Source organism: Nyctereutes procyonoides, unplaced genomic scaffold, assembly GCF_905146905.1.
Source record: "Nyctereutes procyonoides isolate TBG_1078 unplaced genomic scaffold, NYPRO_anot_genome, whole genome shotgun sequence".
NCBI lineage: Eukaryota > Metazoa > Chordata > Mammalia > Carnivora > Canidae > Nyctereutes > Nyctereutes procyonoides.
In genome coordinates this window covers 13,205,786-13,349,964 of record NW_026575144.1, presented here as the reverse complement: position 1 = coordinate 13,349,964, position 144,179 = coordinate 13,205,786, and the positions used below count along the sequence as shown (strand labels likewise).

The 144,179-nt window shown below is 42.3% G+C and overlaps 1 protein-coding gene and 1 long non-coding RNA gene across 2 annotated transcripts; one reads left to right on the top strand and one right to left on the bottom strand.

The window, feature by feature from the left end:
- The first annotated feature begins 20,291 nt into the window (after positions 1 to 20,291).
- LOC129499088 (uncharacterized) lies at positions 20,292 to 43,542 on the top strand. Its single transcript, XR_008662297.1, has 4 exons — positions 20,292 to 20,430; positions 20,696 to 21,208; positions 25,929 to 26,079; positions 43,406 to 43,542. It is a non-coding gene; the product is annotated as an uncharacterized LOC129499088 (long non-coding RNA).
- A 34,175-nt stretch (positions 43,543 to 77,717) lies between these two features.
- KCNK1 (potassium two pore domain channel subfamily K member 1) lies at positions 77,718 to 120,484 on the bottom strand. The gene is made up of 3 exons (XM_055308699.1): positions 120,079 to 120,484; positions 81,795 to 82,190; positions 77,718 to 78,695 (listed from the first exon to the last, which is right to left on the bottom strand). Exons 1-3 carry the CDS (start codon positions 120,431 to 120,433, stop codon positions 78,436 to 78,438), a joined length of 1,011 nt encoding a protein of 336 aa, XP_055164674.1. The 5' UTR covers positions 120,434 to 120,484; the 3' UTR covers positions 77,718 to 78,435.
- Between the last annotated feature and the right edge of the window lie 23,695 nt (positions 120,485 to 144,179).

The following is a 144,179-nucleotide window of genomic DNA, read 5'->3' as shown; positions in this document are numbered from 1 at the left end:
AACTAGAAGGAAAGTCACTTGTAATAAAATGGTCTATCTTTCCACTTGTAAATGCTCAGGTATGAGCACGCTAGAGGATGTGGTGCAGCCTCTGGATATTAGCTTTGCATGTCTCTGCTGAGTCACCAGGAATGCAGCAGCTACATACATAGTGTGTAGGTGTGTATTACACTAGCAAATCACATGGCAAGAGGACAATGATGGAAGCAAAAGAATTTTCTGAAACCAGAAATCACTCCTGAATCTTACAGCAGAATTCTTAAAAAAATTTAAACCCTCCCCCAAAATACTTTGGGTTTATACACCAAAGGAAATTTTACAAATAAAATGCACTTACATAAACATAGGTCAGATTTTCACTGACAATCATGTAGGATGTGTGGGAAGACTCTTCAATGAGCATGACCCGCCTATGCATTGAAGGATTCTTAGCATTCCTGACCTACATCTAAATGTTGATACCTACCTGAGTCCCTAATGATTGTGACAATGAAATGTTCATGCACATTTCTACTACACACTGATGTAACCAGCCTTCTCTGGGCTCTGCCTGGCCCTGAGAATCTCCCCAACTGGTTTCCAAGACCCTTTAGCTTTCCACTGTTAGGAGTCACTGGTTTGGATAACACATTTTCTTCACAGCATCATAGCAGAACATGCATGTTACCTGGGAGAGCCAGCGCAGCATGAGTTCATACACTGAATGCATTAACTGCTATATTATAGCATGTATCCCTGAGGTATCCCTGGGTATCCCTGCCCAATAGAAATTGGGCAGGAGGGTTGATAGCCTAGGTATGAAATTTTGCAGAGAGGGAATGGGTTCAGACGTGATGGTCAATGTACACAACTAGCCACAGGTGGGTATTTGCGTACCTGTCTTCACAATTCTTTTGCCTATGTGCCCCTGAAAGATGTTTAAAATCCATCACCTTGGGGCACCTAGGTGGCTTGGCAGTTGAGTGTCTGCCTTTGGCTCCTCCGGTCATGATCCCAGGGTCCTGGGATGGAGTCCCATGTCGAGCTCCCCGCAGGGAACCTGCTTCTCCTTCTGTCTATGTCTTTGCCTCTCTCTGTGTGTCTCTCATGAATAAATAAAGAAAAAAATCCATCACCTAGCATGTTGTGAGATTGACAACAAAATTTTAAGTGTACATGGTTAAAAAGATTATAATTTCTGGAGTATTATGCATATTGTCATTTTAAGAAATAATTATTACATTATCTTTTATATCCTATGGAATCTAAATACCCACGTAGTTTTTACCATCCCAGCATTATCTATTTTATTATAGAAATTTTCAATCATACAGGAAAGTTGAAATAACTTTATATTGAAGACCCACCACCTACATTCAACGACTAAACTTTCTGCCCTTGACTTATTACAGATCTATCCATCTCTCCATCACTCTATCCAAACATCAATCCATCTTATTTTTATGCATTTCAAAGTAAGTTGAAGACATCAGACATTCCTCCTCAAAACGCTTCAGCATGCATCATTAATTAGAATTCCATATCTGCTTACATATTTTTTCTTTTGAGGTAAATTGATATAAATAAAATGCACAAATCTTTTCTCACTTGAACCTTGAACCCTTATAAAGATACAGTACATTAACTTCACTGCAGAGAGATTCCTCTATGCCTTCCCAGTAACTCTCCAACCCCACTCCCTCAAAGTTATAATTTTTTTCTTCCCATACAATAGTTTTGCCTATCAGAGAACATCATATAAACGGAGTCATACAAGAAGTACTCTTTCACTCAGCAAGCTTCTGACGTTCACCCATATTGTTGTGTCAATCAGTAGCCTGTTCCATTTCACAGCTGAGTAGCATTCCATAGTATGAATTTATAACAATTCTGCTGTTGATAGACATTGAAGCTGTTTCCAGTTTGGGGCTATTACAAATAAAGCTGTTCTGAATATTCTTGTACAAGCCTTTTTGTGGACATATATTTTCACTTCGGTTAGATAAAACATAAGATAGAATTTGAAATATATTAAGATTTATAAAACCGCAAAGGGTTTGTATCATTTTACGCTCCCAACAACAATGTATGAGGTCTATGTTGCTGAGAATAACTGACCTCCATTATATAAACAGTATTAAGTCCTCTAATTCATAAATATGCTGCATTTTCCCATTAGCTTAGTTCCTCTTTCATTTCTCTCAACAATGCTTCACAGTCTTCAGTGCACATCTTTTATTCAACGTATTCCTTAGTAATTTAATTTTTAATTCTTTTGAAGATAATTTTTCAATTTTGTTTCTTAGGTTTTTTGCTATAGGCATATAAAAATACATTTAACCTTGTGTCCTGAAACCTTGTTAAATTCATTTATTGGTTCTACTATTTGTTTTGTAAATTTCTTAGACCCTTCTGTATAAACAATGATGCCATAGGCAAATAGAGGCTTGACTCTTCCTCACTTCTTTTACTTCTTCCTGACTCTCATGTCTTTTATTTATTTTTTCTTACATTATCACACCAGCTAGAACCTATAACACAACATTGAATGGGAGGAGTCACAGCGAACATTCTTGCTTTCTCTCCAGTCTTAGGGGGAAGGTTCAGTGCTTTACCATGTGAAAGATTTCAATCTAAAGTGGACCTTCAAATGGAGAATCTCATACACATGCCCTCAGAAGAAAAGAACTTAAGAATTGAGATTAATTTTCCTAAAATGCCTGATTTACAGAATACCTTTATCTCCTGACCAATGAACATCCACAAAGAATCTCTCCCCATCCGCAAGCCAATGAATTTACCCCTGGGACTCTGGCTGGACTTCCCCTTGCCCATAAATATAACCTGCCCCATCAACAGAACTGCCTACAACTTGTTACAGCATGCACTTCCCAAATTGCAATTCCTCTGGCATTCTCTTATTTTTTATTTTTTTAAGCAGGCTCCACACCCAACGTAGGGCTTGAACTCATGACTCTGAGATCAAAAGTTGCACACTCTACACTCTACCCACTGGGCTGACCCTCCTCTGCTATTCTTGAATAAACTCAATTCCTAGTAATTCAAGACTGCCTCAGTTTACCTATTCATCTAGGTTGACATACCTTAAGTATGATGTTAGCTGTACATTTTTAAAGATTTTATTTGTTTATTTTACAGAGAGTGTGTAAATGGGGGGAGGAGCAAAGGGGCCGTGGGAGGAACATAACCTCTAGCAAACTCCATGCTGAGCATAGAGTCTGACCCTGAGATCATGACCTGAGCTGAACCCAAGAGTCAGAAGCTCAACCAACTGAACCACCCAGGTGCCCCAGCTATACACTTTTATAGATGATCTTTAATAGAATAAGGAAGGTCTCCTGCATTCTCAGTTTATGGAGCACTTGTGTCCTGAAAGGATGCTGTATTTTGCTCATTATTTTTTATTGTATCCATTAAAAGGATATGATTTTCCTCCTTTATTCTATTAATAGGATGAATTATATTGATTAATTTTTGAACATCAAACCCACATTCTATAACTGCGGCAAACCTTACGTGGTGATGATGTATTATTCTTTTTATGTTCTGATTTGATTTGGTATTTTTTTTTGAGGCAATTTCCCTTCTCTGTTCCTGAGTGATACTAGTCTGTAATTTTATTTTTCTTTTCTATTATTCTTTATGATGTCTTTGTCAACTATTGATATGTGGTACTGGTATGCTAGTCTCATAAAATGGGTTGGAAAATGTTCCTTTATTTGCTAAAAGAGGTTTTGTAAGACTGATGTCATTTTCTCCTTAAACATTTGATAGAATTTAGTAGTGAAAAACTCCTGACTTACAGTTTTTGTGGAAAGATTTTTGATAATTCAATTTTTCTTTCTTTAAATTTACTATCTAAATTTTCTCTTTTATCTTGGTAAATTTTAGTTTCTGAAGAATTTGTCCACCTAATTCATCACATTGTTGATTTAAAACTGTTTTTAATATTCCTTTAACTTATTTTAATGTCTGCAAGATTTAGATTGACAGCTTCTCTTTCATTCCTGATATTGGTGATTTGCATTCTCTCTTTTTTTTTCTTAAATCAATCTATTTTGGAGTTGATCAATTTTGCTGATCTTTTTAAAGAACCATCTTTTGACTTTGTTGATTGTGTTCTATTGTGTTGAATTTTGCTCTTCATTACTGTTTTCCTTGTACATCCTATGTGTTTACATTGCTCTTCTTTTTCTACCTTCTTACATTGAAACTTTAGGTTGTCCATTTAATGCTTGTCTGCACAATATTTAAAAAAAGAAACCTTGTGTCTTGAGGATATTTTGCCATGCAAAGTGCTTCCTTCTTTATTTCAAAACCAAAAATTGTGTTTTAACTGGATTGTAGACTTCCTTTAACAGATGTATGAATATAAAAGGGATTTCAAGAATGAAATTATTCAATTTACCCTTAACCTATTATATATACTATGTGTGAGTGAACAAACTAGATCAGGTTTTCTTTAATTTAAAAACATTATTTATATGAATATATATGTGAAAAATAGAATGACAATAAATGAAGAGTTAGAAATCTCTCTCTCATTCACTTATTCTTTCGTTTAACAGGTGTTTATTAAACAAATGTTATGTACGATGTACTCTGCTAGGTGTTTCAGGCTAATGGTTAAATATTTCATGGTCTAACAACCTGACAGAGAGATAGACATGAATTTGGAAAGTGAAGGTATCATGTGCAATGGCTGGGCACTTGGGAAAGGAGTAGAGAGTTTTTGTTGGCTAGAACATAGGTTCATGTGTCAGTGCAATGACAAAGATTTAATGAGGTGCCCTGGGGAGGGCCTTGAATGCAGGACTGTGGAAAAGAGTGGATAAATTATGGCTCGACAAACAAAACCTCAATTCATAAAAACAAATTTATAGTAATCACAGTCACTACTGCTTCTTCTATTCCACTGTAAAGATGCAAAACACATAAAAAGTTTAAGTTAGCCTCCACCAGTTCTTCCCAAGAAACATTAACCTTTCTATCAAGAGAAGGTGACATTTGGACAACTAACTACAAAAGAATTAAACTGGATCACTTTCTTACATCATACACAAAAATAAACTCAAAGTGGATAAAATGCCTAAATATGAGACCTAAAACCATAAAAATCCTATAAGAGAGCACAGGCAGTGATTTCTCTGACACTGGCTACAGCAACATTTCTCTAAATATATCTCTTGAGGCAAGGGAAACAAAAGAAAAAATAAACTATTGGGACTACATCAAAATAAAAACTTCTGTACAGCAAAGCAAACCGTCAACAAAAACAGGGAGGCAACCTACTAAAGGGAAGAAGGTATTTTTGCCAATGACAAATCCTATAAGGGGTTAATATCCAAAATATATAAAGAATTTAATTTACACAACTTAACACAAAAAAAACCCAAGTAATCTGATTAAAAATGGGCAGATGACCTGAATAGACATCCAAAGACATATAGATGGCCAACAGACACATAAAAGATGCTCAACACCACTAATCAGGGAAATGCAAATCAAAACCACAATCAGGGATGCCTGAGTGACTCAGTGGTTAAGTGTCTGCCTTTGGCTCAGGTCATGATCTCGGGGTCCTGGGATGGAGTTCCTGCTTCTCCCTCTGCCTGTGTCTCTGCTCTCTCTGTGTGCCTCTTATGAATAAATAAATTAAATCATTAAAAAACACAATCATTAAAAAAAACACAATCATCTCACACCTGTCAGAATGACTAGAATCAAAAAGACAAGGAATAACATGTGTTGGTAAGGGTGTGGAGTAAAAGGAACTCTTGTTTTGGGACTATACATAGGAACAGCCACTATGGAAAACACTGTAGAAGTTCCTCAAAGAATTTAAAATATAAATACCATGACTCAGTAATTCCACTATTGGGTATTTACCCAAAGAAAATGAAAACACTAATTCAAAGGGATGCATCCACCCGTATGTTTATTGTAGCATTATTCACAATAGACAATCTATGGAAGAAGCCCAAGTGGCCATCAATAGATGGATGTATAAAGTGATATATATATATAATGGAATGTTATTCAGCCATAAAAAAAAACATGAAATCTTGCAAGATTCCAGTTGATTTTCTATCATGGCTTGAAGTTCAGAGATGGATCATCTAGGGCAAGTGCAACTGCTCAAAAATGCCATCAAGTATTTGGGGTCCACCTATTTTAAATAATAAAATTAAAAAATTAGCTTTCAGCCTTTGTGGTCATTGTTAAAATATAGCTGCTGTAACTCCAGCATTGAATCCAAGTTATAGGCAGAAAGAGGAAGGCATGCAAACAGCAAGAACATTTCTTCACGAGGCTTTGCCCTTTCACTATAGAAACACAGAGCAAAGTGGGAATAGAAGGAAATTTTCTTAGCCTAATAAAGAGCATCTACAAGACCACAGAATACTAAATGTTTTCTCCCTGATATCAGGAAAAAGATAAGGATGTTTGCTCCAACCACTGCCATGCCATATTGTACTGGAGGTTCTTCATAGGTCAATTAAGTAAAAAAAAAAAAGAAAGAAAGAAAGAAAGAAAGAAAGAAAGAAAGAAAGAAAGAAAGAAAAAAAAAAAGAAATTAAAAGGTACCAAATTGGAAAGAAAGAATTAAAACTATCTCAATTTGGAGATGACAGGCTATTATCTAGAAAATCCTGAGAAATAAGTTCAGAAAGATGGCAGGAGATAAGATAAACATATAAAATTAAATTTTTTTCCTTTTTTAAAAAAGATTTTATTTATGTATTTGAGATAGAGAGCATGAGTGGGGAGCAGGGGAGAAGAGGCAGAAGGAGAAGCAGGGAGCCCAACACAAGGATGGGATCAAGACCTAAGCTGAAGGCAAACACTTAACCAAATGAGCCACCCAGGTGTCCCCTAAATTTTATTTCTATACACTTGCAATGAACAACCTGAAAATGAAATTAAGAAAACAACTGCATTTATAATCACACCAAAAAGAAAAAAATATAAGTTTAAGTAAGTGTAAAACTTGTACATTGAAAACTACAAAATGTTAAAAGAAAATGAAGACGAGTTAAATAAACAGAAAGCATCTCATATGTTTGGATCAGAAGACTTAATATTATTAAGATGGTAGTACTTCCCAAATTTATACACAGATTGAAAGCAATTTGAAGTTATTAAAAACTCAGCTGCCCTTTTTGAAGAAACTGACAAATTGTTCCTAAAATTCATATAGAAATTTAAAGGACACAAAAAAGTTGAAACTGTCTTTAAAAATAACAAAGTTGGTGGGCTCAAACTTTCTGATTTTGAAACTTACTATAAAGCTACAGTTACCAAGACTACAAGGTGTGACTTAAGGCTAGACAGACATACAGAACCACTGTAATAGAATTGAGAATCCCAAAATATACCCTTGCATTTATGGTCAACTGATTTTCAACAAGGGTGCCAAGACAATTCAATGGGGGAAAGAATAGCCTCTTAAACAAATGGTTCTGGGACAAGTAGGTACCTACATGAAAAACAAAAATGAAGTTGAACCCTTTTCTCATGGCACACACAGAAAAATGGATTACAGATAGCGATGTAAAGTTAAATGTAAATGTAAATGCAAAGAGCTAAAACTATAAAACTCTTACAGGAAATATAGGAGTAAATCTTTATGATCTTGCCTTAGGCAAAAGCACAAATAACCAAAAGCAGAAGTAACAAAAAAAATCTGACAAATTAGACTTTATAAAAATGTAAAGCTTTGTGCTGCAAATGATACAAAGAAAATGAAAGTACAACCTACACAGTGGTAGAAAATATTTTCAAACCATGTATCTGATAAGAGAATTATAGTGAGAATATGTGAAAAATTGAGAAAACTCAGTAACAAAAAGATAAATAACCCAATTAAAATTGGGTAGAGGATTGTAACAGACATTTCTCCAAAGAACGTATACAACTAGTCAATAAGCACACCCCTAAAAATGCTCAATACCATTAGTCATGAAGAAACTACAAAAAAAGCACAATTAGACTTCATTTCATTCCCATTAGGATGGCTATAATCAAACGACAGACGACAATGTTGGCACGGATGTGGAGAAATTGGAACCCTCCTACATATTGCTGTTGGAAATGTAAAATGGTGCAGCTGTTGTGAGAAATGTTGGCAATTCCTCAAAATGAGGACATTCTGAAACAAAGAACCTTATGACCCAGGAATCCCACTCCTAGGTGTATGCCCAAAAGAACTTGTATTTATTCCCACTGGTAGGAGCAAATTATCAGGCTGCAACAAACATCCCATGTTTCCAAACCTTCAGAAACCAGGCATCATTAGAATGAGAATACAAATGCATTCTACAAATTTGGGATTTGACAGATTTGTGGATTTGCATATGATGCATATAGGAATTTGTCAACGGAAGTATATTTAAAATAATAACACTGAACATACTTTTCACATGTCTTAGGATTTTAAATCCACTTTATAGCTTTTGTGCTGTCACATTAAGCCTCTAGCAAGCACAATCAGAGCTGAGCTTCATTCTCAAATTTTTCTCTAGGCTATTATCAATTACTACTTTACAGAATCAAAGACATCACAATGTCTGTGCTTTGAGAGAATTTGCTCTTTTTACATACATAGAGCTATAATGAGATGCTTGCTATTTCTTCTAATTCCTAAAACTACAGTAGTGTGATTTATATTTATTTTAATTTCCTCTCCACTTGGACTAGATGCAAAATGGAAGTAATTGAAAATGCAGTCAATGAAAAACAGACCAGGAGGATGCCCCATTTTGCTGAGTTTTGCCTGGTATGACAATGCATGTTCCTTCTTAAAGCTCTGAGCCAGCTTGGAACCTGACTTTCTTGGAAATGGCCAATTTCATTTGGGTAAGTAAAGAGAGGTCATAACAGAGACTGTTGCAAAAAGAAGCCACAAACATGAAGCATCTGACTGGAATCTGACATTCTTGTACCTTAGCTGATGCTATGTTAGCGAAAGATCTTAACTCGTTTCCTAGCTTGAAAGCCTTTGGGGCAAATGGACATATAAACTGTCAATCCTTCAGGCCTACCTTTTTGTAATTGTTTCTGGATTTATCACAGGGACAGATTCCACAGACACAATTGGGTTCACATTTTACAAAACTGTTGAGTCATACCTTTTTCCAAGATTGCAAAGAGGAATCTAAAATTTTCTAGGAAAACCTCAAGGAAAAACAAACAAGTAGCCTAGAAAGTGATTTCCACGATAACAAAGAAGACAGAGATAATACTTGCTATTAGAGAAAAATTTATTTCTGATGACCTCATCTCACAGTCAACCCCTATAAACACCGGTTCTGCCTATCAATTGTCAGTGCAGAGCTGCACAAAGAATGGCTAGGCTCAGGACTTCTGCTGGTCTCCTGTCTGGCTTCCGGTTAAACAACAGCACACAGCCAGCTCTCCAACAATGGTCTATTCCTCCCCATATGGTCACCTCACCACTCCAGCCAGAACAAGCCGGGACACAGAGGACAGAAAGAGCAGATGGGATCTGAAAAATGCCTGAGTCTGGCACATGCACATGTTCCATTTTGGATCTCTCGCTCCCTGGTGCCCACCATACTCTCCTCCTTACTTCATGGTCCATGCAGTACTGTTGCTTTCTGGCTGGTCAGTCTCTACCTCCTCTCACGACAGCTTTCATCCAGGTTTGATCTAGCCACCCTGCACCTTTATATTACATGTTAGGAAAACAATCTAATTAAATCCCATTGCTACGCTGGTTTTTAAATTTTGTGACTCCAGAGGCCTTTCCTTTCTTATTCATCCTTCCAGCTGCTGATTTCTGGAAGGATGGGTTATATGTGATCATAATAAGTTCAGAAGAAGATTTTGTGGAGGGAAAGTAGAGATGGAGAGTCAGCTACTTATTTCCTCAATTTCCAAGGCCTGGCTTATTCTAAGTACTCAGAGTTATAAGATGATTGGTGACCTGCCCCGCATTGGGCTGCCCGCTCAGTGGGGAACCGCTTCTCCCTCTCCCCCTGCTAGTGCTTCCTCTCTCTCATAAATAAAATCTTTATAATTTTTTTTAAAAAAGAGTGATCACTGGTCTAACAGTCTTCAAGCCAATGCTTCATATTTTAGATTTTTATTATGGCAGCACTTCATTTCTGGATACCAGTTTTTGTACCAAGTAGTTATTTCTACATTACAAATCACCACCAAAATTAGTGGAGTGAAAGGATTAGACATTAGAAAGAGAAATCTCATGGTATATTTGATTCTATGACTAAATTTTTTGTGACTTAGGAAAATTAACTTTTTTCCAGATATTAGGACATGACTATGCACAAGTTTGTAACAGAAGACAGTGATGAAGATGTGAAATGAGACCAGTTCCTAAAGTAGAAACTACTGCTTTATAGTTATGAGTAACTACACTGTCTTATGTTTGCACTGGGCTTTATATTTCATCCCAGTACCTGCTGTGTCTACTGTTTCATTTTTCCCTCACAAAGGTCTTATGAGAAGTTATTTTGCATCCATTAATTTCTATTATCGATCTTGAAGTCATTATAGGTCAGTTTGAATGTCCTAATATATATCTATTGAATATTATATAATATAGCAAAGGGACTCCCTCCTACTGTCCAGTCTGGGGCTTTCTCCATCTGACCACACTGGCTCCTAGGGAAGGTGAGTTCCCAATTTGTCAGAGGATACATTAGAGAAGCATCTTCACTTAGCATCCTTCCACACATACAATTTCATGCCTGCCATAGCCAGTTATGGTGGGTTGTCAGATTATCACCAGATCTCTACAACCGTCTTGATATCTTCCTCCAATGTGCAAAGTAAAAAGACAATCCCTCCCATGAGTTTTGCAGTTTAAATAGTCAAGTACAAGGCACTTCATATTGATTTCTAGCTAGACATAATTTATATGTGTAAGGGAAGAAAAATAACTTTCCTTCTACCCTTCTCAGTTCTTTGCTGAGACCTCTGTAATAATAGACTAACAAGGAAAAAAACAAACAAACTGAAATTCATTGACACATCTACTTCATGACTACATAGGAGATACTCAGGAGAAAATGAGTAACTCCTTTAGGTGACACATGGTAGATACACTTGCCCTGAGCACTGCATAACATATCAACTTGTCAGATCACTATGTTGTACACCTGAAGCTAATGTAACATTGTGTGTCAATTATACTCAAGTAAAAATAAATAAATTCTTCTTAAAGAAGAGTAAATTATTTTTAGGAAAGATGAGTGGGCCCTCGGAAGAACAGATGTGAGGTATGATAATTTGGGACATAGTTTGCATGTGGTGTTGACCTCTAGTCCCCTCACATGTGAGAGGAAGCAATCTCTCCTGGTTGATAAAACTCCCCAAGGAGGATCTATGACAATTTACTTCCTTGAGGAGGATTTGTCTTTAGCAGGTAAGCTTTTCTCTGCATTTGCTGTTTTTCAAGTGCCTACAGTTCAAAATAATCAATATACCAAAGCAGCATATTTTGGGGTGGCACATCCTGAACTCCTTCAACCATATTTTGGAATGACGTATCCAACTATTGCTTACATGCTACTACATTAGCGTATTTTGTTGCCTTATCCAACTGGATTTAGAGCTTGCTTCCATTAGTGTGGTGACTCATTGCTACTTAAGTTTGGTCCAAAAGAAAAAAAAAGATGCTTGTTTGGAGATAAAAATAAAAAATCCCAACATGGCATTGAGATAATAGAGTTCAAAAACGTTACCTTTATTCTATTTTAAAAGTAAATGAGGCAGCAAAAATATGATCATTCCTTTATTTTTGGCATGCTGTTTATAAACTGTCAGCTTTGAAGATCTTTTAATACATATTTTGAAGAGAAAAGCACATTAAATATACTTTCAATTGGAAACTAAATCTTAAGTTTTCAGTCTATAAAAGAAATCACTGAACTACCTACATCATTAATAAGAACTCTGCTGGCATGAAAAGTATATATAAAATATAATTTACCTCAAGTGCAATACACTGGAATGAGAACCAGCCAAGTTGTAGAATTTAATATGGCCTTAATTAACTGGAATTACATTCTGGAATTAAGTCAAAGAGAAGTAGCTAAAGATACAATGTTTTCTGTTCATAATGGAAAAGCAGGGAGCCTCCAAAAAGATATGGCTAATAACTATTAAACATCAGAATCAGATACTGTTCTAAGAGTTTTATGTGAATTAACTCACTTTATTCTCACAACAACCTTGTGACTATTATCACCTCCATTTTACAGGTAAGAATGTTAGAGTGCAGCAAGACTGGCCAAGGTGCCATAGGTAATGTGACAGGGCCAGGATGCAAACCCAGATGGTCTAGATCAAGATTCCAAATGCAGTATCCATACTCCATTTGTGTTTGAAACTAAATCACAGGTTCAGACTTCTAATAAAAACATACTTGACTACCCTCCAGTAAACAACAATTACAAATGCTGGATAAAAAACTGAAGACAATACTTGAAGGCACTGATGAGCAAAGAAAGCAAGCTGACAATGGAGAATATGCAATCAAAGAAGAGAACCACTTCTATGAAATGCACATTTAGATAGCTTTTCCCCTGAAGACACTTCCAGGTCTGCATAATCTTTAACAGAACTCAAGTAGAAAGACCTAGTTGTATTGGTCTGAGGGGGCAGGAGACGGATGTTAGAGGTTAAATCCTGGAACAGAAAAAATGATAGTAAGGAGAGCCCCAGTCCTTGGCTATACCTGAACTGCACATGTGTGGGGTAAATCAAAGAATTTACCCTGAAAGGCTGAGATGGCTGCATAGAGATTTCAGTAATGCCCCATACTAAGAAGACTGAGTTTGGGTTTGGGTCTAGCTCTACTTGAGAGGCATGGGAAACCCACCTTGCTTTCACTGGACACCAGAAGGGCCATGCTTGAGGAATAAGGATCATATCTCAGGAGTAGTTTTCCTTACCCTACCACTAAAAACAAGAAAGATACCTGCTTTAACAAAATCTAAACCCAAGAGCCTACACAAGACCAAGAGCCTCTACGAATCTATCACTAAGAGAGAAAATAGGCAGGGCTATGAAACAAGTCCTGGCAATTTCAAAGGACTGAAATTATACAGACTATGTTCTTTAACTACAGAATTACGTTAGAAATCAGTAACATAAAGATAACCAAAATATCTCCAAATATTTGGAAATTGACACCTTTTTACAAAGCCTATGGGTCGGGACACCTGGGTGGCTCAGGAGTTGAGCATCTGCCTTTGACTCAGGACGTGATCCCAGAGTCCCTGGACTGAGTCCTGCATCTGGCTCTCTGCATGGAGCCTGCCTCTCCTCCCTCTTCTTATGTCTCTGCCTCTGTCTCTGTGCCTCTCATGAATATTTATTCATTTTATTTATTTAAATAAAATCTTTTTTTAAAAAAAAAAGCCCATGGGTCAAAGAAGAAATCACAAGAAAAAAAATGAATTTTTAAAAGATTTATCCATTTATTTTAGAGAGAAGGAGAGAACATGAGTGGGAAGGGCAAAAGGAGAGGGAAACAATCTGAAGCAGACTGCCTGCTGAGCAGGGAGCCCCATGTGGGGCTTGATCTTCTGACCCTCAGATCATGACCTGAGCTGAAATCAAGAGTCAGATGGTCAACTGACTGAGCCACCTAGGCACCCCCAGAAGTAAAATTTTTAAAATATTCCATGCAAACAATGCATAAAAAAGCTGATATAACTACATTAAAACCAAACGTTATAAGATTCAAGACAATGAGAGGTCTTTAATAATAATAAAGGTTGAATTCATTAAGAACATAAAAAAACTGTGCACATATTTTTTTAAAAGATTTTACTTATTTATTCATGTGTGACACACACAGAGAGAGAAAGAGAGGCAGAGACACAGGCAGAGGGAGAAGCAGGCTCCATGCAGAGAGCCCCACGTGGGACTCAATCCCGGGTCTCCAGGATCACACCCTGGGCTGCAGGCGGCGCTAAACTGCTGTGCCACCGTGGCTGCCCTGTGCACATATTTCTAATATGAAAGGTATAAAGCAGAAATTAGCAGATCTAAAGGGAGAAAGAAACAATTACACAATTGCAATTGGATAGCTTTTTAAAGATTTTCTATTTATTTCTTTGAGAGATAGAATGCACATGAATGGGAGACAGGGGTAGAAGGAGAGAGAGAGAGAGAGAGAGAGAGAGAGAGCATATCAAGCAGATTCCCCACTTAGTGCAGAGCCCAACGCAGGGCTTGATCTCACTACCTGAGCCGAAATCAAAAGTCAGACCCTTTACCAACTGAGCCACCCAGGGTCCCCTCAATTAGATATTTTAAAACCTTTTCCATCTCAATAATTAATAGGACACTTAGACAGAAATACCAGTAATAATATAACAGATTTTAATAGCAGTAACAACCACCCTGATCTAATTGATATTTAATGGAATGTTATACCTAACAACCGGAAAATCTTTTCAGATCCACTTGAAACATTCCCCAATGGGGGATCCCTGGGTGGCGCAGCGGTTTGGCGCCTGCCTTTGGCCCAGGGCGCGATCCTGGAGACCCGGGATCGAATCCCACGTCGGGCTCCCGGTGCATGGAGCCTGCTTCTCCCTCTGCCTGTGTCTCTGCCTCTCTCTCTCTCTCTCTCTCTCTCTCTCTCTCTCTCTCTCTGTGACTATCATAAATAAATAAAAAAAAATTTAAAAAAAAAAAAAAGAAACATTCCCCAAGACAGACTACATGCTGGGTTCTAAAACAAATCTTAATAAATTTCAAAGGATCAAAAATTATGTTCTCTCCTCATGACAGTATTAAATTAGAAACTAATAATAATAAGATATCCAGAAAATGGCAGGATATTAAAAAAATTAATCAAGATATTGCTAAATAACCCACATAAGTCAAAGAATAAATCACCCAAGAAATTAGAAAACAGTTTGAAATAAATGAAAATGAAAATATATCAAAATGTGGGGGGATACAATTAAAACAGTGTTTGAAATGAAAATTATAGCATGAATGTCCATATTTTTTAAAAAATGGTAAAATTTAACAATCTAAATTTTCATCTTAAGAAGTTTAAAAAAAGAGAGAATAGAAGAAACTCAAAGTTGGTTGAAGAAAGCACATCATTAAAGATAAGAGCAAAAATCAGTGAAACAGAAAATAGAACTAACAAAAGAGAAAAGATCAATAACATTAAAAACCTTTAGTTAGAATGATTAAAAAAAAAAACAAGGTAGACATAAATTACCAATATCAGGAATGAAGAGGGGCTATGAACCCATCAGCCTTAAAAGGATAACAGAAGATATAATGAAAAACTTCATGTCAAAAAATTAGACATTTTAGTTGAATTGGACAAATTCCTCAAACAACACAACTCACAAAGACTGACTCAGAAGAGACAGAAACCAGAATAGTCTTACATCTAGTAAGGAAATTAAATGTGTAATCAAAATCAATTAATCAAATAAACAAATCTTTCCACAAGGAAAACTTCAGAACCAAATGGTTTCACTGGTGAATTAAAACCAGAGTTACACAAAGTCATAAATTGAAGAGGAAAGAAAAGTTTCCAATTCATTTTTTAAAGTCAGTATAACACTGATACCAAAACTTGACGAAGACATGACAAGAGGCAAACATTCTCAACAAAATATTAGCAAAAAGAATACAGAAGTATTTTTTTCTTTTTTTTTAAATTTTTTTTTAAATTTATTTATTTGTGATAGTCACAGAGAGAGAGAGAGAGGCAGAGACACAGGCAGAGGGAGAAGCAGGCTCCATGCACCGGGAGCCCGACGTGGGATTCAATCCCGGGTCTCCAGGATCGCGCCCTGAGCCAAAGGCAGGCGCCAAACCGCTGCGCCACCCAGGGATCCCTTAATACAGAAGTATTTTTAAAAGATAATACATCACCACCACATGGGATTTATTTGAAGGATGCAAGATTAATTAAACATTTAAAAATCAATGTAACTTGGCAGATTAACATACCAAATACTAGAATAAAGGAAAAAATCATAGGATAATCTCAACAGGTACAGGAAAAGTCATTTGGGAAAAAATACATTCTCGTAGAGAATAATGAAATTCCTTAGCAAACAGGGATAGGACTCTTCATTCTTGTAAAGGACCTGCCTCTACAACACTCTACAACACACAAAATGGTGTAAGGGAGGAAAATAATTTTCCCTCTGTTGTTCTGAGTTCTTGTCTGAGACACCTGTAATAAAAGACACATTACCAAGAGAAAAACAACAGAAGTTTATTAACATGTATACATGGGAGATACTTAAGGAAAAATGAGCAGCTCTCTGTCTCAGAATTTAGATTTATATACCATCTACCATCTTAATAAGCAAAAAGGAGGAGGGATATAGGCTTATTAAAGGGATGTAAATGATTTTTAGGAAAGGTGGATGGGCCTACAGAAGAACAGACAGTAGGTATGACAGTTTTGGGGTGGTGTTGACCTCTAGTCTCCTCTACTCTTACAAGACTCCATCGTTCCTGGATGAAGAAACTCTCCAAGGAAGGCATTTATGTCACTTGTGTTCCTTTTAGAGGACTTGTCTTTAGGCATATAAGAGGAGTTCAGAAAAAAGCATCTCCTTGCATGTGCTGTTTTTCAAGTGTCTACAGCTCAAAAGACTCATATATCAAAGTGGCATATTCTGCTACCCTTCAAAACCCTCTCCTCAGAAGATCAGGAACAGGGCAAATATGCTGGAGAACACTCCTCTTCAAATTGTACTGGATATCTTAACACAATACGGCAAGGAAAATAAATGAAAGGTATTAAGATTAGAAAACAGAATAAAGCTATGATTATTCACCAATGACATAATGTACATAAGGAGTCTACAAACCAATCAATAGAAATAAGTGAACCTTACATCATACATTGCATAATGAGGTCAACCTATAAAAAGTTTATTGTATCTCTACGTAATGGGTATAAGTAATTACAATAAAATTTTAAAATAATACAATTTATACGTTTATAAAGAATTTCACCTAGGAATAACTTTAACAAAAGAAGTGTAAGATCTATATAGTAAAACCACAAAGAACTCTGTGCAGAAAGAATTTTTTTTTTTTTAGGTTCTGAAGAAATGGGCATATATAACATATTCAGGGATTGGAAGACAATATTTTTAATACGTCCCTTTTCCCGAATCTACAGGTTCAACACAAACTTAATCCCAGCAGCTTCTCTCTAGGTATTGGCAAGCTCATTCTAAAGTTTGTATGGAGATGCCAAGGTCCTAGATCACCTAAACCAATCTTGAAAACTAACTCTGATCCCAAGACTCATTAAAATCTACATATTTGAGTCAGAATGGTACTGGAGTAAAAACAAAGTTCAGAAATAGAGTCACATATTCAAAAATAATTAATTTTCTGGTGTTTCATTGCGTCTGTATCTTTGGGGTAAATCCCCAACAGTGCAATTGCTGGGTGGTAGGGCAGGTCTATTTTTAACTCTTTGAGGAACCTCCACAGTTTTCCAGAGTGGCTGCACCAGTTCACATTCCCACCAACAGTGCAAGAGGATTCCCCTTTCTCCACATCCTCTCCGACATTTGTGGTTTCCTGCCTTGTTAATTTTCCCCATTCTCACTGGGGTGAGGTGGTATCTCATTGTGGTTTGGATTTGTACTTCCCTGATGGCAAGTGATGCAGAGCATTTTCTCATGTGCATGTTGGCCATGTCTACGTCTTCCTCTGTGAGATTTCTCTTCATGTCTTTTGCCCATTTCAGGATTGGATTGTTTGTTTCTTTGCTGTTGAGTTTAAGAAGTTCTTTATAGATCTTGGAAACTAGCCCTTTATCTGATACGTCATTTGCAAATATCTTCTCCCATTCTGTAGGTTGTCTTTGAGTTTTGTTGACTGTATCCTTTGCTGTGCAAAAGCTTCTTATCTTGATGAAGTCCCAATAGTTCATTTTTGCTTTTGTTTCTTTTGCCTTCGTGGATGTATCTTGCAAGAAGTTACGGTGGCTGAGTTCAAAAAGGGTGTTGCCTGTGTTCTCCTCTAGGATTTTGATGGAATCTTGTCTCACATTTAGATCTTTCACCCATTTTGAGTTTATCTTTGTGTATGGTGCAAGAGAGTGGTCTAGTTTCATTCTTCTGCATGTGTATGTCCAATTTTCCCAGCACCATTTATTGAAGAGACTGTCTTTCTTCCAGTGGATCGTCTTTCCTCCTTTATCGAATATTAGTTGACCATAAAGTTGAGGGTCCACTTCTGGGTTCTCTATTCTGTTCCATTGATCTATGTGTCTGTTTTTGTGCCAGTACCACACTGTCTTGATGACCACAGCTTTGTAGTACAACCTGAAATCTGGCATTGTGATGCCCCCAGATATGGTTTTCTTTTTTAAAATTCCCCTGGCTACTTGGGGTCTTTTCTGATTCCACACAAATCTTAAAATAATTTGTTCTAAGTCTCTGAAGAAAGTCCATGGCATTTTGATAGGGATTGCATTAAGCGTGTAAATTACCCTGGGTAACATTGACATTTTCACAATATTAATTCTGCCAATCCATGAGCATGGAATATTTTTTCATCTCTTGTGTCTTCCTCAATTTCTTTCAGAAGTGTTCTATAGTTTTTAGGGTAGAGATCCTTTACCTCTTTGGTTAGGTTTATTCCTAGGTATCTTATGCTTTTGGGTGCAATTGTAAATGAGACTGACTCCTTAATTTCTCTTTCTTCAGTCTCATTGTTAGTGTATAGAAATGCCATTGATTTCTGGGCATTGATTTTGTATCCTGCCACGCTACCAAATTGCTGTATGAGTTCTAGCAATCTTGGGGTGGAGGCTTTTGGGTTTTCTACGTAGAGTATCATGCTATCAGCGAAGAGGGAGAGTTTGACTGCTTCTTTGCCAATTTGAATGCCTTTAATGTCTTTTTGTTGTCTGATTGCTGAGGCTAGGACTTCCAGGACTATGTTGAATAGCAGTGGTGAGAGTGGACATCCCTGTCTTGTTCGGAAAGGCTCCCAGTGCTTCCCCATTGAGAATGATATTTGCTGTGGGCTTTTTGTAGATGGCTTTTAAGATGTCGAGGAAAGTTCCCTCTATCCCTACACTCTGAAGAGTTTTGATCAGGAATGGATGCTGTATTTTATAGCAGCCATGTCCACGGTGGCCAAACTGTGGAAGGAGCCTCGGTGTCCATCGAAAGATGAATGGATAAAGAAGATGTGGTCTATGTATACAATGGAATATTACTCAGCCATTAGAAATGACAAATACCCACCATTTGCTTTGACATGGATGGAACTGGAGGGTATTATGCTGAGTGAAGTAAGTCACTCGGAGAAGGACAAACATTATATGCTCTCATTCATTTGGGGAATATAAACAATAGTGAAAGGGAATATAAGGGAAGGGAGAAGAAATGTGTGGGAAATACCAGAAAGGGAGACAGAACATAAAGACTCCTAACTCTGGGAAACGAACTAGGGGTGGTGGAAGGGGAGGAGGGCGGCGGGTGGGGGTGAATGGGTGACGGGCACTGAGGGTTATTCTGTATGTTGGTAAATTGAACACCAATAAAAAATAAATTTATCTAAAAAATAATTTTCCAAAAGAAACCAAAGCAATTCATGAAAAAAACAAGTCTTTTCAACAAATGGAGCTGAAATAATGAATAAACACCAAAAAATATGAGCCTTGACTCCTATTTTACACTAATGCAAAATTATTAATTTGGGGTAGGACCTGTACGTAAGCATAAAGCCATCAAGACCCTAAAGGAAAACACAGTGAAGCAACAAAGGAAGAGGCGTCTGCGAGGGAGCCGCAGCCTGGCTGCCTACACGCCCCGCGCCCGCCGCAGGCCCAGAACCTTCCAGGAGCCCGCACGCCCTCGGGCCGGCCGCTGCCGCCCTCCGCGCAGGCGCCACCCCAGGCGACCCTGGGCTACGCGTCACCCCTGGTGGCGGCCCCGCTGGCGGCCTGGGAGAAGCAGCCGGGCGCCCGACGTCGCGGGCAGCAAGGGCGGCTGCAGCGGCAGCGCGGAAGCAGGCGCGCGGCTTCCCGGGGGCCGCAGCCTCGGGGCGCAGCTCCTCAGCCGGTCGCGTCAAAGGCGCCTGGGGCGGGGCCCGGAGACTGCCCGGCTTCCGGGTCCTGTCGGCGCAGCCGCCGCCACCGAGCCGGAGAGCCCCGCCCCTCGGCGGAGAGCCGCTGCCACGTCAGACCTGAGGCGCACGCGCTCGAGCTGCCCGCCCGCCGCGCGGACCACGTGGGGCCCCGGCGCGAGGGGGCGCTGGGCGCGCGCACAGGCTCGAGGGGCCGGACGGGTGCGGTGCCTCACGCCTCAGCCTGGCCTCCCGGGCCCACGGCCGCCCGCGAGTGACTGCGGGCAGAGGCCCGGTCGGCAGCACGTGGTGGGCCCCGTGACCGGGAGAGGCGCGGACCAGGTAGGGCCGCGGCGGGCGGCACAGCCGGCGCGGGCTCTGGGGCGTCCCTGGCGGCGGCGGAGTCAGGGCTGGGGATACCGGCCCGGGGCGCGGACGCCGCCGGCTAGGCGGTCCCGGACGGGGGACGGGGGCGGGGGGGAACCACTAACACAGGGCCTTTGTGCGACCCTAGGATAAAGATTTCTTAGGCCACCAAAAACAGGAACCCTAAAAAAAAGGACACTTGGACTTCACCATATTAAAATATCTTTTTTTTTTTTTAAAGAAACAACCCAATACAAATTGAGCAAAAACTCAAACACAGAAGAACGTGAACATGTTTATAAGCATAAGGAAAGAGGCTCCGGATCACTAGCTACCTTGCGGACGTCGAGGTGGCACTACCCGGCCACCAGAAGGGCGGGAGACCGAAGCAAAAACTCGGCCTTGACAGCAGAAGTTGACAGGCTGCAGAGAGCAGATGGAACCCTCATACATGGCTGGCCAGGGCATGGACTAACACAACCACTTGGAAATTTTGGCAACTAGCAAAAAAAGTTACCTATCTACCCCGTGTCCCAGAAATTCCGCTCTTGGTATGTTTCTTCAAAAAAAGAGGCACATCTCTGAGAAGACTTGTAGAAGAATGGTCATAGCGGCTTTATTCATAATGGCCCCAAATTACAGAACACCTCAGTGAACATCAAGTGAATAGGCCTCAGGTGGAATTCTACTCAGCAGTGAAAAATAATTCACCGCTACCACAACGTAGCTGAATCTCAGAAACGTCCTGCCACATGTAAGAAACCAGGCCAAAAAAAAAAAAAAAAAAAAGTCCATCTTTGATGCAATTTATAAAAAATATTAGATCAGGCAAGACTAAGCTATATCGTTAGAACAGAAACCGACTCGAGTGAGTGAATTGAATGCAAAGACTGGAGAGGAAAGTTTCTGGAAATGTTTTAGTCCTCACAGCATAGTGGCTATGCAGATGTGTACCTGTGGCAAAATTCACTGGTACAAGATGGGTGCATCTTATTATATTTCAATTAGACTCCTAAACATTGTATGTAAAAGAGTTAAATTACTAAAATCTGTTACTTGTGCCTTGTTCTCTGTCTTGCAACATAAATGGAGTCAATGGCTTGAGAAGAATAGGATGCCAACCCCCCGAAATGGACAGATGTTTTGAGATAGAAGAGGACAGTGTCTCCTGATCATTCACACACTACACTTCTACCACAGTGCTTCAGCAGACACTGTCATTCAGCAGCTCAGCTCCACAATCACTCCCATTTGCTGTGTTTATTATCTATCTCCCCAGAAAGGCAAATCTCTGCTGAGAATGGTTTCCCTGATGTCAGAAAAACCAGAGATGAGGCCTGCAACATATACCAATCTCTTATCTTCTATTAGCCCCCTTTTAAAAAAAGATTTTATTTATTCATGAGAGACACACAGAAAGAGACAGAGACATAGGCAGAGGGAGGAACCTCCCCTGCGGGGAGCCTGATCTGGGACTCGATCCCAGGACTCCGGGATCACAACCTGAGCCAAAGGCAGACTCTCAACCCCTGAGCCACCTAGGTGCCCCTCTTAGCCCATTTTCTTTCGTCTACATGTTATGAGTTAGCCCTTGTGATGCTAGATTCTTGCTGCTGTCGTAATTCTGGGTGGCTATAAGGATGCTCCAGGGATTTCTGTGCCAATTCTGAATTCAATGACAAGTTGGAAAATAATTCTTTAAATGAGTAGATAAGTATACAAATAATAACATCCTTCCAAACCCAAGAATATTAGGTTGCAAATTTTTAATACTAGGCTTGATCTTTTACTGGCAATGACCTAATTCCAGAAAATATATCCTCTCTAAACTTTCTGCAACCAACTAACAACTACAAAAGACAGTCTAAATCATGATGATTTTCTTTTTCTTTTTTTAAGATTTTATTTATTTATACATGAGAGACACAGAAAGAGAGAAAGAGAGGCAGAGACATAGGCAGAGGGAGAAAGAGGCTCCCTCCGGGACTCGATCCTCGGACTCCAGAATCACAACCTGAGCCAAAGGCAGACACTCAACCACTGAGCCACCCAGGCGTCCCAATCATGATGATTTTCAAGTTGTAAGTTTTGATTATTAATATTCTCTAGAGATAACAGTGTTTCTACAAACTTCCACCTTTTTTACACCTCATTAATTTTTGGTCAAAAACACTTTTCCACATAAAAAAAGTCCATTGTTATTTTAAAGGTCAATCATTGATCATTTATGACAAATACAGTGATCATCAGCTGTTTGCACACAAACAATGGACCAAGTAGAATGAATTCAAGGATAGAAATCAGGCAACCTAAATCCTCGTGTTGGCTGCACCATGCAGTAAAGTAATGATTTAGGGCCAAGTTATAACCCATTTGAATCTCAGATTCTACAAATGTAACATGAAAGAATTGGACTAAATGCTCTCAGAGTCCTCCCCCTTCACCTACTAAAAATCCTTAGTGACCATGTAAACCCTGGAAAGGGTTTTTTTTTTTTTTTCATTTCAACTCTTAGAGGTAGTCTTCCAAGTGCTTGGGTGATGTGGGCAGGAGAGGAACACAGGGGTGGCAGGCGGCAGAGAAGTGCTGTGTTGTTCCTGGCCCTGCTGGCTTATCACCACTGTCACTCTGTGACAGGAGGGGACTGTTTGCCCACTTGTTGTATTCCCACAGTTTAAACCAGTGCCTGGCACCACATACTCAATACACTTCTGAGTGAACTGTAGTTCATTAAATATTTATTTAAATAGGGCATGAACCTAGTCAGTGAGGGGGCAGGCACCATATCTCTCCTGTTCACTCCTGTACCTTGGTGCCTGGAATATGCATGGTGTATAGCAGGTACTCAGTTAACATGAGTGGGGAAAATAAATGAAAATATTATCATTCTTACAGAAGTGTTAGCCAGGGGGCAAGAGTTAGAAATGCCAGAATCTTCCTGGAATGGTTTTAATTTGCAGGTCAAGGACAATTCCAACTATACCTAGTTTCTTGAATAGTCTTGGAGAACTTCTTATAATTTCTCCTTTGGTGGAATCCCTGGTGGGCATATCTGAGATCAGAAAGGCAGGGGCAGTGGTGGATATGGCGCATAAACATAAGGAGCACCAAAAACTCTCCACACGCTCCACAATGAACATGACTTGATCTTTGCTTAACATGTATGTTGGGCCCAGTGATACAAAAGTTAGCACGTAGAAGCCAGCAAGGGAAGAGTGAGGATTATTCTCCCAAGTGTGGGACAGAACTAGAGAGACTAAATGAGTGGCACCTTTCTTCCTGATGGAAGTAAACTCCTCTTGGAATCTTTGCCATTGGTTTCTACCTAATAACTTTTGCTTTCCAAGGTCCTGGCACCCTTCCTTTAAGAAGGACTATATCCTGGGAAAACACAAGAGCAAATGGCATTTCTAGCCCTGGGGTTCTAGTCTTAGCTGCACTAAGATAAACTCAAATTCTTCAGAAAACCAGTTAATATTCTGAGCCTTGGTCTTCTGATCAAATGAAGGAGTATGTACGCAAGCTCATAGAACAAATAGTATAAAAGAACAATTAGGCAGTTGTAGCATTATGGCTACAGGCTAAAAAAAAAAAAGTAAGATTCAACTATATGCTGCCTATGAGAAACCCACCAGAAATACTGACATATTTAAAAGGGTTGGAAGTTAAAAGTAGACTCAAAGTAAAAGAAAGAAAAAAGCAAACCTTAGCAAAAGCAGAAATTTATGGGAGGTCCAGTATAGCCTCACAAAAGACAGTCATGAGCCTGGCCTCAGGGAACAGCAAATCCAGGCACTCAGGAGCCCCTGTGGACTAGTGGACTATTTCTACCTTCCTTTCTTGTGCTGTTCTCTCTACCTATAGCTGTTATTAGAGCTGTCTTTCTCCAATAGTCAAGGAACACGGATGTTGGCAACTCTCACTTCCCACAAAATTTATTGTAGGCTTGTTATATGCCAAGCACATTTCTAAACATTTTAGATGTACTAATTAAACTTCACAACAACTCTATCAGGTAAATACTTTATTATCCTTATAGACCGGCAAACTGAAGGCTAGAAAGGTTAAGCAATTCACCCAAGGTTACACAGATAAAAGTAGTGAAAAGTAGTGAAGATTCCTAGCTTCATCCCCAGAGAGACACTAAATTTCTTTCTCCGGCTCCAGTTTGGAAAACCTTGGAACAGGACTCTGCCCTGGAGTGGGTCATGCACTCTTAGCCCTCTTATCTTCTTTCCCACTAAATCAACGTGCTTGGAGCAAAAGAAGGAGAATTTTCCAGAAGAAAAAAGAGAACTGACTTACAAATCAGCACCTGACCATCACAGGGTTCTTTCAAAGTGAACCAATCAAAGAGATCTTTTGAGATGTGCAGGTTCAGAAGGGTGACATCTGTCTGCTTGTAACTTGCTTCTTTTCAACAGTAAGATTCATTATGTTTAAGGGATTCAACCTTTATATATGTGAGAAGGAAAATATAGAGATAAAGATAGATAGATAAGGGAACCCTGGGTGGTGCAGCGGTTTAGCGCCTGCCTTTGGCCCAGGGCACGATCCTGGAGACCTAGGATCGAATCCCACGTCGGGCTCCCGGTGCATGGAGCCTGCTTCTCCCTCTGCCTATGTCTCTGCCTCTCTCTCTCTCTCTCTCTCTCTCTCTCTCTCTCTCTCTGTGACTATCATGAATAAATAAAAATTTAAAAAAAAGATAGATAGATAATATATGTTAACTAAACTTACAAAAAAGAAAAACTCTTTGCTTCATACCATGCTAGATTAAGCCACTTTGAAGAAACTGGGATTTTCCTGTTTGTGAATTGGCCATCATCTAATAGTCCAGTGGCATTTCATTGTATTGTCAAGATATGTTTGTGTATCAATTCCCAGCTGACAGAGACACTTACTGCTTACTTCAGTTCAGGGAAAGGTAAGAGTTATGTTAATAGCCTGTTAGGAAAAGATAAGATAGATGTTGATTACCTGTTAGAGAAGTTACAGAGTTGTTTTTTTTTTTAACTTGTATCTAGTTTAGCGATCTCATTTATGCATTCTTTTCTCAAGTGAGCATATATATCCCTATTTCTCTTCCTGTTGGCCCACCCATTGGTTAGTTAAATCAAACAGGCTTTCTATCAAACCTGTTCTTTTGAACGTTGCCTTCACATATGGGAGGCAGATATAATTTTGATCTAGATAAAAACTGTGACAGTGGCCAAATGACATTCCTTGACACTCCCTTCCCTCTTCTGATGGAGGAAATACTGCTAAGTACAGGAATGGACATTTGCCACCACAGCCATTTCTCCCTTGAATGGAGGGCTGCCTGTGGCTGGGAAGCCATGGAGCAGGTGTCAAGGGACAAGAGGAAGGGGTCACCCAGCCATAGAGGGGGAGCACATAGAGAGCTTGCAGGCAGTTGACAGATATTTTGATATATGATCTGAGAGCATTTTCCATTCTTGGCACTTTTGCAGCCCTGAGGCTGTCCACACATTGAGACCGAGACAGCCTCCTCTGCTTCAGGGGGAAGGACAAGATCCAAACAAGAACAAAGGAATGAATGGTCACCTTGTGCCTTCGAAAAATGCCGTTGAAGCCCTTTTCAGAGACAACAGTTGCAAAAAGGTAAAGCTAAACTTTTCTAGGTGAAAAGGGGATCTGCAAATCTAGTGAGGCCAGACTTCTTGGAGTCTAGGTTTGTAAACTGAATCATAGGTAATGAAGATGAGGATAAAATACGTTAACTTCCCTTGCTCAAAGGAAGACATGCAAACCCTTCCTGGCCTGGAAAGGATGTAGAAGAGATTCAAGACCCAGTGCCTGACCCACCCTCATGTCTGTATGGGTAGGTGTGTGAATGGAGTGGAGGTTGCAGAAAATGGGTAAGGAGCAAGTGCCCCCTATTTCTTATTCAGAAGTCTTGGAAGAGAACCACCTCAGAAGGAACCCCAATCTTACCATGGGTTCAGACAGTGGCAGTAGGGTGGGTTGTGGAGAGAAAAGGCTTGATATGGCATGCACCCTAGACCCTGTGCCCTGCCATACGGGAGATGCAGATATTCCTGCATGCCCAGTGGGGATCACAGATCAGGAGAGGGGCTAGGCATTAGAAGGTACCTGGGGCTGGTAAGAAGACGTTGCAAGATATGGCAGTGACAGGGACCTGAGCAGCAGGTGCTGGCATCTCACTGAGGCCAGGTGGGACTGGGGAGGTCCGTGGCACACGCAGTAGGAATAGAGACCCCCCCCCCTTGCAAAGATCAAGCATTGAAGTCTAGGCAGTGGGGCCAGTAGGACCCAGGTGAACACACACAAACCGGGCGCCCCTTCATGTAGACACCATCCTGGGAGACTGGGGCAGAACAGAAATTGCAGAGAATCTGAACTTGAGTTTGATAGAGTTTAAAGCCTGGATGAACTGAAAACCCTGGTGATCTAACCTGAAAGATCTCCTTGAACAAGCAGAATTAAGTGGGGCCTTCAGACCTAAGTACACTTCGTTTTCAGAAAATAAAGTTCTTGTCTATGTGTGTGATAATCCACATAGTAATTCTCTAGCAGAATCACGAGATGTGGGAGACTCTGGTCCCAGGTTCTTATCAACACTAGATCTAAGTGTACAGACACCCTGAGACATCTTCTAACTTTCATGACAGCAGCCAAGGGCAAACTCTCTTATTTAAAAGCCTCACTGTATTAAAAAAAAAAAAAAGCTTATTTAGTACTAGAGATCTCTATTCACCCTTTAAACAGGTTTTTGCTTATTGCAGCCATGAGGCACACCATTAGCCCTCAGAGCTCTCGTTCTTTGAAAATGAAGGTAATAGATTTTAAAATATTTTTCTCATATAATGGAGTGTGACTATTTTTCATTCTGTGATTTTTGAGTTCTAGACTTTCTCTTAACCTCTAAGGAGAGGGGCAAGTTCTCCAACCACAGGCTAGAACGTGAGGAGTGGAAGGGAAGCTGGAAGTAAGCTGGAGACAGGGCTCGGCAGGATAAGTGTCTCTAACATTGCTTTCTTACTTACCTTGTGGGTTTAGAAGGAGAAGTAAGGGAGGTGTTCCCCCTCTGCATCTGATGATGTAAGACTAGGCCAGTTTTGAGGTGCCTGGGTGGCTCACTTGGTGAAGCATCCAACTCTTGGTTTCAGCTCCAGTCATGGTGTTGGGGTTGTGAGATCATGCCCCATACTGGGCTCCACGCTCAGTGTGAAGCCTGCTGGAGATTCTCTGTCTCCCTCCCACTCAGCTCCCCCCCCCACTAGCTTGTTTTCTTTAAAATAAATAAAAATAAAATCTTAAAAAGAGAGAGAGAAAAAAAAGACTGGACCAGTTTTATCCTTTGGAGTGAGGAGTCACTCATATTGGTGTCTCCCTCACAGCACAGCCTTCCCTGGCACCTCTGAGGCCAGCTGAGTGCCCTTCCTCCCTCTGTGGCTTCCTGTTACTGGGCCATATTACCTTGTTTGTGTCTGCTCTTGCAGTGGGCACAGTAATGTCTGGTCTAATAACCTTTGGTAATAATACTGGTCCACAAAGTACTGTAAAGCTTAATAAATGAGAACGGTATGGAGGAAGGGAATGAAGGAATGGAAGGAGGGAAAGAGGGAGGAAGAAAGGAAGAGAAAGAGGACAGAAAGGAGGAGAACATAAGAAGAGGACAATCATAAAAGACAAATAAGAGATTACAAGAGGAGATAGAAAAGTTGCAATGGGAGCTCCAGGGCACTTTGCCAGGCTGATCCTGAGACTTGGTTCTGGCCTGACATCTACTTGGAATCCTCTTCCCCGGGGGAAGCCAGGACCTCTCTGCACTAACCTTGCTAAAATTCTCTTTTGCTCCGTGCTTTGCCAGAATTGAATGGGATGGCATCCATTTTTTTTTCAGTTGGTCCCCCTGAATGGCATTTCCCATAGCGGAGTTATTCTGGGTCCCGTGGGCAGCAAAATCAATGTGTGTCCGATCTGTATGACCTTGCATGTGAAGGTGAGCTTTTTTTTAGGTGGTGCTAATACAAAGGGAGAATGAGCCTTAGATAGTTTGGCATGCTAAATATAGAGTGGCACTTTTAAAAATGCAATCTTGGCTGCTCTGAGTGTCTGAAAAGACCTGCCAATCACTGCCAAGGGCAAAGGATCATCTTTTCTGGACACATGAGGATTTAAGGACCTGTTTGGAATCAAAACAGATCATTAGTAACATATGCATGGAGAATGACCACAGCTAATTATGTACATGTTGCCTCTACACATAAGTGCCCTGCAGGCCACCATATAACCCTGAAAGCAGGCTGGAGTGGCTAACCTGGCTTTATGGACAAAGTGAACCTGGGAGCCCATGTCATGGTGTCACTATGAGTATCAAGGCATCTCAAGGGAAGAGGGTGTCACTATAGGAAGAGAAACGACCTCACAAAATAGGGATGCTGTCACAAAATGATGGGTCATTGCAAAGAAAGGGCAGATCATTCTTAATGATACCCAGTTCCCTGTAAGCTGGAAAGCAGATTTTCTGGGCAGAGCTGCTCTGGACCATTACATATCACTCCTCGCGGTCCCTTTAGATAGCGGCAAAAACTGGAAATAGACAGTTACTTCTCTTCAGTTTAAGTTTTCGTCTTGTAGCCTATCTCATGGCTCACCCCTAAAAGCTGGGGAAAACCAGTGGCTGTAGAAGCCAAGGGGTTGAGCTGGGTATGAGGATAAAGGGAAAAACCTGATTAGGAACTGCACAGTGTTCAAGCATCTTTACCATGGTAGACAAAGCTTGCTGATCATAAACATAAAAAATGGGGGTGCCTGGGTGGCTGAGTTGGTTAAGCATCTGCCTTCGGCTCAGGTCACGACCCCAGGGTGCTGGGATGAAGCCCCACATTGGACTCCCTGCTCAGCAGGGAGTCTGCTTCTCCCTCTGCCCTTTCCCCTGCTTGTGCACTCTCTCTCTCTCTCTCTCTCTCTCTCTCTTTTTCTCTCTGTCAAATAAATAAATAAAATCCTTTTTTTAAAAAAAAGGTTAGGGGATCCCTGAGTGGCTCAGCGGTTTGGCACCTGCCTTTGGCCCAGGGCATGATCCTGGAGTCCCGGGATCGAGTCCCACGTCGGACTCCCTGTCCCTCCTCCTGTGTCTCTGCCTCTCTCTCTCTCTCTCTCTGTCTATCATAAATAAATAAATAACTCTTTAAAAAAAGGTTAAAGATGTGTGCTACACGCTCCTTCACTTGCCTCATGGGACTAAATACATTGTAACTTACAAAGAAACACAGGTAGGAAAGGCAGGGCTTAATTGCGCCTGAGCTCTGGTATCTAGAGGCCTCATTCAACCCCATGCCCATCATTGGGGAGATAAGGGGCAAGTTACTTAGCTCTATGTAATAGAAGAGACAATATTATAACACTCATTCCTAGAGTTGTTCTAAAGAGTAAGTGAATTAAGAACATGGAAAGGGTTCAGGAATTGCCCAGCACATAGTAGATAGTTGATTCACAGTGGTTGCTATGAGTTCAAGGAACTCAGAGGGATTTAAAGATGTTAGTTGTGTAGAGTCATACAGACAGAGACAAGCACACGGGGAAATGGCATTTTGAGCAGTGCCCCATGACCAGCAGACGGGGCCACTGTGCAGAAGTGCCCTGGCCTCCCCCAGGGCAGGCACTACCAGATTCTGAGGAACACCTGTGTCCTAGGCATGCATGGCAAATCGTTCCTCTGTGTGAACAGAACAGACTGTCACATGTACTGAACCATGGAACCATAACTTGCTATTAGCCAGTTCCTTCCTCCTAGAGAACATCAAGGTGCTGGTGGCAGGCAAACTAGAAGATGCAGCTTAGGGGCATCTAGATGTGTAGGGGCCTCATGACTGTCTAGAAGGGATGAGGACAGGTACTTGCCAGGTTTCTGACTGTGGACCAAATGTCCAAAATTTTGAGATTTCCTAAGCACATCCAAAATGCTTCCTTATAGCATCAGAATCCCAATGACTGGATCACAGGGGCCCTTGGGAGGTACCCTCTTATTCTGCAGATGAGCCAAGCGGAAACACAGTCTGCCAGGCAGCCAGTGCGGAAAGGATCCATGTCACATTCAAGCCGGGGGCTGGTTGATTTTGTCCTTAGCACTGTGCATTCCGGAGGGAAAATCAGATCAAAGGAGAGAGTTAATGATCCCTCCAGGCAGAGAGGCTCTTTTTGCTCTGGGAAACTGTCTGGAAAGGTAGGATAAGGAGCCTATAGAATTACAAATGCATGAACCCTAAGGACCTTCATTCACTTCACTCATCAAATACTTCTTTAGTGCTGACGATTCAAAAGGCACAGGGATAGGTACTCTTGAGGTTCAGATTTTCTTTGGCAAGATACTGAATATCTAAAACAGCCACCAATAAAGGCACAGCCAGCAGCTGGGCGGCACTGGAGCCATTCCTGTTCACTAATGGAGGAGACTGTTCTTATCCTCTAGTGATGGTATCTCTGGGGAAGGCTTTGGGGAAGTGGTCCTTTAGCACAAGGAATTTCCATTTTATAAGGTTATTTGCTTAGAAGTAAGTCTATATCCTGAAACACAGGAGGTATCCTAACCATATTGAATGAACCATCAGTGGTAGATTCGAAGTAATCCTGTTGACAAGGCAATTTCTCCTGCCATATCTCTGAAGTCGACTGAGCTTACACTTGGGGGAAGATCCTAGGAAAAAAGGGGAGGGGTCCTCAACATTGCTTAAGAACTGAATTATCGCCCCTTCCTCCTGTGACATGAAATCTTGACTCTCTGGGAAGCCCAACTGTTTTCCCTACACCTGCCCCATTTTCCCCTTACCAAGTAAGCAACCAGGCTTTGGAATTTCTTACCTCAGAGACTCGAGCACTTTGGAAAGCAAGAGCAGCCTTATCCAAAATGCTTCTGAAAAGCAAAATAACAAGGAATAGACAGGGAGATCTGCAGGCTCCTTGATCATTGGGGATATTTTCCAGGTCCTCTGGCAATGTGTCTACAAGGGGACAAGGCCTCTGGGGAGAAGGAATAATCCCCAGGGGAAATCAGATTCAGTTATGGGACTCCCACTTTTGCCAGAAACTCTGCCTCTTGGAGCCTGGCTGGGCAGTGGCAGAGCCTCTGGGTAAGAAAGGATCATGTAGAGCAGAACAAGGGTGGATTGCTCCTGCAATCTCGCAATCTCTTCAGTGTGGCCTGGGGGGTGGCCAGAGAAATGACAGGGCTAGGTAAACCTGCAGGCCCCGAGGATAGGCATGGGTGGAGGATAGGCATGGGTGGAGCAGCAGTAATCACTGAGACTGAATTTCCCTCCTGGGTTGGGGTTAGGGCAGCCATGTGGGAGGTGACAGTCCTAGAAGGCAAACACGTACTTGATTTTACGAAAACAAAGTTTTCTGCATACCTGATATACTCACCTAATAGCCACATGATCTAGGGTCTGCTGGTTCCTTGCTGGGATCCGAATCAGTGTGGTGTGTCCTGCCCATGGCTCCCCAATCACTGTGGACACTTCATGTTTCACTCACTAAATATATGCATTTACTATGTTTTCTTTCTCTTCCCCCACCTTCCAAAAAAATTATTTTTAATCTTTACTCACATAAATACACATAACATAAAATGTACCACCTGAAACATTTGGAAAATGCAACACTGTCCTGATCAAACAGTAACTGCATTCTCCCACTCCATCCAGCCCTTGGCAGCAACCCTTCTACCTCCTGTCTCCATAAATGTGCTTATCCTAGGTACCTCATACATGTAATACAGTACTTGTCCTCTTGTGTCTAGCTTATTTCACTTATTGTCCTGTCTTCTAGGTTCATCCATGTTGTAGCCTGTGTCAGAATTTTCTTCTTCTTAAGGCTGAATAATATTCCTTTGCTTGTATGTATACAATCGGTTTATCCATTCATCATTGATGGACATCTGAGCTGTTTCCATCTTGTGGCTATTGTGAATAATACTATGAACCTGAGTGCTCAAATATCTTTCTGAGATCCAGCTTTCAATTCTTTGAGTACATATCCAGAAATGAAATTGTTGGATCATACAGTAATTCTATGTTTAATTTTTTGAGGGACCACCCTACTGTGTTCTATAGCAGCTGCACCATTTTACAGTCCAACAGTACACAAATGTTCCTATCCTTGCCAGTACTTCTTTTCTACCTTTTCAATAGTAGGCATTGTGATGGGTGTGAGGTGCTATCTCATGGTGGTTTTGATTTGTATCTTCCTAGTGTTGAGTGACATTGAGCATCTTTTTGTGGGTTTTTTGGCCATCTGTGTATCTTCAGAGAAATGTTTGCTCGATTCCTGTGCCCATTCTTTTAATGGGGTTGTTTGTTTTTGTTGTTTCCAAGTCACACATTTTATTTTGGTGGCTGTCTTGTCCTGAGATTCTTCTTATCAAAGATTATACTATTTACAAAATCATCCTTCACTCTCATGCTTCCTTCCATCATAAACTCCAACACCTTTGCCCTCAAACGTCTTAAAATAATTAATTTTCTCAAGAAATTTCTTTATGCATTATGTAAATAAAGCCCTTTGGGGCCCCAATCACCAGCCATTAATTAATTAATTTGTTTAGGAAGGTGAAGGCAGAGGGAATCTTTAATTTTTTGAAGATTTTATTTATTCATAAGAGATACACAGAGAGAGGCAGAGACATAGGCAGAGAGAGAATCAAGCTCCCTTTGGGGAGCCCAATGTGGAACTCAATCACAGGACCCCGGGATTACAACCTGAGCCAAAGGCAGAGGCTCAACCACTGAGCCACGCAGATGCCCCCGGAGGGAGAGAATCTTAAGCAAGCTGTATAGTCAATGCAGAGCCCGATGCAGGACTCCATCTCACAATCCTGAGACCATGACCTGAGCCACAATTGGGAGTTGGATGCTTAACTGACTCAGCCACCCAGGTGCCTGGTCACCAGCCTCTTAGATCTATCTGACATGCCTGCATCCTCAGAGGAACACACAATTTAGGATTAAAATGGTAACCCTACCACAACTACTTTTTTTCCCCAGAAAACAATAAAAACAACACAAACTTTAAGGAGTGAATCTCTCTATAAGTAGTGCCAACGTGTAAATCCTGGTGTGCACCCAGCTCAGGGGCAGCACTATGGTGTTGAAAGATGCCATGACTATGGTCATCCCCAGTCTGTGCTGCTCACGGGCTGACCTGGGGTGTGTTTGCCATTATCACCCTTGGTTCTCCATCAGAGGGCATGTTGTCACGGGCTTCTCTGGAAAAGAACAATTGCAATAGCAGACTGCTGTCTGGTCCCAGCAAGCCAGACAGAAAGGAACAAATAAAATGCCTGCTGGTTACCAAGCTGGGAAGGGAAGAGCTCAGTAATGCTGTGGACCCAGCTCAGCTTTGAGATAAAAAAAAAAAAAAAAAAAAAAAAAAGCACCTCATGCTGAGAAATTTCTATTCCTTTAACAGAGAATCTACAATTCTTGTGGATCTATATGAGTTCAAAAGAATTATTTCTGTGCTGAAGACACACCACTCAAATATTGTGATATAAGAGTCATCCCCAATTCCCCATCTCTCTGAAATATTTAGTCAACTTACCTCTCCTGTTGCCTGACAGTCCCCTCATTAATGTCATCTCCATGAAATAAAAAACATTATAACTTCGGAAAGTACCACTTTTATTGCCTCTGGGTATCTTTCCCTGCCTCCTCAAGCTGGTTTTGTGGCTCACCTCACTGGTCTCATAATTCCCTATGGATACCTCTGTCACCACACACTACTTCCCCCATACTACACCTTGTGTTTTTTCAGGGCTATAACTGGGTTTTATTTATTTTTGATTCAGAGTGGCTGGTTCATAGCAGTGCTCAAAATGGGTGCTCAAAAGTGCTTGTCTTATGAATAGACAGATGGATGAACAAAAGCAATACTCACCATTATGTCGGCACATATCTAACACATTTTACCCATTGGGGGCTTCTGGTGAGAGATGGAGAGATCTGGGGTTGGAGACATCAGAACAGAATTGTCAGGTGCTCACTATGACGGAGCCCATCTTTTTACTTGGGATGTATGGTGCTGTTTCCTTGGGGGAGCCTCTCTCTGGCAACACTTTGGTTAAGCTGCTGTGCATTTTCAGTCTGGCCCTGTTCCTGCTTAATTAGCATGCATCTTGTTAAAATAAAATGAGATAGATGGTTCTGGAATACATGGAATAGTGGAATCAGCTTTTCAGTTGCAAACAGATTAAGCATGTGGAAGAGAAATGCTCTTTTTGACAGATTCTCAAAATAATTACAAGCAAGCGTAGGTGGAGAAGTGTCAATCAACCAAAATGCATGTGATAAGCACACCTTTTTTTCAGATGATTTTGAAGAGCTTTTGCCCAAACACAGGATACAAGGAATACAGTGCATTTGTGTTAAAAATAGTTGTAAGTTAAACTTTTGAAGAACTAACAATATCAGAAGTAATGGTTATCAACTTTTTGCTGAATATGAACACACGTGGATAATTGAAGGTGTTTTTTTTTAAGATTTTATTTTTTCATGAGAGACACAGAGAGAGAAAGAGGCAGAGCCATAAACAGAAGGAGAAGCGGGCTCCTCACAGGGATCCCAACGCAGGACTCGATCCCAGACCCCAGGATCACACTCTCAGCTGAAGACATACGCTCAACTGCTGAGCTACCCAGGCATCCCAGATAATTGAAGGTTTAAGAGATTAGTCAGAAATAGGGATTGGATTGGGGAAGATCCATTCTTAGAATCGCTCAAGAGTTCCTGCAGAAACTACATACAGGTATTAAACACAGTATTATAAAAATGTCTCCATGTCTGAGAAGCAGTGAGTGATAATCTAGATATAAGCATATAAATAAAATTCTAATACCGGTGCAGAGTCAGGGAGCTTTTCCTCCCATCTCTACTATCATATCACTGCCCATTTATGTTGAGGCCATTCCTGAACAGTGCTGCTGCTATATTGTCACTGTGGTAACTACTTTAAAATTCTTTAGCATAAATATGTGATGTGTGTGTGCAAATTAGCTTTCATCTGGATGTGAAGATTTAACTTAGTTACCATGCAAAGCACTCTAATCATAATTAACATTCACTCATTCATTCAAATATCAAATGTGGATTGCATAAAATCACTTAGACACTATTCTAGGAACTGGGGATAGACCAATGCATGAAACAAATTAAAACACCTGCCTTGAGAAAGCCCACAATCTGATCACAATTGATGGTGACTATAGGTGCTTGCTTAGGTATTTCCAAGATAGCTATAGAAATCATATTCAATAAAAAAAAGAAAGAAATCATATTCAAGAGGTGCATGGGTGGCTCAGTTGATTATGTTTCCAACTCTTGATTTCAGCTCGGGTCATGAGATTGAACCCTGCACTGGGCTCTGCAGAGAGCATAGATCCTGCTTGAGATTCTCTCTCTCCCTCTCCCTCTGCCCCTCCCAGCCACCAGTGCATACACTTTCTCTCTCTCTCTTTCTGTCTCCAAAAAAAAAAAAATCATATTCAAAGGATTTGATAATTGGAAGAAAGGATATCAGGAATAATTTCTCTACTGATAAATAGGTGGTGCTGAAAACATTTGGTGGTTTAAAAAGTTTCTCCAGGTCCTGCCTATACATGAAGAACAAATATAAACAGTAGGCAGGCCCTCTAGCCTACTATGTTCAGAATAGGGATGGAAATCTGAATTCCTGCTGGTCAGTGCTCTCCACTTCATGAAGGATGCTTGCACCTGATATGAGCATAAAGTTGGCCGATCCTACCTTCAGAATATTGCTGCCTCTGCCTCAGAACAATTAGCACAAGATGCCTAGAGAGTGCTTGGAAACAGAGTAGGCCTTTGCTGAACTTATAGGAAAGATCTGATGTTTCTATGCTTGATAAAAAATGTTGATACCTTTGGCAAACTTTGGTTGAATATTTGCTGTCATTGTAACCTACTCTCTAAAAACAACATTACTGGGGAAGGTATGTTTATTTTTTATTTTTATTTTTTAAAAATATTGTTTTATTTATTCATGAGACACCCACAGAGAGAGGCAGAGACTTAGGCAGAAGGAAAAACACCCTATCTGCAGGGAGCCCTATGCAGAACTCGATCCCAGGACCCCGGGATCACCACCCAAGCCAAAGGCAGACGTTCAACCACTGAGCCACCTCATATTTGGTACCCCAGGAAGGTATGTTTAAACACTACCTTTCCATCACTAGAAGATCCCCATATTTACCAGAGGGACCAGCCAACCCTTGACTGTCCAAATGAACTCGAGCCATTTGCGACAGCATCATGCTCTTTCTCTACAAATCTTTGTTTTTTTTTCTTTTTTTAAGATTTGATTTATTCATGAGAGACACACAGAGAGAGGCAGAGACATAGACAGAGGGAGAAGCAGGCCCCCTGCGCGGAGCCTAATGTGGAACTCAATCCCAGGACCCAGGGGTCATGACCTGAACCAAAGGCAGAAGCTCAACCACTGAGCCACCCACGTGCCCCAAACTTTGGTCTTCAACGTGGTTCTGCCTGTGACCTCAAGCCCTTCTCTCTGGTGGGCTAGTTAGATTGGCTGATGGTTATCCACTCTACCCAACCCTTACATTTTCACTGTTTGAGCAGCTGGGCCTGAGCCCAGCAGACCAGAAGATTTCAGGTACTGAGGAGATGCTGAGTCTGAGCTAAAACTGATGGGACAGCTGGTCTTTTCTTTTTTTTTTTTTCTTAAAATACACAATCTAGGATGCCATCTATTCTCTTAGGTCATCCTAAATTGTGCTCAGTGCTGTTTAGGGAAAAGCTACTTCTCTGGCATGTCCTGTACACCCACATGGCCACTACACTCAGAGCACTTCTGCCTGCCACACCAAGCAATCTGTGACACCAGCTGGGAGTCCCACACTTTAATTCAATAGATACAATTCTGTGTAGCTAGGGATGGTGTCACATCTCACAGTGAAGGGCTAGTTCCACAAGACTGCCCTCTTTCCTCCTTTGTCAGACAAAGATTGCAAGTGTAGTTTGTCATCTATGTTTCTGACCAAACAGCTGTATATTTGAGATTCCCAACACCACCTCCCCAGGTTCAATTACTTTGCTAGAGCAGCTCACACAACTGAGGAAAACTATTAATGTTTACCAGTTTATTACAAAAGGATGTGACAAAGGCTAGAGATGAATGTCCAGAAGGAAGAGATGCAGAGGGCAAGGTATGTGGGGGAGAGGATGCAAGGCCTCCATGCTCTCTATGAGCACACATTCTCCCCACACCCCCAAGTGGTCACTTACCAGAAGCTCTCCAAACTTCATATTCTTGGAATTTTGATGGTGGCTTCCTCACATAGGCATAACAGATCATCAACTCCATTTCCAGTCCTTCTCCCCTCTCTGGAGGATGAAGAGTGTGGGAGTTGAAAATTCCAAGCTTTTCATCATGGCTTGGTCTTTCTCGGTGACCAGCCCAATCCCAGAGCCCATCCAGAGTCACCTTGTTAGAACCAAGATACTTCTGCCCCCAGGAAATCCTGAGGGATTTAGGAACTCTGTCAGGACCCTTAGTCAAAGACCAAAGATTGGAATCAAAGATGCTCATAGTGCTCTCATCACTTATGATGAGCTCTATGCCAGGAACCGGAGGCAGAGACCAATATATATTTTTTCCAAAATTTTATAAGTGCCATGCTCTCACTTTATGGAAAATGACTGTCTTTAACCCAATCATTTCCCACAAAACTGCCTAATTTCCTATTAGTAGCATTTATAGAATGGTGGTTTTTTTTGCATAGAATATCTTACTAAATGTTATAATAAATCATCATTCATGATGACAGCTAATAATCAGTGAATGTCTCATGTAGTCACTTGGTGGGGGTGGGAGTGAGTGTACAACAGCGGATCCTCTGGATCTCAGTAGGAATATATAGGTTCCTGGAAAAGAGATCACTGACCGGAGCCTGATTGATGGGAACACACACATCCTGACATAATCATGGAGGCCCAGGGTGTGGTCCTGGAGATGGGAATCTTAATGACCCAGAGCTAAATAGGCTCATGAAACACATTTATAACTATTGTGAATCCATAACATTTACAGCATTTCCTAACACAACGTAAATGCCATCGAAGGTGGCTGATGTTTCTATCTCCTCTGCATTCTTTAGAATTCTTTTAGTATGAAGCTCATTAGGCCAAGAGGGTGACCTGTATCCATGTAGGTACTCAGAGTGAGCACAGTGCGGGGGTAGTTACAATGGAGGGAAGGGCGGGCATGGTGCAAGCATTTGCTCTCAACTGATGCCAACAATTCTATCCTGAATCTTCCCAGGTAGGGTGGGCTTTCTTAGGAAAGAATGGATGTGTCAGGGATGCCTGGGTGGCTTAGTCAGTTAGCATCTGCCTTCAGCTCAGGTCATGATGTCGGGGTCCTGGGATCCAGCCCCATGTTGAGCTCCTTCCACAGCGGGGAGTCTGCTTCTCCCTCTGCCTCTGCCTGCTGCTCCCCCCTGTGCTTCTGCTCTCCCTCCCCCCTCTCTCTCTCTCAAATAAGTAAATAATCTAAAAAAAAGGGGGGGGGATGAGTCAGAAGGAGCTGGTTCACATTGGAAGCTCAAGAAAAAGAGTCTCAGATTGGCAGTGTTCATCCATTACTGTTTGTATGGAGATTCACCTTCCTGCAGATAGCCCTGCTGTGAAGATGGACACACCAGGCCACCAGAGCCTGATGACACTGAATATTCATATCATATAACCAACATCCCTTGCCTTCATTCTTTTCCATCCAGGTCATCTGCTTGACTCAGCTCCTATTGACATTGAAACAAAATTTGATATTCTTTAGAATGCTAGCGCTATCAGCTAGAAATGAAGGACACTAAGGCCCTGGGAGAGCATGGAGCCAGAAAATAGAATGAGCTCCATCTTTAGTCACTGCACCAAAAGTCACCCAGTCCATACACATGGGACTGTCACATCAGTGAAAATTAAATTCTACTGTTGCAAACTTCTGGCATTTGTGGGTCTCTTTATAGAGAAACTTGAATTTTCTGAGCTGATACAGGAAACTGTAAACTGCTTGTTTTCATAAGCTTAGCAACTTTTTACTGTTTTCCCATATCAGATAATTGGGGTGGGAAGGTCCAGGGACCAAGAGAAAAGAAAGGATTCTATTATTGCAAATGATACCATTGTGGGATAATGCAAACATTATGTATATGAATGTGGATCTCCTGCTATCTCCTCAATAGCACACTATGGTTCCTCTCCCCAGCATGCTGTGTGGTCAGCCAGCATATAGAAAATATAAGGCTTTCTCGAAATTGGTCTATTACAGTTGAAAGCACATTGGCATACGAGCTAAAAAATATTTATGTCAAACAATTTCAGCCCATGTAATATCCTTCACAAATCAAGGGCAATTTCTAAGATAGCATAGTTATAGGATTTATAGATTGTATTTTGCTGCTAGCATATGAATTACTTACTAATAAGCAGGTGATAGAATTTCTATTCAACACAGTCCACTGCATGAAAATAACAGAGTAACCAAGGCAGAAGAATTTAGAAAGAGGACATAATTAACCATGATATCACCAATGCAATAAAATAATAATGAATGCAGTCAGGGTTAATTTTGATACTTTGAAGAAAAGGCAAATTATAGTCAAAATGGTTAATTATGCTCCTTAAAAAGAAGCATCCAAGTGCTTGAGCAAAGCAGAGTAATGACCTTATTGAAAAAAAATATTATTACTGGAGACAAATATGGAAAGCAAAGAATGTAAGAGCAGAATGATTGACAATCAGCCTGTTTTCCATTTCTTCCTTGACTATGTTATAGGAATGGGGATCTGGTGTGATGCAGTCTATTTTAGGAAGTGGGGAGGATGGTGGCCAAGGTCAACTGTTCTGAAGGCAGATTGCGCTGGTTCCCATTATTTACTAATTAGATAGCCATGAGTAGCTTCATTCTCTCCTTGCTAAACTTCTTCATTTTCCTCATCCATAAAATGAGAAACATCAGAGTACTAACTCACAGCTGTGTTTCGAACATTGAGTAAGATAAAATTTAAAAAGGAATTCCAGAGCAAATTAGCAAAGAGTAAGGAAGCACTCACTTACCTTAGCTATGTGTAAACTCAGAAAGAAATCAACATAAATACAAATCCTAGAGACCTGCGATACACCGCAATGAGTCAATACTAGAGTAATCTGAATACTGAAGATGAAGATCATAGTGCTTGGGAACATTTCAAAGCACTTTTCCCACTTCTGGTTCTTCCCTTTCACTGTGTCAACTCCCTTTATTTTGAATGCGAAAAAGAAGACATAGGCAAATTAAATAACTCCACAGATCCCAAGCCTTGTTAATAGCAGAGAATTAGAAACCAGCTCTGCTGGTTCCCTTAGCAACACTAACAGGAAGTATAATTTTGTGTAGTTAGTCACACAAAGATTGTGTCATTGCAGAAATTTAGTAAAACACCCATATTACGCATTCCACGAATAAGGCAAAGCTTATGTACACTTGATTTTAGGGCCCGTTCTTTGGAAGGGATGTGAGCACAGAGCCTCAGTGTGTGGAGTTTTTATTAGGATTTCGTTACATAGGCAAGATTGGTGAAACCATTGATCATGAGATTGAGCTCAATCTCCTGGAGGACTTCCAACCTTCTAATGACCCACTTGATCTTCCGGGTGATTGGACTGTATCATGATCCTCTCTGGGGCCCATCTCCAGTCAGGTCATGAGCGTAATAAGGATACTCCTATGACTCAGAAAATTGAAGAGTTTCTGAAGCTGTGTCAGCAACCAGGGACAAAGACCAGACATATTCATTTCATAGCACACTGAATTTCTTTGATCAACTCATGATCCCTCCTCCATATACTTCCCTCTTCAAGGCTAACACCTCCTGTACCCCAAAGGAGATTAATTACTGATTAAGTCAAAAGAATAATTGCCCCTGATAAGCCTTTTAAAAAAATATTTTGACATTCATCATTTATATAGTCTGTACTGATTTCAGAGGAACAGTGTCATTTCAGAGGCCCATCTGAGCCCTTGAGAAGAGCTCTCAATAAGAATTCTCTCTCCATGGCTGGACAGTTGGTCTCCTTGGAGACAGCTTTTCATGGGCAGCCCTTCCAGGTAGTCCCAAAGCACATCATGGAAGATGGATTTCATTTCCTTCATTACTCTAGCGTGTATTTTCCAAATTTTCAGTAATGGACATAAGTGATTTTATAAACAGGAAATAACTCTATGAAAAAAAGAGTAGCAACCTGTATTAGGGTATGTTCCCCCATACAATGATACTAGGTAGCAATTATGAATAATGCAAAGAAATCTAAAATAAAGTTTCAGGTAAAAACACCAATCCCATATACTAATAATTATAAATTTTAAAATATACATTTATATACATATACATAAAATACATAAATTTTATGTATACATACATATACATAAAATATACATATATATAAATCCACATCTCTCTATATATATATGTATATAATATATAAACACACAAATGAAATCTATCCTTACATATATAACACAAATATATACATCTAACCTTTGCTTGTGTATACATATACCTATAGATACCTATATATAAATATATATATACAAAGGTTAATTATGGTGCTTTTGGTAAGTGATCTTGAGAGAGCTGAGAGCATGGAGAAGGACTTGGGATTTTCAGAGTATACCTTTCTATAGGTTTAGTTTTTAGCATAGACACAAATATGCTTTTTCATAAAGTTTTCTGTGATCAGTGGCAGATGGTAGGCAAAATTATGAGGACAGCATTTAACTTACTTAAGTTGAGGACCTCAAAGGGGTTTAATAAAATCATATTTTGTAGTAAAAAGTGGGAGGGTAAGAAAAAGGAAGAACTCGGGGAAGACAAGGAAGATGGGAGAGGATGAAGCGAGGAACAGAGGGAGAAGAAGTGAGCATTCCTTGACCAAGTGTGAAACATGCACCATGTATAACCTGACACCTAGCACTAGTGTTGTCCCTCTATAGAAACACAGGAGGCCAGTCTACCTCCCTGGACATTATGCAGGTGTCAATAAGATCATTTTCTACAACAAGTATTCGTGTAGTCAGGGGATTAGCACTACGAGTTGTGTAGTCAGGGAGACCAAGAAGTTATTAATCATTTTATAACGCTTTCTCCTGTTTTTTCTCTCTTCTAAAATCTTTAAATTCATTATCATAGTAACATGGATTGAATCACAATGCAACGGAGAAGTCTGGGATCACAGAATGAAAGGTGGTTTAATATTGCCTTCTGGGCAGAGAATTTTGTCTTGATTACAAGCTGGCGAATTAAGGTTAGTTTTAAATTTATAGGATTATCATTATAGGGCTTTAGGACAAATAAATGTTCTTCAATATTACATATTTTAAAACCTTATACCCAACTTCCATATAGAAGACTGACCTTTGTACCTATCATCAATAAGGAGAAAATCTTTAGGGACGCCTGGATGACTCAGTGGTTGAGCACCTGCCTTCGGCTCAGATCATGATCCTGGGATCTGGGATCAAGTCCTGCATGGGGCTCCCTGTGAGGAGCCTGCTTCTTTCTCCACCTAGAGAAAGGTGAAACTTAGAAAGGTGAAACCTTTCTGCCTCTCTCTCTCAGTCTGTGTCTCTCATTAATAAATAAATAAATCTTAAAAAAAAAAAAGAAGAAAGAAAGAAAGAAAATCTTTAGGGGTCCCAAATGCAACTCTCTCCCTCTAAGAACATTGGAGGACAATTTCATTTGATAATAACAATTCAGAGAAGATATCAGACTATTTCTTTAAAATCTACATCAGATGAAAATTTTTACCATGTTTGTTAATCTGAGTTTAAGACATTTCTTGGGGGGAAAAGATTAACATTTGTTGCAACTGCTGAAAAAAAATCTGTTTTTCAGGTACCTGAATGGCTCAGCAGTTGAGAGTCTGCCTTCTGCTCAGGGTGTGATCCCAGGGTCCGGGGATCGAGTCCTGCATTGGGCTTCCTGCATGGAGTCTGCTTCTCCCTCTGCCTGTGTCTCTGCCTATCTCTGTGTGTCTCTCATGAATAAATAAATAATATTTAAAAAATAAATTAAAAATCTATTTTTCTTGAAGAACTGAACACACTTGAAAGATAAAATGAATACCTATAAAGAAATATAGTAACTATAAGCTACATTAACTCACAAATCTAAGGAAGTATGATAAACAAGTTACATATTGAGTGAATAACACAGTTTGTTGGATTTTTTAACCTCTAAGATTCCAAGACAGAATACAGATGGTGGATAATAAAGTGCAGAAGCACAGCCAGGAACTGGAAACCCAGGAATCCTGGGCTGAATGAAGAATCAAAGGCTCCATTTCAGGCTCTGACACAAAGTTGCTAGTTGACTCTGCTCCATATCTTCATGCTATGTCAACCAAAGGAAGAGCGCTTTCCTGTTCCTACTGGGTCCCAAGTAAGGTAATCATTGCTGGGGTTGCAGAAATGAAAACACTGTGTGATCTTGAAGGAACTCGAGTGAAATGAGACGGGTAACTAAGCAATTTCAGCTTCAGTATGGGGTTGCTCTGGTCAGTGCTCAGCAGCAGAGGACAGAATCCACTCTTGCTGCCTTGTGCAGGAAGAGTTTACACTCAATCACTGGCAGAAGAGTAGAGTCTAGCAGAGCTTCTGTGAAGAATACCCCCACCACAAGAGGAAGCTGCAGAGCCAAGAAGCCGTTGGAGGAATTGGGAAGTTTTTAAACACACTATCTCTGCCCACACTGACAAGATGCATGTCCAGCACCTGGCTGCCTACCTATATTCTGAAGCCAGGGCTCACTGCTCTCCATGAAGGCTTAGTGGAACATCTGAGGTCTGAGACAGGATACAAGAGAAAGAAAGTGTGTGCCACTACATCTTGGGGACAGAGTCGACATTCAGGCATAGGTGACTTGATTTTCTTCTCTCCAGACTTTGGTCAGCAATGTGTGCACGCGTGCGTGTGTGGTCAGGTGAGAGTTGTAGAATGGAATTCTATGAATTATCAGATCAGCCTAAATTTTAAAATAAAGTTAGAAAGCTTTATTACTACTTGGTGGGTAAGGTTCAGTAGGACGACCAACCTTTTATAGAGATTTTGTGTATCTAAGTTGCAACCTTGGTGATGACCTCATACAAGTGTCAGAATATCTCTTCTCCCAGTGCCTGGCACAGAGTGAATGCTCAGGAAGGCATGTTAAGGTGCCTCCCACATGTATGGGCCACCAAAAACAGTTCATTTTAGAAGTGAGTGGGTCTTAATTCCCTGGGCTCAACTGCAGAGAATGAGATTTTTTTAAAAAAAACTTAGTAAATGCATTAATCCAGGTGCTGGGAGAAGTCAATGCCAAGATGGGATTAAACATTAAGGATTTTATTAGAGCCGCACCCATGAGAGGAAATAGAGAGGAGCTCTGGGAGTCTAGGAAGGCTGTTTGACAACAATGCAAATCTGACAGAGAGAAACAGAGGAGGGGAAGATTGGGTGGCAGTGCCCAGTGCCATCTAAGTAAGGTTCAGTGGGCCATGGGGGTCCTCAAGCCAATCAGATGCTTGGGGTGTCTTGACTCCTGGGAATGGGTCTGCTTGACTGTTCTTGTGGCTCCATTTACTGGCTGAATCGGCGGCTTTGGGGCAAATGCAGTTAGTTGTAGATTTCAGGACAGAAGCAGCTGGAAGCTTTGATTAGTTAAGCCCCCTCCCCCTCCATGGTTGGAGATCTGTGAGATGTATTCTCATGACTCATAGTCTACATAATCCCTCTGCCTCATCGGGTAGCACCAACAATTCCTGTAGCATGGCTTTGCCAGGTAGGATTCTCTTATATGATTATAAATATATGAAGGATAATAAAAGAGATCAGGAATATTGGTACTATTTAAATACACACTCTACTCCTGCTGTTTTAACTGCTTTGAGCCCAGCCTTAGAGTGCCTCGAATTCATCTTCTGTCGAGTAGTTTGATGTTCTGATGCCAGTCTTTTTTTAAGTCCGAGGTTGATTTCCTCAATTTATTAAATAAGCTTCTCACATATTGTCTTACTTCTGATTAAGTGCTTTTCATGCTTCTCACATAAGCATGAAAAGTACACAATTTCTCTCACATCCATAAGTATTTTTTCATGAGGAGGGAGGGTAGGAAAAGCAGGAATAACTCTGAGAAATGAATCACCAGGATACCTCAAATTCCTCATCTCTAAAATGGCAGACATAACATCTGCTTTATCGTATCATGGGAAGGATTGGTTTTGTATTAGTCTGAATGAGATACCAGAAACCACTCCAGGTATTTTCATAAAAAGGGGTTTAATACAGGGAACCAGATGCTTATAGAATTTCTGGAAGGACCCTCAGGACAAGGAACTGCTAAGTTGGCCACTGGTAGTTCTAGTTGGTAGCTGCAATACTGCACCACATTGGTTGCAATCTTGGGACAGATCAGAAAACCTGTGCCAGGACTGTTGGCTCTAAATGACACAGGACTCCCAGGGTCACAGTGGCATGACTATGTTCCTTCTGCTGAACGATGCTCCAAATTCATGTCTTGTGCAGGAAATTATTAATGTTCATAAGGAAAGTACAGTTTTTTAAGGCTTCATTTATTTTTTGTTAAAGATTTTATCTATTTAATTGAGAGAGAGTGTGTGTAAAAGAGTACAAGGGGGGAGGGGCAGAGGGAGGGAGAAGCAGACCCCTCACTGAGCAGGGCATACAACTGGCAGCTCCATCTCAGGACCCTGAGGTCATGACCTGAGCCAAAGGCAAATGCTTAACCAATTGATCCATCCAGGTGCCCCTTGAAGCTTCAAGTAAATGTGTTTGCTTTTTCAGATCATAGGTCCTAAGAAATTTCTAGATCCCTAATGAACTTTGAGATGCCAGTGTTATAGTATCAAGGCACATCTATTTTGGGGTTTTCAGCTTTAGTGTATTATGTTTAAAGTGTTAATTCTGAAACATGATAAAACTGGGAAGCACAGAACCCCAAACAAAACACATTTGGGGTTTTTTTGGGGAAAAAATCTAAATGTATTATTAAAACTAAAATTAAATTGAAACTTGAAATGTAAAATTTTGAAAATTGTAAAGAAAGAATCAGAATAAGGAAAGTTTCCCTTTTTAGCAGCTTGGTTGAAACCCATTTTCATATTTTTTATTTAAAATTATGTTACAATTCCTTATCAAACAGTTTTTCTGTACTTATGTAATCAGTTTTAAGGAAGAATTTTCCATTGGAGCCAGATTTGAGCCAGAGTGCTATTGTTCAAGCAAACCGCTGTTTCCAAAAATAGTATTATTACATTGATACATCATTATTGGAGAAGTTCCAGTGATTTGTTACCAAAAAGCAGAAAGTAATTTCTTTAGGACTGAGGAAAGCAGTCACCTCATGTTGTATTTAATGTGAAAATCCCTGAAAGGATTTTTTTCCCTTCTCTGGACAGTGGGGAAATAATTTTCAGGAACTCGGTGCTCAGGAGGGAGACTGGATTTGTTATTCAAGCAAAGCCTTCCACGACAGAGGCACACGGAAAGGTTTCCTGTGTCCAGGAGAAAAAAAAAAAGATGGTTGAGCATCTTTTTTGGCTCTTTGGGCATCTGTTGGGCTCCCAGTCTGCCTGAACACAGACCCAGATTGTGTCCCCGGTGGCAGTGGCCTCTGCATCCCGGGGCGAGAGCCCCACAGGGAGGACAGGCCTGTCTGTCACATGGCTGCACGAGGTGGCAGTGGTCATGGGGGGAGTGGGCAGTGGAGGGTCCTGGGAGAAAATCAGTGCAGATAAGGCCAGGGTGATGGAGCCCTCAAAGCCTCCTGTGCCAGAGCAGGGAAGGAGGATGGTGCGGGGGTGGAGGGGAAATTTCATCAGACAGGCACTGCCGAGCCCCAGGGGTTTTCTAAGCCAAAGAGTGACCTTTTTTTTCTTTTTTTTAAGATTTTGTTTATTCATGAGAGACAGAGAGAGGCAGATACATAGGCAGAGGGAGCAGCAGGCTCCATGCAGGGAACCTGATGTAGGACTCAATCCCAGGACCCTGGGATCTTGACCTGAGCCAGAGGCAGATGCTCAACCACTGAACCACCCAGATGCCCACAAGGGACATCTTAAAATGTGCATTTAGAAAGGTCAGCTGGTGGTCAGCTTGGAGACAGGTGGAAGTGAGAGGCTGGGCTCAAACAGAAGTCCAGTTAAGGATGCTCTGCTGCATCTAGGGTGCAGGGGCCAGAGTAGCTGGCAACTGTGGACGGTTCCAAGGACAGCTCAGGGGGTCTTCACCTGGGCTGAAGAAGGGACAACTGCCAGAGGGGCAGCTGTCCTGCACGTGGATGTGGGGCTCCCCGCTCAGCAGGATGCCAGGTGGGCACACCTGTGAAGATGTGAGATCTGCCATCCACAGGGCAGGTGTGCCAGCCTGTGACCAGTCCCTCAACATCAGCCCTGCTCTTTTCTCTCTCATGGCAGGATGTCTGCGAGCTACCTGCACTGTCTCTGTCTGACCTTGCAGCTCTCTGCCTCTCATCATCTCTACCACTCCATCAGGTGCAAGACTTCCTCTTTACAGTCCACCAACATCTTCTATCTCCTGACCTCAGAGACTATCTTAAAACGGAAAGCAAACAAGGTGAAGTAGGCAGATTCATTTGCTCAGGGTTAGTGCTGCCTTTTCCCAATTACACAGGATATCTATCGTTGGTGCAGGTGACCTTGACCCACTGCTGCCAAGTGGTTGTCCCAAGGGCAGTGCACTTAGCAGGACATCTGATGGGCCATGGGCCACAGGGATGTGCAGGCACTTCAGTGACATAGCCAGGCCAGCGGAGCTGGGAGACTGGTTCTTATAAGTAGGCTCCCTCCGTCACTAAACAAACAGCACTTTCCGAGATAGCACCATGTGCCCATGCCCAACCCCTCTGGCTGCCTGCCTTGCTGACACAGGGGAGTGGTGAGTTTTGCAGAGAAATGACTCATTCAGATATGACTTAATCTAAACCGGAAGTGTATGATGCATTAATGCACCAGGACCCATTCCTGTGGGCCTGTGTCCCGAGAGCCCCCTTGCCCCTGGGAGCATCGCCATAGGAGTGCTTTACAACCATCTGCTCTCTGGCTGCTGGGGTTCTGGGAGAGCCATGACAAAGGAGCCTGGTACAGAAGGTTTTTATATTTTATGTACCTGAAAGTTCTATCAGGGGGCCTACGGTAGTGATGGCCCCTTCTAAGGAATATGGAGCCACAGCGACCCGTAGGAGAGTCAGTTTGGGATGCATACAAGTAGAGCCAGGGGCAAAGGGAAAAGTTGCATGGGAGCCAGTGAGCCAGTACCTCCTCCCAGCCTTGGGGAATTCTGACTTCTTTCCACCAGCAGAACTGGGATTCAGCTTCAAGGAATGGGTCCTTCATTCAATTTTATAGAAAAAGCCCAGCTTCAGGAGCCAGGGCTTAAAGAGTAGCTGTCACATCACTGCTAATCCTTAGGGAAAGTTTTGGATGAAGGTGACTGCTTTAGTTTTCCATTCTGGGCAAAACAAAACAGGAGAGTGGGGGACTGAATCAGAATAGCTCGTGGGGTGGGAGAAAATGTCATCACCTACAAACAAAATAATCCCGGACCTGAGCTGTTTCCCTCCACCCAGATAGAGCAGGGCTGGCATGTGGTTGTCAGGAAGACCTCTGAGAGCTGAAAGGTCTGAAGCAAGGGACCCAGAGGCGTGAGAATCAGCACTTCTCACCTCCAGACCCTGCTGGGTCGGGGTACCAATGGATGGCAAGCAAGCCTCAGAGTGTAACATGCCAGACCCCCTATCTTCCCAGGTTGCTCATCAAGCTGGGTACCATCTGCTTGTCCTTACCTGTCACAAGACTCGCATTTTTGTTTCCAATGTGGCATATGTTCACATTGCTTAGGACTCAAGAGTGACTCAGGGAAAAACAGGCCATCCAGGGATGCAATGGAACCAGCACATCAGCAGCCCGTGAGGCATGTGGCCCTGTGCCTGGAGCAGCCACTATAGCCTGTTTGGGGGGCCTGGAATGCTCCAAGTTGTCTGTGAGCCTCACCATGAACAGATGCATGCAGAAGGCTGAGGGTCAACTTCATACTAACCTGTAAAAGCATCAGGGAATGTTAGGAATGTAATCCTGTCTCCATGGAGCATGCACTCTGAGGAATCTAGAAACTGACTTTTCTTTTGAGGAAGATTTCTTATGCATTTTTAAAAAGATTTTATTTATTTGAGAGAGAGAGAGAGAATGAGTGGAGAGAGGGGAGAGGAAGAGGGAGAAGCAGACTCCCTGCTAAAGCAGGGAGCCTTTTACTAGGGGATTGATTCCAGGACACTGAGGTCAGGACCTAAGCTGAAGACAGATGTTTAACCCGCTGAGCATCCCAGGCGCCCCTCTTAAGCATCTTGAAGGAAGAGTACTTGTACCATCTTATCTTCACCTTTTTGGTGCATAAGAAGCAAAGAAACAGTGGCAGCTTGCTGGTTTATAAAGAAGCGTAATTTCCACTTGTCTTGGCTTCTTTACCTCAGTAGAGACAGCAAGGAAGAGTCCTCTCCTTTCTGATCTTCTGCCTCTAGCCCCGGTCCACTCATTGAATGCTGGTCCCACTTTCCAGTTTCCAGACATGACTTTGTATTGAGGCCAGTCCCTGCAATGTCAGGAATTCTGGATGTGTTTAGCTGGGGTCAGGAGGTGTGAGGAGGGCAGGGAGACACAACTCCTGGCAACTGAATCTCAATCCTCAAGCACCCACGTGGTTCTCCATCCATCAACCTCCAAGAAACAGAACTGTCTTAGAGTAATTTGTACACTGTGGATATCTTTCTTACATCTGATTTATAAAACCAGCCACCCTCAGGTTTGCAGATCACAAAGTTAGAGGAGGAGATTTCTTCTCACCCATTGCTACCCAAACCTCAGAATTAAGACTCCCTTACCCCTTCACCCCAGTGATGGATTTAAGGATAGAGTTATTTCAGATAGTACATTTTCTGCCAAATGTCTTTCCCTGTAGGAATTCTATTCATGATACTGTCTACTAAACCAAAAGTTCTGCTACTTTTTCGATGGTGGAGATTTTAAACAGCAATTGCTTGTGGTGGAGGGATAGGGTCCAATGGGGAAGAGGAAGGATTTGCTCATCTCAGATACTGAGATAGTGGGAATGGGCCACATAGTCTCCTATAGAAGAGATGCCCTTGCTTTGGGATTCTTTTGAGAAACACTCATTAATCACCCACCAGATCCAGGGATGAAGCAGAGAACAAGCCAAAACCCCTGCTTTAGGAAGCTTACATACTGTAGGAAAGACAGACAACAAACAAGTAAATAACTAGATTTTTTAAAAAATTGCAAAAAAGCAATTAAAAGAAACAAACAGTATGATGAGATGGGAGTGAGAGGAAACCCTGAGGGAAATGGTGCCAGAGCATCTACCTGAGCAGGTGGCCCATTGGCTGGAGCTGGAACAAGGAGGCCAGGACCAAGCCAGCCATACAAAGATTGGGGGTAGGGCGGTGAAGAGGGCACTCCTGGTTTTGGTTTGGTCCCCCCCCCCCCCCCGTTGGATTTAAGACCTCATTATTACACCTCTAAGAAGGAAAAAAAAATGTTATCATTGCAAATCATGATTGATTGCAAAACACATTTTGATTTCAGACATATTAAAATGTGTTAAAATTTATGTCTTCACATCAGTGTGATACACCAAAGCAAAAGCTTAGAAATGAAAAAAGGCTTGGCTTGCTTGAGCAACTGAAAATGATCTGATGTGTTTGTAGCTAGTGAATTGAAGGAGACAAAGGTATGAGGTTTCAGGAGGTAAAAAGACAAATCTTGGGCTTTTGGCTTAAGCATAAAGGCATGATGCTGTTGGCCTCTGCTGAGATAGGAGAGACTTTGAACTTGCCAAGACGTACATTTTAGACTGATCTTATAATTTTTAAGTGGCAATTAAGACAAGGCAGGTTAAAAGGAGATTTAATACTCATTTAAACCTAAGGCTTATAAGGAGGCTTTTGTTCCATGTCTATCAGGAAACCAGGGATCCATGAAATTGTTAGCTGAAGAAATTGAGTAAGGTAGACGTCGCTTTTTTTATATGTATTTTTATGTCAGCTGCATAGCATGCCATCATAATCAGTAAACTGGTAAACTGCCAGAAAATGCTTCTACACTACTTTCCTTCTGATAGGAGGTAGATGCAATTGGCATGTCATATAGAAAGCCAAGTTCCTTCAAGATTTACAGTCCAGTTTCTCAGACAAACTATTCAAAGCAATAAATTTTTCATTGAGGCCATTGGCCAGCACAATCATTGTGTCTATATGGCTGTTTATAACAAATGCCATGGCATCTCATATATCATTTTAATGCCATGACCTTCCCAAAAGGCAGTCAGCGACTGAAACTACTCCCTAAAATTATATAGATCAGAAAACTGATGTCTGGCTCCTGACAACACATGCAGATACTGGAAAGGCTTGAATCTGAACCAGGCCTCTGCAATAGCAGCCTGTTCTTTTGCCTCAGATGCTGGAGTCCTTGGTTCTTAATCTCCTATTGCCATTATGCCACTGCCCAGCCCGTTTTGTGTTTCTACAGTGAAATCCAGGATAAGTCCTTCCCTGTGCTATACTTTCTTAAATAGATTATTCTCATCTTGTTTGCTCCCACCACCAAAAACGACAAAATGCAACCATGCTCAAGGTCATTGGTGCCCCAAGGTAATGAACATTCTACCATGTTTTAGAAATTGATCAGTCTTGTTCTTTGAACATGGTTTGAACAGAGGTTAACTGATCTTGCTCTCTGCTTCCATGTACGCAGACTCAGAATATATTGTTTTCACCCCAAGGAAGTGTTAGTGTTAATTTCCTGGGAAAGACTGAGAGAAAGTGCTTTTTCATCAGTTAATGAACATTCAGCCAATAGTTTTAAAGCTTGGATAATTATCAGACTTCCTTGGAGGGTTTTAAAATAATATCTGTTACTGCCTTTTTATTATGTTGAAATCTCCATATTTATTAAATTAGATCCTCCAGGAGTGGGAAGAAGGGGAGACATTTGATTTTTTTCTAAGTTCCCTAGTAATTCTGATGTTTATGCATTTGGGATATGCAGCCTTGAAGAGCTCTCCTAAAATGATTATAGCTGTTCTCTGGATTAAGCCCCTTGACCCTCCTCCATCTCTTACCCTCTAGGAGACTTCTAAAGAGCACATTATCCCATCCTTCTCATAAATTGTAACATCTTCACCTTTACATGTTCCAGTCTTCCATCTTTAGAAACAACAAAAAATCTTTTCTCGATCCCATACTTTTCTGCAGGTAAGCTCTTGTTTGAACCAGACAAGGTTTGCTTTATGACCCACTGTCTCCATTGCTCTACCTCCTGCGTTCTGCTCACTGCCCCTCTGAGCTCCACAAAGTCATAGTCACTAACTTTTTCTGGTAACTGGATATACACTTTTCAGTTTGCATTTTTCCTGACTTCTTGGTATTCATGACTGTTAGCCTCTGTTTCTGTTCTGGAGCACCATTTGCTTGGGTTTCATGAAACCACATCCCTGTTCTGTGTTTGTAGTTGTTGTTCTGAACACCGCTTCTCAGAGAATTGAACATTCTTCTGCCATAGGACCCTTAGAATTGTGTTTCTTTTTTTAAGTTTTATTTATTTATTTTAGAGAGATCAGGAAGGGGCAGAGGGAGAGAGAATCTCAAGCTTACTCTGTGCTGAGCACAGAACACAGAGCCCAATGTCGGGCTCGATTCCACAATGCGAGGTTATGACCTGAGACAAAATCAAGAGTTGGCCACTTAACTGACTTAGCCACCCAGGTGTTCCTAGAATTGTGTTTCTTAAAGGAAGATCTTTAGCTTACCTGGATCAGAATCTTTGTAGGTACTAATGAAAAAATCTAGAATCCTAGACTTACTAAAGCAGATTTAGGGACATGGCCTGAGAATCTGAATTGTTAGCATACATTTTTTAGGTCAGAACTTCCCAAACAGCCTGCCACAAATGAATTAAATAAGATACAGATAGTGCCTGCCCACAGCTTTCTAGTGGCTGGTGACAAAGGCCACAGGTTGTCCTACTGCATGAACAGCTCCATTTGTTTATCCCAGGTGTCTTACCAATGGGATCATTTCTGTGGATGCCAAGAGGTGAGAAAGTTCAGGAAGTATTGCCATAGGCTTTATGCACAGTCAAGTTTAAGGACCACTGCCTTAAATGTTGGTGCCCTTGGGTTCTCCCGTCTGGATCAGCTTCTTTCCCTACTGCTGTATGGACTAGTCCATCCACTCCAGAGCTCCAGCTCACACAGCCTCAGATTTGCCTGGATCTCCTGTCTGAGACCATATGCCCAATTGCCTTTCGGCTGATAACTGGCAATGTCCCGGGGTATCTCAAAACCAGTATGTATCAGGCCCAGGACAGAAAGCAAACCTCCACGTGTCTTACGTCAATTCATCTGGACTCTATTCTACCTTTCCATAGCCTAATAAATTGCTTAATTGTAACAATTACGATGAAACTTATCTCCCCCATGAGATCATGAAGTTATTTATGGCAGGAACTTCATTTCTGCAGTTTTAATCTATCTTGGTACTGTCATTACTTTTCACATAAAAGATACTCAATAAACAGCAACTTCCACTAGAACCATTTCTGAGTTAGCATAAGGAATCAGGCAGGAGCTGCTTTGAGCTAATGTCTCCCACTTAGGAGCTATGTGACTTTAGGCAAGGTATTCTATTGTTCCGATAATTGAGTTTTTCAACCTTGAAATTGAGACAAGAGCTTACAAAGAACCCATTAAAGATGCCAGGCACGTAGTAGGTGCCCAGTAATTATTAGTGTCCTCTCCTAACATTTACCTTATGAGGCAGACAGTAACCACCTGTCACAGAAGGAAGAAGGAAGACTCTGTTAAACTAACATTCTCAATGCCATCTGGGAATCAGTTAACATATGTAAATTATCTAAATGGGTCCTGGTACATGGTAAGTGTCCTCCTGAATGTAAGCTCAAGACTTATTTGTTACTAAAATAAATGTTAGTTCACTATCCTCATTTCCACGGTTCTTATGTGTGAACACAACATTAACTTGCCTATTCCCCATGTAACTTGCCTATCTTGGGCATATATTCAGGCCACTTTTGCCAGATACAAGAAATGAGGCAGCATTAGACATGGCTCCTGTTCAATGGCCTGACAAATTCATTTAATAGCAAAATATAAAAATCCATCTGGGAGAAAGAGAAAACTATAGTGGGAGATGTAGCCAAACCACATAGGAAAAGGGATTAGGAGAAAATGTTGAGATTGAACCGCATTACTCAAGGGATCCGTTTTGAAATGACAACAGAGGGTGATCCCTGGGTGGCGCAGCGTTTAGTGCCTGCCTTTGGCCCAGGGCGCAATCCTGGAGACCCGGGATCGAATCCCACGTCGGGCTCCCGGTGCATGGAGCCTGCTTCTCCCTCTGCCTATGTCTCTGCCTCTCTCTCTCTCTCTCTCTCTCTATCATAAATAAATTAAAAAATTAAAAAAAAGAACTTTAAAAAAATGAAATGACAACAGAAGAATCTAGAGATGAATGTCATGTGGGTGCATAGCAGGTGGTGGGGAAGATAAGGGGAGGGAGGAAGAGAAAATTGGAAACAGCAGGGACAGAGCTATAACTGGCATCAGCAGAGACATGAAGGTGAAAGCTGGCACTGGAACAGCATTAGGTTATTAGAACACCAGCTGATGGCAGTCAGGAGATACAGGACCTGAGTTAGTGCCAACAATGACAGCATATAAAAGAGGGAATGGAAACCGAAGTGGCAATAAATTGAAGTTAGGCTTGAACATAGTCTAAGACCCATTCATTCACACACAGGCCATTTCAGTAGTAATATGGTTAGGCCTCACTGTGCAGTATGTCCTGGGCTAAGCGTGGCATCCGGGACTTTGTTGATAAGACATACAGTTGAAGGGTTCGAGGGCCATGTTCTTTCCCCCTCCACAGCATGTTTGTATTTCCCCTAGGCATCTAAAAGGAATAAATGGAAGAAGAAATTACAGAGTATGGTTCTCTTGGGATGCCTAATGCGAAGCAGCTTCTATAGGAACACCAGCAAGATGAAGATGGTTCTGTAGCAACAATAGGACTCTATAGGTTCCAATCTGTTCAGTGGATAAATCACAAATTAGTGTAGTAGTGCTCCAAAGAAATAAGAGGATGGTAGAAAAAGATCTGCATGAGGTAGTGAGTGTTCAATCAGTGCATCTAAAGTGAGAATGTGCAACCCAGTAAACATTTTATTATTAACCCTCAACTTTGAAAGAGAATATAAAAATACTCTCAGAAAGTGAGATCTTCTTTGCAAGAGAACCTGTCAAGTTTTTACATCTCTATGTATTTATGTAGTTTTTATATGTCTATGTATTTATGTGTCAAGACAGGAAACACATCAGATAGTTGCTCATAGAGTCATCCTAGTGTTATCAGTTCCCATGGCCCGATTTCTCATGGGTTGACATGACGAAGGCCTGATGTCCCTGCATGAGCTATAAGAGAGGAACCTTGAAACTAAGAAACTCTGAGCTTACGAAGGCGGCTGACGCATCTGCTCTTCCTTTCCTCTTCTGATAGGATGGGTGACGGTAGGTAGGCAGGGCAGATTGAGAGAGAAAATAAGAGAGAGACCTTTGCTCTGGAATGTAAGCAAATATTCTCTGGGAAGGGGGGGGGATGTTCCTACTTTTTTATTATATCCACTTGAATGTAAGCAAATGACTCCATGGAAGATAGAACTTTAAATTCTCCAGAGCAGTACACAATCTCTAACTTCCGAGGCATGTTGGTCATTCAATCATCCTTTAACCCACGTGGCCAGTAATTTTGCTCAGAAGTCTCTGACTATGGATAAATATGAAAATGTTCATGGAGAGTTATTTCCCAGCACTAAAGAACTGGTGTGCCTTGATGCTTGAATACATTGTATTGATCTTCTATGATCACACCTATTTTCCAAATATTTCCATTTCTACTGTGTCTGTACAACCCTGCCTTCATACCTTTTATTTACTTTGCTCCTTCCCTACAGCATGATTCTCTACCTGGTTTTCCTAGAGCCCTAGTTTCTGTAATGATCCCCAGGGAACTCTAGGGAAGCTGGGATGTATAGTAAAGGAAGGATCTCTTTCTTTGAATTCTGCCATTTCAATACCCAAACATCTATAGCTCTTGTTCTATTTACTTGTTCTATTTATATGGTGTTTCCACATTTAAAAAATAAGTTTTTTATGGAGGTGCTTGGGGGGCTCAGTCATTAAGTGGTTGCCATTGGCCCAGGCCATGATCTTGGGGTCCTGGGATCCAGCCCCAGGTCAGGCTCCCTGCTCAGGAGGGTCTGCTTCCCCCTCTCTCTCTCCTGCTCCCTCTTGTGCGCTCTCTCTCTCTCTCTCTCTGTTTCTCAGATAAATAAATAAAATCTTTTTAAAAAATAAAAAAATAAAAATGCATTTTATATGAAGAAAGGGACTCCTCATAGCAGACCCTTTTATAGGGCAAAATTTTAATTTTGATGAAATCCAATGTATCAAATTTTCCTCTTATGGATCATGCTTTGGATGTCAGGTTTAAAAACTTTTTGCCTAGCTCTAGATTCTGAGTATTTTCTTCCATAAGTGTCTCATAGTTTTGTGTTTTATCCTTAAACCCATGGTCTATTTTGAGTTAGCCTTTATACTTTATAAGTATAACTGTATACTTAATGAAACTTACCTCAAGATAGTTCTTTTGGCCTCTGAATACCAATCACCCTGTTTGTATTTGTTGAAAAACCTGGATTTCCTCAACTAAATAGTTCCTATACCTTTGTAAAAAATTAGCTTGTCATATTAGTGTAGGTTTATTCTTAGATTCTCTACTCTGTTTCATTGATTGATGTGTCTATCCTATCAGTACCACCCAATTTGACTGGCTACGTAATAAATCTTAAAGAATCCGGTAAACTGACTCTTCCCATTTCCTTATTTTTCAAATTGCTTAGCTCTTCAAGTTCCTTTTCATTTCCATATACATTTTATTTTATATATTTTTAAAGATTTTATTGATTTATTGATTTTAGAAACAGAGAGACAGTAAAAAAGCTTGTTCAAGCAAGTGGGGGAAGCAGCGGGAGGGGGGAGGGAGGGGTAAGCAGATTCCACACTCGTGTAGAACCCAATGCAGGACTCTATCCCACCACCCTGAGAAAAATGACCTGAGCTGAAACCAAGAGTCCAACTCTTAACTGACTGAGTCACCCAGATGCCCCTCCATATAAATTTTAGAATAATTTTGCTATATCTACAAAATATTATTCTGGAGTTTGATAAAAATTTGTACTAAACTTGGGTATCAGTTTGAGGAAAGCTGATACCTTTACTATGTTAATCTCCCAATCCATGAACATGACGTATCTCTCCATCTAGTTATATCATCTTTAATATCTTTCATTAGCTTTTGCAGTTTTCAAAATACAAGTTCTCTGCATATTTTGTAAGATTTATATCTAAATATTTCATTTTTATTTTGAGTTGATTATAAATGGAATTGTATTTTAAATTTTTGTGTTCATTGTTAATATATAGAAATATAATTGTTTTTTTGTATGTTTATCTTTTACACTGTGACTTTACTGCACTCATTGTTCTAGAGGGTTTTTTTTTTACTGTGATAAAATATGCATAACACAAAATTTACCAGGGCACCTGGGTGGCTCAGTTGGTTGCGTGTCTGCCTTTGGCACATGTCATGATCTCAAGATCCTGGGATCTAGCCCCACATCTGGGCTCTCTGCTCAGTGGGGAGTCTGATTCTCCCTCTCTATGTGTTCCTCCCCCCAACTCGTGCTCTCTCTCTCAAATAAATAAATGAAATCTTTAAAAAAATAAAATTTACCACTTAAGCCATATTTATGTGTATAGTTCAGTGGCCATAAGTACATTCACCATCACCACTATCTCTAGGACTTTTTCATCACACCAAATTGAAACTCTGTAGCAGTTAAATATAACTCCCCATTCTCTGCCTCCTCCCCAGATACAGACAGTCACTAACTCTATAAATTTGGTTATTCCAGGTACATCATATAAGTGGAATCATATACTATTTGTCCTTTTGTGTCTGAAGTATTTCACTTCAGACTTCATGTCTTCAAGTTTCATCCATGTTGTAGTATGAGTATATGTCCTTCTTTAACCAATCTAAATGTCTATATTATTTTATTATACAAAGACAAGTCCTCTATAATACCAAAACACACAGACATTTTAATTCTGTCCTCAGATTGATCTATCTCATTGCCTAGTATTTTGGAGGCAAACAACCCATTGCTTAATTTTTTAAATTCGATTTTCTTTTCTTTTTAAAAAGATATTATTTATTTATTATCTTAGGGAGAGAGAGCACACATGCATGCATGAGCATACATGAGCAGGGGGAGGGGTAGACAGAGAGAGAGACAGACTCTTAAGCAGACTCTGGACTAGTGTGGAGTCCAACATGGGTCTCCACCTCATGACCCAGAGATCATAACCTGAGCTGAAATCAAGAGTCAGACATTCAACCAACTGAGCCACTCAGGCACCCCTTAAATTCAATTTTCTTAAAGTAGAATAGATACTGTATAGACACAGCTAAAACTAAAACTGTCATCTTACTGGAATGAAGAATTACCTTCCCTTCGAAGATGGGATAATATTTTATTATATGTTTATACCATGTTTTGTTTATCTATTCATCCATCAATAGACATTAGGATTGTTTTCACTTTTGGCTATTGTGAACAATGCTGCTATGAACATGGGTGTAGAAGTATCTCTTTGAGACCCTGCTTTCAATTCTTTTGGTATAAAAGTAGAATCACTAGATCATATGGTAATTCCATGCATATTTTTTTGAGGAACTATCATACTGTATTTTACATCAGCTGTGCTGTTTTACATTCCCACCTGCAATTAACAAGGGCTGCAGTTTTTCCACATCCTCACCAACTCTGTTGTTTCCTATTTTTTTTCTTTTTAAATAATTGATCCTAATAGGTGTGAAGTGCATCTTATTGTCATTTTTCTTGCATCTTCCTCATGCTTAGTTATCATCTTTGCATGTACTTATGTTCATTTTATATCTTCTTGGAGAAATATCTAGTCAAGTCCTTTACCCATTTTTAAAAATTGGGTTGTTTGCTTTTTGTTGTTGAGTTGTAGTTCTTTGTACATTTTGGATATTAATCTCTTATCAGATATGCCATATGCAGGTATTTTCTCCATTCTCTGTGTTGCCTTTTCACTCTCTTGATCCTGTCTTTTGATACACAGAAGCCTTTAATTTGAAGAAGTCTGATTTATCTATTTTTTTCTTTTGTTGCCTATGTTTTTGGTGTCATATCCAAGAAATAATTGCCGAGTCCAATGTCATGAAGCTTTTCCTCTATGTTTTCTTCTAAGAGTTTTATAGTTTTAGCTCTTATATGTAGGTTTTGATCCATCTTGAGATAATTTTAGTATATGGTGTTAGGGCAAGGGTCCAACTTCCTTCTTTTACTAGTGAGTTCTAGAAAGTATTTGTACATTCTTTGGGATTTTATTTATTTTTTTAAGATTTTTTTAAATTTATTCATGAGAGACACAGAGAGAGAGGCAGAGACACAGGCAGAGGGAGAAGCGGGCTCCATGCAGGGAGCCTGATGTGGGACTCGATCCTGGGACTCCAGGATCACACCCTGGGCTGAAGGCAGGCCCTAAACCGCTGAGCCACAGGTGCGCCCAATTTTTTTTCTTTGGGATTTTCTATATAGACCATCACATCATCTTCAAATAGAGATAGTTATATTTCTTTATTTTAAATATTTATGTGTTTTGTTTCCTTTTCTTGCCTTGGTGCACTGAATACTGTTACAGTGTCCAGAATTATGATGAATAAAAATGGTGATAGTTGGGACACTTGGGTGGTCCAGTGGTTGAGTGTCTGCCTTCAGCTTAGGGCGTGATCCTGGGGTCTGGGATTGAGTCCCCACATCAGGCTCCTTGTGGGGAGCCTGCTTTGCGCTCTGCCTTTGTCTCTGCCTCTCTCTCTGTGTGTCTCTCATGAATAAATAAATAAAATCTTGAAAAAAAAATGGTGATAGCAAACATCCTGGCATTGTTCCCAGTCTTGGGAGGGAACTATTCAGTTTTTTTTATCATTAAGCATATTGTTAACTGTAGGTGTTTTTTGTTTTGTTTTGTTTTGTGTGTATATACTTTCTATCAAGTAGAGGAAGTTCTTCTCTTGGCTGAGACTTTCTTTTTTTTCACTTGTTTTAAGTGTGTTCATAATTGTGTTTTATGATGGCTGCTGTAACATCTTTGTCAGAAATTCTAACATCTGTGTCATGTTGTCATTGGCATCTGCTGAGTGTTTTTTTCATTCAGTTTGAGATCTTCTGAGTTCTTGGTTTGAGTGTTTTTCAATTGAAACCTGAACATTTTTTTATTATATAATGTGACTCTTATTTAAACCTTCTATTTTAATAGCTTTCTCTTATACAGCTTAGGCAGAAGGTGAAGGTCACTGCCTCATTACCAACAGGAGGGTAAAAGTCCAGGTTTGCCATTTAGCTTCACTGACTCCTGAGAGGAAAGGGGTTCAATGTTACTTCTAGATAGGGGTGGAAGTTTTGGCTTTCCACGTGGTCTCCATTGATACCATTGTGTGGCTGGTCTCTTACCATGGGTGGTGATTAAAGCCCTTCTACTAGGCCTCTTCTGATTCTGAACAAGCAGTAGGGGGAGAGGCATCTGTCAGGTCAAAGTCAGGCTCTACTGATACTGTTGGAGTGGAGGGAAGTGAGTAGGAGAGGAGGCTCATTACTGCCTGATATGCAGTCCCTAGCCCCTGCTTGGCCTCTTCTTGCACTACCTGGGTGACAGCAATGGAGTGCCTCACTATAGCCTGGTGAGGTTTGAAGTCTAGGCTTCCTAATATGCCTTTGCTGGCCTGGATGTCATGGGACATTTTTTTTTCTCCTGTGATGTTTGCTTGCTGTGTCTTCCTGGCTCCACTATTCAGAATTTTCTTGTGTTTATTCTGTATATAATGTCCAAAGTTGTAATTAGTGAGAAAAATGAGGAAAAATACCTCTATTCTGTCTTCTTGGATACAGATTCTTTTTTTTTCTTTTTGGTTTTTACTTATTTATTTGAGAGAGAAAGCATGAGCAGGGGGTAGGGGCAGAGGGAGAGGGAAAAGCAGACTTCCCACTCAGCAGGGAGTCTGACAGACAGTTCGATTCCAGGACTCTGGGATCATGACCTGAGCCAAAGGCAGACACTTAACTGACTGAGCCACCCAGGAGCACCGTATCTTCCTGGACACAGAATTCTAAGTTTACTTTTACTTGCTAAGACACTAGATCTTAATTATTCCCACCAGAAAAAAAGACATAATAATTATGTGATGTGATAAAGGTGCTAGCTAATTCTATGATGGCAATTATATTGTAATATATGAATACAACAAATCAACATGTGCCTCTTAAACTTATACAATATTATATATGTAAATATATTTTAGTTAAAAAAAGATAAGGGAAGGCAAAGCTGGGGATGAGGAAAATGAAACTTTAATGGTTAGACTAAAGCTTCAGACCCCCACAGAGCCTGTGGCAAAGCCTACAAAGTCACCTTGTCTTAAGACTCTGCCTCATTTTAAATTATATCATTGTTGTAACTGTGAAAGCATCAGACCTTCTCAGTAGGTTGTGAAACAGTCTAAACTTGAGAAAAGAAAGTCATGTTGAAGATTTTGAGGAGGGAAGCTGCTAAGTGAATTTCATCTATGTTTAAGAAATCAAATTTGTGGGGGCACCAGGGTGGTGCAGTCAGTCAAGCATCTAACTCTTGGTTTTGGTGCATGTCGTGATTTGCAGGTTGTGAGATGGAGCCCTGCATTGGACTCTGTGCTCAGCATGGAGTAACAGATTGTCTCTCCCGTTCCCTCTGTCCCGTACTCCCACGCTCCCTCTCTTTCAAAGAATAAATAAATCTTAATAAAAAAAAGGAAATAAATCAAATCTCTAGTCAATGATCTATTTAAGCAGAGGACAGCCCTGAGGGACTGTGGACAGAAGTTTTGAGGGGTCACCCCAGCATTTCAAAGGACTCCAAATGCACTTAGCATCCCCCCTATGCTTACCCCTTTGGCTTGCTTATATCTATAGTACAAGTATATGTCTTGCCCACATACTGCCTATACATTATTCCTAAAAGGCCTCTCTAGATTTTGATAATAATTTATTGATGATATTTCCCCCTTTAGCTCAAGTCAGACACTGAGTTAAAGAAAGGGGGTGTGACAGCCTCAACCCTGCATCTCTGGGCTGCACAGTGACCAGGCAGTGTTTAGAGTCTCCTCCATTAGTCAACAAAGTAAGCTCACAGCTTGTAGGGCCTTCAGGTAACCTGAAAAATGAGGAGGAAAAGTTATAGGCTCACCTAATCAAACACCCTCCAGCAGATGCCACAGCCATTCCAAATATTGGCCTAGAGTGGAAACGGTGTGGTTTTAAGAGCTGACAGGTAGAAACCTCAGCCTTCCTTTCTGCCACACTGGAGCTCCGTTCTGAAACAAAGAATGGTGACAATTCTTTGAATGCCTCACAGAAGAATGTCTCCGCATTCTGGAGGGGGAGGCAGAGGGTGGTGATGAGGGGAACACTCCTCTCCGTGACATGTTATTGGGATCATGCAGACCTCTGGGAAGCCAGCACACTCTGCTCCATTGCAGCTACAAATCTTTAGACCTGGTAACATATTTTGAGCTTTGAGTTCTCTCCCCCAAAAAACCCATATCTATACTTTGCTTTATTGAAGGAAGGCTTACATTTATTTATTCTTAAAGATGTGTTTATTTATTTAGAGAGCGGGAGGGGCAGAGGGAGAGAGAAACCCAAGCAGACTCTGCAGTGAGCATGGAGACTAACATGGGTCTCAATCTGACAACCTTGAGATCATGGCCTGAGCCGAACCCAAGAGTCAGTTGCTTGACTGGAACCCCAGGGCTTACATTTCAATAGGTAAATAAACATGCTCTAGTGGTATTCAGTGATCTTTCTATTGCTTTCTCTTGGCAAGAAACTTATTGTAAAGAGAAGTATGAATGGTACAGAGGTCAGAGAGTTGTTCAGAAAATTGAATAATGCTTCACTTGATGAGAAGGTGACAGTTCTTTCATTAATTTTCCAGGAAGTAGTTGAGTTGGAAGATCTAATGATCAGATCTAAAGATCTAAGGTAAATTCCCATTCATCATCAACACTGAAAGAAAGAAGCCTTTAGGCAGAACATCACTTACTCTAGACGTGTCACACAAATATCTACTTCTATGGATAAAATTATCTTGTATTTTTTGGAACATCTTCTATCATGAAGATAGTGACAGTGAGCTATCTCATGGAAATACCATAGGCATTAATTATAATACAGTGCATGTGAAGTGCTTACCACCTATAAAAAGACTTAGATCTTAAGTCATTTTTCATGTTTTCATACAATGAACATTACGTTCTACTATGTAACACGATCTGACTTGACTTTCAGTTGTGATTTGGCAATAAACAAAGAATTCTTGTTTGGCTTTTCATCAGCCAGGAGCAAGTCCAGTTCTATATGGAGGATATCAATCAGAAAACTTGACTCTGTTTCCTGATGTTATTAATTGTGCTTCTCACAACACATATCTTTACCTTTGTGCTTTTGCTTCCTAATTATAACTATTTTATACCTATAAGGCTAATAATACTTGTGGGTTGCTTTGAGATAATGCCTGGAAAACAATCATAGAAAAAATGCAATATTAGAATGAGTTCAATTACCTCTTGACTGTGTATCGGCCCCCCAAAATAATCCTACTTTATTTGTAATCCCACCCTTTCTTCCTCCTTCATTTCTTCTTGTACTTGCGTCTTTACCTATATATCCCAACCACACACACTTCACTGCAAGGATTAAGATCTTTCCAGATTTCGAAGGGTAAAACCTCGTAGATCTTTCCCTTTATAAATAGAAAGCTAAATCCACTTATGTTCATGAAAATGACTCTTACCAGGATGTTCAGTTTCAGACATGACTTAAAAGCTACGGGTGTAGCCCTTCCAGCAGGGCTTTCTGCTTCCTTGGTTAGGCGATCTTAGTGCATTTTTAGAAACAGTGTTGGGGGAATGTTCCAAACGGCTCTGTGAGCTGGCAAAGTGGTTGACTCTAGAGGCAAGGTCTCTCACACTGTGTTAGTTTTCAAGCTCCAGTTATTTAACAGGCCTTTAATCTGCCCTAGGTGCACTCAGCTCCCAGTAACTCCCTTTTTTATTCAATATTTACCAGAACCAGTGGTGATAATACACTCAGGCTGGGGCCTGAGTGCTGTCCTGGAGAGGAAGGGGGTTTGGGAAGCTTGGAGCAATGAGGCTGTGGGAAAACCATCAAGGGCCTCTCTCGAGCTCTATGATGACCCCATATGGGTTGGCAGGTGAAAAGGCAAAATGGTTTCTTACCATGACTGATGGGGCCTCTCATGGTGACCATGTCTGGTTCTCAGTGTGCTTTTATCATACAGTAGTTATTGGCACAAAAAGTTCATAAGTTGAAGATGAGTCAAATAAATGAAGTCACTGTGTTGGTCTCAGCCTATTAATAGTGATGCCACTGACAAGGAATGCCTTGGATCCTTGCCTGGGTAGCAAGCCTCCACAGATTAGGGGTCAATGTTGAGGCTGGAAGGTACAGGGCACACCGGAGGGCCACACAGCAAGGTCACCAGGAGAAAGAGAGAAAGAACTCTGCCATTATTAGGGTCTGAGGGTAGGCTATTTGGGTTAAGTGGGTTCATTCTTTAAAAAAATGTATTGGAATATAGTTGACACACAATGTTATATGAGTTTCAAGTGTACATCATAGTGATTTGACAAGTTTTTATGTTACACTGTGCTCACTGTGTAGCCACCATCTGTCACCACACGGCACCATTACAACATCATTGACTATATTCCCTATGCTATACCTTTCATCCTGGTGACTTATTCCATAACTAGAAGCTTCTATCTCCCACTCCCCTTCACCCATTTTGCCCATCCCTCCACCCCACCCCCTCTGACAACAACAGCTGAATCACCAGTAGTTACAGATCTTTTTCTCCTTTTTGTTTGTTCACTCATTTGTTTTGTTTTTTAGATTCCACAAATGAGTGAAAAACTGGTTCACTCTTTATTGGTTCATTTAAAGCATAAGAAAGCATAAGAGTGGGAGTTAAGGCCCGGGAGGGAGCAGCAGGGTCACTCAAGAGGTTAGCCAACTATTGCCCAGGGCTTTCTGAAAGAGGGAACTCCATGGATGGGATGGTCCCATTCCTTCCCTGGTTGTTTTGCTAGTAGCTATGTCCATACAGCTAGCTGGCAATGTATTTATTCAAGACGGGTGTCTTTAGACATGGATGCTTCCCCAATGAAATAGCTCAGTCAGGTACTTACATTACAGAAACAGAGGGGAATAGCAAAGCAGGAGAAAGGAGGCAAGTAAAGAGCAACTGGAGGTTTAAATTTATGTCCAGAATAAATAGAAGATATCCCTAATCAAAGCCTCTCTCCACTGCCTTTTTTTTTTTCCTGAAACACAAAACTTACATAATTTGGGTACACTGGTATAATAATATAAACCTCCTACCTTCCCATAACTGTTGAGCTGGTTCTTTGGTTTCAGGCCCTGTCTGGCTCAGCTGAAGCTCTTGGATCCCCTGCATGTGGGTTCGGCCACATTCCAACCTGGGCCTGCTGCTGACCTGGGCAGCAAGACCAAGCTAGAATGAGGGCAGCATCTCGCATCTGCCATTCTTGCCTGCCACCAGCTCTCATCTAAGTGAATCTGATCTCCTGTACTTGGACAGGATCCTGTTACTCATCAGCCTAGACCCCTTCAGTGATGTCTTACTGCTTGTAGGCCACAGACACTACTCCTTCCCCATGGCTCTGCCCCTCCAGCTTTAGCTCCCATCAGACCCTCCCACCTCCCCACCTCCACTGCTGCTTTCTCTGCTGTGGCCACACTTATGCCCCATGATGACCTTTATTGTCCCTTCCATGGCTGGACCATCCTCCCTCCTTATTCACCTACTAAACTTCTACTCATTTTCGAACACTGACTAGATCAAATCTAATAGCCTCCTGGAGCACTCTACCTCTGCTCTGGAGGTGCTACTGCACAGGTGCTACTTTATTTGTTGGTCCCAGGCTGGCTTCCCTGGGAGACTGTCTCTGACCCCTTAAAGTCCCATCATGAGTGGTATGTTGGTGGGTACTCAAACGGGGTGTGCTGCATTGAGGATGGCCCTGAGAATTGGTTCACAGTGGAGCCACAGGGCTGGGCCTTTGAACCTGGCATTGGCTGTCATTGGATAGACTCCATGGAGGAGATATCACCCTGAACAAGGCAGCTTTTTTCAGCAGAGGACAAGTAAAAGACTCAGCAGTGAGCCATTAGCCAGCAACAGTGCAGGCAGGGCATTGGGGAGGTAGTGCCTCGGTCCCGGAAGGGGTTCTGGGAAGCCCATGATAGCATCCACTACAGTACTTGTGTTGTTTGGCCAATGCCTCTCTGGGCCCCCTGGTGCAAGCTTCTTGAGAATAGCGTCAGTTTTGTTGTGCAAGTGTTTAGTGTAGCATTGGGCACAGTTCAGGATCTCGGTAGATGTTTGTCAAAGGACAAATGAATCCAATCTATGTGATCAACCTTCCCGGTTTGCCCAAGACTGTCCTGGTTTTAGCAGTGAAAGCCCTATATCTCAGGAAAACCATCAGTCTCAGGAAAACTGGGGCAACTGGTCACCCTACCCCTACCATTCCTAAATACTCCTACTAACCCTGAATGGAGTTCACTGTAACTTATGGTTCACCTTGCAGATAGTCTGGCAGGGACTACCCTCCTTGCTCTTAAATGAGGAGATAGACCTTGACTTTGGTTTACATTTTCTGCTTCTAAGACTTAAGTCTTACTATCCCTTTTCTACATCGAGCCTCTGGTTTCTGACCTACATTTGTAAGGCATTGGCCATTCCTGTAACCCAGCAGGTCCGTCTAGATTTCTGATTTCAGGACGCTCTGGTCTACCTCATCCTGTTGCCACTTGACCATCTCTCATTCTCTTTCCACTCTCTCCAATCACTTGAAAACTAGGGGATGGTGTGATATGTTGTCTCACGTAAGGTGCTGCTTCACAAAGGAATGACTGTGTCCTTTTGAAACTATAGGCTCAGTGGGAATCACGGGCTGGCCTGGATCAAGGAAAGAATAATCAGGCCAGCACCATGGAGAGGATGGTGTGGTCCGTGTCACCTGGTTCAAACGGATCCACTTAGCAACTTAAGAGACATAGAACAGTTTGGGAATTTTCTTGGAAAAAATTCAAAAGAACAGCATTGGGCTCTCTACATTCGGTCCCCTGTTAGGCTATCTGATCTCTGTAATCATTTCCAATGCAGGCTTCTAGGATAAAATCTGAAGCTCAAAGGTCTTGGGTTTCTTGCCAACTAGGATATCTGGCTCCATTGGTACACTTCCTTTTCACACTAAATTTTAAGTTCAATTCCCACTCTTTATGAACATATCTATTGGGAATTTAATCAATTTTGACTGGTGACATGTCTGATGAATGGGGAGACCATCTAAGGAGGAATGTGTTAAAATGCTAAAGAGATGAGTAGCCAGTCCGGCATCACCCAACATCTAGACCTACAATTTTGAGAGGAGCAAGAAGAAATCTCCTGATGTCTTGGCACATCTGCAGATGAAAATACACTGTCTTCCTTTCAGGGATGTTCATCTACAGATACCCACTAAAAGGAAAAAAAAATCAGTAACGTTGCAGTTCACACAATACTGACCCACTTTAAGGAATGTTCACCACAGAACATATTTGTACTATTATTTTATGAAGATACAGTTGGGAAATGGTGTGTAAATTTAATGGGATAACTAGGACTAGTCACTATCAAAGCATCAGTGTGCAGTGAGATTCATGCAAAACTACTCTACTGGATATGATTTCATCTTTCTTTGAAGGCACTAAAATCTTCTACATAGTTCCAGTGTAACTGTTGTGAGCATTGATCATCATTGTGGAGCAGGGCCAGTTAAAAAACAATTCCTAGTTGATAGCTTGTTTGCTATTACCTGGACACAGGAAGTCATAAACTGCCATGTCTAAATAGGCACAAGATAATGTTGTTTCAGAATTATGTGGGAAACTCTTTCCCTCATGGTAACTGATATGAAAATGATCTTCACTGGGATCAGGTCTCATCTCACCCCCCACTGAAGAATCAGCGCTTACCTCAGGACCCGGTGGCAACTTCTAAATCTGGGTTAACCCAGGTGGTCACAGGACTAGCACTTAGTCCATGGGGTCTCATGGACAGAGAAATAGTTTTGGAATTGGTATCTTTGACAAAGAACTTTCACTAGTTACATGGAATGGAATAAAAATAAAATGTGTAATATATTACTATAAAACAGCTGTAGATGCAATTCTGTAATTATCCATCATTCTACCAAATTAGCTTCCTAAATTTAAGGCTCGAGCCACATAAGAATAAAATAAGTTGGCATTAGATGTCACATGTGTGTACAACTGGAATTCTATGCAGGATACAAAAACATATTTAGATTATGGCTAAGTATTTCAGAAGGTACAGGTAGGAATATGTCCTTTGTTTCTGACTATTCATGTATACTATTTAAAATGTTTGGAGTGCCTGAGTGACTTCATTGGTTAACCATCTGCCTTTGGCTTCAGATCTCGATACCGGGTCTTGGGATCGAGGCCCTTATGGCTGAGCAGGGAGTCTGCTTCTCCCTCTTCCTCTGCCCTTCTTCCCAGCTCATTTTTCCTTTCTCAAATAAATAAAATCTTTTAAAAAATAAGATATTGGGATGCCTGGATGGCTCAGTGGTTGAGCGTCTGCCTTTGGCTCAGGGCATGATTCCAGTACCAGGATCAAGTCCCACATCAGGCTCCCTACATGGAGCCTGCTTCTCCCTCTGCCTGTGTCTCTGCCTCTCCCTGTGTGTCTCTCATGAATAAGTAAATTTTAAAAATCGTTAAAAAAATAAAATATTTATCAGACCCACTGTGTTATATGCATTAAGGTCACCCCCCTCTCCACTCTGGGTATCTGTGCTGAGAGCCTTTCCTGGTCTCTTTATCCTTCTGCTTTCATAAAACTGCCATGTCCACCTTGTAGCTAAATCCAATGTCATTTCCTTTAGCACATTTGGAATTTTCTAGCAGTCGACACTTTGCCCACATTCTGTGTCTTGATACCTTCCTTCCAAATGTCAGGCACCATACTGGGTTTTTTTGTACACATCATCTCATTTAATCTCTGTGAAGGTCTGCATTACACCAAATCCAACATTATCACCAACCAAACTCATCTCTTCTCAACCTGCGCTTTTATTCTTATTAGTTATTTTTATTACAATTGACATGCAATATCTTATTAGTTTTAGGTGTACAACGTGGTTGGAGATTGATATCCATTGTGAAATGCTCATTACAAGAAGTCTAGTTAATGTCTGTCACCATACAAAGTGAATGCAATTGTTATTGACTATATTCTCCATGCTTATTATTATTAATAAGTCATCCCTGTGACTTCTTTATAAGTGGAGATTTGCATTTCTTGACTCTCGCCTACCTCCAAACCGCTTCCCCTCTGACAATCACCAATCCATCTTCTGTATCTATGAGTCTAAGTTTTGTTTGGTTTGACTGTTTTGTTTTTTTAGATTCCACATATAAGCAAAATCATCTTGAGATTTGTCTCCCACTGCCTTATTTCACTGAGCATAACACACTCTAGGTCCATCCATGTTGTTGTAAATGGCAATATTTCATTCTTTTTTCACGGCTGAGTAATATTCCATATATATTGTTTCCATGTCTTGGCTATTGCAAATAATGCTACAGTGAACACAGGGGTGCATATATCTTTTCAAATTAGTGTTTTCATTTTCTTCAGATACCCAGTGGGAGAGCTGAGGATCATATGATAATTCTTTTAAAATTTTTTAAAAACTTTATGAAGAGCCTCCATGCTGTCCTCCACAGTGGCTGCACCAATTTACACTCCCACCAATAGTATACAAGGGTTCCCTTTCCTCCATGTCCTCACCAACACTAGTTATTTCTTGTCTTTTGACAACAGCCACTCTGACTGGTGTGGGGTGATATCTCATTGTGGTTTCAACTTTTTTTTTGAGTACTACTACTTTAGGTTTAGATTAGAAGCTTTTGTCTCTTCTTCATTATAATTTTTATGAATAGGAAATCATGGTGATACCCCTTGAAGCTCTGTGGGAGTGTTCCCTCACCACTTCTTTCTTTCCTCCTTTGTTTCTCTTCTAGTCCACGTTTACCAGCACATGTCTCATGACTGTGACAGGGACCCATCTGTCCTTCCCACTCCTAGCCTGGGCTAACCTTCTTCTGCCTTTGGTATCTATGTTCCAATTCTCAGAACACTCCGGTACTTTGACTAAGTTTTCAAAATACTCTTCCTACTGTATTTCTCACTATTCCTTCACCTACTTAGTTACCAATATTACTGTTATATAAGAAGCAAGCTGGATGTAGAAACATTTTGAGGTTCAGAATGGTTATTAAATAATTCTGGCACTTGGGGCACCTGGGTGGCTCAGTGGGTTAAGCATCTGCCTCAGCTCAGGTTATGATCCTAGGGTCCTGGGATCGAACCCCACAACGGGCTCCCTGCTCAGTGGGGAGTCTGCTTACTCTCCTTCTAACCCCCCCCCCCAGCTTGTGCTCTTGTGCTTTCTCTCTCTCAAATAAATAAAATCTTTAAAAAAGTAATTCTGAAAAAAAAATAATTCTGGCACCTAAATTTTGTTACGACAGATGATATGCCAGGGTGCTGTGCTAAGAGCTTTTCAAGAAATTGCTGGGACCCTTACATACCCAAAGAAGATACAATTCTCCCCACCTGAGAGATGAGCTGAGGTCAGCCATAGTTTGCCCATCACCCCACGACCAGAGAACGGCTCAAGTGGGCCTAGGAGCAGGACTGGTGCCTTATAATTCGTATCACAAGTCCCTATTCTATAGCCACCCAGCTGTGCTCGTCACTTTGGCTTATGCTGCTCTCCTAAATGCCACTACCCTGTGTTTCTAAGATCCAGTGGCCCCACAAAACCTTTCCTACTATTAAAGTGAAATACAAAATGGAGGCCAGGCTTGAAAACTCCCTGAGCAGACCAGAACATTCATTTATTTATTCATTCATTTATTGAGAGTGAGCATGCATGCACATATGTGGGCACTCACATGTGAGAGCTCAGAGGAGGGGCAGAGGGAGAATTCCAAACAGGCTCCACGCCCAGTGCCAAGCCTCATACAGGGCTCGATCTCATGACCCTGAGATCATGACCTGAGCCAAAACCAAGAGTCTGAACGAAGGCTTAACTGACTGAGCCACCTAGGTGTCATCTGAACACTTAAACTATATACGCCAAACTAACGCTTGCTTATTTCAAGAATGTGGGTGAAACTTAGGTTATTTCCTGTAAATGCCTCTAATAATCACAAAAGAAACTTAAGTCTTAACTTGCTTAATTGGTATGAGATAACCACTTTTAACCAATCCCTGCCGTTGGTGACCATTGTCAAGGCTAAAACTCTCCCTCCTCTTCACTTTCTAAGCCATTCTGCACTTCATATTGGTTCTGGGTTTCAAGGTTCCCAGTTTGTGAACTGCTATTATATACATAATAAGCTCTTACTAAACATGATTTTACTTATCTGGTTTCAATTTTCCCTATTTCTGGATTTTTGACACCACCCACCCCAATGCCAGATACCTATTCCTCCTTTGAGTTCATGATCATTTTCCATCTGCAAGACACCACGGAGTATTGGAATTTCATGACCCCATGTTGCTAATTAGTGTATTGTTTATTCTCCACATAGAAAACAGGTGAGTTCCTTGAGAACCTGCACCATATGTCACTTACACAGCACTAGGAATCAACTTGTCCTTCAGGAAAATGCCTAAAATTGTTTTTGTTTAAAGATTTATTTTAGAGATATAGAGAGTGCATGTGAGGGGGGGAAGGGGCAGAAGGAAAGAATCCTCATGCAGACTCTCCCCTAAGCATGGAGCCCCACAAGGGGCCAAGATCATGAGCTGAGCTGAAACCAAGAGTCAGACACTTAACCGATTGAGCCACCCAGGTGCCCCTAAAATTGGTTTTAATGGTAGCAGCTAACAGGCATGAAAGTGTTTCCTACTAAGCACCAGATGCTGGCTCCTTGCTTTGCATTCATCATCTCCTTCAGCCCCTGGAAACACCCTCCTGTAATCCTTGAGCTGTAACACCTGCAGACAGCCCTTAGGTTCACCTGTTCCCCAAGAACCAGTTCCTTTTAGAACCAGATCAGAGGGGAGCTCCTGTGACGCCTTCACACACCTTTACCTCTTCACATGGACTGGGGCCCCATGGGTGATCCGGAGGGGCCTGGGGGGGGCAGTTTGAGGATGTGAAGCACAGTGCAAAAAACTGGTAGGGAGAGTCCAAAACTTAAGTGTGCAAATGATGTCAAGCTACCTTGAATTTTTCACCACACTCAGCCCATCTATTAACCTATACGGGTAATGATTCACTGTTATATTTAGTTATTTATAGCTTTGTCATTATACTGATTTTTAGCTACTGCTTATAATTTTTTTAAAACAAGTCTATGCTTTCAGGTGATTTTGGTAGCTTACATTGATTTTTTTTTCTTTTTTTGTAAAAAGAGTGTATAACTCACGCTGCAAACTCTTCATTCTTTCTCTACTCCCCGGTATAGCATCTTTCTTTCTCCTTAGCTCACAGGCAGCTGTCACGGGGATGAGATTCACATGCACCTCCTTTCTGCAAGTCTGATGCTCCACATGGGATTCACCGACATGGATTCTCACACATTATGTACGCAGGTAAGTAAGCGCCCATGATTTTACCATTTTATGACCTGGGTACAAAACTTTTCACACTTGACCTGATACTCTGCCTAATGTGCATAAAATGCCTCTTTTCTTTCTGCCTTAGATAAGCCATGAAGACTTGAGATTCACACATCAGCCAGAAACAACTTCAAATGCAGGGTGATTTCTTTTCCTTTTTTTTTTTTTTTTTTAAGATTTTATTTATTTGAAAGAGACAATGAGCAATGGGGAGGAGAGGAGAGGGAGGGGCAGAAGGGGTAGGTGGGGAGGAGCAGAGCAGGAGAGAGAAGCAGGCTCCCCCTGAGCAGCGGGGCCCATGCAGGGGAAGGCTCCATCCCAGGACCCCAGGAACATGACCTGAGTTCAAGGCAGACACTTAACTAACTGAACCATCCAGGCGCCCCCATTTGGTTCTTCTTGTAAAGCCCCTCCACAATGATCTGAAATACATTCTTGGTGGCAACAGCCAGGTTCCTGCAGACTGATGTATGAGGCCTGTCCTCCAGCCACTGCCCCTTCCTCGGAGCACATCACTAACACTGACACGTGAAGTCTGCACCTGGCATGGCCCTGGGCTCTGCTGCTCTCTGCCCCAAGATAGGGTGCCTGAGGCAGCCTGATTTTTTTCTCAGCTCCCAAAACTCAGGGGGAGCATCCCAGAAAATAAGACCATGATTGAAAAAAAAAAAGTCTACTATTTTATTTTGTCATAGAATTCCACTAGTTCGTGTGCTCTAAATGATGCAGTGACCTTTAAAATCTGGCTTGGTCACTGCCAAATGGGTGGCAAGACGCTTAGTCCCAATGTTAAGGTCATATTGTCCTAAACTTCGACCATCACGTGGTGTAGCAAGTTGGTAACAAGGGCAGAGGAAGGCTTTCATTATACAAGTTAGCCTATAAAAAAAGGGCACTCCTGTCACATTAACGCAGCAATTTATTTTTTTTTAAGATTTTATTTATTTGAGAGAGAGTGTGTGAGCGAGAGTGAGAAGGAGAACATGAGCAGGGGCAGATAGAGAGGGAGAAGCAGACTCCCCACTGAGCAAGGAGCCCAACATGGGGCTCGATCCCAGGACCTGGAGATCATGACCTGAATCCAAGGCAGATATTTAATCAACAGGGCCACCCAGGCATCCCTAATGCAGCAATTTAAAGCAATAACATTTATACAGAGCAAGAATAAAGTAATGCAGGAGTTTCAGATAAATTATGCTAATGTTTCTGAGCACCTACGGACTCATTGGTAAGTTAAATATCTCACTGCCAATGGGCTCTGGGTGTCTAGCCACTGCTTAGAAAGAATTGCTGACTTATATGCATGGATATATATATATATATATATACACACACACACACACACACACACACACATACATACATATATATACACATATATACATACATATACATATATATATAATGGTCACAACTTATATACTAATGGACAAAAATTAAAAAAAACCCTCAAGACTCAATTTTTCCAGTTAAAATAAATGTCTGATTTACTTACAGAAGACTCTGGTAGTCAGATAAATGACAGCAAAGCTATACACTCATGAACTTACTACCTCATCTTGAAAAAGAAGATATTTAGCCTAAGAGAATTTTTCAGACAATGGAAGTTATATTTAAAAAGCAAGCCTTTTAATGGGGCACCTGGCTGGCTTAGTCAGTGGAGTATGTGACTACTGACCTCAGGGCTGTGAGCTCAAGCCCCACATCAGGTGTAGCGTTTACTTAAAAATAAACTCATTTAGGGGGACCTGGATGGCTCAGTAGGTTAAAAATATGCCTTTGGCTCAGGTCATGATCCCAGGGTCCCAGGATTGAGGCCAGCATTGGGTTCCCTGCTCAATGGGGAGTCTGCTTCTCCCTCTCCTTCTGCTCCTCCATCCCCTTGCTCATCCGTACTCTGTCAAATAAATAAAATCTTTAAAATAACCCTGAATTTTAATCATTTTGTATGGAAATACATCCCCACTTACTCTATTTCCTTAGAGTATATTAAACGTAGTTTAACATTGTTATGAAAATCACAACATTGAAATAACTTAAAAAAAAAAAAACAACGCTGTCCTGGGGGCTGTTTGCTCCCACTGGGAGGGTTATAGAAGGCAGTTCTTTTCTTCTGAGTCTGCCTTTCATGTCAGGCTTTCAACAGCCCTGGCAACTCCTCTCAGTGCACCTACTAGCAGTTAGCAAATGGTTCTCAAAGCAGGTGGCAGAGGGCACTAGGATCCACAAACCACACACAGGCGGCTGGCAAAGTTTTACCAATGTGGAAAATCCATTTTTGCAATCCAGTATTCATACTTTCACAATTGTGCTGGCCTGAGTGTGTCCTGTTGTTTTGCTTATGTAACCTGAAATTCATACACAGGAGTACTCTCCTTGAAAGACACGGGTTTCTGCTGCTTCTCTATCCTGAGGGTATTTCCTAGGATTCTTAAGAACTCAATCTAGAACACTCCTGCCAAAGAGATCACTGAGCTTATATTTGACTCCAAATCCTCTTTGCTAGTATTCACTCCCACCTTCACCTTCACCCATGCTCCCCTTCAACCAGAAAGTTCCAAGGTCACCTCCCTGCTGCCCACTGCTCGCTGCCTGCTGCTCCTTGCGCCCCAGCAGGTCCACTGTCTGTTCTCTGATTGACAGCAGGCTCCTCCTTCAGGACCACAGGTGGGCATCTGCTCATTGGCCAAGGACCAAAAGCAAGCACAGGAAGATACTCTGCCTTACAATATGCATCCAACAGAGCACACGAGGCAACACTTGCTCCCAATTTTGCACCTCCCCCTTCACATTCAAAACAACAAAAGCGATTTGAAGGGCACTAAGTTAGTGCCTTCTCTGCAGAATCATAAAATTATGCTTTGAAAATTAACTATTTCTGTGACTCAATAACATCATGATTCAGAATTTTCCCTTTCTGCTATTTCTCCTTCTCTGTATTTTGCACTCCCCTCTTAGTCAAGAATGGTGGCACCTCAGTTCTCTTTTCCTGCAAGGCATATAAAGACACTGTCTCTTTGTAAAAGCCACCATTTCTGTGGCTTGTATCCTGCAACACCCCTGTACCATCTGTGAACTTTCCAAACCCAGTCATGTCCTTGATGCATGCCCCTATTGGCTGAGGAGTCTCTATTCCACTCCTTAACCAACCACCAACCCCCAGCCTAAGAGCAGCCTCCACCGTGGAGACACAGCATGGGATGTAGAAGAAATGTGCTTACAGGGCAGCATCACCCAGATCTAGAGGAATCAAACACTGGAAGGTGGGGAGGGGAGTGTCTACTGATGGCATCACAGGAGCTCTGGAGTGGCATGGAGGCTCCAGAATGGAACCTTCTTATGGTTTTGTTATTCTGAGGCCAGATGAGATCTCCTACAATAAGGAAGGGCCCTGCTTATGGAAGGTCAGCAGGCAGCAGGAAAGACCTAGTAATGAATGGTGTGAGCCCAGGGTGGCACGTCATGGAGATGTTTCTGAGCAAGCCCCCTAAGGCGAGGACACTCTGCTTGGTTGGCTCATCAGCTCATCAGGGCATGGATTCCCATCAACAACTCAAGCAGCACCTCCCGGGCAACTACCTAGGGGAGAGGAGACTCGGTTAGCAGGTCACTGAGGATCAGCTATCACACAGGGTCTTTTTCATTTTCTCTGCTAAAGTTCTTAATAGTGTCCTGTGTATACCAGTTAAATGTTGCCTTAGTGGCTCCTATAAAGGAGTGTGTGTGTGTGTGTGTGTATATATATATATATATATATATATATTATCTACATGGAGGAAAGCTTTTCTTGATATATTAAAGCATAGGATTGCAACCAGCTATGATTTTTATTGATTTCATCTTGTAAATTTAAAAGCTCTCTGATTAATTTAACAGAATCTGTCCATTTGGGGCTTTTCTATTCGTGTTCTGGGCTTTAGTACCAGGTGACTACAAATCACAGCGCACTTTCAAAACAAAATAACTTCTTTTACAAATCATATTAGTCATTAGCTGTTCTCTTCCAGAGAAATACTTACAAATATTTTAGACACTTGATATCATACTATTACAAGGGGTAGAAACATTTATTGTAGCAGGATACTATAGTAACTCACTCCTAAATGTATTGTTTCTCTTATTTTATTGTAGCAACTCTCGATTCTTTAGTACAAAGAGAAATCAAAAGGAAAAAATATCTACAATCTTGGGTTAAGAAGTATGCTGGGATCTGGTGACTAAACCATATGTACAAGATATAAACATATTTATACTTGTATGTACACAGTTAATGGTTGCCTATTCATTATAAATAGTAGGTTTAAGTTAGATTCTACAAAAATAATGATTTGGGATGGGCACATGCAAACTGGTACACATAAACTTATTTATAAAACATATCTCTATGCTTCTCTCTTTTTTTTTTGTTCTTAAATATAAATGTTACTATTTAGCCATCAGCTAAAATGATTTAAATCCCAAAGTTCCCAATCAAAAGTATAAAATCTGCTTCTATCCACAGCAGCACACTTCAAGTATTCTTTATCTCTTTGTAAAGTCTAGGTAATTTTGTCACATATGAATTATAGGTACAATTATAGGTACATATCCTATTTCCTCAGGAGACAGTCCTCCAGAGTAAAAGCTTCCTTTGTTTCATGACTTTGTTGTGTGTGTATGTGTGTGTGTGTGTGTGTGTGTGTGTGTGTGTTTGTAAATATTTCAAACAGTAGATATCTGTTAAAAGATCATCTTGGCTTCTACAATGCTCATTCAAATAAACAAGACAAAGGCTTTTTCTCCTGGCCCCGACCCTGGTGCTCTGGGGACAATGCCACAAAGCCATCAGTTGCCCGCCGAGCCATCAGGCTGGGCAGAAGACTGCAGGCTCACGAAAGGCTCGTTCTGCTTCCGATCCTCCTTGGGGCCCCCTGCCTGGTCTGCGATGGATGAGAAAGACAACTGGTCGTGTTCTATGATGTGTACTCGGTCTTCATCCTTGTCCTTCTTCACATAGAACATTTTTCTGAATTTTTTCAGCTCGTGGAGTTCACAGAAGGTTTCTAGAACTACCAACATGGCAATGAGGCCAAGTAGCAGGTAACCTGAATGAGAGAAAAGCATGTCAGTGGGATCAAGTCATGGATGACTCAAGCAGCGACACAAGAGTGTGCCACTTTTTGAATTTCTAGGGATGTTCTGAGGTCCGTGGCTCCAAGAGGGATTACCCAGAGAAAAATGAAGAATGACTTAACTTTCTACAAACTTTGATTATTCAGAATCAGGGAGTAATTTCTGAGAAAACAATAAGCTGGGGCTGACATGGCATCATTAAAGAGAATGCCATCCTGCACTCACCTGCCCCAAAGGGAGACCTGCAGGGAGAGGGCTCTTCACCTCTGCTTCATCATCAATGGCTCCCAAAAACCCAGTGACACGTCCCTAGAGTTTTTGATTGAAGGCTCTGCCACCTTATTAAGGACTTGATACTTTTGTCAGTATTTCCACCAGGGAGTAAGAAGGACAGCAGTAGAAATTATAGTTTAGATGAAAACCCCTCTAAGAATCAATGCCAACATGGATCAGGCCTTTGTGTAGGGATTTGCCCTTGACCAGGATCTAACTGCACACTGAGCGTCCATGATGGGACAGTCATTTTGGGGGCATGTAGACCACTCACTGATTAACTCTATCAGCTTCTTACACCAAAATAAAAGATAACCTGTTGATTCAGGTCACATGCTTATTCCCTGAATTTGGTGATGGGACAGTGGTGATTTTAAGGCAGTTCCAACACATTTAAAATCAGTTCCCGGGAAATAGAAATTCATCATGGAAGGGAACAGGGAAGTGAAAATGAAAATTAAAAATAACAAAATCCCAATTTCATGGCCCAGTGGTAAGATGTTTGCAGAGGATTTTCAGGAAATAAATGAACCCGCTAGAATGAGTAGCATAATAGGAATGAGGGGGCTGATTATCTCAAGAATGCAGAGAAACACCATTCTAGCATCTGTAGAATTTGGCTATTAAGTTTTTTTTTTTTAATTTTTTTTTTTAAATTTATGATAGTCACAGAGAGAGAGAGAGGCAGAGACATAGGCAGAGGGAGAAGCAGGCTCCATGCACCGGGAGCCCGACGTGGGATTCGATCCCGGGTCTCCAGGATCACACCCTGGGCCAAAGGCAGGCGCCAAACCACTGCGCCACCCAGGGATCCCGGCTATTAAGTTTTGATGATAACATGGTATACCGTAGAAAGAGCAATGACAGGGGTGCCTGGGTGCCTCAGTTGGTCAAGTAACCAACTCTTGATTTCAGCTCAGGTCATGATCTCAGGGTGGTGAGATCCAGCTCCATGTCAGCTCTGTGCTCAGTGGGGAGTCTACTTGGGATTCTTTCTCTCCCTCTCCCTCTGCCCCTCCCTGCTGTGTGCATGTCTGTGTGCACTCACACTCTAAAATCAATCAATCCATAAAAAAAAAAAAAAGAAATAGCAATGACATTGTTGGACTAGTTGACAATTCCCCTTCTTTTCCTTCATCCAGTGTTTAGTCAAGCCCTTGAGTGCTGACAAAAATACCCATGGGGTTTCAGGCAAAAGCTGTGGGATTTTATCCTATGCACAACCTAATATACCTTTGAAATATTTGCTCTGCTCAGCGTGTATGGTACATGGCCACCTAAGAAAACCTGGTTCACATTGTAACAAGTGCTAAGATCATCTTCAAGGCTTTAGCATTATTGAAAAAATTGAGGGAGTTCAACAGTTGGGCAGAATTTGAAAAGACAGTGAACACAAGAGGGAAGTAGAGCTAGCAAATACAACCACAGAAACGTTCAACTTCTCCAAGTTCTAAAAAAACTAAATTAAAAAGAGGAGGTAATAGTTTACCTAACAGATGAAAAAAAAATTTAAGATAATGTTTATTGGAGCTACCAAATTTGCAACAGAATGTCCCTAATTCTACTGGCCCACGGTACCCCATGAAGGCTGAAACCATTATGCTCAGATCATTTAAGCTTGTAATGCCATTTGGAAAGCACCAGGTCAGTATGTTCTGTGCGTCACAAGAAAGGTATATTCACTTTGGCCAGCAATCCTACTTCTTGGAAAGATATCCAAGTAGAAAAAGTATAAACATATACAAAGATTTACTATAGTGTTGTTTATAATGCTCCCAGCTTGGAAGCAATCTAAACAGTCAGTAGAGGTGTTGTTCGATTACAATATAGCCACTGCTGAAATATTATGTGGACATTAAAAATAATTATGGTAACTGAAGGAAATATGAACTCTTGCTTGTAACTCTTTGGTCAACATTTATGGAATGTGTATGGTTGTGAGGCACTGTTCAAAGCATTGGGGTTTACGACTGAAGTCTCTGACCTCGGTAAGCCCCAGGTTTAATGAAAATGTTAACATATACACAATTCAACTAATCATGTTGTCAGGTTAAAACTACAAGACAGGGCTAGGACATGCATCTGACTCCCTGAGTATCTACTATGATCTGCGAGGAGACGTGACATGAGCCGAGTTTTGAATAATTCTTGAGATGACAGAAATGAATACTGTATACTTATTATGATACAAAAGAAAGAAAGGGCACACCAAAACTAAGAGTCTCTTGAAAACAGATTTCTAAGTTCCCCACATCCTTTTGAATTTTAAAAAAATGTTAAAAATTATAAACCACTGGCCATCTGAATCTGAATGCCTAACTTCACATACAAAACTCTGAAAATGGTTCACATATATTCTAACTTCTTTGAAAAAGAACCAGATGAACCAATGAGATAAGCAACTCTTTTAAGATTTTCCTGGTATATTAAAGAACATAATTGATAGCAACAGGCTAAATTCTAGCCCTAGTTTTCTGGAATTTAAAATATTTAATAAAAACAGCAACTTTTTTAAAGTTGGTGATTCAGTAATATTCTATGTGGTACATTTTTACACTGTAATTTATAATGCTTCCTATGTTATTAGTAAGAAATTGATCAGTTATGTTATTCGTTATTAGTAAGAAATTGATCAGCAGTTTTAAGGTGCCTGAAAAAATAAGATTTTTGCATAAAGAGCTTGAAAATTTATCAATGAAAAGGTGATCAGGGCTTTAATGAATAACTATTCATTGGTAGGTAAGGTGGTGGGGTGTGAACAGTAAAGCAGGCCAAGGGGGTGGGGTCTGGATACTCACATGTGATCCCAATCTTATAGAGCTCTCTGAATTTTTGATTGTAGCCTTCTCCAGGAACGTAATCCCCTAGGCCAATGGTGCTCAGGGAAATAAAACAAAAATAAAATGACTCGAGGAAGTTCCAGTCATCCTCCAGGATGGAGAACACAGCGGCTGGGATGAAGAAGAAGCAGGACACAGTGACAAACCCAAGGAGAACGGCATGGACGATGGCCACCATCTGTTTGGAGAAGCCCCAGCGCACGTGGAAATAGAGGACAGGCCTGCGGGTGACGTGGATGGTGACACGTTGGACCACTGCTGTCAGGAATAGGAGGGTGAATGGAATCCCGATGACCGAGTAGATGATGCAGAAGGCCTTACCTCCATCTGACAAGGGCACGGTGTGGCCATAACCTGCATGGAGGAGGTGAAGAGTAAGAGGAGGGCAGTCATACCTCGGGTCTGATACTTTAAAGGCTCGATCAGAATATTTACTGCAAGTACCTGGGTGGCTCAGCCGGTTAAACATCTGCCTTCAGCTCAGATTGTGATCTCAGGGTCCTGGGATGGAGCCCCACTTTGGGCTCCATGCTCAGGGGGGAGTCTGCTTCTCCCTCTCCCATTGCCCCTCCCCACTGGTTTGTGCGTGTGCACACTCTCTCTCTGTCTCAAATAAACAATTTTTTAAGAGTATTTACTGCAATAATTCAACAGAGGATGTCACTGCCCTTGATGAAATCTAACGCTCTTCCCACCACACCCAGGCCTGGTTTTGAATTCACTGTCAGGCTAAAATAGAAGCTCTGGGTGCCAAGGGGCTGGCACCCATTGTCTGAGACCAGCAGGGCAAACCCATCAGAGGGCACCTACTTCCCTAGGCTGATGTACCCCACCCTCACTCCCCCCACCCTGGGGATCCTCGTTAGTACCCAGACATCAGTCTACACTTGAGTCCAAAACAAACTACTCATAGCATGTTCTAAGAGGGATGGCTGAACTGTGGGCAGGCGAAGGAGACTCCAGGAAGATACAGACATGGCAAAAGAACATGAAGGTTAAGGCATACCAAGTCTCAGGAGTGAGCATTTCTTTTAAAAATATTGTGCTTGGCTACCTGGCTAAATGGCATATTGAGAAACTATAACTCTTCCCCCCTTATTATTTCCAAAGGCTCTAAGATGCCGTACATTAAAAAAAAAAAGACATTAGGGCCATGGTCAAAACATATGTTTATCTGACTTTCCATGAGGTTTGAGTCCTTCCCCAATTAAGCCATTCAACAGACTATCCAACAAATGCTGGTAAGAGGGAAGCCAGCCGGCAGAGGCTCCACATACTGTTTTTAAAACTTCACGTCCACGGACTGTTTTTAAAATTTCATGAGGACTTCACTTCATCCTCAAAGGCTTAACACATTTGAACAAGTCAGTTCAGGAAAAAGCCAACAAAATGCTTTTTTTTTGCTTTTTTTTTTTTTTTTTTTTGGTGAAACTAGATCCTGAAGAAGCCTCACATGTGATGATGATTTCAAAACCCAATTTCTCCTACATATCTTCCTGAAAAATAAACAACTCTGACAATCCTTCTGCTCCAGACCCCCAGATTCTCAGCTTGATGGCAGTTACTGGGGTAGCGCCCAGGGCCAGGTGGTCAATGAAAGCTTCCTTGTGATCCCCACACACAGCATCAACACAACAGTCAGGTGGCGATCAGCCAGCCCAGGGGCACTCGGGTCATGAACAAGGTATGGGGAGTCCCAGAAATTTACAGAAATTGTTTGCAGCATGTACATCCACATGTGCAAGATTCTGGAATCTTGGATTCTCAAAAGAGTTACGAACAGTTGTTCTGAGCATCAAGTGCCTAAATCCATGGGGCCCTCGCACACCCCTGCTGCTCTTGGTGTGCCATGTTGGGCTCTGGGCACGGCTAACGGGGAAGTGAGCAAGTCAGAGCATCTGGAGAACAGGAATGATGGGGATGGTGAATGATGTTCCCGCCACAGAAGGAAGCAGGAGAGAGTTCACTGTTGCTGGTGAAGCCTGAGTAAAGCAGCCACCTCACAGGAGATCGGGGCCAATCCCAGCCAGAGGAGAAGCGAGGCCTCAGGAGAGATGTTCTTGTGGCCAGAGATCTCTGGAAAGGACATTTCACTTAACCATAAAAAAGCCACTGGAAAACGACCACAGTTTTGGTTCTGTGCCTGTGTGAAAGTCTGAGGAGACCACGGAGCTCAGGCGGAGGTGCCAAGGGTGGCTTCCACCATGGCAGGAATTTTGGAGAGAAGATGTAGGATGGGAGGAATCAGATGGACTCCGCAAAAGCCTGTAAGTCTATCACTTTATTATGCTTTTTGGTAGTATTTTTATAAATTATCTTTTCTAAAAGTAGAACATACCAATTTCCTGCGGCCCACCTCTTCTGTACCATCTGTTCCAATAAATCACACGATTTCGGTTCTAGTAGGAAAAAAAGTAAATAACCATCTAATTTTAAAATATTTTAGGATTAACTTCTACTATCAAATGACAACAGCTCTTTCCATTAGAATGTAAACTGACTTTCCATTGACTAAAATGTTATCTCTGAGCAATGAAAATAATCATTACAAGACTCTAAACCTCCCCCTGCAGTAATGCATTTTTATGCCAGTAATATGTTCCCACTAAGAGATTTAAAATCACCAACGTGTAGATTACTCACTGAAAGCCTGTTTCTTCTCCTGATGTTACATAATTTCTGCTAATGTAAAGTATTAAATTTACATTCCTTTGGTATTGACCGTACTTTCGTTGCGGGCCTTATTGGGAATACTACCCTCTATGTAGAGTGCACAGCAATTCTTTTGCAGATAGCCCTTAATGCATCAGATGGAAACTTTCAGTGATACTGAATTTTAATGAAGTGGTGAATAATTTACTCAAGTTCAGTCAACTGAACCCCTAGATAAATCACCAAGAAAAGCTCATATTTTAAAATCTTATATTAAAATCCATTACAAAACATGAAGAATGTAGCAAAATAGTAATAAGCCTTACATATTTGGTGTTCTTTCATTTCTTACATATTTGGTGTTCATTTTTCTAAGGCTATTCATACAATTTTGGGACATTGTAAGAGCATAGGTATAATAGGGGTGGGGGGTTGTACTAAGGATAGTGTCCTTGGAAATAAGAAATACTGCTTCCCAGTTGCCTCTAACAGCAACAGTCCTGACGCTGTGCTAGCTAACATCTAGTCTGGGGCTATGCCATGGTAGATCTGGGCCTTCTTGTTTTTCTGGTATTTAAGCCCTCTTGAAGTCCAAGACAGGGAACCTTTGTGGGCTCCTCTTCAGATCATTAGAGCAAGTCACCCACAGACAACTTCCTCCCATGTATCAGATGTTTTTGAGAGAGGGGTAGCCTACTGCTTATTGTGTCCTCTTATTGTGACTTTGCACATATAATAAATATTGTCATTTATTTACATTATTTAGTATGATAGAGTACAGCATATACACTTTGAATTAAGTTAGCTTGATGCCTGCTTAAAAACCATCTATAAAAGAATCTCAATCTCTGAAATCAACACCAGTAGAGATACTGAAATAAATTACAGTGTTTCCTCTCCTATAAAACAGACTTTTGGGCAGCCTGGGTGGCTCAGCGGTTTAGCACCACCTTCGGCCCAGGGCATGATCCTGGAGACCCGGGATCAAGGCCCACGTCAGGCTCCCTGCATGGAGCCTGCTTCTCCCTCTGCCTGTGTCTCTGGCCTGTGTCTCTGCCTCTGTGTGTGTGTGTGTCTTTCATGAATAAATAAATAAAATCTTTAGAAATAAAATAAAATAAAACAGACCTTAATCTGCAATCCTGAGCTTTCGCTTATTCGTTATCTCTTTCCCATTAGGCCATGAGCCCCTGATGGGAAAATCATGTCCTCTGCTATGAAGCTCTCCAGGGCTCCCATCCATGGTGCTATCCAATCCACAGAGAGCAAGAATGCTGGGGTTGTGACTTCAAATCTGGGAAGGCCAGAAATTCACTGATTGGCAATGAATAGGCTTCCGGTCACATTGACTTTGCTACTTGAATCATTTGCTTGGAATAAATTTTTTTCACAGCTTCAGTGTGTGATCAGCTTCTATAGACACCCTGCAACAAGTCTTCATAGCTCCTTGTTTTACAGCAATACTTTTCAAAGACTCACACACGGGATAAACTCTGTTCATCCCCTCCATCTGGATCAACTAGAGGACGGGGAATGTACAGCTTCTCTTATTTTGCTTATTATAGAAGTTATTTACAATGGAGCAAAGACTTAAGGGGAGTCTAAAGAGGCTGAATAGAAATATTGGCAAAAACTGAAAGTGGCCATTCTGACAGGTGGTCCATATTAACACCCTGCATTTAAAAACTAGGAGATCCCAGCAAATGGCCTGGATGTCATCCAGGGAGCACCTTGCACTTTTTGCAATGAGAGTTTCACCCCAAAACAGCAGTACTGTAAAAGAACAATCAGAAGTGTTAACTTTGGCAAGGAGTGCCTGCCACACATCCATCACTCTGGTTCTGGAAAGGATGAAGGTGAGCTCAAAACAACCAAAAAAGAAGCCTCCTCTTGCTCACGGTGCATCTTCCCTAGCACTGTTTTCCTATTTAGTTTTAAGATTTTTTGAATAACCACTTTTTCAGATTTCAGATTATGATTCTTTTTTTATTTTTTCATATTTTTAGAACTCTTTTTCCATCTTTTTAAGTTGTTTTTAAAGATTTACTTATTTATTTTAGAAAGAGAAAGAGACAACATGAGCAGGAGGGGAAGAGGGAGGGAGGGAGGGAGAGAGGGAGAGAGGGAGAGAGGGAGGGAGGGAGAGAGAGACAGACAGACAGACAGACCCAAGCAGACTCCATGCTGAGTGCGGAGCCTGATGCAGGGCTCGATCTCACCACCTTAGGATCACAAGCTGAACCAAACCAAGAGTCAGATGCTTAATTGACTTGCTACCCAGGCTCCCCCTCCGTCTTTTTTAAAAGACATATATCCCTGCAATGTCTTCTCTCACACTAACCTCTAGTGATTCTTGCAAGCCAAGATCACCTGTGAAGCCCTGCTTCATAAAACTGAAATTAGAAGAGAAGGGAGTGTGCTGAATAACTTTTTCAAACTATCCTCCCTTCTGCCATTCCTGATGAGCAGGCAAGCAAGCACCAGGCTTTCCGATCTGCCTTGTCCTCCTATGCAAGCCTAACTCTGTCAAGGTACTAACAGGGCCAATCACGTCTTTCAGTGATAATCTGGTAACACGCACAGGAAGGTACTATAGGTTACAGTAGTACAGCACAGGGAATAGTTGGTCAAGGGCATTTTTTCCCTTTGGAAAAAGATAGGTAATCATCTCTACCTTCCCAAACTCCAGCTTTTTCCATTGTACCATCTATTGAGCACTGTTATTTAAGGTCTTTATTAGGTTACTGGAGGCAGGAAAAGGTTGCACATGACCCACTACCCGATACGAGGTTATAACCAAATTATGTCATATTTTTAGTACAGCTTTCCCAGAATTCTGAGCAGTCACATTTCTTGTGGTTTCCACAGGAAGGAACAGGCAAAGCCGGGCACACAGACTGGGTTGAAAAATTTCAGTGGATTTTGGGGGCACAGCAGTTGTCCCTCGTCATCTAGCATCTGGCCTTGGGGGTCACCAGGGCAGCAGCAGGGCAGAGGCTGAGAGTCCGAGAAAGCAGTGCTTGGGGGTGTGGGCTCCGGATTGGCTGGGTTGTATATGAAAGGTGTGCTCACAGGTAAGCCTTTCATTATCTAGGACTGGCTAACCCTGGGAAGGGTGGTTCCTTCAGCATCAGCAAGGCTGCAAGAGGTCAAAGCATCAAAATAAAAAAGATGTGATACAGGAGAGCAAAGCAGGAGCCCAGTCTGGACAGGCATATAACCACACCAGGAAGAATCCAGTGAACTGGGTACAGGCACAGGGAGACGTGCTGGACAGCATTTCAAAAAAAGTCACAGAATGTGGTCCCTTCTATACTCTGGACTCCTAGAACCTTTACATTCTCCCCACACTTGTTACTTGTTAACTCTGTTCTTTCCTGCAGACGTGGGAAGAGTGTTCCAGAGAGAAAAGGAAGGTGCTTGGTGTGTAATGCCCCAGGCAGTGTGCCAGGTGTGCATAAGCACCATCTCCTTTCTTCTTCATACCAACCCTCTGAGATAAGCAGGCCAGTCCCTCTTTTACAAAAAAGGAGACGATGTAATTAGTTTACCAAAGTTCTAACAGCAAGCATGTGAGGGAGGCAGATCTGAACCATGTGTTTCCCAATCTTTTCAATCTGGCCCTAGGGCTGTGGTGAGGAGAAATAAGGGAAAAATAGAAAGGGAGCTGTGGGCAATTACCCAATTCCATGGGAAATAACTGGAGAAATCCTGGATATTTCCAAAGAAAGGAATCCTCTGAGACAGATGAGATCCAGCACAATGACCGCAGGGCTTGACTACCCCATGCCTGGGCTTGCAGAAACTCCCCAGTGGCCCCAGGCCAGAGCCAGGCTACCAGGGCAGAGCACTCACTCTTCCCCATCCTCATCCTCCACTGGACTTGAGAATTCTAGTTTTCTGATTCACTATTGCCTTTGCCTTGGGGTTCCTTCGAAGATTTCTTTCCACTTTTGATCTCACCTAAGTGAAATCCTCTCTGATCTACCTGACCCCAATTCCAGGAGAACAGAAGCCGGGGCTTATACTTCCTCACAGTGAATGCAAACCCACATAATCTCTGACAGGCATGATCACCTGTTGCAGAGAAGGCACTGCCATGGATGCGCCCCAGCATTCCCATTACCAGCTACTGCTTGACATGCATGCCCTTGACGGCACGGCAGCCCCTCTGCACCCCTAGTAGACGGCTCAGCATACCTGCTCATGCCCATGCTCCCACCTGCCTGCCTGTCACACACACACCCATCATCCTTCCACTGCTGGCACACTTGAAGGAAGAGTGGGCACCTGGGTGGCTCTAAGTGTTTGCCTCTGTCTCGGGTCATGATCCCGGGGTCCTGGGATTGAGTCCTACATTGGGCTCCCTGCATGGGGCCTGCTTCTCCCTCTGCCTGTGTCTCTGCCTCTCTCTCTCTGTCTCATGAATAAATAAATAAAATCTTTAAAAAAAATAGTTAAAACTGACTCAAAGTCTGAGCACTGCAGAAAATGGCACAGCTGAAGACTCACATATTCCTGTGTTTTTTATTCATTTTTATTTTCTTCTCACTCATTCCTGACCATTTCTTAGGAATTTTGGCAGCAGGACAACAAAGTGAGGCTGAAGAAAAGAACAGAACAATGGGTCTAGTTTTTCCTAAAGCCTCAATTTTTAGATGAGGCTTCCTGATCTATTAACTAAAGCAAATATTTCCTCTACCTGCCACTTCTCTCAGGTTTGCCTTTGGGTTTGACATAATGATCCTGCAGCCATGACTACCATGAGGTTTAAAAGTTACTATATTGGAAAGGCTTCCCAGTGATGCACTTTTAGAACAGGGTTTTAAAATTCATGCTGTAGGCATTTCTCCCTCGGCATGGATGCTGTGCAGACAACTCAGGATTTCAATTTCTTTTCCCTTGGGAACAGTTGGGCACCTTGCCCAGTGGAAGATGGACTCAAAAGGTAATAGAAAAGATGCTGCATGACAAGGAGAGAGAAGATACACCATTTACTTGATGCTAAGTTTCTACTTCCTACCCCTGCACATAATCAATATGGATCTTGCCTGGCCCAAAGCTTAACTCCAGACTAGCAGAAGCCAAAGTGGTCCCAAACTCTCACACGGTGTAAAGGGAGGGGTACCGAGACACCTGCTGAATCAAACCACATTTCCACTGCTCCCATTATAGAGTCTCAAAACAGTGATGTCCCAAGGATTCTAGAAGCTCTGGATGGAATAGGAAAATCTCTACACCTTTAAAGGGAGAGGTTCCTGAAATAGATATTATTTATTCATGAGAGACACAGAGAGAGGCAGACACATAGGCAGAGGGAGAAGCAGGCTCCATGCAGGGAACCTGATGCAGGACCCAATCCCAGGACCCTGGGATCAAGACCTGAGTTGAAGGCAGACATTCAACCACTGAGCCACCCACGTGTCCCAGGTTCCTGAAATAAAGTAAACATTTTTTTTTCCTTTCCATCAGACTGTAAAGCCTTTAAGGCTCTTGAACTCTGAGAACATGGAGAGGAAGATGCAAACAAAAAAAGCCCTTTGCAATACTACGCTTGTAAGCTAAGTGGGGCTTAGAGGAACAGGCTGAGGAATCGGATTTCTAAAACTGAATCCTGGCTCTGCTTCTTACTAGCTGTGAGGCCCTCAGAAACTTTATGACTTCATTTCCTCATTTGTCAAATATGAGTAATACATCCTACCCTCATGGAGGGGTTATAAGGATTACATAAAATTATCCACATAAAGCAATTAGCACAGGTGCCTGTATGTACAAAGTCCAACGAAGGTAAACTCCTCTTTTGATGCTGAAAATAAATAACTAATGGAATCATCTCGACAATATGTATGCTTTTTCAGACGGGGCCATAATGTTCCTAGGCACACAAGTTCGAAGTTGTCTGTACTCTCATCTCTGTTCTCTGTACACATTTGAATTCTCCTAACAGGGACACCTGGGTGGCTCAGTGGTTGAGCATCAGTCTGCCTTTGGCTCAGGGTGTGATCCCAGAGTCCTGGGATCGAGTCCCATATTGGGCTCCCTGCATAGAGCCTGCTTCTCCCTCTATGTCTCTGCCTCTCTCTGTGTCTCTCATAAATAAGTAAATAAAATCTTTTTTTAAAAAAATTCTCCTAACATCCTTCAAAACCTCTTCTTCCACACTGATGCTTGGAAGCAGTCCCTGATAATGACTGAAGACCTACCACCGCCACTCAGGAAACAATCTGGCATAGGAACTTTGTGGCTGCTCTGCAATTTGGGAGGCTAGTAATGACTCCCCCCCCCCCATATCCAAAGACTCCCTCTCACGTTCTCATTCCCTCCATTGTAAACTGATCCAATATGGTGGCCATTCACCACAGTCACCTTTTCATGAGGAGATACCAGTAGACTCCAATGACCAAAGGTAGTGGAAACTGCAGGTCCCTTCTACAAAACTCCTCTACCAGGTGTGCCACGTTACAACAAAAAGAGGCACGAAATAGTTGTAAACTCAGGGCACTTCGAACTCTCTTAGGTCCTTGAACAAGTAGTTTGCCAGAGTCATTTTTCTTGAACAACACTATTCTTGAAGCTAGATTCAACTACCTTCTGATCAAATCAGGTGACAAAATCCTCAGGTCCTTCCTTGAGTGGCAGAGCACAGAACAGGACGGAGTCTTACACCTTAAATACCATTATGAGGGATCCCTGTTGGCTGGGTGCACAAAGATTTTATATCCACTTCATGTAAGAGTAGATGAACAACATCTCTAGTCAATCTATATAACTTCACCACCAATCTTACCCATGAAAAACACCCCTAGTATTCCTTATGCTAATTAATGGACTCCCTGGTCTAGCTATTTAGGTACTTGCTGAGGCAGACTTAGGAACGGAGATGTCTAATTACTTTCAAATGATAACTTTTGCTCCACTATTCCTAATTAGGAACTTCACCTGCTACCCCCTGTCCCTGCAGTGCAGATTCATCAACAAGAGTGCTAATTGTATTCTCTAGGTGCTAAAAAACAACTCTTCATTACAAATGTCTGACAAGTGACAGACCTTTCCTTCCAGGGGATCTTGCTGCTCTGGGTAATGGCCCAACCCTTACCCCAAGGGGTAAGGATCTCCTTCAGAAACAACCATGAGTGGGGTCTTTGTGCTTGGAGGCCTGTAGTTGGTGTGTTAAATAAAGAATATACAGATTAGGGATGCTTGGGTGGCTCAGCGGTTGAGCATCTGCCTTTGGCTCAGGGCGTGATCCCGGTTCCGGGATCGAGTCCCGAATCAGGCTCCCTGCATGAAGCCTGCTTCTCCATGTCTCTGCCCCTCTCTGTGTGTCTCTCATGAATAAATAAATAAAATCTTTAAAAAAAAAGAATATACAGATTATGATTTGCTGACTGAGGTGGCACAAGCCACCCATTCAGGGTCAGCAGGTGGCTCCCCCAGCATCCAAGCTCCTACTTGGGAAAGTGAAAAACCACAGGGTGGTTTTGATTGAAAGGAGCAGTTTCCATACATTTACAGAAAAGTCACAGATTTATTACTTATAGATCCCAGAAACAGGGGGACTAAGCCAGAGGAAGGACAGTCCTTCATCCTAGCTCTTGAGGGAGCAAGTGATAGAGAGCAGGGTAGCAAACACCTATTATTTATAAGGTGGTTGGGGAAGAGGTCCCTAACTTTTCATTTTGTTCATGGGCTTGACTCAAAGTGGTTACTTTATCTTTTTATTTATGTGTTTATGTATTTATTTGGGGAGCGAGGGGTGGGGCAGAGGGAGAGACTCTCAAGCAGGCTCCATGCCCAGCATAGAGACTGATGCGGGGGCTTGATCTCACAACCCTGACATCATGACCTGAGTTGAAATCAAGAGCCACCCAGGTGTTCCTCTAAGTGGTTACTTTAAAAGGTGCCCCAGGAAAAGCAAAGTGGGAACATGGGGTAGGAGTTCTCAGCTCAGGTTCTTACTTAAATGTCCAGACTCTGGGTACAAGCAGGGTGGTCCTACTATCAAATGCCCAGGCAGCAACTCAAAATCCCCATATTCTCTTCACAGATTTCCATAGGTAGAGGCTCACCTTTCTGCCTTGGCCCCAGAGTAAGGAATATGGGGGGCAGGGCCGCCTGTACCCACCAAGGACATGGACCCTTGTTACTGTAAGTCGCTGAGACCTGGGGGCCATGTCACCCCAGCACCACCTTGCAGAAATTTCCCAATACACCAGGAAAAAAATAAAAGAAGGAGGGGGAGGTATGTGGGATGGATGATACAGGATGGCAAAACTGGGTGTGGACAGCTGGCCTGTGGGTATGTGGAGTACTCATTATATAGTTCTCTAATTTTGTATATATTTCATAATCACCTATAATAAAAAAAAGTTGAGGCTTTGAAATGTGGACGTAAGAGCAGCTTTTCATCTAGACTACCTCTGAGGAAGTTCAGGACTTTCTTTACTCCTTAAAATCCTAATTCTTACTTACAGACAGTACTAGAAATAGAAAGAAGGTAAACCAGAGCTCAGAGGTGTGGCACTTAGGTCTGGCACAGCCAAATCTGATTTCTTAATTTAATGCCATTCAAACCCATAACAATCCTATAATCTCCTTAGCTAGAGGAGCTGAAACCTCAGGTTGTTCTTTAACGGCACACACTCCTGAGCCATGGGCCTTGTACTGTACCCACAAGCACTGGAGACAGTCTCGGGTTTCCTCACAGCTTTTCCAGGGGTTTAAAGCAAATGAGCCACCTGCTCCTGTATGTGGGACAGAATTCCTAGAGGAGCCCAGGTCCACCTGCCAGGCTGGAGGGGTGCATCCCAGGAAGCACCTCCGGGGCTTAGCAACCTGCCATCGATATGCAGTGCTCCAGAAAATGCTATTTCCTAAAGGCTGTAGGAACTGCAATCAGCAACAACACAGCTCCCCACACATATGCTGAGCTGGACTTCCATCATCCTATGAAGCTACCACGGTGCACAAGGATTCCTTGAGAGCATGGTGCCAGAGCGAAATGGAGAACCGATAACCAACACCGAAAAGGCAAAGGGGCCCTCCCCATTTGGCATCGGGGCACTTGTGTTTATCGGCCCTGAATGGGATCACTGGTGGGGGGGCGAAGTAGGGAGGATGGGGGGGTGCTGTGCAGGGCAGAAACTCTCCCATCCACCTGGGCACGGACACCCTCCTCCCAAGGGGCCTCACGACGCTCACCTGGCCCTCCACCAAGCAGCTGTGTCTGCCATAGGGTCGTTTTAGCCCTAAATTTCAACCAATGTTGAAACTGCACCCAGGCAAAGGCTCTGACAAGATCATTTACGTTTGCCAGTGAAGCAGCTGGGATCCTGACTAACTCTGTGACCAAATTTTCCCACTGCTATTTCCCTCACACACCACCCTATGGATACACCGCCTTGTGTCTACTCTTCATAAAGTCCGAGTCCTAACCCTAGAGCCTTTGCACGTGCTGTTCCCTTGGTCTTCCAGGGCTGGTATCTCCTCTTCATTCTGGTCTCAGACTCAGCATCACTAAGTCAAGAGAAGGCTCCCAGGTCACCCTCTCTAAAGGTCACTGAAACCCATTATCCTGTTGCAGTTTCCCGTGGCACCAAACATCATCTTACTCAGTTATGTGCTGACTGCCTCCCTAACCACGATGGAAACCAGGGTCTTGTTCGTCTCGTTTACCGCTGTATGCCTAAGTGCCTGGAAGAGCTGCTTTGCCAGTAAGGTGCACTTCCTACATATTTGTTGACTGTGAATCAGGAGGGTACCTGCTTGAGGAGCACAATAGAGCCCCCTGAGATGGGTGACAGTTTTATTGTAAAGAAAAGTAAAATGCAACAGCTCTTTTAGTTCTGTGGCATCACATGTGATTTTGCCTTGTACTTTCCCTGCACACTCTAAATATTCTACACTGAGCATAATTAGTGGGGGGGGGGGTGTCAGGTGATTTTAAACAATGCCCTGTCTGGAGATGATGCTAGAAGCAGTGCCCATATATAGACTCAGCCACCTGATACCCATGCAAAGGGGGTGCAGGGGGTGAGGTGACTTTATTTTTATTTTTATTTTTTTTGGGTGAGGTGACTTTAGCTACTCTTGCCCACCCACCAGATCTGAGGCCCAGTGGGCAGCCCACACCCATTTAAGAAATCCACGTCTCCATTTACCCCTCAAATGGCATCACTGTCTGAGGAGAAGACAAGGAAAGCAAAGCAGAACAAGGGAGGAAAGTACAGTGTTTAAAAGGAACTTACTCTGGGAAAAGTGCGGTACTAAAAATAGGAGCTCAGCAGAGGAAATGGTGCCCGATGGAAGGAAAAGTAAAACTGACTTCATATAGACACGAATTCCAGGGATGCCAGTGGTTGAGCATCTGCCTTCGGCTCGGGTCATGATCCTGGGGTCCTGTGATCGAGGCCCACGTTGGGCTCCCCACAGGAAGTCTGCTTCTTCCTCTGCCTAATGTCTCTGCCTCTGTGTCTCTCATGAATAAATTTTTAAAAAATCTTAAAAAAATAAAAAGACACGAATTCCAATGAGTGTGCAGAGTGGACCATTCTCTCACCCAGAACTCCCATCCAAGCCATTTAATTTCAACTAATACTTACACGTACCCCTGCCCCCCCTCCAAAGTCCCTAATCCATACATATTCCGAGTCTGCACCTCTCTCCTCAAACCCAGCCCTCCATTCCCACCCACCTAGCCATGGACCACAGCGACCTTTAAGCCAGCATACAGACAGACTGGCTCTCCCCGCCCCCAACTGCATTCTCCAGGTTAGAGAGCAACTCCACTGCCACCCACCAGCCTTGGAGCAATCCCCAGCTCTCACGGCCTCACCCCTAGTATTCGAGTGGACACCAAGGGCCACTGATTTTGGAAAAACGTCCCTAATTTATTCTGTGATGTCTTAGATGAGGGGTACCTACCTCTGCTTGCTTTTCTCCTACTCTGCCCCTCCCCCACACTGCCAATTCTCACCACAAAAGGGATTCAGATCCCTCAGGTGAATGCTTCATACCCACGTGTCCAGCCTCTCTGCTGGATCAGAGTGAATCCAGAGACATTCTCAGGACGCCCCCAACACTTACACAATTTTGCACCTGCTGTCCCTCACCTCTCTCTGGCCTGTCCCCAAGTCCCTCAGGCATTGGTCCCTGCATGGGCTCCCCCAGCAATTGACATGCAGGACCCGGAGGCCAGCAGAGCCACACATTTCCTGTCCCTGCCACCCTAGAAGCCAGGAGCTGGCTGCCTGACCCAGCTCTGCCTAAGCAGATATGAATGGGAGCTGGATCGGAGAAAGCTTCGCTGCTTCCTGCCTTTATTCCAGACAGCATGTCTGGAGTGGAGTACCCATCCTGTGACTCTGGCCTGAGAGTCCAAGCCACGTGGGGGGAAGGGACCAGGCAGGTGGAGCAGCTAGACCGATGCCAGCAACTGCTCACCGCCAGACCTTATCACCAGAGAAAAACTGCACCTCCTCCCCATTAATTTAAGCCACTACAAACTGGAACTTTCATTGACCACAGCTGAAAGCAATTTTCATTGGTATAGTTACTTGTATTACAATGATCAGTTTACATGTTTAAGATATGCTTGACCCTTGGCTGGGGCTCTTAGCTTATTTCTCTAACTCTGGAACCCAGCACAGAGCCTTGCAGGTGACGAGCATCCCTCAGGAGGAAAGCGGTCCTAAAAGGCTGTTATGGGTAGACATGAGACAGACCTGGTCTTTATTCTCAACATTTTTCCACAAAGCCATCTCTGGAGCAATTTACAGGGGTACCTCCTGTAAATTAAGAGATTAAAAATACATATGTAAAATGTAACCACATTTCCATCATGGGGAAATTAGCTCACATGATCAGAAAATAACTTTTGAGGTCAACTCATTTTACCATTAACGTCTAACTATAATTAATTACTTCCATGTCTGTTTTATCTTTCAATGGAGATGAAATTAGCAATATAATGAGTCTACTGAATTCAAGCTAATCACCAGGTCAAAAGCAAGGTTGGGCTTCCCAAAAGTCCCTAAGAGCTCAGCAACAAGAATGCCAATTACTCTATTCCTTAACTGGCCAGCCCATAATAAACCAGTCTGAATTAAGCCTACATAGATACCAATATTGTGCAATTGCTATTTCTTTTAAGTGTTTGCATGCCTTTTCAAATCTACCCATGGTGCAAAAAAGTTATTAAAGGACTAGTTTCCAATTTATTTAAATGTTACTGCCTCAAACAAGTATTATAGGGCTTTCTCTCCCTATTGCTTCCCACATACTTGGGGGATTACAGTCTTTCTGTTTGGGAAAGAGAATTCTCATCTCAGGCCTCTCTTTGGATACATTTGCAAAGTCCCCTTTGCAGATCCTCACTGGAAAAATGAGAATACTGAAGTAATGGCAGTACCCCTCAACAAATGCTTACTTTGTAAACTCTCTTTTCCATTTATCCCCAAAACGCGAGGTTAGCAAGAGCATAAAGCAAGAATGAGGCAGGAAGAGCCCCACTAAGGATCTCTATCAGGTGAGTTCCAATCTGGCACTTGTGTAAAAAGGAATCAGCATTCAGGATTGCATTGCAGAAAGGAGTTTTCAGGATAAAATTCAGGAGTACAAAATGAAAACCAAAACTAAAACCAAGTAAACGTGAACGTGAACAAACCACAATGTCAAATTCATGGGATGATTGACTGCCTGTTGCTTTTTAAAAAATGGATGGCTTGAGGGGAGGATCGTATTTGACCCAAAGCACACAGAGAATGTTCAATGCTTTGCCAGACGTTAGATTCTTCTAACTTTAAAGATTCTTGGCAGATAAGTGAGCAGAAGTTTGGTGGTGAAAAGGAGGGTATCTCCTGTGGAGAGATGCCACCAGGCAATAAAGTTGGAAGATTAATCCCTCTCGGTCTAAGCCCAAAAAACAGGAATAGTTTGTGATGTTCGGGTCTCTAGGACACACCCATAACGCGTGAAAGGTTTTTAGATGATTTAGATGCTGTGTCTTCACAGACACAGAAGCGTAGCCATGCTCCTCTTATCTTAATGAAAAATAAAGATATGGAAACAGAAAGAGAGCATCTTAAAAAATGCAAAACGGTGTATTATTAGGGGTTAGCTTTGTGGTAAAAAACATTCTAAATAAGAAAGAAAGAGGCCGATATGTACAACATGAGGCCAGTGCTAGCCCTGTTTTTGATCTGGTCCAGATTCAGGGTCACATGAATGAAAAACCCAAATCCTATATATTCATTTCTTCTCTTGGTACATCAGGATCTGAGCCCAATTGTGGAGCCAAGAGCCATGCACAAATACACATGGAGGTGCAAAGCTGTGGGGACAAGACTTCTGAAGACTTTTGATCAGAGGCAACTAATTGTCATCGGGCTTATGGTTTGCCCTCCCAAACAGTGAGTGGTCTCATTTGTTATGGCCAGTTACCCTAGGGTAGCAGGAAAAACCTAATCTGTCACTTCTGTGGACACACACACTCCCCCCTTCGAGCCAAACGTAGGAAGCACAAGTTGCTTGGAGGAGTCACGTGAATTCCTCTCTTTCTAAAAATATTACTTTCTGGCATAAAACGCGACTGAGCCTGGTTCAACTTAGTCATCGCGCCCATGGCTGCAGAGCTGGTATATGCATCACTTCCCGCGCTGCACCAGCTGGGTCCCCACAGCCCCGCACCTGTGCCATCGGGCAGCCCAGCCAGAAGGCCCGTCAGAAGACCCTCCTCAAAGGCTGGCAGCCTCCAGAATCTTCACGAAGTTGCTGCACAAGACAGTTTATTCTGCAGTGCTTTGGTCCCATCTAAGGAAAGGGAAACACTCTCATGCATGCTAAACCATCATTCCTAGAGCTGGTCACTTCTTCTCTTTCTTTCCTTTTTTTTTTTTTTTTTAAATTGATCATGAAACACACACATACACACACACCCCAGAGAGAGAAAAGAATCACTTTTTCTTCTCTTCCTAACCCACAGCTTTGTGTGACATCAGGAAACAGCTGTCGTGAGCTCCCTGTTCAGGGCAGGCACACTGCAGTCAGGGGAAGTGGAGGCACGTGGGGTCCCCCTCACTTTAAACCATTTCAATCCGATACTCCAAAGGCTTTGTTTTACTACTGACACCATGTAAGCTAACATGGGTGGATAGCCAAACTGGTATTTTACTAACTTTTAAAATCAATGCTCCCTTCAGCTAAACAACACAAAGAAAAGTAAACCCATCATGGGAAAGAGTCTGGCTTGTGCAGCAGGGGAGGGCGGATAACCCTTTATGTGTTTTGTTTCTCCGCATCCCTGAACATTCCATCAAGCATTAATTTCTGTAATTTGCACAGTAAATATAAAATATAATCCTCAGTATTCACACTACATATCTCTCCTCTCCCCCATAGCTGCTAAGAATCTCTGCTCTTAGAGGCCTTAAATGTTGAGTCTAATCAGCCCAATAAATAGAATCACTTAAAATGTAAAATGAATTTCTTGCACCTCAAACATCTGAACTGAATTTACTTTTAATCCAGAGGCTCCCAAAAGGACACTACATTCTAACCATTCCGGTGTACCAAAAAACAGAATTCCTGTGGTAGAGGTTTCATACGGATGAAAACCTCATCACTGGCCAGGCCCTGGGAAACACGCCACAGTCAGGAAGATCCTACTGAAAGCGTGGTAATTCTGTGTCTAAGAAAAGATGAACACCCACCGCCAAATGGAAATTTTGATTTGAAAGAGCTTAGAGGCTAGCTTGAGAGGAATTATGGCGAAAAATCGAGAGATGGGCAGAGAAATCGGTGAAGTGGATGGGTGAATTTTTCAAAGTCCTTTTGTTTCCACTTCTAACATTTTCCTCTGAGAAAACAGAAGCCAACAAAATAGAGCTCGCGTAAGAATGCACTGGCCCATCTCTGCACCCGTGACAATGACAGCCCTCCTTGCCTTTCTCTTGGGTTTAGGAAGCCAGCTCTGCCCCCCACCCCAGCATGAGGTCCCGGACCCACTCACTCACCCCAGGACACGGGCCAGCGAGTCGGCATGCTTTCCATAAACGTTGTTAACTCTTACAGAAACTCACTGATCCTTCTCTGATCCACCACTTCCCCGCCAGCTAACACCCATCTTTCTGTTCCTCTGCACAGCAGGACTCTTAGAAACCAGGATCAACCTCCGCCTCCAGTTCATCACCTCTGTCTCTCTCCCTTTTTTTTTTTTAATAGACTACTTTTTAGAGCAGTTTTAGTTTCACAGCAGAATTGAGCAGAAGGTACAGAGAGTTTCCGTACACTTCTTGCCCACTCATGCACAGCCTCCCCCGTTAGGAGCACTCCCCACCAGAGGAGTACATTTGTGACAATGGGCGAACCCACGCTGACACATTATTATCTCCCAGAATGTCCACAATCTATTCCTGGTGCATTCTATGGATTTAGACAAATGTATAATGACATGCTATACACCTGCAGAGTGTCATAAGGACCAGTTTTACTGCCCTAAAACTCCTCTGAGGCTCATTCACAGCACCCCCACCCCAACCCCTGGCAACTGCAGATCTTTGTACCGTCCCCATCAATTTTGCTTTTTCCAGGATGTTATAGTTGGAAACATACAGTACGCAGCCTTTTCACCTTGCCTTCTTTCACTTAGCAATATGCATTTAAGATTTCTCCAAGTCTTTTCATGGCTTCATAGCACATTTCTTTTTAGCAATGAATAATACTCCATTCATTAGACCACAGCTTATTTACTCACCCACCTAAGGACACTTTCATTTTCTTTTGAGTCTAACTCAGATTGAGCTTTTACCCCCACCAATCCAGGACCTTGCCATTGCTAAATCCCATGACAATCTCAACCTTCATCTACTGATCCACCAGTAGCATCTGATACCACCACTCATGCCTACTAACAATGTCTCCATCATTGGCTGATCAGCCTCCAGGCCATGGCAGTCACCTGGCTTTCCCATGACATCACCGATCACCTCTCTGGCTTCTTATTTGATCCCTCCTCTTTCTGATCTGTGAGGTTGCATGGCCTAGAGCCACACATCCAACAATGTCCTCAGTTCTCCACTTTGCTGGGCACCCCCAGGCATCTAATCTTACCATGTCCCCAGCTGAGCTCCTGGGTCTCCCCCACCACCTTCAACCTGCTTCTCTGGGTTTGTCTCCTCTCAGTCTATGGCACTTTTGTCTTGCTGTGGCTCATACCAAAAACCCTATGGTGATGCTCTCTTTTCTTGTTCCATCACTTTCACCTATGTCTAATCCCTCAGCAAATGCTACTGGCTCCACCATTGAAGAATGTCTAGAATCTGACCAGTTCTTACCACCCCCCACTCTACTCTTATGGTCTAACCCATGAAAATTTCTCTGATGACCACTCTAGTGGCCTACCAACAGGTCTCCCTGATCTGTCCAGCCTCCTATACTCTGTTGTCCAAAGAGCAGCACAATGACCCTAGGAAACAAGTCAGGTTGTGTTACTCTTCCACTTCAAATCCTCCAGTGGTGCTCAGTCTCTCCCTCACAATAGACTCAAAGTCTTCATTATGGCCGTTATGGTCTTACATGATATGACCCCACAACACATCCCTTGAGTTTCGTTTGCTACTCTACCTTGCTGTTTACCCAGCTCCAGTCATACTGGCCTCCAAGCTCCATGACAGGCATGCTCCTGACTCGGGGCCTTTGCATATGCTGTCCCTGCTGCCTGGGATGGTCTTTCCACAACTATCCATTTTGCTGGCTTACTCACTGACTTTAGGTCTTTATTCAAAAGCTTTCTAACTCACAGAAGCCTGCATAAGCCTCCTTATGTAAAATATCAATGATCCCCTCAATTCAAACCTATCTCACCCTTCCCTTCTTTATTTTATCTTCCCTAAGCATGTATTTTATTTACTTATATTGGTAATATTGTCATTCTTCCCTTTTAGAACATATACTCCACAGCGGGAAGTCTGATCTACACTGTACCCCCGACATTCCTTAAGCACCTAAAAATATGCCTGGCACAAAATCAGTGCCCAAAAGGCTTTTTATGCAAGTATTAAAGAATGCATGAGTGAATGAGAGAGTAAATGAATTCCACTTGGCAGAATCAAATCCATAGTTTAATCTTTAACAAAAACCCAAATTACTGGGTTTGGTGCCTCATTAACATATTATTAAACAGATCGCATGGAAAGAAGTATCAAAATTTCAAATAAAATATACATAGCTGCAATGTACTACTGGCTTAAACTCTCCACTTTATTCAACCATTTACAAGTACAAAAAGCAACAAAAATGTGATGGTCTTGAAGCCAGGTTCCCTTTGGACAAGGAGTATATTTGCTCTGTTTATTCTCACATATCAAGCTTAGCAGAGGCCAGCTCACAGTGAGAACTCAAAAGATATTTGTGGCTTGAATGAACACTAAATGTGGCTTTTGTTTTGGTTAGATGTCATTAGTTATTGAGTATACTAGGGTGAACATACTCTCAGGGGCACGCAGGGGAACTCTGCAGGTATACATGTAAAACATTTCTATGGAAAATATTTTTTTTCCATTCAAAGGCTAGTAATTGCTATTAATAATATTAAAATGGTTCCTGCAAAAGAAGAAAAAAATGGGTATTTACCTGTCAGCTACTATGAGAATTACAGTTTTGAAAAAGATTTTATTTTTTAGAGAAGTTTTAGGTTCACAGCAAAACTGCGCAGAAGGTACAGAGAGTTCCCATATACCTCCTGCCCCCCCCCATCCATAGCCTCCCCCTTCATCAACATCCCCCTCCACTCTGGTCCATCTGTTATAATTGATGGACCTACCATGACGTATCATTGTCACACAGAGTGTATAGTTTCTATTAGGGCTCACTCTTGGTGCTGTACCATCTATGGGTCTGGGCAAATGTACAATTGCATGCATCCATCATTACATACAGAGAAACTTCCCTGTCCTAAAAATTCTCTGTGTTTTGCCTATTTATCCCTCCCCCCACCTCAAGATAATTCCATCTTTCTTTTTTTAGGATGATAATTCAATCTTAAAGCATTGGCCTATACAACGGACAGGTTAGACCAGAGGATTACCTACACTTAAACCTTCTTCTTTTGGAGTTGGGCTAAGGGGTAGAAGCCTTGAGTAGCAATGAGGGTAATAATAATATCAACTTAACATTGGAAGGAAATAATTGTTTCTTCCAATTTAAAGGGTCCCATCTGGATGAAATAACCACTTCATATTCAGATGCCTGAGTGGGACACACTGGCAAACTAAAAAACATAATCACGCATCTGTCTACTCCCAGATGATGATCATGATTTTCCTTCAGCTTTTGATTAATTGATTTGAAGGAAGTATAAGTACAGGATCATCAGCCCCAGTAGAGATTTCTGGTGATCCTTTTGCCAAAGGGGAACTCAAGACACTTCAGAGTGCAGGTCACCATATGTCAGGCAGCAGTGGATATAACAACCCCATGAGTTCTGCTTCTACTTAATACCCTGCCACCAAACTCATCAACTCTCAAAATCCGTCAGAGTCTCTCAAAGTCCTCCCAGGATTGTCAGAGCATTTGGACTTGAGTCCCCATACTGCTACTTCCTAACTGCTTCTGGTTAAACAAGACACCTAAATTCTCTGGCCTCAATTTCACATCTGTAAAGCTGAGTTGATTAAGGTCTGCTCTGCTATCCATATGTGAATATTCCAATAGCCAAAGAAAGTAATGTTAGTGAGGGCAGTTTGAAAAATTTAAAAGTGGCTTCTGCACAGCAAAAGAAACAGTCAACAAAACTAAAAGACAACCTACAGAGTGGGAGAAGATATTTGCAAATGACGTATCAGATAAAGGGCTAGTATCCAAGATCTGTAAAGAACTTATCGAACTCAACACTCAAGAAACAAAAAATCCAATCATGAAATGGGCAGAAGACATGAACAGAAATTTCTCCAAAGAAGACATACACATGGCCAAAAAGCACAAGAGAAAATGCTCCACATCACTGGCCATCAGGGAAATACAAATCAAAACCACAATGAGATACCACCTCACACCAGTGAGAATGGCGAAAATTAACAAGACAGGAAACAAAAGATGTTGCAAAGGATGTGGAGAAAGAGGAACCCTCTTGCACTGTTGGTGGGAATGTGAACTGGTGCAGTCACTCTGGAAAACTGTGTGGAGGTTCCTCAGAGTTAAAAATAGAGCTACCCTATGACCCAGCAATTGCACTGCTGGGGATTTACCCCAAAGATACAGATGCAGTGAAACGCCGGGACACCTGCACCCCGATGTGCACAGCAGCAATGTCCACAAGAGTCAAACTGAGGAAGGAGCCTCAATGTCCGACAGATGAATGGATAAAGAAGATGTGGTCTATGTATACAACGGAATATTCCTCAGCCATCAGAAAGGACAAATACCCACCATTTGCTTTGATTTGGATGAAACTGGAGGATATTATGCTGAGTGAAGTAATTCAATTGGAGAAGGACAACCATCATATGGTTTCATTCATACGGGGAATATAAAAAATAGTGAAAGGGATTATAAGGGAAAGGAGGGGAACTGAGTGGGAAAAATTAGAGGGAGACAAACCATGATAGACTCCTAACTCTGGGAAACGAACAAAGGGTTGCAGAAGGGGAGGTGGGTAGGGGGTTGGGGTAACTGGGGACAGGCACTGAGGAGGATACTTGATGAGATGAGCACTGAGTGTTATACTATATGTTGGCAAATTGAATTTAAATTTTTAAAAAATGTAAAAAAAAAAAAAGAGACCCAATGAGGAAAAAAAAAGAAAAATTTAAAAGTGGTATCAAAATGTAAATATTCTTATGGAGTGTGTATTTCTTTTTGTCTCCTCCTTGTATTATTCATTGTCACTGCCAAACATCTGTTGTCACAATTTCTTTTACCCAGAAAATACTCCGTAAGTGAATAAATGGGACTACTGTTTTGCTGTGGACAAATGAGTATTCTAACACCCCACCCCAACAGCCCCTCCTAGAAGCCACGATGGTTTTCCCTTGGCGCCTACCACTAACGATTAAATCATGTGCTTTTTATTCCCCTCCTTTCTAAGCATTGCCCCAAACCTCACAAACAAAAAATTCCCCTAAAAAAAAAAAAAAAAAACATGGAATTTCAGACACTGAAACTATCAAAACTCATCTCCTTTTCAGATGGTCTCAAAACACTAAGTAAATTTACTATTTTACAGGGTATTATTGAAGATTTTGGACAAATTGACACCACATTTTATTCTTCTCTTAAGGAAGACCAAATAGGACTCCAAATCTGTCTTACAAAACTGGCAGTTTAAGGAACACGATAAAGACAAATATTTAGATTCAAGAATATTTCCTGAATTCCTCAGAAAAGCAAACATAAATGGGCTAGCAATGTTTTCCAAGTATAATTATGTTAATCTGGCTTTTTTAACGTACTGACCTATAGGGAAATACCCTGGGGAAGAGTCCTAAAATACATACACTAATGAAGTTTTCTTCTTAAGAAGTCAATTTTCTTTTTAATATACTTTCACTGTTTTCACACTTGCCAGAACAGTGCAAGTGACAAGTCCGTCTAATATAGGGTAGATTTCTAAGGGTTACAAAATGAGCCAATATTGTCCATTGTCCTCTCCAGCCTTGTTTCTTAAGCAGATCGCGCTGCTATTGTCATACCAATCACTCGTTAGGGAGCCTGGGTGGCTCAGGTGTCTGCCTTCAATGAGGGCCATGATCTCAGGATCCTTGGATTGAGCCCTATGTTGGGCTCCCTGCTCAGCAGGGAGTCTCCTTCTCCCTCTCCCACTCCCCCCTTGTGTTCTCTGTCTCTCTCAAATAAATAAATTAATTTAAAAAAATACAACAATTTACTCATTAGTAATCAGTATAATTTTCACTGAAATGACACATGGAATCAAACCAAAGTTAACTATGGCTACCCTTGCCCTGAAGAAGCCAATAAGGAAACTCTTTTGCAGGGCAGGTGGATGCTAGATCCTGGGAAGCCAGGTTTCTTAACATTTCTGAGAATAGAAAGTACAGTCTCCTGGCTCCTGTCTTTAGAGGAAAGGGCTGTTTTAGAGATGAGAAGCTCCCCCAAACTGCGTTCTGAGAGCTGAATTGCAAGGGAACCTGAGGAGGAAGAAAAGCTGGAGGCAAATCAGGCAGAGATGTGGGCCAGGAAGTGCACCTGGGGACCCTTCTGGGAAGGGGCATAGACCTAGGGTAATCAGAAAAGAGGGATTGTGACCTTGAGATCAGTACATGGACAACAGAGGACCCCAATTAAGTGGACAAAGAAGCATGTGTGGCGGTTGGCCCACAGCACACGGTCAGCTAGCAGTAGCAATTACTGGAATCACGGGCCAGACCTCTTGTGAAGCCCCAGCAGCAAGCAGGGAACAGCCCCACTGCCAGGAGAGCCAGCAGAGCATCTGCACTGATCTAAAAAAAAAAAAAGGGTAAAAATTTAGTACTGGTAAGATTATGAAAAAAAATGCATCCTTGGGGGGGTCTTGTCTATTCACTGGCCTTACCATCCTACCTGGTCAAAATGACTAATGAAACATTCTCTGTGAGATCACCAGGCAAGGTGGTGTCTGCATGTCCAAATGTATTAGCTTCATATTAAAGATATTTTTAGGGAGAAAAAAGAGAGAAAACAGGGCAACCCTGTCCATGTAGAAGTGAGTCTGTACAGAACATGTCGTGGAAGGAATCATTTCCTTGGGCAGCAGCCTTGGGGGAATTAAGAGGACACTCCCTGAACTGAGAGGGCAGAGCACAAAGCAACCCCATGACAAGAAGCTCTTCAGCCAAATGCCATTTTCGCACTGAGCAGAACACAAAGCAGTGTTTTCCTTCTGGAACAAACCCACAGCATACACGCAGACGCAGAGTCCGAGGGGGCACTACTTTCTGTCACGGCGTCTTGGGCAGACACTGCCTGGTTGGTGCTGCTGGAAGTCACCGTTGGCTTTTAGGACCAGGGACCAGAGCCACCGTTCCTCCAGCCAAAGAAAAGGGGGCCAAACCAGAAGACAGTTTCAGTTGCCAAAGTTTCTGGAATGCACAACTCTCTCTACCTCTACATTTAATGGGAAATTGGGGACAACCTGCTGGGGAGAAGGTGGACCCTCCAGGCGCCTAATGAGAACAAGCACAGGAATAAGCCCAATGTATAAGAACATCAAGGATGTTTCTTTAGGAACACACAGATTCTAGCCCAGCTTCATTTCACAGATAAGGAAATGATAGGGGCTGGAAACACCTGAAAACAAATAAATAGTCTCACATATACCCCAATACGTGCCACCTCTTAAAACACACAGAGCAGCCAGATGATGGTGGGTGACTTTATCATACTCGTACAGAACGGCTTTCAAAACCACCCTGCAAACAATCAATCAATTAAATTCAATGCTGAGCTCAAGTACCTTCTCAAGGTGTAGGGCACAGCCAGACTTATTTTATTTTAGCTTCTAAGCTGACAACTGTGGAGCTTGAAGTCCTATCATTAAGAGGAAATAAAATCAGGCAGATCTAATCGAACTGTGTGCCCGAGAGCCCTGGTTCTCAGCCTTCCCCCCTCCCACAGCTACACAAACACTAGCTATCTGGCGAGGGGCTCACTCTCGTGGGTATGCCCCCATGTTGTCAGAACCCCACCATTTGGTGGCAATGGGAAGCAGTCTGATAATCAATAACCATCATGCTTATTAGAATCACTGATTAGTAATCAGACTGTGGATACATGATTCTCAGGGCCAGGTCTCTTACTTTTCAAGAAAGCATGTTAGAATGGAAGTAAAGGTAACATTACTATAGGGATAATAGTCAATCTGCTCTGTTTCAAGTAAGTCTTTTGGAAATACCAAAGCGCACTTGCTGCAAGCGGCTACATATCAGTCTTCTATGGGGCTCTTAATTGCTCTGAGGGTGCACATGACCGAGGAGCATTGGGGGGCCTGGGGGCGTGTCTGACCCAGGGACACCTGAGCTCAGCAGTTTAGCATCTGCCTTTGGCTCAGGTCGTGATCCCGGGGTCCTGAGATCTAGTCCTGTGTTGAGATCCCTACAGGGAGTCTGCTTCTCCCTCTGCCTGTGTCTCTGCCTCTCTCTCTCTCTGTGTCCCTCATGAATAAATAAAATTTTTACAAAAAGAAAAATAACATGATATAGAGAATGGCTATTCTACTTAGAACTTTCTCAAACTATTTAAAAATGCCCATTTGTAACTGAGATCCTAATTACAAAAACCATTTACAGCCACAGCCTCAAGAGCTTCTTCATCATCTTATGGCTGAATCTGTGAGAATCTGGGGTGGGGGGCCCAGCTCCCCATGTCCCCTAGAAGCACACTCGAAGTCTGGGTCTGGCTAACTGCGCATGTGAGCAGGTGAAGGAGCACAGAACTGTAGCTTGCTCCCTGCCACATACACATCCGGAAAGACCTCACATTCCTGTTTACGGCACCAACTTGGCTTCTCAGCAAGGCCTTGGGGTGGGGTTTGGCGTTCAGGCTATGAAACTCTTGGTATCCTCGAGGACCCAGGATAACCTCCCTTATCCCACGGTGCCCCAGGGCTGAGGACATCCCACTTATGTCCACCTAGGCACGCCGTGTGAGGTCTTCCCATGGCTCTCCCCACCTCATCCCTGCAACTCTGTCTTCTCATGCTAGTGGCCCTTTTGGGAGTTTGGCACAAGGCACCTTGTGTCTGAGTGACAGCCAAAGCCTCAGAGCCATGTTGCCAGACTCCAGCTTTTCCTGTTTTTAGTCAGGCTGCAAGCCAGACCATGTGTCATGGTGCCCTTCAGGAACATCCATGGCTCCCTATTGCCCACGGAGTTAAGTGCAAACTCTGCTTCCCACAGTTGACACCACCCTCAGCCCCCACCTCTAAGCCTCTTGTCTGCCCCTGGCCAAGCAGTTCTGGACCTGGTGAGGCTGGGATCCTCACACTCTGTGGTCAGGCTAGACTCCCACTCTGTCCATGCTGAGCATTATGTCCCTTGCCTCAACTGTCCTCCTTCCTTCTCGCCACCCAAACTGTGTGCCCATGCTGTTTGTTCACCTCTAGTCACGTCCACATGTCAGCCCATGCTGGTCACCCCCTCAAAATCCTACGGCTGGATTCAGGGCCCCACTCAATTCAGCAGGCAGCTCTCCACAGTTTTATACTTCAGTCTCTCCCGCTGGACCACAGACTTCTCAAGGTCAGGGCTTAAGCATTTCTTATATGTCCCCACACTGTGGGGACAGGATAGACAAGTACTCACTCAGTCAACCTTCCAGAGACTAGGGCCATAGAAGCTCAGACCTGAAGGAGAATCTTTCCTAGTCCTTTCATCGAATTGAGATGCAACAACTCAAGGTCGCTCTGGCGACCTTATCAGTGAATTTTTGTTGCTAATGACTTGCCAGAAGAGAGCCCAGAACCCTCCACCGAAGTCTATAGATCAATGCTATTGAGCCCCTTATGTCCACCACCCTTCAATCACCCCTTGGGCCTAATTTCTTAAAGTTCCCTGACAAACATTTCTCAGTGATCTATGTAGGGTTGCTCAGTATATTGGAAAGTAAACGTTCCTCCCAAAAAGAATTCACGGTTTTTCTCACTTTTCCCTCAATCAGGCTGTACTTTTGAATATTAATTATTAATTCAGTCTGATATCATGGCAGTTGTACTTGACAACTGCACTCCCTGGCTCCTGAGGGAAAATCCATCCCTGTGCCCAGTTATGGGTGGGGGTGGGGGTGCTGGGACACTGAGGAGGGGAAGCCAGTGGGCAGAAGCAACTTCCCAGACATATACTGCCCCGCTAACCCTGGGTAAGGGGACACAGCCTCGCCAGGCAAGAGATGATGACCAGCACACATCAACACACAAGATGAAGCCAGGAGTGACATGAAGAAGACAACCTGGATGAGCAGGTTCAGGTGCAAATGTGTCTTTTCAGCCTCCTTCTGAGTACCTTCACAAATAACAGGTGTTCAGCCAGAGATGCTTGAAGAATAAATGTGGATTTAGCTCCCGGTCCAGAAACTACCAATAGCAAGAGTTTTTTTTTTGTTGTTGTTGTCATTGTTGTTGTTTCGGTAATTTTAGTTTTGCTCTCTTTCTTTCCACCTTTGTTGGTTCAATTTTTAAACCTAAGATGCATTGCAGGGTTGCAGAGGCGGGGAAGCACATGATGGGCCCAGCCTAGTGGATGACAGATTGCTTGTCCACACAGCAGCGCTCCTCCCTGCTGTTTGGGGGTGTGAACGCGTGGGTCGCATCCGCACCCTCCTGCCGAGCGGTGCATCTGTGCAGGCTGCCCGTGGGCGGGGCTCGTGTCCCAGGGCCTGGGTGGCAGGTAGGTGCTGACATGGGTCTCTCCTTGCCCAGCCGAGAACTAGGTGAGGCCCTGTGACAGGGAGGCAGAGGCAGGGCAGCCTCCCCAGAGCCTTGAATTAACTTAATCCCCCTAACCACAGTGTTTAAATAATTGAATGCCTTGGTAACCAGTGTTCAAACATTTAAAGAATTTTAGCTACAGGAGTGTTTTAACCTTTCAGTTCTGGTTTCAAACATTCGGCTTTCCCTCCTGTTGATCACAAGCTCGGGCGACATCAAAAATACGGTATTTGGAAACAGAAAGGCACACCTCAGATCATCAATGATTAGCTGGGAGCCATGTTATTCAAATGGGATCATTTCAAATAGTAATTCTTATTACCATTTCAAACGGTAACTTAAAAACAAGCAGGAGAAATGAAAATTACTCCGGTGGTTTGGAGAGTCACATGATAATTTCACCATATGTTACAACCTGTAAATGCATTTATTTGAAGCTGATCTATCAACCTTTTAAAGTGGTTAGATGGATCCCTCATGGGAGAGAAAGAATTTATTTTTCTTATTTACTTCCTAAAAACAGAAAAGACCCACATTGATTCCTTGGCAATTTATTTAATGTTAGCTGCTTCTAAAAAATGCATTGAAGATGTTTATCTATTATTGTTCTTTGGACTATACGTGCAACATAACTTCTAAATTGACCATTTATGTCAAATACTAAATATCCTGTTGTCAAATTTTTTTCAAAGATTTTATTTATTTTTATTTGAGAGACGGAGGGAGAGAGAGCAGGAGCAGGGCTAGGGGCAAAGGGAGAAGCAGACTCTTAGCCAAGCAGGGAGCCCGACTTGGGGCTCGGTCCCAGGACCCCGAGATCATGACCTGAGCTGAAGGCAGGTGTTTAGCCGACTGAGCCACCCAGGTGCCCCCCTACTGTTAAATTTAAAAAAAAAAGCAAATCCTTCTTCCTCACCCCCCAGTTTTCTATACAGACTCACATAATATTAATTTAGAAAACAAAATTACAGTTTAGATACTCTTTCTTAGCCTAGAAGTTGAAGTAAAATACTACTGTTAAATGTATTTATCAAATGGTAACTTAGCCCAGAGGATTCATATGCTCCCCTGGAACACCTTTTCCTTCTCTACCTATGGCCACACTATTTCTCTGTCAAGGCCAAGTTCAGATATCATCCCTCAAAAGCTTTCTTCATCTCTGCAGTCATATAATGATGCATGGGATGTAACTTGAAATCACAGCACGCTGTTACAGGGCAAGACGGGCCCTGGTAATGCCACACAGGGTGAGTGCAGTGCAGCCTCGTGTGGACCCCGAACACTCAGTAGAACCTCAAGTCTGACAGGCCCATCACTAAGCTCCAGACGCTCCACCCAAAACCCGACACTTCCCCTGCCTTCTCTGTCTCCAGGTGGGGCTCAGATCAAAAAAGCTGGAGTCATTCTTATGTTTTTCCAACACCTCACATCCAATCCATCAGCAACTCCTGTTGGGCCCACCATCCATTTGTATCAGAAATTTAACCACCTCTCACCACCTACTTCCACCACCTGCTCTAGAAGCCACCCACAGCCTCATCCGGGTTCTCGAAAACGTCCCAATTTGGGCCGTGGGCTTCCACCCTTGCCCTGCAACAGCAGCCTGAGTGAACCTGGTAGACCAGTCAGCTGGATCACACTACCTTTCTGCTCAAACTCTCCCAGGGCTCTCTACTTCACGCCGAGAAAAGCCCAAAGCTTTGCAGTGGCCTCAGACATCCCACTCCACCTGCCCCCTTCCCTCCTCCTTGCCCTCATCATGTGCTGTCTTACTCAGCACCAGCCAGTGGCCTTCTAGCAGCATCTCCAATGTGGCGACTTGATTCTAGAACAGCTGCCCCCCCCTCCCCAATAGCTGGATGATGCACTCCCACCTCCTCTGGAGCCGGACGCCAATGCCATTTTGTCAGTAAGGCCTTTTGTGACTTGCTTAGCAAAGACCACAGTCCTAGCCCCCACCCCATGCCCAAGCCCACACTGACACACACTCTCACTTCCAAGGCTCCCCCTGCTGCGGGCAGATCTCCTTAGCCATCCATCCTGCCCCAAGTGCTGTTCCTTTTCCTCAGCTCTGTGTACCTCCTGTGCTCTTCCTGGGTCTCTTTCACTCCTCACACAAAACACAACACTTCTGACACTTCCAGTCCCCAAACATGCAGAGGTTTTTCTCCTCAAATGAGCACTTTTCTGCAACAGCAGCTGGTGTCCTGCAATGCAACCCCGTTCTGACACTACCTACTTGGAGATGGTGTCAGATCCCGCAGGGGAAGGGCTCAGTCCCACAAGACTCCCCTGCTGCAGACACCAGGCCAGGCCATCAGCTGTACTTCTAACTTCGCAGCCATAAATCCGAGTTCCCAAGATCCCTGCCTCAGGATCAACTAATTTGCTACAGCAGCTCACAGAGCTCAGGAAAACAGTCTGTCTGCTAGCTCACTGTTCATCAGGAAAGGATGTAACAGATGGTGAGGCTGGGAGGGTCCTCAGAGCACGAGCTTCTGTCCCTGTGGAGTTGGGGTATGGATGTGTTCACCAACCTCGAAGCTCCCTGAACCCCGTGCCATTGGGATCCTGTGCTATTGGGATATCTACGGAGGCTTCCTCACGATGATGTAACAGATAGTTAACTGCCTTTCCAGCCCCTGTCCCCTCTCTGGATGATGAGGGTAGGGCTCAAAGTTCCAGGCTTCTCATCTGGTGACTAGCCACCATCCCGGACCACAGGCAGAGTTGCTGGTAGAACAAGACTCGGGAACTTAGAAAGGTTTTAGGAGCTCTGTGCCAGGAACCACCAGACAGAGACCCATGTGTATTTTGGGTTATCTCCCACTTAATCATCTTATTTCACCGTATCTCCTTCCTCCTATCAGGTAGACATCCAGGAAGGCAAGATCCCTAAGTGCCTGGAACAGTACCTGGTGAGCCTAAGTTCTCAATACATACTTGCTCGAGAATGCAAGCCTCTCTCCTCTCTTTGGGTCACTTAGGGCCTTCCACAGTATACTGAGTGTATGTGAGACACTCAGAATTGTCTGTAAGTAAATGACTACAGAACTCATTTAAGTAACATGGGCCTATTTCCTTAAGACAATGAAATTATATCTCAGGCCTCTTGAAAATGGGTAACATCTTTAGAAATCTCCTCCTTTTACAGAGGAGGAGATAGACTCAGACAAGGGAAGAAATGTGCCTTCCTTTGCACTCAGGGAGGACCTACTGAGTGCCAGGAATGCAACATGAGGCTGAGACAGTGCTCATTCTCCAGACCTCTTTTTTGGGGAGACACACATGAAAACACATCATTTCCGCCCAAGGTGGTAAGTGCTGCAACAGAAGAATGGAATATTCCAATAGAAAGTGGTATACAAAAAAAAAAAAGAAAGAAAGAAAGTGGTATACAACATGTCCTGGGAACCAGCAGGCAGAGGAGAAAGGGCAGGAACAAAGGGCATAGGGGTGTGGGAAGACAGGAGCAGAGGCCCAGGCCCATAGGTACCCAGGTCATCTGGCCAGGGCAGCACTCTTTCCCCAGGATATGGGCACCTCTCCAACCTCCCCACCTCACGTCCCCCCTGAACCGTGGATGGAAGGTCTCCTTCAGACTGTGTTGCAGACTCTGACCAGAGCCTGAATAAACATCAAGAGGCTTCCATAATGCTGAGTGGAGAGGGGGGCTAAGATGTCACTTTGAGTAAACAGCTTAACTTGGGTCCCTGTACCACTGCAGCAGTAACAAGGGACAAACATCATAATAGGCTTCAACCAACCTACCTTCCTTCCTTCCTTCTAGTTGAAATACAGTTGACACACATTACATGACTTTCAGGTATAAAACACACCAATTTGACAAGTCTAAGCTTCACTTCTTATTTCTGACATGCAATCCACTGACCACCAGCAGAGAAATAAGAACCAGTTTTTATTGCATGTTTTTGCTTGCTCTGTTCTGCACCCACCAACCATGCTCATGTTGACTTCGCATTACCTGGGTCACTGAGTTACTGAGGAGCTTTCCGCCTAAAGCTCATCACCAGGTACCGATATGTGAATCTAAGCAGGATTCAGAATGCTGGCTTTCACTTCACAAAGCAAGTCAACCTTAGCCAGGGGACCCAATGGATAGCCAGTGAGGAAACACTGCTGATGTCAAACACAGCCCAATTAATCTCTCTGATATAAGAACTGATTCTGTTTTACAGATTAAGGAATAGAAACATGGATACAACCACAAAATGCAAGACTGCTGGTCTGATTCATGCCCAGGGACAGGATCATAGTCCTTTCAGCTGTACCTCCTCTGGCTCCAAATCCCCTTCACCTTGTCCTTCACTTTGATCTTGGGTCGGGGCATAGTCCTGTACCCACAGAGAACTGCCACCACCTCTGAGGACAAGGAGTCCACCCAAAATGAATGAAGAAGTCAGAGCACATACTGGGTGTGGGAGTCAGAAGCATCATGGAAGTCTAGAGGACAACCCCACAGTTGCCTGCTTTTTGATAGAGACAACCCTTATCTCCCACTGGTAACATATACGGTGATCATGGCAGAGTCAGCAGAGAAGTTAAACACTTCAGTAGTCCATGGATTTGGCTACAGTTGGGATCGAATGATGTCTCTTGAGAATGAAATCTAGCACAGTGCAATTCTATGCCAAAGAGGGGGTATGATATAGACAGTCTCTCTGTCCCCAAAATGGACTCATAGTAAGTTGAACCACATGAAATCGCTGTATGGGTCAAAACAATCAAGCACCAGCAATTTCACACGCTCTAAGCTTAGAGTCCTCTTCTGTGCTACAGACGGCAGATGCTTTCCCAGCCAACAGCAGTCCAAGGAGTGGTGCCATAAAACAACTTGTCCTGAAAGGCACCAGACTTTCCACTAGGTTACTGGTACAACAGAAAATGATATTCTTGACAAGATTTACAGTTAAGTCATAAAAGCAAACACGTAATTTCTTTCAAGTTATTGTCATTTATAATCTCAACAGTATGTTCCAAGGGTCATAAAATAGGCATAGATAACAGCAAATTTATAGGTCTGAAAAAAAAAACCCTTCAAAATGCTAAAGAACGGATGTTTTATAGACAGGGATGGTTTACACAGTGAGCACAAGTACATACTCCTTTTCCATTACTGGGTGGAAATGTTTCTAGGATCCATTACACATTTCTCCATCTTCTTAAATGGAGGCATACTGAAGTATTATTCTTGATTCTTTAGGATATCTATTACTCTACTGTGCTCTAAAATAATGACGTCTTATTCATGCATATGAAGTTGTAGGTTGCAATGGCCAACATGCAAAAGTCCTGTTTCTTGTGCTCCTATGTTTGTTTTTTTGTTTGTTCTTTCAGTGCAACTAAAACACACACACACACACACATACACACAAACCACACAAAACAGTACTTCTGTGTTAGTTCGCTAGGGCTGCATAAAAAAGTAGCACAGACTGGGTGACTCGAATAACAGCTGGAGGCTGGAAGTTCAGGATCAAGGTGTTGGCAGGGCTGCTGTCTTCTGAGGCCTCTTTCCTTGACTTGCACATGGTACCTTCTCATTGTGTCCTCATTTAACACTTTATCACTTCTTTAAAGGTCCTGTCTCCAAATAAATAGTCCCATTTAAAAGTATAGGGGTTAGGACTTCATCACATGAACCCTGGAGCCACATTCAGCCCATAACCACTTCCCCTGCCTCAACCCTATGCAGATTTTAAGCTCTTAACCCAGACATGTCTGGATTCAAATCAAGGCCACACTTCTAGTTTTGTGACCTAGGTAAGGTCACTCAACCAAAATTTTAGTTTTAGCCTCTAGAGTGAGGATAATGACACTTGAGATGGTATACATAGCGAGTTCAATAAAAGTTTCCCTGTAAAAATACCACTTTATTTTTCTGATTTTTAAACTATTTCTCTTTTCATGACCTTTCACTTAGGCTTGCCCATAGCTGTGCCTTTCCTTCTTCAATTTGCTAGAGGCTTCTAACCCAGATTATTGAATTTGTTAGAATCAAACATAAAGGCTCAAAGTCAAGACCAAAGGCCCTCCTGTGAATAAAGAGTGCAACCTTCAGCACGCGGTGGGATTTCAGATCTCTTCCAGCTGATAGTCTGCTTGTCTGTTTCTGGAGGAATTTCTTTCCTCGTTGGCATTTCTGTTTCAGATATAATACAGCATTTAGCACACATGTGAGATGGGGTAATTCTAATGTGAGGTGTGGCTTTGTCAGCATTAAAAAAAAAAAAAAAAAAAAAAAGAGGCAGTGTCACAAATTTGACCAGAAACTAGTGACATTCTTTGATAAACAATCATTTGCTTTGGAAGTGGCTGGGGTGGTAGCAACTAATTTAAATACTGCATACCACTGAAAAAACAGCACCAGATAGTCTCAGATGCTGACTGGACTTCTAGAAAGTTTTCCAAAAGGAAGCACAGCCCTTAGCCCTCCTTAGAGAAACTTAGAGTTCCTTCTAAGTCTCATTCTAGAGCAGGGTTTGGCAAATTATTTTCTGCAAAAGGCCAAGCAGTAAACGTTTAGGTTTTGTGGACACGCATGGGTTCTATCACAAATACTCAACTTTGCCATGGTAGTGGGGAAGCAGCCATACGTGACAGAAGATCAAATGGCTGTGTCCACCAACACAAACTTTCTATGGACACTAAAATTTGGTTTTTGTGAAACTCTCATGTGTCCACAAATATTACTTTTCTTTTGATTTCTTTTCAGCCATCTGAAAATAGGGATACTGTTCTTAGCTTGGGCTGCACAAAAACAGGTGGTGAGTTAGATTTGGCCCAGAAGCCATCATTTGCCCACCGTTATTAGCTTGCAAAAGCTCAATATGGATTTGTTGTTAACAATAACCCATTTCTCCTACAGTTTGAAAACTAAAGTTCAACCTGGCACCCCCATTTCCTTCTCCCACCTTGTCTTCCTGTAAACAGCCAATGCTGTAGCAGCTCCCTGCCTGACTAGATCAAAGGCCACTGTAAAACAAACCAAATCAAGTTCCTTTTCTGAGCATTCATTCATTCATTCATTCACTGATTTGGTTCTACACCCAAAGTAGAGTCCAATGTGGGGCTTGAACTCACGACCTTGAGATCCAGACCTGAGCTGAGATCAACGGTTGGACACTTAACCAATGAAGCCACCCAAGTGCCCCTCTGAGCATTTCAAATAAGGTTTAAAATCTCTCTGCGTAAAAAGGGATCAGGCTGTGTCCTGATGCAAGGCAACAGGCTTGCAGCTGACAGCAACCGGACTCAAGCCATTTTTCGGACCCGCATTTACAATGCAGCAAAAGGAAATGGCAGCCTTATAGTCAACCGCCCACGAAACTGTATTTTTACCAAACATTAGTGTGTTAGGGGGTTGAGTAAAGAAGCAAACTTACAGTAAACAGACATGACAAATTGTTCTTAATTATTTCTTACTTCCTTAGTCTCACCTAGACATCCTTAATCTTTGAAAAAAATCACAGTATAAAAGTTATGTGGGAAGCCCTTCCCTCTGAAAAGGTAAAAGTGTACTGCACTTTTCCCTTCCATTCCCATACAGTCCCCAGGTAGGTGTTCCTGTGCCTTTTTTTTTTTTTTTAATCCAAGAGAAGTAAAGAGATGGTCAGTTGTTCGAAATAATTCAGAGTCCTTGGCAGGGCAGAGATTGAAGACAACATCCCTGAATCACTGACCTAAGTCTCCTTCCAAAGAGACCATGAAGACTTTGCCTGGCTCCTCACAGAAATGGGAGCTTGTCCTTTCCGAGATGAGAAGATTCGCCCATGAGCACATTCACTGTATTACCATGATTTCTACCAAGAACAGCAACTCTGTAACGCCCACCGTTACCACTCTGGACAAGCCAGGGTAACAACTAGATCAGTGATTTGCCATCCGCAGTGCTAGAAGAATTCAACCAAACCACAGCATGTCTTACATCTCCCTGAAAGAGAAGCATGAACCACAATTCCACTTCAAGTTGTCTGATATTTTCCCAGAAACTATGTTTCTAGTATTGAAGCAGACTAGCTTCATTGACAAATTGTCTGACCCCCTGCCACAACACCAGTGCGTTGATACCACAGGGAACATCCCAATGTATTAGATCGTGGGTCCACACAAAACCAGTAGGAGAGCATCTTTGATCTAGAGAATTCTGAAGCTTACTGGAACTCTAACTGAACTGATAAAATCAATTTTATCAATGACAAGAATTCATTGATTTGCTAACTGTACAAACCAAGCGGCACATTTTTTTATCTAGTTTATCCTTAAGTGCCCCTTGTACCGATTTCCTAAATGAACTCTTGTTTTACATGAATACAGACTTTCTTAGGAACTAAATGTAATCTGAATACCAATAATAAGACATCTAATCCCACTTCTTTCTTTTTTAACCGGAACTGCAGTTTTCCTAACTTGAAAAAAGGGAGGAGAGAGAACCTGGGAAGTAACTCTTTAGTCATGATATAAACTCGTATTTTTGAGATTTAATTGGCCGCATATCACAAGATTCGGCAGAGCAGTGTCAGTCATGGAAAATCCCACCCAGCAAAAGCAAACACATTCTTTTCCTCACAATATTCTTATCCTGTTGCCTTTAAAATACCACTACGAAAACACTAAAGTGATAATTACTCTTCACAAGGTTTCCTCAACATTGTGACCCAATTGTGGAGCTTCTGTAGCTGGGCGAAAACACTCAGTTCCGCAGAGGATGAATGATTCTCAATTTAGGACAAATGTACTTCAAAGGAAAAGCATGGTGACTTCTAAATGATCCCTGGATCCCAGCTCCCTAAAGACAATGGAAGTAGCACTTGTCAAAATAAAACTAAAGACGGATGTCGGCAGAATTGAAAAGATAGCAAGTCCTGTTTGTTTAGCGCTAAGTTTGACATAGTTTCTAAAATACCATAACGCAAGCTCATATTCTGTTTACTCCAATTTGGTAACGCACCCCAGACTTCTAAATCATTGTTTTCACAGGATCTATACTGAAAGTGGACTATTACTCAGTACCACTTATAACCAAAACAATCCACTGGGTTTAGCCCAAAGGGAGTGCAAACAACCCTGGGAGGTGCAGAGGGGGTGGAGTGAAGAAAGAACTGTTGTCACACAAAGTTGATTCACCTGCTAGGGAGGTGGGGGTGGGGCGGGTACAGTCTTCCTGGCAGGGATCACACCCGGCCCCAATTCCAGGACTACCCTGGTAACTAGTAAGTGTGTGACCTTGTTCAAGCCAAGATGGATTGTTGAAAGATTTGATCTTCTGGATAAAAAGGGGACTTCGCTGAACGTTCTTTGAGATACTTTCCAGGGTTCAAGTATCAACTTATAAATATCTCCAACCAAGTGTGAGTGCCCCACTTAGCCGCTGGGGAAATTCAGCCTTCATTCATCTAATCCGGCAAAGCAAGGGCGCCCTGGGGCACTCGCCCGCCTGCGCTTTCACCCGAGGACGCTCCTCCTCTTCGTGAGCTTCCTGCGGGCTAAGCAGTGCGGTCAAGTGTCCCTGCGAAGTTTAAGGGTGGCCTCGCACACCTGAAGTCGAAAAAACTGCTGAATCAGGGTGCCCCCATTTTGCCAGATCAGAGGCAATCGGAGGCTCCCTTCCCTCAGCCTTCCTCCTGTTCTGAAAAGAAACCAGATCCGCCGGTCTGCTCGGGCAGAGGTCACCTGCGAAGAGCAGTGATGTCACTCGGCTGCCCCCACCACCGCCCCCAAAAGGGCAAAGAGCCGAGAAATCTATGCATCACCCAAAGGGAGGGCACCCTCGGGAAGGTGACCCTTCGGCGCAGCCTCGGCCCTGCGGGCGGGGACGGGGTCAGGGAGGAAGGTGGGCGCGCTTGAAGCAACCGAGTTTCCCGCACCCCCAGCCCCGCGGCGGGGCGGCCGGGATGCTCCAGATGCCGACCGGACAGTCGGCGCGGGGTGCCGCGAAACGGGGACGCAGCCCGTGGAGCCCGAGCGGCCACCCAGGCCGAAGCCTTTAGGGACCACTTCCCGGGAGTTACCGGCGGCAACACCCAAGGCGCGCTCCGTGGCCACCCCGCCGGCTTCCGGCTCCGCGGGCGGTGCGCGCCGCGGGGGGGGGGGAGAGGGCTTGGGGGGGCCGAGGGGGGCCGAGGGGGGGCGGGGGGGCCCTCGGCGGCGGGCCTCTACCTGTGGTGGACAGCACGGTGCTGGCGAAGAAGAGCGCGGAGGTGAAGTCCCAGTTCCAGTTGCCCGAGGCGTTGCTGAGCACCGACACGCCGTAGTTGCTGGCCTCCAGCACGCGGCCCAAGAACTGCTCGAGCTGCTGCTCCGACAGGCACTCGTGCTCCTCCAGGAAGCGCCGCTTCAGCTTGCGCAGCTCCTGGCGCAGCAGGTCCTCGTAGGGCAGCTCCACCGACGAGAAGACCACGGCGCCGAAGACCAGGTAGAGCAGGTAGCCGAGCACCAGGAAGCCGAAGCACCAGGCCGAGCGGTGCCGCTCCACCAGGCGCACGCACGAGCTGCCGGCCAGGGACTGCAGCATCTTCCCCCGCCGCCGCCGCCGCCACAGCCGAGGCCCACGCTGCAGACCGGCCCGAGCGCGGCCCGCCGCCCCGCCGACCCTCAGCCCCGCCCCGCCGGCCCTCGGCCCCGCCCCGGCCCCGCCCACGGCCCGGCCCGGCCCCGCCCCGGCGGCCCTTGGCCCCGCCCCTGCCCCGCCCCGCCGGCCCTCGGCCCCGCCCCGGCCCCGCCCCCGCCCCACGCGCGCCCTGGACGCTCCCCCGCGGCGCCGTCTGCCTGCGATTGGCTCGCCCGCGGGAGGTTTTCCTTCCTTCTTTTCCTGTTTCCCCGCAATAGAAACGGCCCCGGTGATGTGGCGCTGACGTGGTCGCCGGCTCAGGTAACCCGGGAGTCGGCCGAGACCGCGTGGCAAACTTGGCCGGAGCGCCGGGGCTGGGCGCGGGGCCCGCGGGGTGGGCGCGGCGCGCGGGTGCCCGGACCCCCGCCCGCCCCCGCAGACACGCGCTGCCCTCCCGGGAGCTGCAGCCCAGCCCGGCGGGCCGCGGGCGGGGTGTGACGGCCCGTGTGGCGGTGCGCCGCCTGTCCCAGCCTCCGGTGCCCGCTACACCTGCTGCCCACCTAGGTCCCACCTATTTCTTCTTAATCGCCACAGCCTGTATGGCAAAATAGCGAGCGCTAGGATGCTTTCCTTCGTCTGCCTTGTTGGCCCAAGGCTCGAGCCATCTGGTGCCAATGACGATGGTGAAAATATCAAAACCTCGGGGTTGGAAGGTGCCTTGGGTCATAGAAGCCTCCTCCCACTCAAGAATCTGAGAGCAAAGGAGAGTTTGAGAAAAGTCACATTTCTGAACTCTCGCTTTTTAAAATGAAGAGGGAAGCAAAGTTAACAGGAGAAGCTGAGCTTTCCCGAGTGTTCTTTTTAAGGTGACAGCGTCAGTGTCACCACTTGACTGTGGGTGAGAGTAAAAACCAGTGCACCCTTTTGGAAAGGCAATTTGGCAATACATTCCCAGAACCTTGAGGTGTTTCTGTACCCTGACTCCACGATGTGTCCTAAGAAAAAATCATCAGGCAAAGATTTATAGACAAGGCTATTCATAAATAGTACATGTATATTATATACAGGCGACACATATGTGTGCATGTTTTATGAGATAAGAGTCAGGAGCAATCAAAATGCTCCAAGTAGGGGAATGGTTAGATAAATTATGTTATCTCTACAGCGTGGATATCATGTAGCTATTAAAGATGTATTTGAAGACTATTGAAGCATACTTGATCTTACTCATTGAAGATACACAGTCTTATGTCTAGAATCTCAAATACATAAACTGGCTCCCAACAGTTGTCTTTGAGTGATAGTGGAGTACATAGGTGACTTTTATTTCTAGTACATTTTTATAGTTTTAAAATTTCCTGCAGAAATGTTTTTTTTCCTATGCAGTAGATTAGGCAGATACAGTTCTATTTTACAGTACAAAATACAAATATTTTACATATTTGAGATTCTCCCAGGTGAGCCTGACCTGACTCATGAGATATAATAACACAGTTGCTATTTTCAACCATCAGGTTTTCAGATAGCTGTTTGTACACTGACAGATATCCAGAGCAGCATGCATCTAGATTATGCTGAACTTTACAAATCACCCTTACAAGGTTTCTTCAGATGAATTTGTCATTGTCTCCCGAATTTCACTTCTCTGACTTAGACCTCTGCCCTAGGTCCATATCACAACTAGGCCAGGGATCCTAAATACTTTTAAATCATATGTTACCATCAGACTATGGTAGAAATTGGAAATATGATAGGAGTGGTCTGGTAGGGACCAGACGTAGGTGTTGCCCAGCAAGATGAGATCTGTTGAGTGGAGCCTGGAGGTGGGTGGGCTAAAGAGCACAAGTATTTCTGTGGTTTTGGCTCTCATAGTTGACCTGAATCTTGAGAATAGAGGTTGGCTGCCTCCCTTCCTCTTCTCAGCCCACTGCTCTGGACATGTCGTTCACCTGTCTTCAGGGTAGTTAGCAATCTCAGCAATGTCAGGTCTAGGACTTCCGTGGGCTGGCTACTTCCCTCTTGTGACCATGCAAACTGGAACTGACATCTCTGCCACCCTATACCTGCCTCAGCATGACAGAGATCATCCCATGTATTTCTCAGGGAAAAAAAAGGAATATGGAAGAAAACTCAGAGGAAAGGGTGGAGATTCACAAGAGGGGAGCAAGGGTGGGATGGGAGGGGATGCAGTGGGTACGAGAGGCAGTGGGGCTGTTTTCTGCATTGGTGTTCACATTAATTGACATAATTTGGAGACAAGTGACCAAGCTTTGTGAAAAACAAATCTTGCACTGGCACAGAGCCTTGCAAGTTAATCAGAGAGATAATGATGTAAATGATCACTATTGTACTGTATGATAATAAGACATCAATGACGCGCAGTTTATGTGACTAGGCTTAATTCTCTCAACAGGTTGAGATGATGAGAACAATTTTTGAGATTGTAGCTCTATAGGTAAGTCCTTCACTTTCTAAAAGTGAAATTCACAAACACAGTGTTAGGGAAACCCAGCCAATCAGCAGCAAGGACAAAATATTAGCGTTTGTAATTCCTTTTCTGGCTTTATAACCCCAAAGAGTTGAAAGCAGGAACTCTAAGAGGCATTTGTGCACCCATGTTCACAGCATTATTGACAATAGTCAAGGGGAGGAAGCACCCAAGTGTCCACCAATAGCTGAATGGATAAGCAAAATGTAGTATAAACTTACAATGATGGAAGTTTGCATCTTACAAAAATCTTACACCTTACAAAAATACAATGGAGTATTTTTCAGCCTTAAAAAATAATGCAGTTCTGACGCATGCTATACTATGAACTTGAGGATATTGTCTTAAGCAAAATATGCCAATCACAAAGGGTAAAACCTGTATGATTCCACTTACATAAGATATTTAGAGTAGTCAAACTCAAGTTTGAATGAATTGTGGTTGCCAGGGGCTGAGAAGAAAAGGAAGTGGGGAGTTAGTGTCTAATAGGGATGGACAGAGTTTCAATTTTGCAAGATAAAAAATACTGGAGATGGATGGTGGTGGTTGTACAAAATAATATGAATGTGCTTTTGGTGCAACTGAACTGCACACTTAAAAATAGCCATGATAGTAAATTTTGTGTTATGTATATATTTTATCATAATTTTTAAAAATGTTAGCATTTGGGTTGGCAGTAGGAATGCAGTCCTTAAGAGTGAGCTGAAGCTATCCCACCAGCCAACAAGCTGTATCCCTAATGTGGGTCTTAGAAGTTGACATCTTTAACTTCTGGAGAGTGTTGGACAGTCTGTGGGGGTGAGGGTGCTCAGTACAAGGAATCTCAGTGACATGGTCCATACCCCCATGAGATATTCCTGGCTGATGATGGGTCTGGAAACTCAGCTTAGAGAAATGGCAGGAGTATTTCAGGCATTTGCCCTGAAGAAAGAAAATTTAGGATGATGTGATGGCTACCTGCAGAGAAAAAATAGGCAAATTTATTTTGTGTGTCTTCCAAGGGCAAAGCTAGGACTAACGGGTGAAAGATACAAGGTATAGGACTTAGAAATTCCTGTAAGAGAGAACGTTCTAATTATGACTTGACTGCCAACGGAATGAGCTGCCTCTAGAAACAATGAGCTCCAGCCATGAGGTTCAAGCAGAAGGCAAACAATCGCAAATTAGAAAGATACAATGGAGGGCATTTAGACTATTAAGGTTCTTAACAAATCTGAGATCTTGCAGTTGTAGCATCTACAAGGTCAGGTGTATGGGGAGGACAGGTGTGGAACAAGTAAAACACAAAGTTACCCTGAGGTGCCTCCGAAAATTGTGGATTCCTAGCCAGGAATCCCAACCTGCTCCAGCCTTGAGCCGCTAACTCCTGGTGGTGCCCAGCCCCCTGGCTTCTCTGTTGTCTTTGACAAAGGGTGTTGCCACGTCCGCTTACTGTGGTGGGAGGTGTCCACCATGTGAGAAACGCAGATCAGGTTCAGCCTGTGGGTGGGTCTGGTGGTGGAGTATCAAGCAGCAGATGACTCCCCTTCAGGTCCTCCTGCCTACGCACGCCTGTGACACACTGTCCACCCTGGCCTGAACAATGTTCCTAATTTCCCTGCTCTCAGCTCTGTCTCTTAAGCAGGCCTCCGATCACACGTTACCTGTGAGTGCTAAAACATAATCGATCCCTGCTCACTTCTTATTTATGGGTGCCAGAAATAAGGAAGGAAAGGGGAGAAGGATGGAAGCAAGAGATTGAATAGAAGGGGGAGATGCTGAAACTTAAAAAAAAAATTTTTTTTAGTTAAAAGAAGAGCCACTGTAGAGAGTATTTTGATGACGTCCACTGCTCTACCCTGCCATGCATGTTGGAAAGGACCCCCAGCAGCACATTTACCTCCCCCACTGTCCCCTGCCTCTGAGCTCCTAATGATCTCACAATTAACTCAGCACTTAATCGCTCTCCAAAACCAGGTCATGTGTCTCAGCAATCTGAAATGGGATCCCCCAGTCTTGGTTATTCCATGATTTCAGATGGTTATGGTGTGGGAGGTTATGGCCCTAATACTGGAAAAGAGAGAGAAAGAAGTGTTGGGCAATTTTTTTTTCCCCTCCTGGAGTGGTCCAGTCTGGATGTTGGCTCTCATCAGTGCTCCCCCTAGGTGACAGCCCCTGGCCAGCAAGCTCTTTGATGGCTTGGCACAATGCACTTCATAAGCTATTGTGTTTGCACGTGGGGCACCAAGTGTCTTCCAAGAAGCTTTCCAGCAGAGTGGCTTTATCCTTGAGGACAGTGGTTTACCTTTTCAAGAACCTACCTACTCAGACAGAAAAAGACTGAGATTCCCCCACCAACCCCCCCCCCCAAACTTTAGGTCCAGGACTCCAAATGAAGTCTGTAAACTTCTGAGTTTGCTTTATTAGTACCTCTTGAATTTGCTTTATTAGTACCTCCTCTCCATCCTAGTATAGTTTAATTCCTCCCATATCACATGCCACTTCCATTTAAACCTTCCTGTATTGCAAGACCTCATCCAGATCTACCATTTAGGCCACCTTTTTAAACTACCAAACTAGGGGTGCCTGGTAGTGTAGTTCCTTAAGTGTCTGACTCATGGTGGCAGCTCAGGTCATGAGGTGGAGCAGAGCATCATTGGCTCAGTGCAGAGTTGGCTTGGGATTTTCTTTCCCTCTCTGTCTGCTCCTCCCCCCTGCTCATTCTCTCTCTCTCTCCCTCTCTCCCTCTCTCCCTCTCTCTTTCTCTCTCTCAAATAAATAAATCTTTAAAAAAAAACTAAATGCACAAAACCCTATCTCTCTTCCCTCTGAATTCATCTACATACATTATCTGTTTGCGTGTCCAGGTCCCTAACACACCCCTTCCAGTGTCCTTATTTTTATGAGTTCAGTTGACCCTTGAACAACATGGGTTTGAACTTCCTAGGTCAACTTATGTATGTTTTTTTTCTATACAATGCAGTACTGTAAATATATTTTCCTTATGATTTTCTTAGTATTTTCTGTAGCTTTATTATAAGAATACAGTGTATGACACATAGGACATATAAAATGTATGTTAACTGACTATGTTATCAGTAAGACTTCTGGTCAGTAGTCAGCTATTGGTGGTTAAATTTTGGGAGAGTCAGAAGTTATTTGCAGATATGCAGCTGCATGGGAGATTGGTGCCCCCAACCCCAGCATTGTTCAAGTATCAACCATAGATGCTTTGTCTCCCTATGACAGTGTAGACTCTCAGGAAAAATCCCTGCATCCCTTAGTTCTTTGTATCCTTGATAGCACTTGGTACAATTTTTTCATATGATGAATGTACCATAAATACTTTTGATTGTTTGATTAATAAATAATCACAATGATTACATTTTTCCCAGGTGTGAAAAATTTGTTTAGTGAGAAATGTTTTTAGAACCATGGTCAACCACCCTGTGCTAAGTATTTGTCTAAGTATTTGTCATTGCTTTCAATGCGAGGAAGCTATTCTTAGCACAAGGAACTGCTTGAGGGGCCCCAGACAGGGAAGTGATTTATTTAGGGGGTAATTTTGTTCTATTGGATTCTAGGGTTTTCCATATACATTGAATTGAACTTCAATTCAATTCATTGAATAAAAAACATGTCCCACTAGTTCCTCTTTGAATATTTGCCCTGCACATCCCCTTTGAAATACGACACAACACAACACACTTACAGATCCTAGGAGCAGGACTATGCCTATGACCCTACCCCTAACATGACTGATTGGACTACGCATATAGCTTGAACCAAAGCTGGTCAAACCAATGATTGTCTACCAACCATTTTCATTGCAATTATCTGAGAACCCGGTAGGGTTTCTCAGGCAGCAGTGGGTGCTGGGGCTGAAAGGGATCAGGTACAAGAGAAGAAAACTGCCTGTGTGAAAAATAAGAAAGGAGAAGACAGAAGAGCAAGACTTCAGTGAAAAGAGAGAGGCAGAGGGAGATTGTGTAAATTGAGCAGTAAGTAGAGAATGTGCAAGCAAAAGTAGCCAGATAAGACAGTGCCCCCAGAATGCTTGACGGTGTAAAGGGACGAGAAAGAACAGAGTTAGAGGAACATATAGAATGTTATCTATTATTTTAAGATGAGAGAAACTTTGACCAAAAGACATTGGAAACAATCAAGAAAGGATGTGGGGAGTAGAGCAGGAAGAAAACCAGGGGGGAGTGGTAATCTGTAAGCCAAGGAGGAGAGAGATTAACCAGGAAAATACTCTAGAGGTTGGAGGCTGCAAGGGGATACACAGGTGAAGGGTGAAATGTGACCATCAAGGAGCTGTGGGAAACCCCATCCAGTGTAGTTCTAGAGGGTCTGGCAGATACTAGCTGCTGTTAAGAAGAGTGAGGTGAGAAGTGAAGACCATAAGCCCAGAACATTAGCTCCAGCTAGACTGAGGGATGGAAAGGGAGTGATTAATGGGGATATGGGATGGGGCTGGGGACGGTTGTTGTGTGGACATGTTGTGTGCTTAAGACAACAGAGACTTGAGCATGATTGTGTACTGTCGGGAAGGAGCCAGTAGAAAAGTGGGGTATAAAGCATGAGAAGAAAGAAGAGACACTTGATAAAGAATGGTCCCAGAAATGTGAACCCGTGTAGCCACTCTGGAAAACTGTGTGGAGGTTCCTCAAAGAGTTAAAAATAGACCTGCCCTACAACCCAGCAATTGCACTGCTGGGGGTTTCCCCAAAGATACAGATGCAATGAAACGCCGAGACACCTGCACCCCGATGTTTATAGCAGCCATGTCCACAATAGCCAAACTGTGGAAGGAGCCTCGGTGTCCATCGAAAGATGAATGGATAAAGAAGATGTGGTCTATGTATACAATGGAATATTACTCAGCCATTAGAAACGACAAATACCCACCATTTGCTTTGACATGGATGGAGCTGGAGGGTATTATGCTGAGTGAAATAAGTCAATTGGAGAAGGACAAACATTATATGGTCTCATCCATTTGGGGAATATAAATAATAGTGAAAGGGAATAGAAGGGAAGGGAAAAGAAATGTGTGGGAAATATCAGAAAGGGAGACAGAACATGAAGACTCCTAACTCTGGGAAATGAACTAGGAGTGGTGGAAGGGTAGGAGGGTGGGGGGTGGGGGTGAATGGGTGACGGGCACTGAGGGGGGCACTTGATGGGATGAGCACTGGGTGTTATTCTGTATGTTGGCAAATTGAACACCAATAAAAAATAAATTTATTATTAAAAAAAAAAGAATGGTCCCAGAGGAAGTAGGTATGACTGTGATCCATAGCATAGAAGTTGACAAAGAAAGAGAGAAAAGCAAGTGTTGGATGGTTCATTCATTTATTTATTGCTTCATTTAACAAATGGAGATTGAAAAACAAGACTTTTGCTAGGCTCAGAGAATGTAAGAGTGAACAAAATGTTTGTTTCTTGTCTTAAAGAGATATTCAAATGAGAGAGTCAAACATTAAATATGAAGAGAGAGGAACTATATGGCAGGTATACATGCAGGGAATATAAGGCAGGTAACAGGAAAGTCTGTCTGAATATGGGAATCAGAAAGGCTTCCCTGAACCCTGCTATTTAGGCTGAACTGAAAGATGATTGGGATTAACTAAAAGAAAGAAGTGGGACTGAGGGAGAGTTTGGAACTAGGGGGAAAAGAGGCTATAAAGGTGGTGGGCCCAGATCACACAGGACCTTACAGGGCAGATTAGGAATATAGGTCTTTTTCATGGACTCCAAGGAAGGGTTTTCAGCATAATAATTTGCATTTCAAAATATCCACTTTGCAATGTAAAGAATGGGCCAGAGTATAGCAGGAGTGGATTCCATGGAACCACTGGATTGGAAAGGAATGTTCCTGAAAGTGAATGATGGCAATTTACCTCCATGGGTAAATGCAGTAAGGGCAGGGATCACTGCCTGTTCTGTAGCCTCAGCACCTAGAACAGAATCTGGCACATAGTGGAAGTTCATGGAAATGAAGATGAATGAATGAATGAATGTGAGCAGATGGGCATAAAGACTTGAGAAGTCTCCAGGATTTGGGGTTGGACTGAGTGGATACATGGGTGTAGGTGGAACAAGGGCATTAGGTTTCTGGCTTGTGGGCAGAAATGGTGGTGGCACCATTAACTGAAGTTGAGAGGAGGATAAGGTTTGCAAGAGAAGTTCATGATTTCAGTTTAGGACAAGTTGAGTCCAAGTTACTCTTCAGGTATGCAAGGGAACATGTCCCACTAGGCAGTTGTCTATACAAGTTTAGATCTCGGCAAATTCTGGGGGAGATGGAAGTCAGAATGGTGGATTATCCAAATTAACATTCATCTATGGAACATTCTAGAGAGTGACAGTTTTGGCTTTACAATGGAAGAGAGTGACTGAAGTTTAGTAGAGGTAGGAGATTATTGGCATAAAGAAGGTCAAAAACATACAGATATTGGTTGCTGGATGGGATACCCACACAGATGTCAAATATTTCCCAGGAAGATGGCAGGAATAGATGTAAGAGATAGCATAAGCCAAAAGCCACAGTCCTTAGAGACCTGTGGAGGGAGAGATAAAACAAGAGGAACAGGCTGAGAAATTGTCCCCAAGTGCTACAAAGATGCACAGGTAAAGAGAAGGGTGTTAGCCTAGGTTTTAGGAGACTCTGCTTCTACCTCCAACCAGCTATGCATCTTGAATAAGTCATTTATTGTCCCTTGGCTTCTTTTTCTTCATGGGCTTAACAAAGAAACAAACAAAGGACAAAGAGGACTGATAATAACTCATCACCTATCTATACCTACAATGAGAATCAAGGAAAATAATTAACCTATAAATATATGATTGGGCACTATGGAAAAGTAAGGCATGGTCGCAATGACTTTTCACAACTGAGCTGTGTGCTAAGAGCCCCACGTATTCAGAAGATGAAAGACACATTGTGAACTGTGTTGAGCTACCGAAAGTGTCTTCCTGAGAAAAGTCATTCTTGAACTAGGACTTCAAATACCACGTGTTAGATAAACACGTATATTTAAAAAAGAAAAAAAAATATTTGAGACAAGAATTAGCAAGCCACAGATTGACCCTACAATAAGCATTTACTTGAAGACAAATATAAGCAAATAAACAGAGTAGAAATAAAAGGTATATGTATCTGCCACTGCTTTTTTTTTTTTTTTGGAATGATCAAACGTGTGGTTTTGTTCTCCATAGAATACAAAATTTTTGTCTGCTCTTTTCAATATAAAGTGCTATCAGCATCTATTTTATTTGGGAAGAGAGGACATAAATGGAATCATCGGATGTCAAAGTAATAGGAAGAGAGTTTCTAGCACATGTGTGTGTGTTGCAGGCTCAGCAGATAGATCATATCAAGAGCTAACATCAGAGCTATGCAGTGCCCAGACCAGCCCCTTGGCCAAAGCTCACCTCCTGGTCGGCCTCATTGGTCTTTGGTGAAACCATAGCCCATAGCTGACTCTCTCTTGAGACTCAAATCCACTAAGACACCCCAAATAAAAGGGCTTTGTGTTTCTTCCATGCGGTGACTGGGCTGTTTTCACAGAATGTGAAATTAGTAGGACTGCTGTGGTACATTCTTGTCCTTATAAGAATTTGGAGTTTTGCTCTAGTATGTTGTATGCTTGCCCTGTCCTTGCTTTTCAAGCAAACCTGCTGTCTTGGAGGCCACCCCCTTACTGACTTGTGACCACCTACAGTGCTGCATCGGGACTCTAAGGACAGCCCCTGAGAGTTTTGGTTCCCCAGGCTATTCAAGCAAACACTAATCTAGGTACTGCTGCAAAGGGACTTTGCAGATGGAATTAAGGTTACTAATCAGGTGACATTAAAACAAGGAAATTAACCTGGAATATCCAGCAGGGCCCAGTGGAATCACTGGAGCCCTGAAAATCAGAAGAGGAAGGTCAGAGACTTTGTTAGAGAGAGGTTGATGAGGCAAAGGAGAGGTGAGGGGGATTTGAAGCATGGGAGAGATTCACCAGTTAGGAACTGTGGATGCTTCTAGAAGCTGAGAGCAACTCCCACCTGACAGCCAGTCAGGAAATGGGTATGTCAGTCAACCAGAAACTGGGTTCTGCCCACATTCTTCCCAAGAGCCTCCAGCAAGGGATACAGTCCTGCTGACACCTCGATGGGGCCCCGTGAGACCAGGCAGAGAAGGCTGACCCAGGTCCCAAGCAGCTCCACAATGTACTTAAGTTGTATGACCCGGCAGGCCTGGTGGCTCGGCAGTTTAGTGCCGCCTTCAGCCCGGGACGTGATCCTGGAGACCAGGGATCCAGTCCCGCGTTGGGCTCCCTGCATGGAGCCTGCTTCTCCCTCTGCCTGTGTCTGTGCCTCTCTCTCTCCTTATGTCTCTCATGAATTAAGAAGAAGAAAAAGAAGAAGAAGAAGAAGAAGAAGAAGAAGAAGAAGAAGAAGAAGAAGAAGAAGAAGAAGAAGAAGTAGTGTGTGACCCTGTGAGTCTGTTCCCTCAGATGAAAACAGACAGCGTTAATGTGAGCTCCTGGGGTTGGGAATCTTATGTGTGAAGGGGATGGTATTGGGCTGCAAGGCTTCCCTAAGGTAACTTGAAAGTATTTCGTAAACCAAGAAGTGGTTTGAGGTGCTGGTTATTACTAAGGACAAGTTTGCTACCTCACTCCTCTGTCATTATTTCACTGTTGAGGAGCCGAGAAGTCCTTTGTATCTTATCTTCCCTGCCTCTGCAAACCTTTTTAACAGAGACTTTTCAGGGCATGTAGATCTGAATGGTACCCAGATGTATTCAGCTCGCCGCAGACATAAATCCCCAGGAAATAAGAAGTGTAATTTCTTTTAGACTTACCCAGAACTCATATACTTTAATATATGGTACATTCTATCAAGTCGGAAGGGAATCTAGGGCCTCCTGGCTGAGACCCCATCCCTGCTTCACTGCCCAGCAAGAAAATAGCAGGATTAAAATAAACAAATTGTAATAATAATGATACTTATTATGTATATAGAGATAGGCATTGGACTAAATGATTTCTTTTTTTTAAGATTTATTTATTTATTTGAGAGTGCAAGAGAGAAAGAGAGATCATGGGGAATAGGGGCAGAGAGAAAGGAGGGGAAAGCCTCAGGGCCGACTCCTCGCTGAGTGTGAAGCCCAACGCAGGCTCTATCTCACCACCCTGAGATCACGACCTGAGCAGAAACCAAGACTTGAAGGCTTATGTGGAATCTAAATGATTTTTATTTTATTTCGTTTGAGCTCCAAGTCCATAAGGAGGAGGAGTCATCCCCCTAAGGTTGATGAAACTGAGGTTTAGGGAAATTAAGAAACTTGCCTGAGGTCAAACAACTCCTACCTGAAACAACTGTGAATAAGACAAGTTTGTTGAACACAGTGGCTTTCCCTTTTCTGTCATTTTATCCCATCCTTGTATCTATAATTGCAGAAATCTGTAAAAATGCCTCTACTTGCAAAATGTAACAGATTCAAGTCTTTACCAGAAATGTTATGATATAAAATATTTATATTTCTGTAAGTTGGTGAGTTTGTAGGTTTTTATTTCTTGTTGCTTCTAATTCATATGTATAACACAACATAATTTTATATATATGTATGCAGCCTATTATATATACACAATATGTCATGCATACATATACACAAGGTGTACATTCACAAAACCTCATTTTAAAATTATGTGTACAGCCTGTGTGGCTGTACACATGGATTTTTTTCTTATTGTTTCTTTCATTCACATATACTATTTAATTCTTTTTCAATATTTTTTCTTTCTTTTCTCTTTCCTACCTGATCTTTCTCTTTTATTCTTTTTCTTTTTTAACCAACACAGTTCCTGAACCACAACCCCGAGACCAAGGCCCAAGCTGAGATCCAGAGTCAGATGCTCAACTGACTGAGCCACCCAGGTGCCCCTCTCTTTTATTCTTTATTATTCTATTATCCCTTTTTTTAAAAAAAATATTTTATTTATTTATTCACGAGAGAAAGAGAGTCAGAGACACAGGCAGAGGGAGAAGCAGGCTCCACGCTTGGAGCCCTATGTGGGACTCGATCCCAGGACTCCAGGATCAGGCCCTGGGCTGAAGGTGGTGCTAAACCGCTGAGCCACCCAGGCTGCCCTATTATCCCTTTTTTTAAACTGAAGTATAGTTGACACACCATGCTTTAAAAAAAATTATTTATTCGTGAGAGACAGAGAGAAGCAGAGGAAGAAGCAGGCTCCCCACAGGGAGCTCAATGAGGGACTTGATCCCAGGACCCTGGGATCATGACCTGAGCCAAAGGTGGATGCTCAGCCACTGAACCACCCAGACATCCCTACACACCATGTTACATTAGTTTCAGGTGTGCAACATAGTGATGCAACAACTCTATATTATACGTGTGTGTGTATATATATATATATATCTCAACATACAATGCTATTACAATATCGTTCACTATATTCCTTGTCGTATCTTTCATCCTGGTGACTTATTCACTCCTTACTGGAAGCCTGTGTCTCCTTCACCCATTTTATCCATCGTCTCTCCTCTCTCTCCGCCCTCCTCCCTCTCTCTCTCTGCCCTCCCCTCAGCTTGTTCCCTGTATTTATGGATTTGTTTATTCATTTGTTTTGTTTTTGAAATTCCACACATAAGTAAAATGTTATGGTATTTGTCTTTTTCTGTCAGCATAATATGTTCTAGGGCCATCCATGATATCACAAATGGCAAGATCTTATCCTTTTTATGGCTAACTAATATTCCATTGTGTATATACACCACCTCTTCTTTATCCATTCATCAGTGGACACTTGGACTTCTTCCATCATAAATAATGACGCTATAAGCATAAGGGTGCATGCATCCCTTAGTGTTCCTATCTGACTCTTGATTCTGGCTCAGGTCATGATCTCAGCATCATAAGATTGAGCCCCACATCGTGCTCTACACTCAGCGTGGAGTCTGCTTGAGATTCTCTTCCTTTCCCTTCCCCTCCCCCTCCACTGCTTTCCCCACTTATGATCTCTCTCTCTCTCTCTCTCTCTCCTCTCTCTAAAATAAATAAAATCTTGCAGCTAGTGTTCTTCTGTTATTTGGGCAAATACCTAGTAGTGTAGTTGCTGGATCATAAGGTAATACTATTTTTAATATTTTGAGGAACCTTCATATTATTTTCCAGAGTGGCAGCAACAGTTTTCATTCCCACCAATAATTCATGAGTGTTCCTTTTCTGCACATCCTCACCACACTTGTTGTTTCTTGAGTTGTTGATTTTATACATTCTGACAGGTATGATGGGATATCTCATTGTGGTTGTGATTTGCATTTCCCGGATGATCAGTTATGTTGAGCATCTTTTCACATGTCTGTTGGCCATCTGGATGTCTTCTTTGGAGACACACCAGTTCATGGATTCTACCCAATTTTAAATTGGATTATTTGGTTTTGAGTGTTGAGTTTTATAAGTTCTTTATATATTTTGGATGCCAGCCTTTTATCAGATATGTCATTTGCAATTATCTTCTCCCATTCTTTAGGTTGCCTTTTAGTTTTGTTGTTTGTTTCCTTTGCTGTGCAGAAGCTTCTTATTTTGCTATAGTCCCAGTAGTTTATTTTTGCTTTTGTTTCTCTTGCCTCAGGAGACATCTAGAAAGAAGCTGCTAAGGCTGATGTCAAAAAAGTTACCCATGTTCTCTTCTACAGTTTGTATGGTTTCAGGTCTCACATTAGGTCTTCCATTTTGAATTTATTTTTGTGCATGGTGCAAGAAAGTGGTCCAATTTCATTCTTCTGCATATTGCAGTCCAGTTTTTCAGCACCATTTGTTGAAGAAACTGTCTTTTTCCCATTGGATATTCGTTCCTGCTTTGTCGAAGGTTAATTGACCATATAATTGTGGGTTTACTTCTGGATTTTCTATTCTGTTCTGTTGATCTGCGTGTCTATTTTTGTGCCAGTAACCATACAGTTTTGATTACTACAGCTCTGTAATGTAACTTGCAGTCCAGAATTGTGGTACCAACAGCTTTGTTTTTCTTTTTCAAGGTTGCTGTGGCTATTAGCAGTTCCATACAAATTTTAGGATTATTTGTTCTCTTTCTGTGAACAATGCTGTTGGTATTTTGATAGGGATTGCATTCAATGTGTAGATTGCTTTGGGTAGTATAGACATTTTCACAGTATTTATTCTTCCAATCCATGAGCATGGAGTGTCCTTCCATTTCTTTGTGTCATCTTCAATTTCTTTCAATAGTGTATTATTTTTTTAAAGATTTTTATTTATTTATTAATGAGAGAGAGAGAGAGAGAGAGAGAGAGAGAGAGGCATAGGCAGAAGGAGAAGCAGGCTCCATGCAGGGAGCCCGATGTGGGACTCAATCCTGGGTCTCCAGGATCACGCCCTGGGCCGAAGGCGGCTCTAAACCGCTGAGCCACCCAGGCTGCCTTCATCAGTGTTTTATATTATAGGTTTTCAGAATATACCTCTTTTACCTCTTTGGTTAGTGATATCTTGTTATTTTAGGTGCAATTATAAATGGAATTATTTTCTTAATTTCCCTTTCTGCTTCTTCATTATTGGTGTATACAAATACAGTGGATTTCTGTACATTGATTTTGTATCCTGCAGCATTACTGAATTATTTTATCAATTCTAACAGGTTTGGGGGGAAGTTTTTTGGGTTTTCTACCTATAACATGTCATCTGCAAATAGTGAATGTTTTAATTCTTCCTTATGGATTTGGATTCCTTTTTCTTGTTGTTGTTGTTGTCTGATTGCTATGGCTAGGATTTCCAGTACTGTGTTGAATAAAAGTGGTGAGAGTGGACATCCTTGTCTTGTTCCTGATGTTACAGGAAAAGCTCTTAGTTTTTCTCCATTAAGCATGATGTTAGCTATAGGTTTTTCATAGATGACCTTTATTATATTGAGTTATGTTCCCTCTACAGCTATTTCATTGAGGGCTTTTATCATGAATGAATTTTGTCCTTTGTCAAATGCTTTTTATGCACCTATTGAAATGATCATATGGTTCTTATTCTTTCTCTTCTTGAGGTGATGCTGTCACACTGATTGATATGTGAATACTGAGCCACATTTGCAACCCATGAATGAATCCCATTTGATCATGGTGAATGATATTTTTAATGTGTTGTTGAATTTGGTTTGCTAGTATCTTGTTAAGAATTTTTGTATCTATGTTCAGCAGGAATATTGACCTATAGTTCTCTTTTTTAGTGGTGTCTTTATCTGGTTTTGGTATCAGGGTAAGGCTGGCCTTATAGAATTAATTTGCAAGTTTTCCTTCCTTTTCTATATTTTGGGATAGTTTGAGAAGATTAGGCATTAATGCTTCTTTAAATGTTTGGTAGAATTCACCTTTGAAGCCATGTGATTCTCAATTTTTGTTTGTTGGGAATATTTTGATTTCTGACTCAAATTCTTTGCTGGTTACCAGTCTGTTCAAATTTTCTATTTCTTCCTGCTTCCGTTTTGGTAGTTTAAATGTTTCTAGGAATTTATCCATTTCTTCTAGGTCATCCAACTTGTTGGCATGTATTTTTTCATAATATTCTTTTATGACTGTTTGTATTTCTGTAGTGTTATTATTTCTCTCATTTGTGATTTTGTTTATTGAGTCCTTTCTCTTTTTTTTCTTGATAAGTCTGGCTAGAGGTTAATCAATCACATTGATCTTTTTAAAGAAACAGCTCCTGGTTTCATTGATCTGTACTATTTTTTTTTAGTTTATATATCATTTATTCCTGCTCTAATCTTTATTGTTTCCTTCCTTCTGTGGTTTTAGGTTTAATTTGTTCTTTTTTCTAGCTCCTTTAGGTATAAAGTTAAGTCATTAATTTGAGATTTTTCTTGCTTCTTGAGGTCAGCCTGTATGTGACAAACTTCCCTGTCAGAACTGCTTTTGCAGCATCCCAGAGGCTTTGGAACACTGTGTTTTCATTTTCATTTGTTTCTACATAATTTTTTATTTCTTTTTTGATTTCTTGGTTGACCCATTTATTGTTTAGTTAGTAGCAAGTTTTTAAAACACCGATGTTTGTGCTCTTTCCAGATTTTTTCTTATGACAGACTTCTAGTTGTATAGCGTTGTGGTCAGAAAAGATGCATGTTATGACTTCAATCTTCTTGAATTTGTGGAGGTTTGTTTTCTGTGCTAATATGTAATTTATTCTGGAGGATGTTCCATGTGCACTTGAAAAGAATGTGCATTCTGCTGTTTTAGGATGGAATATTCTGATTATCTTTGTTAAATCCATCTGATTCAGTGTGTCATTGAAAGCCATTGTTTCCTTGTTGGTTTTCTGTTTAGGTGATCTGTTTATTGATGTAAATAGGGTGTTATGGTCCCCTATGATTATCGTATTATTATTATTGATTAGTTCCTTTATGTTTGTTATTAACTATGTTTTTTTTTAAGATTTTATTTATTTACCCATGAGAGACACACACACACAGAGAGAGAGACAGAGACAGAGACAGAGACACAGGCAGAGGGAGAAGCAGGCTCCATGCAGGGAGCCCGACGTGGACCTCAATCCCAGGTCTCCAGGATCACGCCCTGGACTGAGGCGGTGCTAAACTGCTGAACCACCTGGGCTGCCCATGTTATTAACTGTTTAATGTATTTGGGTGTACCTGTGCTGGGTGCATAAAAATAATTATTAGACCTCCCTGTTGGATTGTCTCCTTTATTATTACATACTTCTTTGTCTTTTATTATAATCTTTATAATAAAGATTATTATATGTCTTTATTTGAGAGAAAGAGAAGGAGAAAGAGGCAGAATGAGAGAGAGAGAATTTTTAAGCAAACTCTGTGCTAAGTGTGGAGGCTAATGTGGGGCTCAATCCATGACTCTGAGATCATGACCTGTGCTGGAATCAAGAGCTGGATGTTTAACCAACTGTGCCATCCAGGCACCCTACAGTCTTTGTTTTAAAGTCTATTTTGTCCAATATAAGTATTGCTATCCAGCTTTCTTTTGACATCCAGGTTCATGATAGATGTTTCTCTATCCTTTTACTTTCAATCTTTAGTTATTTGTTTTTAAAGATTTTATTTATTCATTTGAGAGAGAGAAAGTAAGGGGGGAGAGAGAGAGAGAGAGAGGAGAATGAGTGGGGGGAGGGGCAGGAGGAGAGGGAGAAGTAGACTTCCTGCTGAACAGGGAGTCTATGCAGGGCTGGATTCCAAGACCCCAAGATCATGACCTGAGCTGAAGGCAGATGCTTAACTGACTAAGCCACTTCAGCACCCCTCCTTTACTGATTTTTTTACAGAAAAATTCATTTTTACTACTTTTGTGTTTCCTACCTCTATACAGTGACTTTTGGTCTCTCCTTTCCACTCAAAGACTCACTTTCAATATTTCTTGCAGGACTGGTTTAGTGGTCATGAACTCTTTTAGTTTTTGTTTGTCTGGGAAACTATCTCTCTTTCTATTCTGAACGATAGCCTTGCAGGATAGAGTATCCTTGGCTGGAGATTTTTCCCATTTAGTACTTTGAATATATCCTGCTACTCCCTTCTGGCTTATAAAGTTTTATTGAAAAGTCTCCTGCTAGCCTTATGTTTTTTTCTTATAAGTTAATGACATCTTTTATCTCGCTGACTTTAAAAGTTTTTCTTTATCACAATATTTTGCAAACTTAATTACAATGTGTCTTGGTGTTGGTCTGCTTTTGTTGTTGATTCTTTTGGGGGTTTTTCTGTGCCTCTTGGACCTGGTCTTCATTTCCTTCCCTAGATTACAGAAGTTTTCAGTTATTATTTCTTGAAATAAATTTTCTGCCCCTCTTTCTTCTTCTTCTGGGATCCCTATAATATGAATATTATTATGTTTGATGGAGTCACTGAGTTCCCTAAATATATTTTTGTTTTGCATAATTTTTTTCCCTCTGTCTTTTGTTCAGCTTCATTACCTTCCATTACTCTTTCTTCTAGGTCACTAATTCATTCCTCTGCTTCTTCCTTCATTCCATCAAGTGTGTTTGTTGTTCATTCTATCAAGTGTGTTTCTCATTTCATTTATTGAGCCCTTTATCTCTGCTGTTATTCCTTATTTCTGTGTTAAGGGTCTCATTCATATCTCTCACCTTTTTTCTCAAGTCCAGTGAATATCTTTATGATCACTGCTTTTAGATTCTCTATCAGGCTTATTTCTTCTATCTGTTTCATGTAGACCTCTGGCTATGGCCTTGGCTTATTCTTTCATTTGGGATAAATTTCTCTGTCTCATCATGTTTTCTGCCTCTCTGTCTGTTTCTCTGCGTTAAGAAAGCCACCTGTGTCTTCTCTTTAAAGTAGTGATTTTATGAAGAAGCAGTCCTGAAGTGCCCTGCAGTGCCATGTCCCCTGCTCCCAGAACCTGGCACTTCAGGAGAGTATCCTGTGTGTGTTTCTCATACCCTGCTGTTATGTCTGAGTCACTTTTCCTTTCAGTGCAGCCATCTGCACAGACTTTTTACCTGCTGTGGGCTGTGCTTGTTCTCTGGCATTAGTGTGAGCCAGGCAAGACAGCTTTGAGAGAGGAGAGTATGCCTGCTGGGGAACTTGGGAGCAAGGTGGCAATTTTAGCCAAATTTGCATCGGCCTCCCTCCACCTCTATATTGAGTTTAGCATTTGTTCTTCCAGTCCTTGGATCACTCTCGGGTTTATTGACTTGGATGTGGATGTTATCCAGTTGAAATGTAGGATGGGCTGAGCTCAGGGTTTTCCTATTTCACCATCTTCCCAAGCTCCTCTCACAGAGTCTATAATTTAGCTAATGCTATTATACCAATGTTTACTTGTCTATTTTTAATAGTGTGGCTATACAAGCTAGTAACATTAGGGTAAGTAGAGTGAGGAACATATAGGGACTCTGTACTATTTTGCACTTTTTATGTAAGCCTAAAATTATTTCAAAATGCAAAGTGAAAAGAGAAAAAGACTAGCAATATCAAGTGTTGTCAAAGATGTAGAATAACTAGGAGTCTCATAGCATTTTTGGTGGGAGTAGGAAATGCTGCAATTAGTTTGGGAAACATTTTAGTACTTTCTCATAAAGTAAATCATGCAAATTATCCTGTGACCCAGCAGTTCTATTCCAGAAAGATGAACACAGTCATTGACCATAGTTGAAAACACTGTATTGTATAATTGAAATTGGCTAACAGAGGAGACCTTGGTATTCCCAACAACAACAACAACAACAACAACAAAACAGAAACAACAAAACTAAATCTGTCAGATGGGGGATGTTTTCATTAACTTTTACAATGTATTACATTTATCAAATCATCACTCTGTGCACTTTAAATCTTACAATTTTATTTGTCAATTATACCTCAACAAAACTAACTAAATAAATAAACGAGGAAGAGCTCTTAAAAACAAAGAAGGAAAAAGTCACCAAAAGGCTTGTTTTCAAACATTTGTAGTAGCTTTATTTATAATACAATTTGTCTAAATTATATGAATTTATACAATGGAGTTGTCCCCAGTTATCAGGAATGAACTCCTGATAAAATGACAATATGCATGAATCTAAAGACAATATGTTGTGTGAAGAAGTCAGGCATGAAATAATATGTACTATATGGTTTTGTAAATATGAAAGCAATCTAGGGTGGAAAGCGATCAGATTGGTGGTTGCCTGCAGTGGGGGAGATATTGACTGCAAAGGGGCAAGAGGAGCTTTCTGGGGAGAGGAAAATATTTCTAATGTTGCCTGGAATGGTGATTAGATAGGTGTATATGCTTGCAAAAGTTATCACCTGTGTGCTTAAATATATGGATGTTATTATATATAAATTATACCATGGTAATGGTTTTTAAAAGCGAAAGGAAAAAGATGTATTAAATATATACTCTGTTTCAGAAATAAGGCAATATTCTGGGTCCTTAAAAATGTTGTCCTCAACAAACACATAGATTGTAGGGTGATCAGAGATCACAACACACTGGTGTGAGGAACGAGAGTTTGGACTTCTGTCAGGTGACCTAGATTCAAATATCATTTCTACCCCTTACTGCTAATGCAAACTTTGTAGAGTTATAGAACCTATCTAAGCCTTGGTTTCTTATTTTAATGTAAAAATTAGATTAATAAATGTACCAACCACTCAGGGCTGGGAAGATAAACAAGACATTGCATGTAAAATGCTTTCACCCACAGCGTGGGACACAGAATAAGTGCTCTATAAATCTTTCCACTTATTGTAAAATTCCACAGGGGCAGGCACTGCATCTGTTTTGCTCATGTGGAGGCTGTAGAATCTTTTATGGCGCCTGTCATGGAGTAGATGTGAAATAAATATTTGTGAGATGAATAAATGGAGGAACCAGGAGGGAGCCAAGGGTAGGGGAGAAATGGGGCTCAGGGTGTGGGAGGATTTCTCAGGGGGTCTGTTGGCTTACTTTGTCTTCCCCTTTGGGGCATCTTTCTTCCCCTGGCCCAGGTCTTCTTAGAGATAATTTCTTTATCTTCAGAAACATCATGTACATTTCTACTCCTTCTCTTTTGGTGCAGATCCATCTCTCTGCCTGAAATGATTGTTGTCTCTGTAATCTCCCAGTTTAAGGCCTATCCCCTCCAAAAAGGCTTCCTGAAGGGTCTGAAATTTCTGACCTGAACTCCTCTAGCACCATGGGAAATCATTCATTCGGTATTGTGATTGTTGCTTTGTAAGGTACCATTTCACCTCTTGGTCCCTTCCCCTTAGCTGAAGATCTCTGACAAGACACTTTCATGAGAAGGATAAGAAGGAATTTCAGGCAACAAAACACGTGCTGTCTTCTACAGAAAGCAGGTGAGAAGTGGAATGAGTTTATGTGACTTCTATTTTATCTGGGGAGTAGGAGGTGAGATAATCTGCTAAGTGTGATTAAAAGAATGATGTGCATGGGATCTGAGGAAAGAAAAATAGGAGAGCAAATGGGTAGAAGGAGCAGAGAAGCGCATTGAGACATACTAAGAATACCATTGAGGCTGGAGACTGTAGGCTTGTAATGGCTGTAATCTGTTCAGTTTGGATTTTCTGGAGCAGTCTTCAGGTTTTTGGCATAAAATAGACTAGAGTTTTTCTAGGGGTCTGGAAGGGTGAGGGAACAAGAGGACAGGGTTTCCTTACAAGGAGATGAGTTACAATGATGGGTGGTGGTATCTACACAGTAGCATAGAGAAGGAAAGGAGTTAGAAGCTAAGAACTCAGAAGGAAAACAAAGTATTAAGCAACTAGTGGTCTCCATGAGGTAGGAGACCAGGAATGGTTAGAATATGGCAGTGAAGGAATAAAAACAGAGCAAGTTGTAGCCACAATAGAGATTTATTTCAGAAGTGTGGAGTGAGTTCTGGGTGATGACAATTTCTAGGATTTAGCCATTGCCAAAGTGGAGGGAAGAAAGTCACTGGATGAGCTATGAGTTGAGGATTATGTAGTTTAACATTGAAGACATGCAAGACAGTGCCAGGACCAGGGTAGAGAAAGAAACTACATGCCAAGAGCAGAAATCTCCAGGGTTTTAGGAATGCATGGAAAGTCAGTGGCTGGGACACCTGGGTGGCTCAGCAGTTGAGTGTTTGCCTTCAGCTCGGGGCGTGATCCCTGGGTCTGGAGATCGAGTCCTGCATCAGCCTCCCTGCACAGAGCCTGCTTCTCCCTCTGCCTATGTCTCTGGCTCTCTCTCTCTCTCTGTCTCTCTCTCTCTCCTGAATAAATAAATAAAATGTTTTTTTAAAAAAAGTGGGTGGAAAAAAAAAAGTTGGTGGCTAACAAAGATGGTGGTCAAAGGAAGAAGTACTCCTTTTAGTGCTGACTCCCAATTGAGGATCCTTTTACTGAGGAGAGAGATGGATTGGAAATTGATTTAGGAACTTGAGAAGCATGCTGATCGCTTCTCCAGCCCCGAAATGTGGTAAAATGAATGTCATCCACCAAGGGCTGCCGGGTATATACCAGGACGACCAGACTTTAAGAAGGCAGAAGGTATTCTGTGATTGGAATAAAGAAGTAGGTGACATGGCTTTGGTAAAGGTCACAAATGGTAAATGAGAAATCTTGCACAGAAAAGAGCTGGGGAAATAACAGGTAGAGGAGAAGTGCAGAACAAAGTGCAGATGAGAGCACAAAAGAGGATGGACTATACAAAAGAGCCTACATTTTGCAAGGTGGCCAAAAAAGATGGAGAAATGCAGTGGAGCAGAATTAACTGGTCTCAAGGTTTCAAAGCACACTATAGTCCAGAGCAGGTGCAGGTGCAGCTGAAGCTCAAAACTGTATCACCCTGGCTTGCAGTCAACCTGGCCACTGGGCAATGCCTTCTGCTTCTGCTCACCTCCCCACTGCTCCCTGGATGCAAGAGCGTGGTTCACCTTCAACCTAAGAAATATTGTCACGGTAAATCAAACACCAGCCTTCCCCCACCTTTGTTACTGATCCCTGAATGTAGGTTGCGTGCTAGATGTTTTCATTCTAGAATGGCTATTAACCTATTTCAGAGCACTGTTTTTTTCTTTTAAATACTTTTACTTTTTTTCCAAATTGCTTCCCCCCCCAACTTTTACTGGTGTTTTAAATTTTGTAGATCATTTCCACAGAAATCATTCATTGGAGTAACTTCCTTACAGTAACTATGGAAGCAGGCAAGCCATTACTATCCACTTTCTCCAGATGAGTAAATTAAGAATTTGTAAACTCCTTTTTAAAGGGCATCTTAGTTCAATGCTTCTTCAGTGTTTTTGAGGGGTCTGTCCTTTGAATGCAAAGTCACAGAGCATACTTATAAGGCTGCTCTGAAACATGCCTACAAAATAATTATGATGTACTTGGTGATATATTTAAAAATGAAACCTAAGAGCTTGGTAATAATAGCTTCCTGTCACTATTACTTTGTCATCTTTCAAGGACTTTTAAATCGCTGAGAAATATATTTATTCTTCGCTGAAAACCACATAAATGCAGATGCAAGTGACAGATAATCACTAATGAGAATGATTCATAGAGGTGGCTGCATTTGAAACAAGGAGCATGTTTGGTGTTTAAGACAACAGTAGAGTAGGCACTCAAAAATAAGTTGATAGACCTAAGTCTGTGGCCTTAAGATTTTCATAGTTTTAAAAGACTGCCTTTTCAATCCAGATTTTTAAATGGCAGAAACCTCCCTGAATGTGCACTTGTGTGTTTGGAGATTAGGGAATGGGAGGTGTTTGTAGTGGTTTTCAAT

Bases quoted from the DNA above. Each gene is read 5' to 3' on its own strand.
- KCNK1 (XM_055308699.1), bottom strand. From the start codon at position 120,433: ATGCTGCAGTCCCTGGCCGGCAGCTCGTGCGTGCGCCTGGTGGAGCGG. The intron at 82,191-120,078 runs GTAGAGGCCCGC...TCCTCCATGCAG, and splicing joins CACCGTGCTGTCCACCACAG to GTTATGGCCACACCGTGCCC. The intron at 78,696-81,794 runs GTGAGTATCCAG...TCTCTCATTCAG, and splicing joins CTATAAGATTGGGATCACAT to GTTACCTGCTACTTGGCCTC.